Raw genomic sequence first — 119,454 nt, 5'->3', positions numbered from 1 at the left:
TTTCTCACTAGAATTTCAAACTGCAGATGACAGTCTTCTCTGGCACACATTAAGCTCTCCACCATCCTCAGTATACATGAAATCATAATCAAATACAGATGCCTTTGCCTGTTATAAATAATCAATGCTGCTTGCAGAGACCAGGAAAAATCCTTGTTTAGACTGGTCTTATTTTCTTTCTTGGGCCTCTGTATTTCCCTTGGCCTTTCTTTTTTTTTTTTTTTTTTTCATCTTTTCTCTGTCTCTAATTCTAGATATTTGCCTAAGGAAATAAAAGGAATGGGGAAAGTAGATCTTGGCACACTCTGAATTCTCAGTGGATTACCCTATGGAGTGAAATTAAATACACATGACATATAAAAGGGAACAGCCTTTTAATTTATAGCAAAAACCCCAGTTCACAATAAATCTGTTCTTTCCTGTTTGTTCATGTGCATGATGAGAACATGTCATATGCCTCTGTGAAGCTGATATAGGAGCTCTTTGTTCTGTGTAGGATTAATTTGTTTTGAATTGGTTAAAGGTTCTCTGTAAATATCAAATAGCAATTGTGAATACACTTTTAAATTGGTGATCAAGTTCACTTGTTTTTATAGCAAAACCCAGTGCAGCAGCATCTATTTCAATAGCTCCTTGTAAAGGCATTGTCCTGCCAACTACAAATTGTCCTCAGCAGTGGTGAGTTTCTGTCATGTCAGGGCTCAGATTGGAGCCTCTTTTAGGGGAGTAATTTCAGATCTCTTTGTGGAAAACTTCTGCTCTGGAGGTGGATGCTATTATGAATTTTTAGCCCTGGGCAGTGCACAAAGAACTGCTGTCCTGAGTTTTGTGTAAGGTTTCCAGCTGCAGACACCACCCTATCAACATGCTTCTAACTCAAATGTCCTGAGCTATTCCTGACTAAACTGTCTGAATGTTTTGTTGGGTGTTTTGTCCTCTAGGCTTCCAAATTTTTCTTCTGGTTAATTTGTTTTTAGGGATGTATAAAGTGATGAGGCGGGATTGTGAAAAAGAGCCTTGCACCCCTAATGGGCTGCTGCTACACTACCAACCATGTTTTGTGTTCTTACAGGAGTTCTGCAAACGCCTGACAGTAAGAAATGAGAATATAATTTTGCTTTGTTTTTTTAATCCCAATGGTTTACCACAAAAAACACCACTGCCAGTGCTTTGATAGAAATCCAGGCTGCTCCTGTTCCAAAAGACCCAGGTATTTTTCCCCAAAGGTCAGCTTGTTCGTGATAAAGTAGGAATTGAGAAGCCCCTTTTTTTGGATGTGGGGTTTTTTTTTGTTTGTTTGTTTGGGTTTTTTTTTTTTTTAAAATGTGGGCTAATTCCAGTATTAATTGCTTCAACTCTTATTTCACCATGGCAAAAATAAATTGCTATAGTTGTTTGCCCATTACTATTTATAGCTTTCTCCTTTACTGACTGTTTTCCTCCTCTGCACAAGACCATAAATACATTAAAGAGCAAAGGAAGGAATGATTGGTTTGTCTTTGACACATAGGCTCTCAACCTTGTTGATATTAGTCACATTAATTAATCATCTTTTGGACTATAGCTTTTATTAATGGAAGTGTCATCTGATTCAAAAAATCAGATCCTGACCACTCCTGAAAAAAATACACACTCTTGACATTAGGGTGACTTATTGATATCAATTACCACAAAAACCCATACCAGATAGGTCAGATGTGGTTCAACTGGCTCTTGGGTTTCTGACCAGCAGCCAGGCTTTGCCTGTCATAATTTTCCCTGATTTTCCACTTCTCTGGGAATTATTTAAGAATATTATTATACAAGTATAATGAGCGGAAGTCCCCCTGTTTCAGCTGCCTTGGCAATACTATTTTCCCCCTCCTCTGCAATGGGAAGGATCTGACTCGATTCAGCCACTTGTGTTTTCCTCTCACTGAAAAGTCCTCGGTCAGCAGTGCAGGGAGGTGCAGGGGAAGGCCCAAAGCAGTTTGTGTTTGCAAACCTGCTCTTTGATTATAGCCTGTGCAGCTTTGGCACTGTGTGATGCATTCTAGGGAATGAAAATGCCATGGAGCAAGCTATGTGATCAAACCATCACTGAAATTCCTGCTCTATCTGGGCTGCCACTGAGTCTTTCTGAAGCCTTTGAGTTAGGAAGTAGCATGTTTCCTGAGAGCTGATACTCTGTGTTTTGGATAAAGTCATGGCAGCAGTGTCACACTGAAAATATCCCAGTGGATTCTTACACCCATTTAATCATCCTTTGGAGAAGTGAGGCATGTATCACTGCTGATAGGAATGCTGGGTATTGACTTTCCAGCTCTACTGGACATAACTTAATCATACTTGGTTAATAAAAACCAAAACATAAATTGTGCTTTGTTCACTGGAACAAGTTTCCTTTTTTCCTCCTCTTTTGTGTTTTCTTTCTTTCCACCCTATGGTTTTATTTGTCTGTCTCTGATAACATGACAAATTGGAATGAAAGCCAATTAATTAACTTTATATGGGAATGCTGAATTATACTGCCTTTAGGTCACAGTTGCAAGCAGAAGCATCTTGTCCAGAAGCCTGAATTTCACTAAAATATTGCATTAAATCCGTTTAGTTAAACCATTTAAGCAATCTGCTTAAATGTTTGTTCTTGTGGATGAGGGAAAACCAGCTGATAAATATTTTAGGATGGATAGTGCAGTTGCTACATTAAAGTGAATTAATATAGTTTATGCTTTTGTGGTTGACCATCACAAGCTATGTTGCTGTAATCCATCTATAAACTGTCTGCATCTCCAGCCTTTTTTGAGGCTCTCTTCCATCAAAACCAGGCAGTTTACCTGTATCCTTTGTCATGCTCTGCATGCACAAATAAGGCCATTGCCACTGAGACAGTCCATTACACTGATTTTCAAGCACACAAAAAGCACTTTCTAGTGAGTAATTGTATATTTGACCTAACATACTATGTTTGCAATCCTCGCAGTTTATGTCAGTTGAGACTAAGCTTAATTTGTCCTTCCCCTCACCCAGAGAAGGATGTTTGTAAACCAAAACCCATGCAGCTGTGATTTCATCTTAATACCTGTTACACAGCTGAGAAGCCTGGCTTAATGCTGCTAACTGCATTCAGCTTGTCTGTGCCAAAACAGTGAATGAAAAAAAATATTTACTGTTTGTGCACAGCAGTGTAACATCAAGGATTTCTGTAGGGATGCTGTAAATAAAAAAGTTCATTACAAAAATAACCTGTTATGAGGTATCTAAGGATATTTCACTCTCAGGTATGTGTCAAGTTAACCTCTAGTAATTTATCAAAGCTCAGGTGTGTAGGACTCTATAAGCCTGGTTTAGTTTCTCTAACGAGGAGTTCACATCACAAAGTCAATTTGAAGAAAGTGGTTTTGGGGCGAACAGGAGGATATGGAGCAGAGCAAGGCGAGTGACTGGCACTGCAGAGGAGACCTTCAGTTCTGTTTTTTGAGAGGTGTTTGTGTGTGATATCAGTATGTATCTGTGCTTCAGATGCAGGTATGGCTACATGGGAATGGCCAAGAGCAGGGCCAGGGACAATGTTAGACTGCTGAGGAGCAAAGGTGGAAGGCAACATGGGATGTAACAGAAGCAAAAAACTGTAAGCTGAATATGGACCAGCCTTCTTTTTTAGTTTGCTGGGGGGAATTAATTCTGTCCAGCACATTTCATTTTAGATCATGTCTCTATTACTTTTTGGTAGTTTGCTTCTGCCATTTGCTCAGCTATTGAAATGACCTTTCTTGTTCTCCATCTTGGCAGTTTTCATTGGGACTGCCAAGAAAACTAAAATCCTCTTCCTTATTCCTCGAAAGCATAATCAGGGAGTTAAGAAGCCAAGATTAGTTTTGCTAATAAATGTGTACAAGAGAACTCCTTTGGGGATTTCTGTTTTTCTAAGTATTTGCTTTAATGGATTATGAGTTTCTACCCTCTTTGGGAGATAGTTGGAGTGTCTTGTGCTTCTTTGTGTTGTGGAAGGGAAAACACCCAGTAGGTCTGGTCATTGACTTTCCAAAAATTTATTTTCCAAAAGACCTTTTTTCACTATTTTGGCAGTGGTAATGTTTTGCTTTCCAAGGACACTACAAGACACAGCCCATCCCCTGAGGATCTCTGGTCAGTGCTATCTGTTTCCTCCAGGGAGTAACAGCAGGTATGGGAGCTCTGTCAAATTAATGTGTGTCAAGGTCACCATTCCTTGCAGGGCCTGGCTGGCTCACCTTGGAGAAATGGACAAGGGTCTCGAGGTAAACAGAAATTGCTTTGTGATAATGAGTGTGCATTCAGAGAGATCCAGAATCCTTATTTCAGGTTGCTTTAGGCTGTGTGAGAACACATCTCAGCATGTCTTTGTGTGTCAGCTGGTGCATTGGAAAGGCAGGTGGAATTTCCACTTGGGAGCAGGGAACCTGCACAGCAGCCCATCACACAGCCTGTTAGCCTCTGTCCAAAAAGGGTGAATGGATCCAGCCTGATCAATGACTTTGTGCTGGCTGCAGCCACAGATTACTCTGAGACCATTCATAAATTATGGTTTAAACAGGAACATTTTTCAAGGGCTTGAAGCAGTTAGGTGCATAGATTGAAATAATGCAGTGTCATGGTAGTTTTACACTGTGTGTCTGCAGTGTGTGGTATTCAGCCTTTGCTGTTGGAAGCTGCCATCTGTGCAAACAGTTTAACTGATACCATTCTGAAAGAAATTTGATGAGTGGCAGAATAAAAATAAGTTATTTAATTAATGCTTTGGTTGCACATATGGACGTGTAATCCCTGGCCAGATGCATTCAGACATTTTGGGTCTTGTACAAGCAGCATGGTTGGTCTTTAGATAGCCAGTGACAGGCACCCACAATAAAGTTAATACTGCCAGAACCCCCTTTATTTCTGGGGGGCTTAGGGCGGTGTGTGTGTGTGTATTTCATCCCTCACCTCCCCTTGTGTTTCTGTTTTTGCCTTTTCAGTGCAGCAACAACCCCTTCAGCAGAGGCCCTTTGGATTGCTTTGATATAACATTCAAAAAGATCAAAGGGAAAGCAAAGCTCAGCTGGTGGCCTTTCCCTTTAAAGCAGTGACTTTTAGGCCATGTCTCTGCTACAGATGTTTGCTGGCAGGACTGTGTCAAGCCAGGTTTGATGGGGAGTTTGATCCCTGTCAGGCAGATTTGTGTGAGCAGATTGAATTTTTCTGGTTGTGCTGCATGTGCTTGCCTGGCAGGAGTGAGCAGTGAATGGGCCTGGCTGTGCTCGTGGTGCAAGGGCAACTTTGTGAGTTCAAAAGGAATTTTGCACATGGGGGACCCTGTCCCTGCTCATGCAGTAGTGCCCAGGCTGAACAGTGCTCATGGATGTGGCTGTGCTGCCCGGGATGCAAAGCAGCTGAGCCCTTAAATTGATACTGCTCTGTTGGCAAAGACTCTGAAAGAAATGTAGAACAACTCTTTGGTGTTGAACTGTGCTCTGTTTTAGGAACTGGTTTAGCCTGTGCTGGCACAGAAACCATCTCTGAGGCAGGCTTTTTTTTTTCAGTTGGAATGGGTTTATCCTCTCTAGTTTAATTCTATCTCATTTGTTGGAAAACCTTTCTATGAAAGCAAGACATCAGTTTCTCCCCTGTTGTTGGGTTTTTAGTGGAAATCCTGCTGTGAAGATCAAGAGAGAAAAGATGGATCTCTAAAATGTGACTGGCCTCAGAAGCCTTCCCATTTTGGGTGGAAATGCAGTGCTACAGTGTTTGCCAGGATGGACCATAATTCCAGTGTTCCAAGAGATGTTCCCTCTTGGTAATGACTTGAACATGTCAGTAATTTAGGTACTTAAATGAAATCCTTTCATTTACAGGATGTTGAGTTTGCAGTGCCAAGAAGATGCATTTTGGGGAAAGCAGCTTATTTCTAAATGACTAAAATGGAATTAAGGGCTGCTGAGGATGAGCCTGACAGAGGTGCTGCTCAGGACACACATCTGTGCCTACAACCACCATGCAGAGCTGCACCTCCCTGAACAGAAAAAGAAATGGCTCTAATTTTTGCAATGTGAGCTGCTCTTGGCTTGGTCCTTAAAATTTAGGGTGTGATACTGTTTTCTCCTGCCACAATTTAGACATAATCTAGATTAAATTGCTTTTTGTTTTATTTAATTTCTTACTGGTTTTGTCTTTTTGGTTTGGTTTCTCTTTGCATAGACAATAAAGATGGTCCAGGTTGTGGATTACAAGAGAACTCCAATCCATATTACTGAACTCCACTACTGTGAATTCAGGTAAGTGCTATTTAAGCACAAGTTTTGTTTGGTTGGGGTTTTTAGTAAGAGAAATTGACTTTACTGAGAAACAAGCTTATATGAATGCACTTACTCTTTAGTAATGCCTCCATCTTTTTGAACACAATTGGAATTTACCCCTTTGCTAGATGTTTTGCTTTTATTTTATCTTATGTTTTAATTTTTATACTGTTGTTAGGTTTATTGAGCTTCCAGTAAAGGATTTTTTTTTAATGATTTGAAGGTGTGGGGCTTTTTTTAAAGTATGGTCTTCAAGCCTACTTTTGCAACAACCTACTCAGCTGGGTTTGAATCAGACTCATTCAAAGCTCTCTGAAATCAATGGAAAACCTCCACAAGGTTTCCTGAGCTTTGGCTGAGGCCTTTTTTTGAGAGCATGAGAATGAAGGCATTTTTGGTTTTCACTGTTGCATTCTTAAATCTGAATAAGCAGAAAATGGGATTTATTGCTAATAGAAGCAGATCTACAAAAACAAAGGACCTGTAGTTCTCTACTGTAAGGGATATGATTTGGCAAGATGTAGAGCAGGTAACTTACAATGTGAAAAATGTAGACAATGGGAATTAACTGCAACCAAATGTACCCTGGAAGCACAGCTGTAATTTATAATGCAGTCAGGAATGCAGTGCAGGCTCCTCGATCGATAAGCTAATGGGAAAAAAGCCTGCAATTAATTACAAATCAACTGGGTCAATATCCTTTAAATGAAAGATATGAAATTGCTAACATTTGGATGAAACTTCTTTGCCAAGTGTATTTATAAACCTCATATAAAATATGGTATTTATAAAAAGAATAAAAGCTCCTTTCACTGTTAAAAGGCAGCACTATGAATGCCTGATTTCCTTTTGCTCTAAAAATTCAACTGAACTGACTTTATTTCAACAAGTTTGCTACTGTGTATAAAAGAAGTGAAGTAATCTTTTACCTTTAATTCAAGACCTTACAGAGAAGCTCAAGAGCTATAAATAGGGCTCCCAGGGTGATGCTGCCCATGACTTCATGGTCAAAACATCTAAAATGATGAAAGTTTGTGCCCAAATGGTTCTCCTAGTAGATGTCAGGACCTGAAGTGCTCTGACTGGTGATCTTGGCAATCTAATACCTTGTTATATTTAGAGAAATAGCCCCAGAAAGGGCAGCCAGGACAGGAGGAGATGGGCTAATGCTGGTATTGAAGGCAGCTTGTTGTCTGTGGGGTCTCAGCTTCAAACAACTCTGAGCCTTTACAATTTGCTAAACTGGGAGTGCTGCTTACCTGGAACGCTTTTCATCTGGCACTGATGATTTTTTCCCCAGATATATATTCAATAACACTTCTGCTTTTTATTAAAAAGGTGGAGGAGAATCATTGCCAAGGAGGAAATAATATTGTTAAACTTGTGAATATCTACATTTTTGGGGGTTTTTTTAGCTAAGTTTGTTTCATTACCTTGCTGTATTGTTTTTATTGTCTTTTTTTAGGAGCAGTGGAAATCAAAGGGTTGCACTGTAATTATATAATATGAAAATGAAAATATCATGTGGAAAGAGGAAGAGGACCTGGAAGAGCACATGGAAGTGGGTGAGCACTGACCTATTGAAAGGGGGCCTTTACAGAAAGGCAAATGTCTGGAGCAACTCCTAGCAGCAAGTAGAGGAAAAGGGGTGGTTGCCAACTTTGTTGGACTTGCCTAATTCAGAAGTACCTTGAGGTGAATTTTTCTTTTCCCCTTTGACAATTTTTATTAAAAAAAAAAAAAAAAAAAAACTTCCTGAAGCCCCTTTTTATTTACTGATCAAATACTGATAAATCAAGGTTTTCTCATTTATCACAGAATCAGAGGATTGGCTAAGCTGGGAGGGACCCACAAGGCTCATCCAGCCCTGGCCCTGCACAGGACCACACCATGTGCCTGGGAGCATTTTCCAACACTTCTGGAGGTGAAAATTATATCATTATGGTTGTTTGTTATCACAGCAACCAGAAATTCCTATGCTATTTTACCCTTTCAGTATATTTTATATACATCCCAGAAGTTGTCGTGCCAGTTACTTTTCATCTTCAGGCTTTTAGTTCTTGGTCATTTCATCTTTCTGGAGACTGAGTTCTGATTTGAGCTCCTATTTCTCATTTGCAGTGACAGGGAAAAATATTGGTCAGCCTCACTTGGAAGTGAAATTCATTATATAAATGTCCAAGCTGTTTCTTTATTATTTAATTTTTTTATGAATTATATAAATGTCCATAGGTTCCTTAAAAACAAAACAAAACAGAACATTTAAAAAAATTCCTGAATGAAGGGCTGGTACTATTTTAATAAAAGATAATTTTAACACAACACTGACAAATATATCACTGGTTTAGTCACAATGTAAGTAGCATCACTGGTGATGATACAGACACATGCAAATTACCAGAGAAAATGTCTGAATTTCACATCTATAGACATAGCACTGCAAAGGTAATACTGCTCTTCTTTGAGGTAATTTCTTGTCTGATGCTGTATGTTGCTATTTCAAGAAATAGCAGCGGTCAGGTGTTTAAAAGAGTAAAAGAGAAGAAAATATTTATGCCAGTATTGCAGGCTTCTTGTGCTTGTTTATTTGACAACTAAAATTCTGTGACACACTGCAGTACAGCCCTTCAATGGCTGAACAGCTGGCAAGATAGAACCCAGTCAAAACAGCTTCTTTAGTGGGTTAGTTCTCACCATACAGACATGTTCTTTCATCTAAATCTCAAAGGTAGTGCAACATTTTTCTTTCAAAAGGTTGGAGCAGGGCTAATCTATAGTTGGTATGGCCCTTTTTCTGTTGTGTGTTATTTCCAGTAATGGGGGTGACTTTGCTTAATGTCAGCTGCCAACACAAGAAGTCAGGACAGCAACAAGCCCCTGCCTCTGTCAGAAATACCTGCGTGAAGTGGGGAGTGTCTCTCTGTGCTGCTTATATCCAGTGGCCTGAATCCAAATAAATAATGAAATAGCATTTCTTGCTTTGATTTCCAAGTGTGCTGTTACTTCATTCCATGACCTTGCTCAATTCAGTTCAACTTACCTGTTTGTAAAATGTGTTCCATAATATTCGCTTGATTTACTGTGATTAAATCCTCTGCTATTAGTTTAGGTCCACTTTCTTCTTGTTATTTTATACATCATAAGAAATCAAGTTTTCTTCTTTGGAGAAATTATTACCTTCATACATAGGGTAAACAGAGTAGCACAAAATTCTAAGATGAATTTGGGGAAGCTGGGCAGCTGGGAACACAGAAAATAACATGGATATTCTTTGCAAAGGAAGCTAGAGGTGTTGGGTGTTGAACCAACACCTGGGAATTCGTCAATATTGGGCTATCTGCTCTTTTTTCTAAAGGGGCTAACCTGATTTTTTAACAATTTGTTGATGCATTTTAGGAAATCCTTGAAAGTGTCCAAAAATAATTATATAAACCATATGTCTTTTGTGTGAACTGTACAAACTGAGCCATAAAAACCAATATCTGGTAGGAGTGAAGTTTCTTAAACATGTATTTTATCAAATTAACAAATGAAAACCTGTGTTTTTTTAAATTAAAAGAACAGCCAATTTGTCATGAATTTTAATATAGACTAATCCTTGACCTTTCCTTCTTGCATGTCCTCACATAATTTGCGTAATGTGTTTTAACAGTTACGTACATTTATTTAAATGCTTTATCTGGAATCAAATACTCTTTTTGATTTAGATATAAATTAAAAATACAGACATTGTTGATGTTACGCCAGCCCATAACCAAGCTCAGTTGTTTGGCTCTTATGAGACAGCAGTGTAACAGTGCTGCACATGGGCTGCTTGAAGCCAGCTACTGGAAGGTGTGCTGTACACAACATTCTCCTGGATTTTTAAAAACAGTTTTAGCATCCTGACACAGTGCCTCTTTGGTATAAACTGCTGCCAACAGTAGATGCAAATTTAGTGTGTCCCCAGCCTGCTTTGTGAAATTATGGCACAACCTTTTGAAACTATGCCAGTTTAGGATAGAAGGGAAAGCGCAGCTAGCTCTGGCTTGCTGCTGTAAATGTAGAACATTGAAATGATGATTAGTGGGAAATTGGTGGAATTCAGGCCTGCCCAGGAAGATCTAAGAGGGAAAGGAGGCAGAAATAGGTATGCCAGGTCTGGCACTTGATTTGTTTTCTTGGAACCTGATTTTCCTCTGCCTGAAATCTGCTAGAAGTTAGGCAAGATCAATAGTGTTTGATTGTGAGACTTGGGCAGGAAGGGAGTGCTCTAGGTTGTGCTAACACGGGATAATTTGAATTTCATGCTATTTTTATTCCCCTCTCTTTTCTCCTCTGCCAAATTCACTTTACTTTGGCACTGTTTGGTCTGTGACCTTTCCATCTTGCTTGCTTCTGGGGTTTGTTAGTTATTTTCCTTCATTACCTTCATCATCTAACCCAAGTGCTTGCCACTGCTCACACATCTTTCTCCAGAGGTCGGAATCAGAATTCAAACCCAGGAGAAAGTGCTTGGACAGCATTAACAGCTGAATGCCAGCTAGTGGGTAAAAATTAGTGGACTGAAGAGTTTGGTCAACACTCTTTTCCCTTATTTTTAGCATTGTTAAATGGCAGCTTGGAGACCCCTCGTGTCACTGGGAGACAGGAGAGACAAGAATGAAAAGAACCCTCCTGAGAGCTTCATTTTAGTGGGTGAAAAGCTGTGCTTACTCTTATTTTGTCCCTGTCACTATTTCATCCTCTTTCCAAATGCCTCTGTTGCTGCCACTTGCCTTTCTCAGCTGCAGAACAGAAACAGCACATCTGCTACCTGATGCTGGGGTGATTCTTGGTTTGAAATTCCTCTGAAAACACAAAGTGTGAGTATTGCTTATCTAGTTATTGCTTATCTATTATTGTCCTAGAAAGATTCCACCATGGGCATTCATTTTAATTGCTCCATATATTTATTCATCAGAAATCCCCTCTCCCCTGCAGTTTGGAAATGTGGATGTATCTGAATGGCATACAAGCAAAATCTGGCTGGGGAAATGCTGCTATGGACTGAAGGTATATTGATTTCTCCCTTTGGTGCAATGTTTATGACAGGTGATGTCAAGGGAAGAGAACAGTTACGTCACTTGTGCAGAAGAGCCTTCAAAAGAAAAAAAATCTTCACTAAAACTTCCAGAAATACCCACAATTTCATTCTGATCATTCTGATCATTGAGGTAACTTAATCCTTTTGTATCTGGTACTCTTTGTTTTGTGGTTGTGTTATAGCTGTGCAAGAAAATTGAAAAGTAATAAGTAGCGTGCTTGGGGTGAATTTCATATAATGAAATTGAAGCATATCATTTCCTTTAAAAAGTTAACATAGAAAGAGATTTAAAATGTGTGTTAATTTTAATAGATACAAATTACTGTAATCACATCAGGAGATAAATTACTATAATCATGTCCCCTTAAATCTTTCAGTGATTATAATGCCCTTGTATCAGTGTCATGTTTCTAACAAGAAATTAATCTCTTGCCATGTGGGGTCTTTAATGGGTATAACCCTGTATGTTGGAGCCCACTGCTCTTGGGTGGGACAGCTATCACTTTGAGTGCAAAAAACAAGATGGGCAAAGGCAAGAGAAGTTACAGGAGGTGGATATGGAAATAGGATAACTCTGAGTCCTCTCTGTTGCAATGCCAGGTCATCCCTTCTCCTGTTTGGAAACAGCTGCAGTGATTGCACAGGGATGCTGGAATCCAAGGAGGCATCCAATGCCAACATTGACTACTAATTTAATGAAAAAGGTGTGGAGAAGGGAAAATCTCTCATCCTGGAGGGCCCTGAGATCTGTGTGATTACAAGGAGTTTTTTTTCCCCGCACTGCTGTAGAAGCACCCTGGAATTCACCAGCACACACTACCCAGAGATCCTCTGCAGAGAAACTGTGCCCACGTTACTCTGGGTATTTATAATGACAAAAGAAAATAGCTATGACAGTGGAAAGCACTGGGGTTTTTTTCCCTACAAATTTTAAGGGTAAAATGCTATACTATTTAGTTCCTGTTTTCATCAAAATCCATGTGGAATTTTTAAAGTCAAAACAAGGGAAATGTTTTACAATATTTTCAGTGGGGGAAAGGGAAAAGGAACTGTTTTGCATTTGAAGCTTCTGCAGCATAATCAAAAGGGCGTTCACAATTTATAGATGATTCCTGTGCCAGGGACTTTTTCCCTTCTTCCTTTTGGGTCAATTTTCAGGGGAAAAAAAAGTTTGAAAAAAAAGGAAGTGACTTTCAAACTGATTTGCTTTTTTTCAACCCCTTGCTTGATAGCAGCTTGGCCAACCTATAATTTAAATAACTGTACTTTTGGGAAATACATTGTCCAGTGAAATATTTTCCTTACTTCCTCTTAATGACTGGGCCTGTTCATTGAGAATAAACATGTAAATAATGTTATTACCATCGAGCAGAGTTAATAGCCTCTAATAGCCTGAAACCTGTGAATAATCATGCCCATGAGGAACTCCTTACACAAATAGTCCTGGTAAACCCAACAGGAGTCTTCATGTGGTAAAATTACTCACACAAGTGAGTGTTTGAAAGGAAAATGCCATTGCTCCTCTCCCACATTCCTCCTGCTCCTCCATGAAAGAAAGCCAGCACATGAACATCAAAAGGCATTTTTGGTCCAATATGTCCCAAATAAGGATTTCATCTTAGACTAAACAACTGGTTTGAATATTTGCTGTAACTACTATTGAAAATGTTTTTAATTTTTTCTATTCACTTTTTAGTTTTTGGTTCTTGATTTAAATCATCTGTAGTGCTCCTACTTAGTGTGTTCACTCAGCATTTAATGTTTAGAACGTCTGTTTAATACACTTTAATAACCTCTACAGTTCAGCTGTATTTTACTTAAAAAGCATTCATTACTCTAGAAAGGTTTTGGAATGAGTGATTCATCAAAGAAGCTAAAATAGCTCAATCTTGTGTCCTGCTAACAAGACACAAGATATTTGTTTAATTGTAAGTGCATATTCAAAGCATTTACAATTAGCTGTAGCACAGTTATGAAAGAAATAGTGTCTAGAAGGAGCTGTCATTTTTGTCTGACATGAGGTTACTTCAAAAGGCACAATTCCCCTGCAGGTACTGAAGTTATCCAATTACACTTCTTGTTTGTTTATTATAATTAGTGTGTTTTGGTAGAGGTCTTTCATGGGGAAATGAAAACTAGCTGATAAAACAGCTATTTTCCTGATGCAGGTAATAAAACTGATCACAATAGATCTGTGAGTTCTGGGAGCAGGTGTGCAAAATTTCTTACGGTGATTTTAGGGAGGTTGGTTTGGTTTGGTTTTGTTTGGTTTTATTTTTCTACCGTATAATCCTTGGTCCTAAAGGTAATATAATAGCTTTTCATTTAGGCTGATTGTGAGTCAAGACTGTATCTGCTGAGGAAGTTAAGTGACGCACCCTCTAATTAAGTCTCTGCAGCACTTTCCTCCTCCATAAATGGGCTGGTGGGTTCCTGGTTGTTCCTGTGGCCACCAGTGCAGCTGAGGGACCCATCTGAGTGACAGGTACTTACATCCATTTGGAATTTTTAATCACAGCCTAACACTTGTCAGCTTCAAAGCACACACTGTAGGGAAATTAGTGTCACATCATGCGATGCAGCAGTTGTAGGGCTGCAAAGAAAACAGATTGTTCGATTATTTTCTTTCTTCCATGGCTAAGGTTAACTGCCTGGACAGCTGCAGTGGAGCCTTCAGGGCACGCTGCTTTATCTGATTGGTCTCAGGCTTGATCTGGCACATGAAAGGAAATGTGAGGAAGTTTCCAGCAGAGATCATTTTGCAAGTCCAAAGATAAGGCCAAGGTCAAGTTCACTTGTGTTTCCACAGTATCTGGTTACAAACATCAGCCCCAGTGCCACGCAGATAATTCCAGTTTAGTCTGGCTGTGCTTTGCACCTTCAGCAGATTTGCCTTGCTGGAGTATTTGTCATGTTCTGTTCACCAGCATCAAAAAGACCCACCACAGTAAAGCAAGAGCTTTTACCTTTCTCAAAAGGTGACTTTTCCTTCTAGGGACCAAACACACGGTGATTTTATCCAAGTTCTGATGTGGAACTTGGCCTGGTGTTGCCAGCCTCCCATGGGGCTGCAGGGAAATGTTAATGTTTGGTTAAGGAGTAAGTTGTTATTATCTGTGTTACACTATTTTAGCACATAAGGTTTCTCCTGTAGGAAATTAACATTTCTTTCATGCCTTCAGAACTGTGGGAGTTACTGCAGGAGTATACGAGGTGGGAAAATAGAGCTGCTGCTTCCTTTTTTTTTTAGTTTATTTTTTAAACAGTGTCCTTTATGGTTATTGTGACTAGTGTGTGAAACTTGAGAGCTGGGGCCTGAGGGTGGAAGGAGCTGTCTCTGCCCCATGAGGCTCACCAAAAACATTTCCTGAGTTATGGATGAGCATTGCCTTACAAAACCCAGCCCTACACACTGACCTCCCTCTGAAAGCTGTTCCAGTCTCAGTGCTGGCTCCTCAACTTGTAAAAGTTTATCTTAATTCCACCAAGGTCTTGGGGAGATTTCCTAACTACTTTTTAATTTCTTAATTGTGTATATTGTTATGCTGCAATGCTTTATGGCTTTATGTAATCAGTGTTTCTTATGGCAGAGTTGCTGGTTAGTGGTGCATTTCAGTAAAAAACACAATTCAAATTCTCCTCTTAGCTGTTGCTACAAGCAGTAAATTCTGTGGTTAAAGGAAAGGAGCATATTGAGTGAGCCTGTGCACTCTTCCATTCCATCACCTCGAATGCTGGTTTGTGTGTGCTGTGTGTGAGGAACAGGGCTGCAGTGTAATGTGCATTTCCCAATTTCTTCCACAGAAAAACAGAAGCTGTGAGGGGTTTTCTGTTCTTTTTTTTTTTTTTTTTTTTTTTGAGGTCTGCATTTTTCTTCATTTCAAGAAGGAAAGTTGTCATCCCCCAAGTTAAAAATCCGTACAGTGAAATAAGCTGGCCTTCTTTCATGAAAATGTTTGCTCTCTCTACCATGAAAACAGAAGATTACAAATTGGCTGTAGAATATCTTGATAGCTCTCATGTAAATTATTCTAGCACTCATATCAATAAGCACAGTCAGTACACTGTGGGTAGAGAGATGCCTCTCTGAATCTTTTTGGGATCTGTTTTCAGAGAGACAATTACAGTGGTGCAAACTATAATATAATAGTGAAATTAAGGTGAAGTGAATGATGTGCTGCTGCACAAAGCTTGAAGAGATAGAGCACTGATCTGTTAAACATGAGTTATGGTTTTATTTTTTTTGTAAATTCTCCAAGATTCTGGTCTGGTTTTGATTTTGGAATGGGTGGGTAGTGGTAGTTCTTTTGTCTTTGGAAAAGCATCTTTTATAATTAAAGAGGCACCATCCTGGCATGCTCTGGTCACTTGGATGGTTATTAGGGAGAGCTGTGTGCAGGCTGGCACTACACTAAACCCTCAGTCCAAATCCCCACTGTGCTCTGAGAGGGGACTCATACCAGAAGGAGCATGTCATGTCCTCATGTCTCCTCTGCTGACATTATTGAGGGCTGGGAGGATTTCCTGGGCGATAATGATGGGTCCATGTCCAGCTGTCCTGCAGCAAGCAATCCAAAAGTGGGAGCAGTGTGCCCAAAAGGTTCAGTGCTAGGTGTCAGGGCAATTCCTTCACCATTTCTATCACTTCATTTACAAATTCTGACTGTCTCAAGGCATTTTTTTCTGCTTTCCTGTTTTGTTTTCATGATTTTTTCCCATGAAACCATGTTTAGCTTCACGTAGTGCTTTCTTCCAGGGAGAGCTGAACTCCACACAAATTTATCCTGATCAGTCTGTGTCCAATCTGTTACTGGCTTGATCAGATAGAAATGGATGATATTAGTGAAGCTGGCACATTGCTCCTAACCTTTCCTGATGGCATATTCAATACTTGAAAATACCAAAGATCTAAATTTAAACAACATCTATAAAATCACTGTCCCTTTTCCAAGAGATATATAATATGTGTCTTATGTCTCTAAAAGTCCTAATTTGAAAGCATGTGGTTTTTGTTCCCATTTAATGTCTAGGGAAAGACATATTCCCCCAAAGTACATCCCTAGCTTTCAACTTTTCCTCATTATTTTTTATGCTTTTTAAAATAAAAGTAACAAGCATTTGCCTTTCAGTGAACCTGTCCTTCCTTTTCAAAGCAGAGATTTTTTATTATTGACTTTGAAAGAGCAAATCAATCCCACTAAACTGCCACACTTTTTATCCTATTTTTTTTTTCATTTGCTGTGTTTCTTATTCTACATCTGCATTAGTATAACTTTGGTTTTTTCCCTTTTAAACATAACATTAATACTCATTTATGTCTTTTTACTTTCCAGCTTTATGAAGGCACTATTGACTCTCACCTTTGTAAATGTCTGCCCTCGAAGTTTTAAATGTTTGCAATAAACACACAATTTTGCTGCCATCATTAGCAGCCATTAGCCATAAATTAGCTGCTTCATTTCAAGTTCAACTTCCATTTCTCCTAAAGCACCAACAAGAATCCTCTCCTGTCCAGCTTTATACTGGTGGAGTGGAGAGATGAATTTCAAAATTTTAAGAATTACACAAGTGTAGTTTTGACTGCAGTCAGGAATACACCCTCATTAAGTATTTTCTTCCTTTTCTTGGCTAGTGTAAATCCTTTGGATATTTCTGACAGTGTATGCCCCCTGGAATGTCTCTGCTAAAATAACCAGACATTGCAAGACGTTGGTGGCAAGATCCTGAATCATAACTGTAGTAAATTTCTGGTGGGTGTTGCTGCCTTTTTAGATCTCTGTGGGAGATCCCACCTTTAATCCCTGCCATCAGACTCTGCTGTCGTGACTGTGACTCTGCATGGGAAGAGCCAATTCTCCAGGAACACAATTTATTTCAGTGATGTGCTCGTGTGACCCGACTGATTCTGAGGTGAGAGCACTGACATCAACGAGAATCTGGCTGGATATGGGCTCTTATTTTGTTCCTTGGTGTGCTGTAAGTACGGGATGGACTAGATGAAAGGCAACATTGCTTGTGTTTCTTTGATAATCTGAATTTTTAGGTTCTTCTCTCAACTGTTTGAGTTTGAAAAGCAAAGATGGCCAAAAGGAAATTGTTTTGGAGAGAAGTGATAGCCAGTCTTGGATAGCGTCAAGGAAACCTCAGTGGTGTCACAATTCAGTCACAAGGAGGTAAGAAAAGTTCTAACAAGGTCTTCCATGTGAACCAAATTTATCTTTTAGAAATTCTGCATGTTCTGCTGTTGATCTGTAATTGATATTCAGCATCCACACACGTTTACACCAGGTGAAGAGCAGAGGCTGCCTAGGTCTCTTGGGAAAGCAGATTGCACAGCAGGTACAGCAGCTTTTCCTCCCTGTAATTCAGACTTTCCATCCCTTTCCTCTCAGGTCCATGAGGATTCCTCACATGCTGGTATTTGTGCTATAGACATTTATCTTTTTCCAAGGTTTGGGAAGAGAAGTGTCAGCACCTTCTCTCTGGAACAGGAGGGATACTTGTCTGAGTTGGCAAGGTGATCTCAAAGCTGCAGAATAAGATTAAGAAGTCTTGGTCAAAGGGAGAGGCCAGAGCAATATCAAGCCACCTTAGAAGATTTGACTTTAGTTACAGAGACCTGCTACCCTCAAACACATTAGAAACCACACTGACAAACCTTGTCAGGGTCAGTCTGTGGGGAGGTGCTGTAACATAGGCTGCTTCAGAAACCCAAATGTTTTGTTCTCTGATTTTTAATTTTTTTTCCTGCTTTCTACCCAAATTAATAATTTCTTTGATGAAGTTGCTCCTGATTTAAACACAAACGTGCCAGTCCCCTTCTGTTCCTGTCTATCTTAGAAGAAGCATGAGGAGTTCAGCTTTTCCTCACTCAATTTTTAGTAAAACACAATAATTATTTTTTAAATAGAAAATAGACTCAGGCTAGGGATCTTACATTTTGAAAGGCACCATTTAAAAAACCAAAGACAGATGGTCTCTTGTACCCATAATTTCTTCTTAGAAAATGCAATTTGAATTATTCTCAGTGGGTTCAGAATATCTTTTTTTTTCTAGGCATGAGCCAAAGTTTTTTCCCTCCAGCCTACAGAGGAATATACACTAGATAATAAATACTTGATGCATAATTTGTTGCTCACTGTGAGATGCCTCTTAAATATTTTGTTTACATTGTTTACATGTGCATATATTGCAAGCTAACAATAATACAAGCCATATTGAAAAATCATGTACTTTATTCAGGCATTTTAGTGCATAGAATCCAATAATTCTTTTACAGAATTGACAGAAAGTTTTAAGGATGCACATTTCCTGGTAAATGAATCCTTCAGTATTTCAATACATGCTGCAGTTAAGACCAGTAGGAAGGATCAAATGCAGTGGCCCTACAGTGGTTTTAGGACAGCTGTCTGTGCTCTGAAAGCTGCTACACATCCATCTCTGTCCTCCTGCTTTTACAAATTCTGCAATCCCAACACTGATGCTGTACTTGACTTTTCCATTTTAATATAAGAGGGAAATGAATTTTCAAACAGTGATTGTTGATTGAAGGTTCTTTTTTTTTTTTTTCTTCTCTGAAAGGGCTTTCTGGCCCCTGATTTCTCCAAGTCCTGGAAGCTTAAAGCCAAATGCTCCCATGGGGGTGGTTTAGGTGGATATGGACTTTCAGGAGGGATGTTGAGATCAGTTTTATGTTCAGCAGTAAGGAAGGGACACAAAACTCTTGTCTTTTAAGTCAATGGTGGCCAACAGCTCTTCCTCAGCAGCCTTGCATGGGCTGACTTCTGTGTGGGGTAAGGATGAATCTGGGGCTGCTCTTCTTGATGACAACAGAAACCAATGCCAGGAAAACTAATTCACTGTATTTCCTCCTGGATCTTTCTTACATTCTCTAAAGGAAGCTGGAGGAAATTCATACCAAAATCTACCAAGGGATATCTAAAATGACACCATCTGACTTAAAGTCCCTGAGCCAGAAATGGCTGGGACTTGGGAGAGGACACCTGGAAAGTGTTGATTACAGTCCTATTACAGTCTTATGTGTTTATCTTTTATAACAAAGGGTAATTTTGCTTCAACTAATACAGCTGTCTGTATGTCATGCAAGTCAGGTTTATATGGATTTATTGATAAATAGTGGATATTCACATGCCCAGTGGTGTGATGCAGTGTGTGTGGTGCAGCTCTTCCTAAATCCTCTTTAGAGCCAAAGGGGAGGAAAATATTCACACAGAAAGTGTTTCAGAGAAACCCTGGGTTCTCTTTGTCCAGACAATCCTCCCTGCAATGGCAGCAGGATGGATAAAACAGCTGAGCTGGCTGATATAAACTGCATAGTGTTGTGTGGTTCCACACCACCACTGAATGTCCCCCCTTAGCACAGCACATGCACAATCTGTGGCAAGGTCCTGTGTAATGAAAATTCATTTTGTGCTGCTTCAAACACCACACCATCTTTAACAGCCAGTAACAATGATAATGCAATTATTCTGTTTCATGGCTCTGAGGAGAACAAGACACAAAGGGGTTTTTGTTGGGGGGTGTGAGGCTTTTTTATCACCGTTAAGCTGCATTGTAAAATTTGCTGTATGAGGGGCATCTCCTGTCCCTCCCTGGTGCCCAGCAGGGTGGATGGGCAGCTCTTTGTCCCTGTGGGCAGCTCCACCCTGGTGGCTTTGCCTGTGCTGCCTGCACAGAGCCCAGCAGAGGAACAACAGGCAGAGATTGACCCGAGCAGGGTGGAGTGGGCTCGGGAGTGATGTCCCACAGTTTGGCAGCTCTGCTGTAAATGTTTGTGACAGGAGTTGCCCCTTGAGCTGTGCTGGAGCTGCCACAGATCCCGGTCCCATGGGCCTCCAGCCCCGCCTGCTTTCTCACTCCATGAGAGAGAAGCAGTAGAATAACAAAAGAAAATTTCTGACACTTTTCACTGGTTTTTTCCCCCCCCTCTCTTTGTCTGGGATTATGCTGTATATAACTTAAGCCCTAGTGCCCTCTTCTGATCTTGAAATAGGTGTCAGTCCTCAGCACACCTGTCCCTGCAGCTCCCCCTCTGCAGCCAATTCTTTGAAGTTAGGCGAGCATTTGGGGACACAGATATTTTAATTTGTAATCAGCTTTAAAGCTTTCAACATTTACTCTGATCAGAAACAGCAGCTTAGGCATAAATTAGCCTTTTCTACTTAAAAAAACAGCATTTTTTTTTTGTCTCCCAGCAGGGGCAATAGGCTTGATGTGAAGTCCACAGAAGTGAAGGGATAAACCCTTATCAGCTCTGGCCCAGCCCCTGACACAGCACTCAGAGCCACTCAGGCTGAAAGAGGTAAACTGCTACAAGATCTTCAAGGAACAAAGACTGATTAAGGATAATCTTGTAGAAAATGTTACCTTTTTTTGGATTAATTTAACATGGGAAATACTGGTAAGTGGTAATTGTACAATTCCTCGGCTTTTCAGTGCAAGTAGCCCAAATTTAGTTTGTGTCCTTACATGCAGGCATGTGCAATGTGTATTAGGTATATCTCTGACACTCAGCTGCAGACTGTATGAATTAGTTCATTCATCATTTCCAGGCTGCCACCTCTGGGATGGAAGGCAGCAGCTGGCAGGGAGCACACTGCAGTTCTGCACAGCAGCCCCAAAACCAAGCCAGAAATTCTGCATCCAAGTTCTATTGTAGGGAGGTTCCACACACAGGGAACTAGAAACCTCTTCTTTGCAAAAACACACACTTCCTTTCTAAAATCATATGTTTTACTGATAGCCATTGAAAAAAAAAAATTACAATATTTGCCCATAAGGCATATGATATATCCAAAGTATGCTAAATGTTGCTAAATCTTCTAACACTAAATTTGCTGCAAAATAAGGTTATGAATTAATTTTCACAGTCCTGGCTTTCCTAGACTGTGGCTGTTTGCTTATGTTTTAAGCAGATAATATTCTGAAAACTGAGAGTTGTGCAACTGCAAATAAACATTCTCTACTGACCAAACTACTTGTTGATAATTTTAGATGGGAATTTTTGAGAGACTGATGGGCAGATTAACACTAAAGGCCTCTCTAGCAAGTGGTTTAACAACACATTAAGCAACAAAAGGGATATTTATAGCTCTTTGCTGGAATATGAGTTTTCCAGCTCTCTATTGCCATCTTGAGTCCCTGCCTGCCTTTGACAGAAAAATCCAAATTGGGTGTAACACGGACAGAGACAAAGGGAAAATCCATTTCCTGTCCTGGTGGCCAGAGCCCTCTCCAGTTATCAGGTGAAAGTCATCAGGTGTCAGAGAAACAACATTATTTACTCCAACTGAGATTATACACCCTGTGGCACTGCAGGGAGAGCTAGGGGAGATGCCAGGGCTGTGTGATGTCAGTGCAAATTTGCTCTTGCACAATGAGGCTCTTGGAAAGCAGCTGAGCTCAGGGCCCAGGGGGATTATTCGACATGTGCACCCTGCAGACACCTCTGGCTGTCAGGGGAGCTAGCAAGAGTTTAGAATATATTTACAGGTGGATTGTAAAATTCTGAAAGGGCTATTCTTCCTCCTATGCAGAGGTTTTGATACCATTGTCTTTGTCTTTTAATTGTCCTTGACAAATTTCTCACCTTCCTCTGAGAATCACTAAGGTGGGAACTGCAGCACCTGATCCATCCTATGATATTTTAGTAGGTAGTTACAGCACACTAAAGAAAACCTATGGATTTCCAAGTTCTTTGGGATAGATGCCATGAAAAAAGCCTGAGGCCCTTCCTATGTGGGCATTTCTCTAAAGCCTGAGGCCTTGCCTATGTGGGCATTTCTCTAAAGCCTGAGGCCTTGCCTATGTGGGCACCTCCTGCTTTCTACCTCGTAATGCTCAGACTCCTTTTTTATTGGTTTATAACTTTCAGAAGTCCTTCTTTTTATTGTTATTATTCCTTACTCTCTCCCACTGCCCTGTTTCACACTTGGTAGCAGTGTTTTTAGCCAGTTTTCAGAGCTCAGTATTTATGAGTGTCCCAGCTGAAGGAATACATTGTGAGATCATTGTTACTAATTGAATACTTGGTGGGGGATCTCTTCCCCTCCACTGAGTGCTTGACATAGACTGAAAATAAGTTGCTAATACTTGATTCTAATAAATCTACTGCCCATAGCCTGTTTTAGAGTCTTAAGTGTATTTGGGCATAATATCAGCAATCAGTACTTTCCTCTTCCAAACAAAGGACACTGTTTGAAGGAGCCAATAAAACTCCTTTCTAATAAATCTTAGAGTGGCAGCTGATACTAACACAGTTTGAGCTGGGCTAGCAGAGGGGTAGATGAAAACAGCCTGGATTTTCCACCCTGCTCTGTACTGCAGCAAATATTGGTCCTCCCTCTTGCTTTGCTGTCCTGGGCGTTTCTGCAGTGCCAGGCTGGTACAAAGGGCTCCTGGACCCCCTTTCCTAGGGCTGGGGTGAGCTGCAGGTGCCATTCCTCAATGCTCAAATGCAAATAGAACTCTGAAGGTGTCAGGCCTCTGGGCTGTGACTCCCTAGAATCATTGGCACAAAGGAAAATTGAATGTTATGCGAATAATTTGTGCTGGCTGCATCTGAACTAATGGTGTCTCCCAGGCCTCTGGGAACCTCAGGTGGTTTTGTACTGATTTCAGAATTGCTTTGCACTCCTAGATTTGGGTGGTTCCTCAGGTATTGGTGATGGATCAAACTTAGCATTTCTTCAAAAGAATGGCCTCATTTATTGGATTGTCCCTTCTGTGCTCTGCTGGCAATGGCCTTCTAAAGAGGTGCTCTGGCACAGCTATCCTGGGCTCCCAGAATTCACAGAGCTGATTATTTTTAATAACATTCTTGGAATAATCTCTGGATGGTGTATATTTGCATTTGTATTGATGTCATCACACTGCTGCAGCTCTGTCTTCAATATTCCTTTTTATATATTTCCTGCAAGTGCCACATTAAATGATCATGGGATTCTTGGAAAAGCAACAGGAAATTATATAATGGTGCCCACAAGTCTGTGTATTGACTTTTCCACAGACTTGCTGGTCTCTGAGCCTAAAAATTATTGGTAAAACAAAGATATTTGATCTTCTTTTCTGTTCTTGATTCTTCTTACTGTCTGAGAAATTGTGTTTTTTGCTCTTCTATTATGAAAAAAGAAAAAGGATAAAAAGAGTGAATTGTAGAGACTATTGTGGGTTTGATTATAAGGATACTTGTTTAATTTAGTTGCTTTACATTCTTAAGTAACTAGCAGCAGGAATTCAGATGGACACACTGTCCTCTGCAAGTAAACTACAACTGGCACTGGGATGAGCAGAAATGTCTGTAATGGAATCACAGCTCTGGTACAGAACTTGTAGGACATTAAAAGAAATAATTGCCTTTTAAGTCTATTTCAGTACATTCAAACCATAAACAACAACCTGTAAAAATGGAGCAAAGCTGCAGGGAAACCTGTTGTGGCATTGTTTCTCAGTAACCTTACACAGGTTGTGGAGAACAAGGCAAAGGTTTCTATGGAAAATTGCAGAAAAACACCTGATGCCAATGTCACAGAAACAAGAATAGCTGTAAGGTCTGGGCTTTAGGCCATGTCTAAGGGGTTCTCAAAGTGATTTGTGGAATGTTTTGAATATTTATAGCTGAGAATTCAAAATATTTCTCTTTGTTGGCCTGAAAATAGCTTTGCTTTTGAAGATACAGTGACTCTTTCTGGTTTGTGGTGATTTTACAAAATAACTTTCCCCTCTTCTGGGTTTAGTTTTTATCTGAGGGATAATATATCCCCTAGATGTTGGAAATAACCAACACATTACATTGCTTACAGCCTGCTAGTCTCATTTGGGTAATTCCTTCAGTGAATTCCCTTCTCATCCAGGATGGTTCCTTGATCAGGCCAAGTTGGGTTTCCAGTACATTCCCTGGGTGAGTCCCCATCCATGTGTGGCACTGTGGGGTGGTGGCACTGCCAGCTCTGCCAGGAGCCCTCAGTGCTGACAAATTGATAGCACAAACCCAAAGGAAGGCAAAGAGCAGCCAGCCTGCTCTGAAACCAGCAATGGAGCCTTTCTCTCTGCTGAAATAACTCTAGGACCAGGAGCAGTCTAATCTTACCAGGGTGAGGTCACAAAGCGCTGCTTTACCCTGCAGCAGCACACTTGACTCCAGCAGCAGATGAAATTAATCTCTCCTGATCTCTCCACTGGGACTGCTGGATGGTTTCCAGGGTCTTGGGCAGGCCTGTGGAGCATCAGCTCGAGCACTTCAGGGCTCCTGGGGTCTGAGAAAAGACACATCCTATAAAAGCTGCTTCAGTTCTCCACTCAGGGCTGGCAGCTCTGCAGAGAGCAGAGGATGCAGGGCAGATATTTGAGATTTGCTTTACTCCTCACAGGACTCAAACCAAATGCAGCTGCCGTGGTTAGAGCTCATCAGTCCCACATTCACCCTCTAGAACAGAGACAGTCGTCCTAAAGCATTAAGGTATTACATGGTAATTTAAACAAACAAAACCCAAACACATTCGGGGTGTGACTGCTGGGAGTATTTTAACTCCATGTGAGATTATCACACCTACTGTAATTCCTGAGATTCCTACTTCATAGTTAATTGAAACTGGATATTAACTTGTATTTTCTGAATGAGAACAGCCTCTCTGGCATTTATTTTGTTCAGATACACACCTTGGAATAAAACTGACAGTGGCTCAATGTAGTAATATACTGAACAGAAAGTTTATTGAAAAATTGTTTCTTTTCCCTCTCTCCAGCACAGAACCACTGTTTTTCTGTGCTACACAAGCTATTTGCTTCCTACTGCTTGGGAGTTTAGCCTGTCTGGAGTGACTGCAAGTGAAAACAAAAAGTATTGGAAACCTCTAGTGTATTTGCTGAAAAAGTAATCCTCTTTAGTTGTTTACCTAAATCTTTTCCCAAAGTAGATTTTTGTAGCCACATTATACGACTATCAAAAAGATTTGATTCAGCTGAGGAGGAAAATGAGACAAATGTGTTTTGTCATGATTGAGAATGAAGAAAAATTAAGTTTCTTTCCACTGTAAATATTTACATGTTGGATAGTGTAAAAATTTACTTTGAGGTATTTACAGTGGGAACACAGACTGTTTTTTAAATAGCCATAATATTCTGAATGTTGTTGCTAAAGCTTGGTGACTCTTTCTTCTCTTTTTTCTGACAGGTTGTATGATGAAATGCCAGGTAATACACTTTCAGAGCACGAAGCATCATCCTGTTTTATTGGTTTAATCAGTGTGAAAGGAATGATTTAATTCATATCCAATTACATTCCTGAGTATGTTCATTTTAATAGGCTCAGTATTTCCCTAATTTATCTGCTAATCATTAGAAATGCATTTGGCCTCAGCTCAGAGACTGCTGTGTCCTGGGGTTCAAGCTGGGATTAGCACAGTTCTAAGAAATCCAGAGCAAATCTGAGCAGTGGAATCAGAATATTCTGCACACACTCAGGTGAGAGCAAGAGGGGCTGATGGTTTGTGTGTGCTCATCTCCACAGGCACCCACAGAGGTCAGGACATTCCCTGGTTGATACAACTTCCTTAGCAGGGTTAAATTACCAGGAAAAGTGCACACAGTGACAGAAAATCAGTTTATCATGTAGTTAAACTGGCCTTGCACTTGTATGTTTTTGAGCTGGGTGAGTACTTGTAAGTATTTTGATTGTAGTGGCTGTACAGTAAGTGGTTGTAACACAGACACTCTGTGTCTTCTCTGAAATAAAAAATATTTTTCTGAAAATTTACCACGTGGTAGGAGTCAGGAAAGGGTGAGATTTACTCGCAGCATTATCACAAACCTGTTCAGCACAAATCTGAAAATTGAATTTATAAATCAGGGATTAGTTTTGCTAGGATACTTTCCCCACAGCAAACTAAATGCCTTGAAAACATTGCTCATCCCTCTTAACTAACAGAAAATACTCTTTATTATTTATTTATAGAATTATGAAAAGTATTGATTTCTGCAGTGCTATCTATTTAACTAGATGTTTATTAGAAATAAACCAAACCTGAGCAGTGAAATTAAAGAGATTTTTTTTTAGATGTCTAAAATTTGACCATATTGTTATTTGGACCTGCCATAAAAACAGTACCAAGAAGGTTTCTAATAAGTCTCAGGGCATACTGCTACATAAGAACTTCTCTCAAAAGTAATCTTTTTTAATTTATGAGTAGTGATTCCATGAGTCTTTATTTCCCTACAAAATGCAGTGTTTGGACATGATACAATGTTCTGTTTCCTGTTTCCAGAGCTCTCCGGAAATAGGCTGGTTCCCAAAAAAAAGAAAACTGACAATAAGAGTTATTAATGGTCCCAAAAGCAAACTCCTACTCTGCAAGATTAATAGAAATAGTTCAGTCTTCTGCAGTAGTGTCAGTAGAGTTAGATAAGTTATATAAGTCAGAGAAGATTTGGGGTCAAGAAGAAAAGAAAAATAACTTAAAGTCCTCCTATAATCAATATAACATTTTGTTACAGCTACAATATTTAGCAAAGTCCATATAGACACAACATAGTTTTGATACATCCATGGGAGAAATTATATCATTTTAACAGAGCTCCCTTAAGTTAAGGAGTTAAAATATCTGTTTTGATCCCCTCTTGGGGAGACACATTTTCATGTTCCAGGATGAAACACTTGTTGCTTTTTGCTTTTTATATTTCTAGTTCTGCAGTGAGAGTTGATTGACAAACAGCAAATGCCATATGCCTCCTCCTCACCCTGCAACCAGAAGGTTGGGGTTAAAAGTGAGAGGGAAAAATGGGAAAAGAACAAATGAGAGCACAAGAAATTTGGCAGCATCAGAGATCTGTGCATACAATTGCTGAATGACACATTGAGGCAAGTCAGCTTAATTACAAATTATATGTGGTAAATTTCAGGATAAAAGCATTTTAGAAACTGAATCCCATATTGGTATGTTGCATTATCCTGAAGTGACCCTGGGCAGCCAAATGTTCTTGCAGTCTGTCCTTGGCTCCTTTTTTGCATTATACAGGTTCCTAAGCCAAATTTGCAAAGTTAAACATCTGAGCTGTAAATAAAGATCCCTAAAGCCTACTGTGCTTTCCTTATTCTAAGAGTCCCTTCACAGTATGGCCTCAATTCAGTTAAGTACTTAATATGTACTTAAATCCCACTTAAATCAATGGGATTTAAACATTTGCTTAAATGCTTTGCTAAATCATGGCCTATTAAACTGTCTGTGTTGGAGATCAAACTGTAATTTATATTGCAGTGATTTCTTCTTCTGGTGTTAAACATGAGACCCCAAACTACGTTTCACTGTAGACTTGCTTGACTGAAGCTGAACTGTTTAATGGGAATTTGTGCAAGACCTGTATTCCTCACGTGTAAGAAAAAGATTTTATTCATCTTGGTCATCAGCTGTTGTAAAATTATGTTTCTGATAAAGTGAAGTCAAATAAGCTCTGTTTAAAGGCTGAATGTTTCTCACACACCATCATTTTGAAGATTAATAGCATGAAATTTTTCTTTTTCAGTAATGAGTGCAACTCCTGGTTAAACCTGGGAAGATACAGTTATTTGTACAGAATGTAGATACGTGAAAATATTTGTAGTGGAAGGAGGAAGATTTTTATTCTTCTGCTGATTTGTTGGCAATCTCTTCCTGGCTTTTTTTTTTTCTTTTTTGCAAATGCAACTAGGGTTGACAAGAAAAACAGCCTTTTGTAGCTGAGGAGGCAGCAGGAAAAGGAGTTGCCAAAAGAGCCGTGAAGAGTCTCCAAGTAATTGGATGTGTGGAGAAAATATGTCAAAATTATTGCAACTACATATAGTATAAGTTTTTTAGAAGGAAGTCAGATGCTCCGCTATGCCTGGGATGCCCACAGAGATTACTCTGGCCTTATCACTGTTTTTTTGGAAAAGAGTGAAGATGAATGGTGGGAAAGTGAGGACACTTCTTGACTTCTTCTCTTCTCTGCTTGTAGTGGAAATCAGCCAAAACTCCAGCTCATATGCCAAGAAAGCCCAAATGAAGAGATGAGTGGAAAATACCAGATGCTTAAATTTGTCTTGGATTTTCTCAAAACTGCTAAGACTGGTTTTCTCCTTAATTGGCCAAATAAGTGATGGAGTGCAATTCTTTTTCATGTGCAGGTATTTCTTGGATCCTATGAGTTAACCACCTCTAGGGCACGGCTGTCCTTGTCAGTGGAGGTGACAAATGCGGCTTTTTTGGACGACCTGAAGAGATGAGTGCTGCAGAGGACATCTCATCCTCCTCACCCGCAGCACTGCTGCCCTGCCAGGATTCCCCCAAGACTGAGATTCCTGGGACTGCTCTTGTCTGGAAATCAGTTTACATTTCTGCCTTGAGAAGGAATTACTCTCACAATGCATGGGTGTTTTTTCCAACTAGACAAGATTTATTTTCAGTCCAAGAGTTGTCTTTTGTTCAGTGCTTAGTTTGTTGTGTCACTTGTAATGAGTACAGTAATATCTGGGAAAAGAGATAACTGGAAAAGCCTACAGCACTTGATTATTCTGCTCAGAATATCTGATAGAGCCCTTTCAGACAGCAGATGTAAGTGGTATGAATGCATACAATTTCATAGTAATATTAATATTCCAGTTATTTCCATAATTTTATACAATATACAGATACATTAATATTAATGTCACACTTAGAAAAATGAAATACATGCAGGATATTTTATGGTTTAAAACAAATTGATTTAAGAGTAATGTTTATATTCATAACATACTTCAATAATAATTTCCTACTAATATTTAAAATCCACTTGTCATCATTTGGAAAAGAAATCTTACTTCAGAATGTAAAATATTCTAAAAATTTTAGGGTTCATCACTGATTGGAAATACTTGTTATGTATTTTATATATATATACACACATATATATATATAAAATATGTATGCATGTATACATATATATATATATACGTATATATGTATGTGTATTTATATATATAAAAAATAAAATTATTTCTCAGCAGGTGTTTTTAAACTCTCCAGACTACCACTACAGAACTTCAGTGAAAGGGAGAAAACAGTAATTTTTTGAGCAGGGGAAGTAAATCTTTTTTTACCCATCATCTGCTGTTACAATTTCTTCATATCTGTGTGTTTATCGATAAACCTTTCTTTTGCAGCTTCCTTTGTTCCCAAGCCTGGATAAAAAATTATAACTGCTTTTAAAAATCTGAGAATGTTGCAGCACACTTTGTTTCACCTCAAAGGCTGATTTTTGAATTGCACATGAAAGTGTTCCATGTTTTCATATTCGTTTTTTAAGATTTAAAGTTTCCACAAATATTTACAACTACCCACTCTTTTCTCACAACTAAGAAGTATAGATATAAAAAATCCACCCCCTCTGTTTTCACATTCTTTATCACATATTGAATTAAATTGGAAGAGAAAATGGAAAAGAGATTAAATTGCAATTATATTACTTTCTTCAAATGATCATAATTTGATTTAATTTCAAATAAAATAATAAAGTGCTAACTTGGTGGGAAATGCCATTAATGGCACAGTTTCCCAGGGAAACAGAAGCAAAGTGATTAACTATCCTTTCTGCTTCAGTAATGAGATCTTTCTAAAATAAACAGTTTTGCCTGGTTTAGCACTTGTCTTATATATTTATGCTCAGTTCTAGAACCTCAACCTATACATGGCATGTTCTGGACCTTGTTTGAGGGTCTCTGTCTTAATTGTCACACTTTTTAGAGGTTGAAAATAGCAAGCTGCAAGAAAATCCTTTTTAGATGCTATAATTAGAAATAGGGGAAAATCATATACATGTCTAATTTCAATGACACAATGACTGAAAGTATCTTTAAACAATAAATGGGAAAGATGCTCATAAGCAAGTTCTCATGAAAAGATTCAGAGGCTCAAAATTAGATAATTTTAATGTACTCTTATGGTCGGTTTTCAGTTAGAAAATTGAGCTCCAGAAATGTCCCCCTGGCTAAATGAGGCTTTTGCAATGTTGAAATTAATCAATCAACTCTCCAATAAGAGCCAAGCCTCAAATCCACAAGCATGAAACAACAGCTAGTAATGGCCACGTGGATTGATTTCAGAAGGTGAAATGTGCACATTTGGGCTTAGAACAAAGCCTTTGTGGCCTCATCCAGAGGGGATATCTGTGTGACTCACATGCTTTGCATACACTGTAATAATGAAAATTAAGGGACTGGGTTTAGATGAGGCCATGAAGGTTTATTCATGGTCAAAATCCAGACCAGAGCTTTTTTTTCCCCTGATGAACAAGGTCCATGGAAGTCTGACACTGAATAATTTTGTTCCTTCTTGGGGCAGAAAAAAAAAGGGATGTAAAAACCCAAATGTACTAAATATATGTGTGATAGTAGTTTTTTTTTTTATTGCTTAATGGTTGGGCACAATTAAAGGATAAAATAGGATGTTGGCTTCTATGCTGAGGTTGTGGCTGAGGCTGGCATCAATTGTTTGTTTAAACTTTGGAAGAATCAGCCTGAAAAATGGTTTCATGGTAAAAATGAGGATGTAAATCTGTAAGTAATAATGCCTAAAGATGAGCTGGGTAGAAATAGGTAGGCTTTGGTTTACTGTTTAGCCAAAGTTTGCTCCAATATTGGCAGAATTAATGGATTTGAACAAGTGTAGCTATTCTGAACAGCAGAGAAACCTGACAATGAGCCAGGGTTCAACCAAGGGTGGGATAGAGATGGATTTTGGAGAAATCATATGTAGGGTTTTATTGTGGGACTTACCAAACTAAGGCTGTTATTAGATATAGGCTAAGAAAGGGATTCTGCGTTGACATTTAATACCCATTACAGAAGAGGTTTCCGGACTAAAATCAGCACTGTGTCCTTCAGACCTCAGAAAATTACAATTATAAAGGCAAGTAGCTGTTACCCATGTTACCCATGCTAAAACTTGGATTTATCTGCTCACACTTACAGGGAGTGGGAGTCTTTGGCTGAGGTTGCTGTTTAGGTGCTGTTGATCTTCCTTGTCAGGGCAATGTTTCCAGGGCTAGGTGACCAACCAAGCTTTTCCTGCTCAAGCTTGTGTTTAGAGTTATGCATATGTTGCTCAGCTGAATTGGAGCTCAAGACCCACAGCTGGTGTCAAGCTAGGAAATGGCATGGCCAGTTACCAAAAAATCCAAAATGAGAAGGAATGGGCGGTGTAGTGAACAGGCACCGTGAGCAGAAAATGGAAGCCAAGCATGAGAGAGATGGAAGAGTTTGGCAATCAGTGTAATTAATACAAAAAGCTTAATTGCAGAAAACAGAGACACAGAAGCTTCGAAAGAACTTCCCAAAAAAAGACTGATTTTAAAAAAGCAGAAAGAAAAAATAATCTGATGCTGATTATTTGAATTTTGTGGAGCATATAACCAAAAAATGAGCAGAACAAAATGCCAAAAAGAAAGGGAAAAAAATCTAAAAAACAGGAGAATTATTAAATTCTGGTTTTTTTTTTAAAAATCATTTTTAATGATGTTTTGAGAAATGTCTCAAGGATTTGCATTTTTGAAAGAGGAACTTTTTGCAGTGCCCCATGCATTTCAGGCACTCTGAGCCCTGCAGCTGCGGGCTCTGTGCGCTCGCTGCGATGCCACAGCCTCTGCAGCCATCTCGTGGGGACACTGTGCCTGGGCACCAGCAGAGCAGGCTGGCACACTGAGCTGGGCAGCAGCACAGCCTGCCTGGGACAGGCTCATCTCCAGGCTTTGCTTCCCTGTCACAATGAGTTTTTTCTGGGGCGCAGTAAGCAGAGTCCTACAGCACATGTCAGTGAGTAGTGACTGCTCGTACTGGTAGGTGATTTCTCACTTGCATTCAAATCCTGGGCGTTTCCCCCCCCCCCCCCCCACCATCACAGAGTTACTACAGGAGTGAGCATGCAGAGCCTGGGGCACTGGCTGAAAGCAGGAAAGATCCCTTTCATGCTGGAGCTCCATCTCTTGTGTCCTGGCAGAGCCCACAGCTTCCCAAAAGAGCCTTGGAAGGGTTGGCTCTGTTTGACAGCAGCACCAATAGGCTGCAAGGCTGAACAATCTATTTCTGTTTCCTCTTCCAGTCGACTCAGATGCATTCTGTTATTCTGTTCTCTCTGATTATACCCTTCTGATCCCATCCTGCCAACTCAACCAGCCAAATTCAACTTGGGGATGGTATTTCCTTTTTCATAACTGCTTGACTGTCTTTCTCTCTCTATCTTCTTGGCAGTTTTTTGCTTGGCAAATCAGTGAAAGAAAGGCTGCTCATTTCACTGGAAATAGCAATTTTTTTTCCTGAGGGTTTTGTTTATTCAGCTTACAGAAAGGCAGAGACCAAGCAGGCTGATTTGTTCTGACAGGATGAAGTGATGAAGGTACAGGAAATTCACTACATGGATTCTCCTCTAAGGACTATTAATGCCTTTTGACTATGCTTATCCCACTGCCAGCAGTCAGCCTTTAGCCCCAGCAGGTGCTGTAAAATATTCCAGGAGAAGCTTCCCTTGCTGCTTCCAGTGATTCACCAGCAGTTTGGGACACAAAGGTATCACAGGCTGCTCACCCAGCCAGGGAGAAATATGTTCACCACACTGAATACAATTTCTTTCAATCCCTAGGGGAAGTTCCTGCAGATCCCTAGCAAGCTGGCCCACCACCACCATTCCCAGGTGAGCTGACCATCTTTAACCATCCACTTGACAATGGGAGGATTCCAGTCCTCAGGTTTGGTTCGGAATAACCTTTTTTCCTTGGCCTGGTGGGCAGAGTGGAAATGATTTCTTGGTGACAAGTGGCTGTGTTCTAAATGTATGGGAGGTCATGGCAGAAGGCTTTGTGAAGAGCTGAGTAGCTGCAGAAGCTGAAGCCTTTGTTGCCTTCTCAATTCTCTGGCCTTGGTCCCCCAGTGAAATTTTTCTCTCAGCTGGGCTTCAGTTGAAGCACAGAAAATGATTTTAAAAAAATTCTTTTCTTGTAGATTGATCAGGGAATTGCAGTTTATAGTAGCACTCATTTAAATGCTCAGAGACTACTATCCCCAACAGATGCATGAAAAGGATTAAACAGCCAAACCACCTATGTTTGTGTAAAAATCACCAAAGATTGATTAAGCAGTTGTCTACCAGATCTGATATGTGTGATGAGATATGAGAGCGAAATAGAAGTGTAATTTCCAGAGGCGTAGTAATTATTGATATGGCTACAATTGATATGGGGGTTCTCAAAAATGTTTGTTACTAAAAGAAAATCTTCAGATATCTCAAAGTTCCCCCTATAACTTCTGTTCCTAGGAATCTCTCAAGAATTTTCCTAACCTGATAATTTCTCTTTATGTGTTGCTCACGTTATTTGCTGAAACACACATGGTCCACAAACAACCAGTGAAACTCGTTGCTAAATGATCTTTGACACATTCTGAGATCTGATAAACAACATCTGTTTATCCCAGCAGTGTTTCAGAAGAATCCCTTTCAGGCTGGTTTGGATGTGGTGTGACTCAGAGCATCCTGGGTTCCAGCACTGGTGAAACCTGAAATGTGAAACTGATGAAACCTGTTCCCCTCAGTCCTTCCTACTGTTGCCCTGCTGCATTTCCCATTTCTATCAAGTTTTTTGCAGACACTTTCCCTATTCAGGGGACAAATGTTTTAGGCTTTGCTTTCATGCCTTCATTTTTCTTTCCACTATGGAATTTCTTGCAAGGTGCTGCCCTGACCACAGGGAGGATGTGACCTTCAGGAATGGGTGCTTGAGAATTTTCACCTTCTAAAATTGAGATTTATGATCCAGTGACTTGAACCTTTCCCCTCCAGGTATTCTTGGTTTCTAATTTATCAGCAGCAAATCACATTGATGTTAAATGCTCCAGGACATCAGTGTATGTCATCTCAAATGAGAGAATCTTGTTTAGCTACATTCATCTCAGATTTCAATTGTTTTGTGTCTGTGCATATCTATGGATTTATTCTGTTGGGTTTTTTTCCTCAAAGTACAGGTTCCTAATCTCATTGATTTGGTTTCTTTATTTTAGATTATGTTACAAATTTCAAATCAGGTTACAAGAAAATCAGATTAGCTCCTTGTGTTTAAACAGAACACTTATATATCTGGACTTGGTACTTAAAAACTTATGTTTTACAGAATTTGTCTCGTTTGTGTGTGCAGAAGCAGCAGAGCACTCAGTATTGAATGCACCACCCCTTCATTTTATTTCAAGGAGACTTTTCACAGTAAGTAAACAGTGGATTATACTAATGGTTTGAGAAAGTAATTTTCAGAAGTATGCTCTGGCAGTTGAAATATCAATGCTGTTTCAACTGTTTCATTTACCTTCTACAAAAAGGACCACAAATGTGACAAATCACGTGTTCTGCACTCCAAGCTTGTTTTATGTTCTGACACTTCCAATATATTGATTTTATTATTCATCATTATGAGAAGAAGAGATTAGTTTTATGAAAATTAGACAATGGAGTCACATTTCTGGGAAACATTACTCATTAGAATCAAATGCCTCCCTTTAGTATCAAAAACATCTAATTATTTACAAGAACTTCACATTTCAGGAGAAGATGTTATTTCTCTAAGTGGGAGCCTAAATATCCCTTCTTTTTTATTGCTTTGTTGATAAATGTTAATAATAATATTTGTTTTCTTAGTCACCTGTCGATATTAAGCACTTAATGTGGCACTGAATATTTATGCTATATGGAAGAAGTAGTGCTTAAAAAGAAGAACTGAGCAAAAAGGATAAACTAAAAAACATTCTTTTCTTAATGCTTCTTATATTAAAAAGTAAAGAAAAAATAACCCCAATGCTAAGTGAAAAAGTGGCGTAGTTTATATATCTGGGAGAGAAGGAGGATAATGAAAGCATTTTGCATAATATATAGGAAGATTTTTTTTTCCTAATTAGTTGCTCACACCTTATTAACAAATGAAAAGAATGGTCTATGATTTTGAAACTCTGATATGGACTTTGAGTGGAGATTTAACTTTTACATCAGTTCCCTGTGACTTTAGTGCTCTCAGGATTATCTATGGCCATCCAATGCTCTGCAATTAAACCAGATACATGTGACTGTAGTGACTGTATCTGGAGAATTTATTGAGGGTTGTTTTTTTAAGCTGAAAACACATTATTTTCGATGTTTTGCTCCTTTCCCTAGAGTCAATCTAAATTTCCTTGGAGGCAAAGCACCATTCCCAACGCAGAAGGCACCATTCCCAACGCAGAAAGCACCATTCCCAACGCAGAAAGCACCATTCCCAACGCAGAAAGCAGCATGCCCAACGCAGAAAGCACCATTCCCAACGCAGAAAGCACCATCCCCAATGTAGAAAGCACCATCCCCAATGTAGAAAGCACCATTCCCAATGCAGAAAGCACCATTCCCAACGCAGAAAGCACCATCCCCAATGTAGAAAGCACCATTCCCAATGCAGAAAGCACCATCCCCAATGCAGAAAGCACCATCCCCAATGTAGAAAGCACCATTCCCAACGCAGAAAGCACCATCCCCAATGCAGAAAGCACCATGCCCAACGCAGAAAGCACCATGCCCAACGCAGAAAGCACCATCCCCAACGCAGAAAGCACCATTCCCAACGCAGAAAGCACCATTCCCAACGCAGAAAGCACCATTCCCAACGCAGAAAGCACCATGCCCAACGCAGAAAGCGCCACACCCAACGCAGAAAGCACCACGCCCAACGCAGAAAGCACCATTCCCAATGCAGAAAGCACCATCCCCAATGCAGAAAGCAGCATTCCCAACGCAGAAAGCACCATCCCCAATGCAGAAAGCACCATCCCCAATGCAGAAAGCAGCATTCCCAATGCAGAAAGCACCATCCCCAATGCAGAAAGCAGCATTCCCAACGCAGAAAGCAGCATTCCCAATGCAGAAAGCACCATCCCCAATGCAGAAAGCAGCATTCCCAACGCAGAAAGCAGCATTCCCAATGCAGAAAGCACCATTCCCAACGCAGCCGTGCAGAGGGAGCCGCTTGGCCACACGGTGGAGCGTTCGGATCTCTGCAGGGAAAACCCAAACGCTGCTGCCTGCCAGGAGCCTCCAGCAGAGAGGGATGTTGCAGGTGCTGTAAATTCTCCCGGGAGCACCGATCTGATCTTTACGGTGATTTATACGGTGATACGTGCAATAAGGGTGGGAATGGCTTTGCCCCCTCCCAGGTCTGGAAAAAGCATCTAATGGCGAAATTAATTACCAGGGTGTTTAATTCAGGCAGCAAATCCAGTTTGCCTTCAGCATCAGGGCTGCACTCTTATGCTCCTGCCACAGGCAGGGGTTCATTTGTGTCCTCCTGCAGGTGAAGGGGTTCTCATCCCACTGATCACCCCTGGATGCATCCAATTCTTCCCACAAACACATTTATGGTACAGACAGGAGCAGGGTACTGTCCTCACCCTGTTCCCTAACCAAGCTCATGATGTGCTTTGCCTTCCTCCAGGCTCACCTTGGGCAGCGCTTGACTTGGACCACACAGAGGGGACAGGCTGAGGACCAGCAGAGATGCAGGAACTTTACTTTATAAATTTCTAATATATCCTCATTAACATAGGAGCCCTCCCAGAGTGGATATTAAGACAAAGAGCTTTTGGCATTTGTGCAGAGTTAAGGGAACATCTGTGTTTGTGATGGCAGAAAAATTTATTGTGTGATAATAGAAATGGAGCCTCGAAGGAAAATCCTTTTATTCATAAAAAGTAAGACTTTTTATAAGAAATTTCACTCATGTTATTTTTGTGGGGGTTTTTTTCCCCAGATGTGCCCACTCCCATAACATTTTCTTTCCTATTGATAGACATGTTATCTATTTAAAAACAAGTACACATCCTGAAAGGACTAATTAAACCATAAGCCAATATTTTCAGTAGTTTATTGTTGTTCACCTTTATGTACTTTGAAATACAATACAAATCTAAAGGTTTGCACAGGCTGAATTAAATAGCTTCCTATTTTGGAGCTGGTTTAGTTTAGTCCTTTAAGCATTTAAATCAGTTACCCAATTAAACAAATCAGGATTAGTTACAGCTAAGATGATTTACAAGTTGCAAAGAGATTGCACTCATTTAATTAAACCTAAACAAATTTATTCAATTCTTTTGTATGTTTTCTGCATTTAGGTGTCACCTTAGAAATATTTTTATATAGTGAAGAACTGTACATCTTAAAACCTTGAGAAGAATATATAGTGTTTAAAAGTGTGAAAATTAAACACTGTAATGAGAACCTAATGATTATACCATAAGCAGGAAATACAAGAAAGGGAAGTGAAAAAAAAAAAGAAATCAGACTTAGTTTGTTGTTTAAGAATAATAAAAAGTTAAATATTAATGATAGGTTGTGAGTCATAATTTTCTTATTAAGATTTAAACTGTTTTGCTTGAGCTGAGCCTTAGAGGCTGCTCATATGCATCTTCACAGCACATCTCAAATCCTAGATGGGTTAATTTAGCAAAGCCCATGCTGGCTATTAAAGAGCTTTCTCAAAACATTCCACCTACAGAGGAAATAAAATGTACCATGAGACCAGTGAACACAATAGATGAACTTCCAAAAGCCAGCATGTGTTTAATGTGTGCTGGCAGGAAGGAGATCATCACTGCAGTAACTAAGAAAGTCTCTTCACTGCTTTATGATTTGAGGCTTTTCTTGTAACTTTTGGCCTCAAACATTTGATGTCCATAAGCTCAGTGATTATTAATTCAGCAGCAGATAAAGGTATTTGCATGGTGAGATCCTGGGAAAAAAGGACTGTTTGAAATATATGTATCAAGATCTTGTTAGTGTTTACCTAATGTTTGTAAACTGCATTTTGTGTTGTTTTTTAATGCTTTTGCACTGAGGGTAGCACCCATAAAAGACCCCAAATGCAAACCACAAAAAAGTCCAAGATCCTCACTTTAAAAAGTGGGTTAAGAAGGGATCATCCCTTGAAGATGTGAGTGTTCCATGTGGTCTCCTGGGACCTCAATTAATGCAAAGGCTGTTGGCCCTACTTACCATCCACTGAAGGCAGGGGAGAAAATGTGATTTTATTCATCCTTGCAGTGTTCCCACTGTTCAGCTGAATCCCATCAATCCAGAACACTCAGAAGTTCCATAGCTGTGTCTTTCCCTTTTGAGACTGAAAAGCCATTTGAGAAAACTTGTTATATTGAAAAACCAAGGGTGCTAATGGATTATTAAGTGTCTGGGTTAACCTTACTAGAGATGTTTTCATTGGGATAACTCAATTTAATAGAATTTTCTAGTATATGTGAAAGTCCAAATGGTGATGTGTAAAAGCAAAGATGAAAAGTCCCTTTGAGAAATCTGTTTGAAAGCTGATTATTTGAAATTGCTGTAACCTTATAACTGCTTGTCCTAGTGATGAGATAATGATAGAATTTAGAAGTGGGAGGCTTAGTGATATATGTTTCATTTAGATTCCTTCTAATAGGTGACATTTGTTGAAAGCTGACTCTTGAACTGTGCTGCATGCCTTTGCTATCTATCTGCCTTGGAGCTGTTGGAGAATGTAATTGCATTTTGCTTCATTTCCTGTATAATTTATGTGAAAATCCCTCAGTGGTAGGAAAGTACAAAGCCCAGATAATGAGTAGGTGATGATGTATAAGATTTAGGATGGTTGTTTAGGCTGCAGCTTGAACTGCCCATGACTCAGGCACTTTCAAGGTCATCTGATATTCAGTAAACTCTGGCAGCACAGTGCTTCTGAGACTGCATAAAATTAATAACGTTTTTGCCTACTTTTAATAAACATCAGTCTGAACATCATTTTTTTTAGCTTTAGAGGTGTCTCTTTGGGGTAGGATAAGAAGAAATGACCAATTTTATTGCATTGAGTTATTGAAGTATTTATTTATACCACATTGTCTTTCTGTGAAGAATATTTAAAGTCATTTTCTGCAGGAGTGTAACATTTTGAGGTCTCCAAATCTTTTCTTTTTGTTTTTGTACCCTTTCAGAGTTTTTCCCTCGTCGTTTCTTGATCAGTTTCTAGATCTGTTTTTTTAAACTAATTTGTTAGGTGCTGAATTCAGGTGATCCTGTATCCACAGCCTGGTACCCCAGCTTTCCCAAGCAGTGTTGATGCAATATCCTGGAGAGCAAGAGGAATAAGCTCATCCCTTTGCAGATAGTAATTTGAGGAGCTGCATTTGTGTTTTTTTCTTGGACAAATGATGATTACTGTTTGCTAATGAGTTAAGTATTGTGTACCTAAACAACCTCCTAGGTTTTAATAGAATTATTTACATTCCTTATGCAGTGAATTAAGCCCATCTGAATTTCCTTGCCCATTTTTTATGAACATCTCCTTTGTAAAGATGTTAGCCAATAAATGTAGGTGAACTAATCTTACTATTCCAATGCCAAACCCTTTAAAATTAGGGTGGGATTCTAAGCCTGGGAAATTAAATGGATGTTACAAAACCCAAGGAAAGCAAAAGTAGATTTTTATGGATGTCTGCTCCAGATACATCCCACCTCCTCCAGGCTTTTGACTAGGAAGGTTGTCCCAAATATCAGGACTCTGGTAAGTCCTGGCTATTCAGTTACTTTCTGCCATTGTCAGTTCCTGGAATTTTTTCCTCTCTTCTTCTAAAATGAGAAATTTCTTCTTTTTTTTTTTTTTAATTGATTTATTAAATAGTCTAAAATTATCTTCTTCATTTTCACTGACTCCTAGGTCTGGCTTGTAACGACTCACGTAAGTCTGGAAAATAATTTGGTTACAGGGCTTTCAAAAAGGTCTCTGGTGAAATGCACACGTCTGTGGGATGCACATCAGGCTGCTGGCAAAGAAATACTCATTTCATCATTAGGCAAAGAAAATACTGATTTCCTCATAGCGGAAGAAGCTGCAGATTATATATTATTCTTGAAAAGTCAGTTTTCTGATGGTGTCTAATTACTTTTTTGCCACCTGAAAGTTGAAAGCTGCAAGTCCCAGGGACAGTGAGCCAGGCAGGGCTGCAAGCCAAGGCATCAGCTGAACTGGCTATAAAAGCTTTAATGCTTGTTCTCCCCCTCCATGGGTGTTTGGCTCAGCATGGGGCTGTTTCTCTTTGTTTTCAGCCCCCTTTTCTTCCTTTGGTTTTCTTCCTTAGCCTCTGTCTTAGCATTGGTCTCTAAAACACTCCTGAAAATTTCCTGATTTCAATATATTTTCTTTTGAGTTGTACTGTCAGAGAAATGTATATTTTATATTTTAATAGTCATGAAACTCATCCAAGAATAAAGCTAGTCATCTCATGATGCTGTAAGATCAGTTAACTGCACAGGAGGAGCTTTTTTAAATGGATTTTTTTTTTTTATGTGGGATGTGAATTCACAAAGAAAATTGAACTACAATGGGAGCATTCCCCTTGATCCAAGTGTGATAAATGTCAGCAAGAGTTATGAACATGCTGAAATTGAAGAGCAGAACCTACTGTATGAAATTAGGCTGTCCAAACAATCTTAGGAGGAGAGAATGATTTACCAGAGCTCAGTAGATCAATTTTATTCTCAGTAAGTGAAAATGATGGCTTTGGCACTGTTACCCTGGAAGTCCTATAACTGCTCTTATGTCCAGCTGCATATTTGGGGACTAAACAGGTGAACTGAGATTGCAATCTGAGAATTAAATGTCTGCCTTTGAAGTCTATGTGAAGTCTAACTTTTGATCTTAGTTATTTCAGCTCTACAAGTCAAGGTACTCTAGCTATGAGGAGCTTCAGAGTTTTCACACAAACCTGGATGCTCTTCAGCACCATTACTTATCACTGGGGTCTGTGAATGTTTTCAGCACTACTGATAATTACTTCACTTAAAAATACACAAGCTGTCTTGGTCAGTGTTTCCAAATGCTTTTTCCCCACCTTGGTTTTCTGTACTTAAGGATGTGGAGGGATAATATTCTCTTTTTCTTACAAAAATGACTGGAAAACTTGTCCCTTTCTTATTTTTTTACCTTGAAATTGAGGTCAGCAATGTTCTGAATCTCCCAAGCAGGGAGATTTTGATAAGGTCCTGAGTTGAACTGCAGTGCTGGAATGTTGGGTAAAATTTAAACTCTACCTCTATGGGAATAGAGCATATGGGAAAGAATAAGGTCTACTATTTCCTTGAATTGTTAGTAAGCAGAGTTCACCAGCCCAGCTCCTTCCTGGGTAAGTGTTTGAAAATGCAAAATGATCCTGTGGATCAAATGTGAGTCTTCCTATTACACACAGAGAGCTGAAAGTTTTGCAGTAAAAGTCTAATGTCCTGTTTTACATCCTGTTAATAGCAATTGAAATCAAATCTATAACCCCTGTAGTATTCACTCAGACTAAAACAAACCCAAGCAGGTTTCTGGATTCAATAGAGCAGATTGGAATGGGCAGCTGGGTGCTCTGGTTGCTGAACTACTGGCTGAGTCAAAAAGCAAAACCAAAACCCTCTTTGTGATCTGAGTTAACACTTGAATTCTTCAGAGGCTGTTGCAGGGACCATGGACAACAGAGGATATTGCCAGCTTCAGGGCTGAGCCCTCGAAGCCTGCTTTCCATTTTCCCTGCATGCTTCTGTCAGATGGGCTCGGAATTCATAAGTCTCTTGCTGCTCATTGTGCTTTTAGTGTTTGCTAGTAACTTCTCATGATGTATGTGCCTCCAGCACTGGCACTATTAGAGCTGTATAAATGTCAGCCTTAAATTGTCCCTTTGTTTTTTTTTTTTTTTAGACTCTCAGCTTTCTTCTAACAAAGGGGAAGAAAATTTGTCTGCCTTGTTGACACATTAACATGCACTAGCCAATTAAATCCACGTAAATCAGTAATGTTAGTGTTTTAATGGGTTTGGTAGTGCTGTAACACCATGACATGGAAGGATATTGCTTTTTTTTAAATATTCATCTCTAGGAACTATAGATTATGTTAATCTCTCCACTGTGGTTCCTTAAATGAAAAGTAGAACATCTAAAATCTCAGGGAAAACAACGAGGCAGGAGTGGTAGTACAGAAGGAGAGATATCTGTGTTCCTCTTCAGCAGATTTTGGAGACCTAGCTTATGATTTCAGGGGAATTCAGGCCATTACTGTGTCAAAACCTGTCTTTTGGGTGAGTGTTTATCTGCAACATGAGATACATTTATACACATAGCTGGAACAAGCAAGGAGATGATGGACTGTGGTAGAGGGGCACTTATCCTCATGAGCTGAGGCAGCAGAACCTGCCCCCAGTACTGTGCCACTGGCTGAGATGCAAAGGAAAATGGCTACAGCCAAGGAAGGACATTTGAACTAACATATTCCTGCTTTTAAATTATATAACTGAAAATATATCTTGTGGCATGTCAAAAAATGTGGTGATGTGGGTGTGTTTGCAGTTCTCTGAGCATCAAAGCTCTAAAGGGTGTTCCTGGCAACCAGAATAGCTCTTTTGTTTTTCCAGCTAGGAAGAGATGATAAGACTTTTAATGGAGATGTGCTTCTGGGCTGATATCTATTCCTTTTGGCTGTTTGCTTTCACTTGATGAATGGTCTGATAGAGAGAGGGTAGTGGGATATTTTCTTCATCATGTGAACTGGAAGCCAAATAGGAAAGCCATTCAGAGGTTTGTGGATTTAGGAATGGTACAGAAAGACTGAGATGTCAGAGCTCTAACAGCCTTTATTTTACAGACTTCAAACAAAAAAAAATACAGTAAAAAGAAAATTTTTCTGTGAGGCATCCATGGTAAGCTGAAAATTGGAGTCCAGAGGCTTATTCTCTACTGGGGCTAAAGGAGGTGGGTGCAAGAGATGCTCAGAGTGAAGCTGGGACTAGAGAATCTGGCTTTTTCAGAAAAAGCCCCACACAGTAAATGGGTTTTAGCAGGCTTTAATAGTCATGCATATGACACATTCTGTAGTGCAGAATACAGCTGAACTCTGAATAGGGGCATTTCTTTACCATTCTGATTTGTGCTAATGGAACTCAGATTTCTAGGGAAGCTTCACCCGCAAGCAAACTCTGTGCTTTATTGTGAGATACATTTTGGAAATGCAGAATCATATTTATCTGCTCATCTCAGAAATTCAGTGAATTACACCTAATTAATTTACTCTTTCAATTCTGTAAGAAAAGATAAGGCTTGTGACCACTTAGCCCTTTGGTTATTTAACTGAATAAGTCTAGAACAATAGACAGTAAAAAAGTAAAACTTTTCACCAAGTGGCAGTACTTTAGCTTAATTCAGGATGCAGAGAAAAAGCAGTCTGTGCTATTCTCTACAGGAAATTTAGAAGCAAGAACTAAATGTTCTTTTTGTCGGACGCTGCAAGGGAAAGTTAACTACAACAGACCATTGATTTATGCAATCAAAATTGTTGCTGCACTGTGTGCAGAGCTATTAAGGAGAGAAAATACCAAGTTAGGAACAAGTAAAAACTCTCTTCAAACCCTTCCTTTCCCTCCCACTTTCTGAGCATCAAATTATGGCTGCTGGTATTAATATCTAGTATTTTTGGTCCGTTTTGCTGTGTTTTAATAATGGCACCAGAATATCGGTAACTTCTATGATGGAGAAAAGCTCTAAAAACTCACTTCCCTGGCCCCAGCAGAACCTGGAGCAGTTCATTCGATTCTGGAAAACAAGGCCAGCATCACAGAGATGCTGACAGAGGTTGTGTTGGTGCTAACCATAGAAAGGATGTCAGGGGACTCTCCACCACTGAACTGGAAGCCCTGTGGGACAATGACATTGCATGTTTCTCTGTTACTAAAGGCCAAAACACCATCATGCTTTTGCTGAGCAAGAACCTTGTGTCAAGCACAGGAAGCCGGAACACCAACAGCACCTACAGAGGGTTTGTTGGAAACACCACCCAGAGCTGGACAGTGCGGTGTGGTGGTGTGATGAGGGATGTCCCTCATCCACAACAAGGCAAACTTGGCTGTGAATTAAGCTGGGCTTCCTTTGAGCTCTGCTTCCCACCTTGATCTGGCCTTGGAGGGGCAGTGGAGGGGCTGCAGTGTGCTGTGGCTTTAAGGCAGTGCCAGGCAGCAGCAGCTTCTCCAGGCTGGAGCAGCGGGCAGTGATCCTCTGCTCCACAGGGCTCGCTGCTCTCTGCTTAATAACATTTGGCTGCTGCTGAGACGCCTGCCCAGCGAGCTGCAGGCTGCCTCCAGCCCTGCAGAGTCCCACCTGCTCCATGGCAGCAGCTCCAGGCTCCCCTGCACCCAGAGCTGCCAAGTCCTGTAAGAAGCAGCGCACGGTGAAGCGGCAAACCGGCATCTACACCTACCAGGAGCCTCCCCACAGGTAAGGGATCCCCCCTCTCCTCAAGGGACAGGCTGCTTTGTCCAGCACAGCAGTGGGAGCTTGTCTTTTCACTTCCATGCAGACAGGGTGTGTGTCAGGCTGCGGAAGGTAGCCTGGTTTGAGTAACAGTGTGGTAGTGTGGAAATGGGCATGAGAAAAATCCTTCTCTGTATTTTAAGATGTGTTTCGAACATCTTTGTTTTTCTTTATTTTGTCAAACTCATATTTCGTACTGAAATAGAAACACTGTACATAAAGCAAAGTAACTCCAAAGAGTTCAGGGTATAGCATGGTAAGAAGTCTCTAATTATTTTCCTGTGTAACTATAAATTTCCCTTGAATGTCCCCTGTGACTGAAGGGACGGGAGTGCAGACTAACAGATTAGTGGTCTGATGAAGTATGTCCCCCAAATATTATTCCATGGCATGGTTTAGGTTATGATTTATTTCTAAGTGACTAAAAGGCTGCCTTTTCAGCAAAATTGCAGAGAACTTTCCCAGCAAGTACATAGCCATACAATTGGGAAAGTTCCTGGCTGGTGGTTGCTGCAGTACATCAGATCCCTTCGTGTCATTCAGGGAGAAACAGTCACCACAGGCTTTTAGACCTAAGCCTCTGTAAGAATGAATATTGCTGCTGTTTCATAGACCAACAGGGAGTTGCAAGAGCTGTAGCGTAGCAAATGTGGTGACAGCATCAGAAAAGATGATTTAATAATCATCCACAGAAATCTGCATCAAAGCACAGGAATCTTTTCACAGGGACAAGTAATCCTTGGTATGTGGGGTCCCACACCCCTGTGCCCCTCAGCAGGGAAGAGGATTAAATGGTGACCATGACTGAATCACCTGCTCCCCTCATTCTAACAGTAAAATAATTGGTATGATTAATAAATAAATGTTATCTGCTCTTTCTGGAAATGTTTAGACAGCACTTTGTTCCAGAAAAATATACAGACAGTCTTGCTAGCATGATGTACAATCTGAATGGCTGGAAATGCTTGACTAAGAAAGACTGGGATTCATGGTCAGGAGTGGGGATAATTTATGACCGAACAGCAACTGGTGGGAAGGGGAAGAGGTATGTCCTGGAGATGGAGAAACCATCCAAATTATTAATCAACTTTAAAACAAGAAGGTTATGTGAGTTCTCTCACTCCCTGTTCCTACAATGCTCCAAGAGGTTGGATCCTGTGTGAGCCAGTGCTTTGCTGGGAATCCACAGCAATAACTTGTCTCCTTTTTGCTCTCATGGGGTATGTGCTGCCTGCCAGCAACTCAGAAGACGATGCTGGTGAAGAGAAGGCTGAGAGCCATGACCCAGAGCAGATCTTTCAGAACATCCAGTACCAGAAGGAGATCATGTCCAATATCCGCTGCCGGCCGTGGCCCATGCGGCAGAAGCTGAGGGCGCTCAGGTAAAGGTGCCTGTGCAGAGATTTTCAGGCTCACTGGCTGTCACAGTGCTGCCAGCCCCGGGAGGGAGCACAGGGATGATTTAGAGCTGCTAGGAAAGTGTTCCATGAGGATGCTCTGGGAGGATATGAGGGCTGGCTGACACAGCAGCCTCTGGGTGGACAGTCTGTAAGGGAAATTGTCTCTGGTGCGTGCCTGTGGCTCCCTTTAGAAAGTCACAGAACAAAAAAGAGCAAGAAATCATGCTTTGCCTATTAACTACTAAAAGAGACTGTCAGCTATTAATTGGTCTCAATGAAGGCTGTTGGTAATGCTCCATAATATGTTTTTAAGGTAAATTGTTTCACTGTGTCCCAAAAAGGAGAACCAGCCTGCCTTTTTAAGGTAATTACGTGGTATGAGAACAGAAGCTGGTCATAGCACAACAACACATTGTAAATGCAGTAAATACTGGACACTTGTAAGTTTAAAAAGTATGCTCATGTTTCACAGTTTAGGATTTCAATTATTATAATTCCAGATTTCCAGTGAAAGAGCATGTGACTAACTTTTCAGGCCCATCTGTCTAAACTATGTCAGGTCTTTCACCTCATGATCTCTGTGATATTTGAGGTTTTTTTTTCCCTTTTCATCTGGCATTTTCTGTCCAAACCCTGTATGGTGCTCAGATGGCAATGCAGCCATGAGGAATCTCTACTGTACCAAGAGCTCTTGTGTTATCTGGGAAGCAAAGAGAGGTTTTTCCCTCTTAGGGTCTGTGACTTCTGCTTTCCTGTCCTTTTGATCAGATCTTGGTGGTCCCAATCCTCCTTCTGCTGAGGTCATAGACTGTGTATGATCAGATAAACATGTAACTCTCACAAGACCATACCTGCAGAAGGGGTGTCAGTATCCATAGGAGATTACCAGACTGTAAAGGGGATCTTGCTGTTTTACTCACTTGGGTTCTAACATTTCAAAGAAAGACCTTGAAACAAAAGCACAGAGAAATAAATTAGAGGAACAGAAAACTCTCCCTGCAGTCAAACTCTTGAATGCCAAATTCTCTCAGACAAAATCTGAGTGGTTTTAACGTATCAGTAAAAAGCTCAATAGTCAGAGAAAAAAGCATTGCCTGTGTTAGGGGCTGATGGTGGGACAGCCCATGGCTGTATTTCAGAGCATTTGAGCCCTCTGGCAGGTGCTGTCGGTGCAGAATGAGAGATGTGAGCGATGCAGACTGACCTCCCCTCTCATGCAGGCAGGCCAAGGAGATCGTGCTCAAGTACGAGGGGAGGCTCACCAGAACCAGAGGGTACCAGGCTGCTGGGGCAGAGGTAAGGCTGCTTGGGCTCAAATCTCTGACATTTCTCTGAAATTTCTGCTTCCCACCAGTTTCATTTGCAGTTCTGATTCAGAGAAGTGTGTGCTTGCTCTGCACTCCTGATACTTCAGCTCAGGACTGTAGAGAGAGAAAAAAGCAGTTAAAAGCTTCTTTATTTTTTTTCCTTCTTCTCTTTTCCATTGTAATTTTAGTAATTACATTTTTGCAGACTAATTTCATGTGTTGAGGGATGAATATCCTTCTGTTAATGCAGTATAAGCTTTCTTTTCAGACAGCCTACAAATATTGATGCCTGTTAGAGGGGGTGATGTGAAAGGGATAACAACAAACATGATGCAGTATCCTCTGAAGAGCAATTTCAGCAAACTGGGGCCACAGTTCAATAGCTTAGCATGAAAAATGTGTCTGACTTTTAGTTTGGAAGACAATCCTACAATAGCTTATGTTAAATACATTATTAAAGAAGAGGCTTTGCTTGCATTATACTTAGAGAATTTGAATCAAATCTTAGCAAATCTATTTACACTACTGAAAATAGACACTGGCCTGAGTTTCTGGAAATTTATAATATTCAGGAAATTGTATTTAATCAGCAACCAAGAGAAGAATTCTTTAGTCATCTAAGCAGTCAAGAATATTTTTGTCATCATAACAAGTAGACTTTTAATTACTAATTTATCTTAATGCAAAAAGGCAGGGTTAGGCCAATAGAACACCAAGCATTTTATTCATGTGAACAAGTGAAGAGCTGCACATGTATCTGGTGCTCTGAGATGCTGGGCCCCATCTCAGAAAACTTTCCAATGTAGAAAGAGTAAGTTTCTTTGTTCTGCCTTTGCATGTGTGGCAAATGCAGTGAAGTAAAAATGCAGGTAAAATAAACACTATTTTTTGCCTTTGATATGAGTGGAACTAGGACTTTAGCTAGAAAGAAAGTGCTAAATCAGAATATCAGTAAATCAGAGATCGGGCTCGGTGCTTGCTCATATAATTCTTCCTATACAAACACAAAAGCTTTTCAATTAGAGTTCACAGTGAATAAAAGCTTGTGTCTAATCTAATTGCCTCTGTTGTATTTGCTAGAAGACATTCAGCACAGGGATGTAATTCAGCAGTTAATTAGTACCACTCATTACGTGTAGGGGATCTATATTCTTTTATCCTAGCACAAATTAGGGGTATAGAATTTACATTAGGGCTAAATTCAGCAACACCAACAGAATGAGCTGCCTTTTTTTGGTGAGGGGTTTTTTTGGTTTTTTTTGGTTTTTTGTTTGTTTGTTTGTTTTTTAACTGGAAGAGATTTTTTCCCCACATATTTTCTTACAGAATAACATGGTGACCAAGGAGACAAAAACTGTAGCACAGCAAAACAAGCACTACATCATCAAAATTAAGAACTCAGTGGTTGAACACACGCTAAGAACAAAATGCAGCTACTAGGTGTATATGTATTTGCATAGGTTTTTCATATTTGCAAAATATGCCTTAAAATATAGGTGGGATTTTAATATCTAGAAGTAAGAAAAATACTTTATAATGCCTGGAATACATTTTTTTCCTGTTGACATTGTGAAGTTATAGCTCTAACTCAACAACTCAAAAACTGCTCCCACTTTTGCACAGGTGGATTTTACTTTTTCTCCTCAATGTGTATGGTGTGTGCAGGAAGAGCATCTGGCCATGCAAAAATGGAGTTTGAATAAAGACTACAAAATATAACCACAGGATTTCTGCAGGTGTTGGCTGCACAACAGAGAGCTGAGAAGAAAGTAGTAAAATATGCTGCTGTTGAATAAAAAAAATCATATTTTTCCTCTAAGAGAATTTCCTTTGAGGCATTATGCTCCTAATAAGACCTTAGTCATCAATTTTTGTAACAATTCTTGTGATAAAAGAAAAGACATGAGCAAAATACCCAGCACTTTATTTTTAATTATTTTTTTCATGTGAGGAAGTGTCATATTTCTCTGCTTTTTTCTCAGCTTTGGAAGAAGTTCATTCGACTTGCATACAATTTTGTGGTAATCTTTATTCCTTGGGAAATGAGAATAAAGAAAATCGAGAGTAAGTATAAAGATTTCATGGTACTAGTAAAACACTTGTTAAAATGCTGAGTCTTTTGATTTATTTTTTTAATGCACTGAATTAAATATTTGGGAGGGAGTTGAATGCATATTTTCAGCAGTGAAATCTTTATTTTAAATTTTTTTTTAAATCTTTTCCTCATGCCTCAGAAACTGCACAGATCTCATTGATGGTCTTAGTTGGGGGGGTAACTTTTGAAAAAGTCAATTTTGTCCTTTTGGGATTCTGAAAATGAAAAAATTCTCTAGTTTGCTGAATGCCCTCCATAAGAAAGGTTTTTCTTTTTGCCTGTTATCCAACCACTTCATGGATAAATGATAGAAGCTTTTATAGACTGTGCAGGTCACATAATGGTTTTTTGTGGTTTAAGGTCATTTTGGGTCTGGAGTTGCCTCTTACTTCATCTTCCTGAGATGGCTGTTTGGAATCAATATTGTCCTTACCATAATGACAGGAGCATTTGTAGTCCTACCAGAGGTAAGAACACACTGTTCATATTTACAGAGAAGCATTTACTGTTGAACTTTCCTTTCTCAATGGAACAAACACCACACTTTAAGTCATGCATCAGTTTAAAATCTACACTGCAAAATTAATTATTTAAAATAAATTCCCCTATTAAGAGGTTTTTCTCTGCCAAAGGATAACAGACTTTTTTTATTAGTGTTCGAGATTGTATTTTGTCAACATGGTACTAATGTTTTTAGAGAATATGTTTTTATCTGATTACTAAAATAAAGAATCCATTCTTACAAGATGTAGTGGGTGTTGAATACACTTAAGTCCTATTAGTGTCATTTATACTAATGAGAAGTTTAAATGACACCAAGAAAAACAAAGCATCCCTCTCCAGACTCTGGATTATTGTCCATTAGAAAGCATTTCCTAAAAGTTCTGAACAGCCACAACTTTGTTTAGCTCTTGCATACGAGTAAGGCAATTTGTTAACTTGGTTCAATTATTCATAAACATTATTTTGCCTCACCTACCCCGTGCTTTAATAGTGTTATCAGAAAACATGGGAATACCTGATTTTATTCTCACTGCACAAAATAAAAAAGTAAATACCCCTCATATAATAAAAAGTAAACTGGAAAAATAAAGGTATTCACATTCACTTTTTAATTTTTAAGAAAAAGTAAATTTAATCCTGAACTATCATTTTGAGATCAAGCACTGCCCCATTTAATTTAAAAAAGCTCACATTGAAAGCATGGCTTTTAAAGCTGGCACAGTGCTGACACAGTGCTCGCTACCCTGAGAGCACCACCCATGTGGGCAGCTCTTGATGGGCTCCACTGTGCAGCCCTGGCTCAGATGGGCTCGTGGAGCTCCTGAGACCTTTTCTCTGTTTTCCCCATCTCCTGAGACCTTCTCTCTCTCTTTTCCCTGTGTCCTGACACCCCCTCTCTCTTGCAGCTCCTGGCCGGAGCCCCGTTTGGCAGCACGCTCAGCAAGACCATTCCCAAGGAGCACATTGCATCTGCTCAGGACCTGGACACCATCTGGTCCCTTGGGGCAAGACTCAAACCACTCCTTGTTATTTTGCTGTCACTGTTCTGTTGTGATTGCTAGTTACTGCTCTTACTGATGGGCTCTGGTCTTTGCAGGGCTACCTCCAGTACTCTGTTCTGTTTTATGGCTATTATGGCCGGGACAGGAAGATTGGGAAAGCTGGATACCGGCTGCCTCTTGCCTACTTCCTTGTTGGAATGGCTGTGTTCGCTTACAGCTTCATCATCCTTCTAAAAAAGTAAGACTGCCCATTTATTTACTGCTGTTCATAAACCTGTGTGCCCAGGCAATCAGCAATGGTATTTACTCCGCTTCCTCTTTATTTTGTGTAGTTCTATTAACACATTCACCTCTGCTATTATCATGGAGGCAGACTGAATTCAACTCTAGACTGCCCTTTATCTTGCTGTAATCCTCACTCTCTCTTCCATTTCCCAGCCTTTAAAAGAAGGGCAGCACAGGTCATCTCTAAGCTTTGTCTCTGTGGAAATCCTTTCCCCTCTTTTCTGTTATAAATATTGTTATGACAGAAATTTATATTTGAAGTGCAATGCTTTCAGCATTATTAATATTCCCCTCTATTGAAATACAAATATAGAAGTGCCATGCTAGGTGTAAAATCATTTGCATTGCTTTAGTGGGTACGTGGCATCCCATTGGAATGTAAGCTTAATTTCTTTGCTGTGGAAGGGAAGGAGTGGGAGTTACTTAGCAGAGAGAGCAAGACTGCCTGAGCTGGCCATAAATGCAGGGATGTGCAATGCTTGGAGAAGGGGCAAGGTCACTCTATCCTCTCCTGATTTGCTTTCTCTTCTTCCCTTCTGGATACCTATTCATCTGGCACAGTGCAGTCCAGGGATGTTTTCAGTGCTGTCTGTAATAGCTCTCAGTTTTGAGGTCAAACCTTCCCTTTTCATTTATTTTTAATCTACCTGCTGGTTTGTGCCAAGGGTCACTGGTATATTTGACACTGATCTACACATCTGTAATTTCTAGATAGGATCAGCTTTTCTTCTGACTTAGCTCAGTGATCCTTGCTTAGCTTGTACAGCTCCCCTTTAATGTTGTCCTTTCAGATGCCCTTTCTTTCATAAGCTATTAATCTTCATTTAATTTCCTTTGTTTTGCAATATTCTGCCACCTTGCTCACCTGACATGAGTAGGAGGGGTTTTCTTTCTTTTTCCCAAGGTCTGTAAAATGGCCCTGGGTTTCTATTTGACAGTAATATATATTTTGAGGGCTAAAATAGTACAGCAAACAAAAAACCTTGTGCACAATCAATAGTTATGCCAAACTAGATTTAATTCCTGTAAACAGCGATCTTAGTGATTATATATTTCAGCTGGATCCTACCTAGAGGTTGTAAGACTGAAATAGGTGTAACCCACATTTAGTAAGATTTATTTGCTTTATATGTCAGTTGTAAAGACTGTAAATATTGAAATGCTTTTCCACAGTGAGTCATTGCTCTTTAGATGTAAATTCAAGTTCATGAGCTGCACCTCACCCTGTTTTATGTTCTTCAGAAAGCTGCCAACAGTGATGCTAATTTCTGCAACCTTTGGTAGCTCTAAATGTGTAAACATCTTAAAACTATGAACCAAACCAGTGACTTCCTTCATTACTATCTTCACACAGAAGCAGTTAAATACCTGTTATTTTTTTACAGAATGGCAAAGAACTCAAGAATGAGTTTAGCAAGTGCCTCTGATGAAAATTACACTTTCTGCTGGAGACTGTTCTGTGCTTGGGACTATTTGATAGGAAACCCTGAGGCTGCAGAGAGCAAAGCTGCAGCCATAGTCAACAGCATCAGGGTGAGCAACTGACCTTTGAATTATTTCAAGTTGATTTACTTGTTAAACTGTAAGCCATGTAAGTTTTTCCACTCATCCCCTTGCACTTCCTATTGGTTTTTTTGTATTTATTTGCATACCTATTTGCCTAGGGGAGGGCTATATCACATCTATGTGGTATTAGAGGCACATCATATTTGCTGACATCCCAGCAAGGCCATTGTGTCTTTCCTTGGGAGAGTTTTATTTAATGTGCCTGTATGTGTGATAAGAAGTTAGATAACCAGAAACAAATCTGCTAGGGATGAAATTTCATTGAGTGTTGGAATCAAATTGATTTGGCAGGAAAATAAACAAATTTATAGAATGTATAATTGCTTTTATGCAAAGGAAGAGTTTTATGCCTCAGGGAATCCATGTACAACAGCTCATATTTTACAAGATGCTTTTTTACATGATAATAAGTTTTATATCTCTCTCTTTGGTTTATAACTTTCTGCACACAATTTATTGTTCTTTCTTCTTTATTTTATCAGCTATTAATCAGGCTCCCCAGGGAAGTGGTCATGGCATCAAGCCTGTTGGAGTCCAAGGAGCATCTGGATGATGCTTTTAGTGAAATGGTTCAGTTTTAAGTATTCCTCTGAGTATCAGGAAGTTAGATTCAATAGTCTTTATGAGTCCTGTCCAACCTGAGATATTCTATAATTCTATGGTTTATTTCATCTCTCCATAACAAATGGAGGGACTTATTATAGGTCTCTCAATATTAGAAAACTGCTAAAAATATAGATGTTTTGCATCTATAATGTAAGAGCACATGTGTTTTTATCAAAATTAACTTATTTCTCAAATTTGGTGTAGTCCCATTCTCATTGGAAAAAAATTACTTCAAATTGTGCCAAGAGTAAATTAATAAGCTATGATATTTAGTTATTTCAATGGCTGAGGATAACCTTTGACAGTACTGTATTATATTAGGGACACCCAGATTTTAAAGGCTCATCCTGCCAAAAAATCTGGAAGCGTAACCCTCTTGTTGTATCTCCTTGAACATGCATGACTGAAAATGCCCAAGTATCTGATTACTATGTATTTGTTTCTCAGAAATCTCCACCAGTTTTTAATATCACATATCAGTGCTATAAATCAATAAGGACAGTGGCATTTATCTGCTTGCACCTCCAGGATGTGATGGTTTTTTATTAGTATACTTTAATTTCTGTGAAAGATATGTACATTATTTTCACTGAACGTTATTAAAATGGTAATGCTGTGTTTCTTTCAAGGAAGCTATATTGGAAGAGCAGGAAAAGAAGAAAAGCAAAAACCTGTATGTATATGAGATAAGAGATACTTTTCAAAGCACTGTTTCAATGCAGATATCAGTGCTAATCTGCTTGTCTTATACTTCCAAAACCTGTTAGAAATTACCAAGGTGTCATTAAGACTGTATAAATCTTTTTCCTAGGGCAGTGACCATCAGCTTAAGAATTATTGCAAACATCCTCGTGCTTCTGTCCCTTGCTGGAAGTATTTACATCATCTACTTTGTCGTGGATCGATCCCAAAGGCTGGAGCGCACCAAGAAGGAATTGACTCTTTGGGAAAAAAATGAGGTACCCTGTCTTTATGCCACCTCTGTTTTTGATGCAGGATTACTGCCTGGGGACTTTCTGCAGCAGTAGTGTGCACAGAGGTGTAAATAGCAAGAGATGAGCCAGGAGAAATGAGGAATTAGTGGGCAGAGTGGATCTGCCTTGGTGCGCTTGCTCCCTCAGCTCTGCAGCCAGGTGTCGGTGCAGCTGAGCTGGGCAGTTCTAGCAGGTCCCTATTTTGTGAGCACAAAGCTTTCCTGTCACTTACAAATCTACTTTTACACCTAGGACAGAGCTGACCAAAGACTGGACTCATGGACTAGAAAGGAATTGACTTTGATAACAGTAACTGATTCAGTATCAGGGGATACTGAAAGTTCTGTGACTATTTCCATTCAGAGGAATGAGCGAGAGTAGGAAGTGAATAGGCATGAGGAAGCCACTCAGCCAGAGGAAGATGCTAGCACCATATTTCTTGCACAATAACTTTTAATTTCAATTAATAAAGTAGAACTTTGAAGCTACAATATCTGGAGTAAGGATTCCTGAGTGGTATTTCAAATCTATAACTTTTGATCATAACTACTGTTATTACTAATGTCAATAATAACTTTTTAAAGCATCTCCTCCAAGAAAAGCAATCACCAAAGCATGTGCCTCAGCAGCATTTCAGTCAGCCCAAGATTCCACAGAAGGCCATCATCAAGCACTGCATGTTTCTGTTCCACAGGTCAGTGTAGTTGTGTCTCTGATCACAATGATTGCACCCTCTGCTTTTGAACTTGTGGCAGCTCTGGAGATGTACCATCCAAGGACCACTCTTCGCTTCCAGCTTGCCAGGTATGGGCATTATTCGGTGTAAAAATATGTGGAGAGAAAAGGAGGAAAGGAGAGGTGTGTTCTGGTACATGTTTTAGTACAGCCAAACCAGAGAGCTTATGAGAAGTCAGTGGTTACCAGTGCTGGTAATCCTATATTATTCTCTTTTCAGAGTTCTTGTCCTATACCTGGGAAACCTCTACAGTTTAATCATTGCCCTCCTGGATAAAGTGGACAGTATGAGTGTCACTGTAAGCTTAACTTGATGTTTTCTGACATGTAAAGCTAGTACACTTCATAGACAGAATTCTGTTTATTGTGAAGTATGTAAAGTTAGATAAAAATTTGTTTGAAATTTATTAAAATATTATGGGTTGATAGGATTGCAAAGTTAAGTTTAGATAGTAATGTTTATTTACAACTATTTATAGAGTCTTTTTAATTATTAATTTTAATTATTAATTTTTAAGGATAACTTGATCCATTTGAAATATTTCCACCTACCTAAATTAGCTTTAAGTCCTGCCCTTTGGTGTTTCATCCGACTCTATCCATTGACAGCTGTTTAACAGTTGCCTAGCTGCTGCTTGTAAATATATGAAAAAAATGTCTGTGTGTGTGTGTGTGAGTGTATGCTGTAAAAGGTACAGACATCTGCACCTATGTACAGTTAAAAAGCAGCTTTTGGGACATTTATTATTTCAGGACTCTGATGTGAACAGCAATGCAAGTAATTCTACCACCTCCTTGGCAACCAACACTCTTTCTAAGGACGACAATGTAACCATTCCTAATGTACAAATGAAGAGAAATGGCTTTGTCATGTCAGAGGAGCATCGCACCCAAGGCCTGACAGACTCACTGGTTAACCAAACAATTTCCCTTAACACCCAGAACCCACAGGATCAGTGCTGGGAGACATATGTTGGTCAAGTATGTAATTGTTTTATTGTCATCAACTTACTCCACTTAATTCACATTTGACAAAAAGTTAAAATCATGCTGTGCTGTGTTTAATCTTAGAACTTTTCTTTGCATAAATTCCAGAATTTAGCTAGGGATGATGTAGGAAGAGTAAAGACTATGCAAAGTGCTATGGCCACAGATACAAGTTTTGGATTTTACTCATTATCTGCAGTATGTTTAGTGCTGTTCAAATGTTCTTTTGCCAGGTTTGGTCTCTGTCTTCAGCTCTGCACAGGCAGATCTGTACAGATCTGTGATATGGATCCTATTTTAACATGGTGGATCCTTCTAACCCCTACAGAGAAACAAAATGCACTGTGTTTTGTTTCTCTGTAGATTCAGATTGCTGCCTCAAGAGATGGAGATGCAGACCTGAAACAAGCACGAGATTGTGCTCTTGGTCATTTGTACAGTACCAGAAGTCTCTGCTTCAATAAATCTCTAGACAATCAAGTGCTCTTCACTTTTTCAGAGGGAGAGAGAACAACAACAAAAGGTTTCAAAATCCCATCAGTTTGTAGGAATGGGGAAAGTTGGATGGCAGTGCCATGTTCCCACATTTGGGGTGCAGAAAATCTGCAGATTTAATATGACATCTCTTGCTTCCCTACATGTGAAGGGTACATTGATTGTGACTTCCAGGGGCATTAATACATTCAGAGAGAAATTTTAACCACAAAAATGCAAAGATGTCACTGTGGTCTCTGACAGTGTCACAGTCATGTCCAGGCCACTGGATTAAGAACCATGTTAGTGTGCTTCTGTTTTTCTGAACATCTTGTTCCAGAATGAGGAATATTAAAGGTCTTGTTTAAACATGAGGAGGAAAAGACCCCTCTGAGGTTTATTAGCCTGATTTCTGTTCTTGTATATCCTTTGTGCACAATCTCATAGAAAATAGAGGGTTTGAATATTTGCTTTTTTCCCCAGAATAGCCTAGAGATGTATGGAACTGAATTTTTCCTATTTTAATTGTATCTATTTAAAGCTCAATTAAATATAGGATAACCACATTCTTTTTTAAGCATGAAACAACTATTTTTTATGGTTTGATGATCCTATGCCATTGGGTTGTGAGTTTGTCTGAATAGTAAGATTTTTCTCATTGTGAAACACTTTGCAAATATGTATTACAAGAGTCAGCTTAATAAAAGAATGGATGCAGTAGAAAAAACAAACCGTTTCAGTTTAGCTAGATACATTTTTAGAACATCAAAAAGAAAGTCAATAAAGTTTGACCATCACGACCAGAATTTTACAGCTGCAAACAAAAAAAAGCACCCTGGAAGCTTGATTATATTTATTGTCTTTAAGAGAACAAAGACAAGTAAGGGAAAAGTCAAATAGGAAAAATTTAAAAGGAAATTATTCATATATTCAATTCATATTTTATCAGAATATTGAGCTTGAGCCAAAAATAGAATTACAAATGCAAAAGAGCCATATGCAGTCCATTTGCTTTCAGAATGACTCAGTATGTGTGAAAAATGTGCATTTCAGGAGATGCTCAAGCTTTCAATTATCGACATGATTTTCACAGTGGCAAGCATCCTGTTAATTGATTTTTTCCGTGGGCTGTGTGTCCGGTATCTGAGTGATTGCTGGTGCTGGGATCTAGAAAGCAAGTTTGTAAGTACAATCCTTATTTCATCAAGCTAAGATGTGGAAGATTGGTAGGCTCCTTCCCTCAGTACTAAAAGTCCTTAAAGTCTTTCCACAGATGAATAATTTCTCAGTAGCACGCATCTAGAAAGGCACAGCTCACACTGAGTTTAAATTGGAGGGTACAGGATAAACATTGAGATTAATAATGTTCTCAAGCCTATTCACATGGCTCTGATGCAAAAACTTTTGGTTTTCACAAAATAATATCTTAGCACAGTTCCCACAGTCTGAGGTGACACAGAGGTCACGTAGTTGTTGCCCACATCCTCTTTTCTGCAGCTCTAACATCTTTACTTAATGTAGATAGTGATCCAAAAAACAGTAACCAACACCACACAGCCCGCTAAGAAAATTACAGTGGGTAATACTTGGTTTGCAAGAAGCTGTTGGCATGAAAGGCTGTGGACTGTTTGTCCTTAAAGATGTGAAGTAAACTAAAGAGGAATAAATTTGTTTACTCCCCAGTGCAGAGAAGGTTTTGCTGTGTTCCCACTGCCTGCCAGCAGTTGGTTTTTGATCTGGATGTTTCAAGCCATGTACTGTCTGCAAACTGATTCAGTCAAATGAACCTAATAAATGGCCTGAAAATGAGATTAAGATAAAGGTATTCATCTTACACTGTGTTTCTTGTAGCCAGAATATGGAGAATTCAAAATTGCAGAGAACGTATTACATTTGGTCTACAACCAAGGAATGATCTGGTATGTAGTCCTTAAGTGTTTTTTTCTTGTCCTTTGTTGGCTGATTGCTAAATCAATCTGATTATTTAAATGAAACCTATTTAATTACGATATTGACAGGGTAGTCTTTTAGATTAAGAGATCATCTGTTAATAGTGAGCTATTAATCTGTTTACCTGGTGTGAGGTTAGGGGGTTTTTTTAGTTTATTCTACTGCTATCAAAATGGCCTCTGGCAACATGAGATATGATATGGTATGATATGATATGATATGATATGATTGATATGATATGATTTTTCCAGGATGGGAGCTTTCTTTTCACCTTGCTTACCAGCATTCAATGTGCTCAAGTTGATTGGACTCATGTACCTGAGGAGCTGGGCTGTGCTCACATGCAATGTACCACATCAGCAGGTTTTCAGAGCATCTCGGTGAGTCAAAATGAGAGTGAAAGAGAAGGAAAAAATCAAATGCAGGCAATGGAAATATGTTTCATCAATATGAAGAAAATTACAGGAGGTTTTAGCTCTAAAAGTTAAAATCAAATTTCACACTAACACTGATGGCAAAGGTCTGAGGAAAAAAGACAAAGTAACTGAGAAACTGAAGGGTTTGTAAAGCAAGGTAGTTGAAGATGTGCAAGAATTAAAAAATATGTCAGGGAATGTTCCTAGATAGCTACTATGGCCAAACATAAACGCTTTATTTCCATACAAATCTGACAGAGTACAATAACCTGTATGTGTTAACTGTTGCAAGTCTTATTTCTTGATGTTTGTCTCTTTAAAAGATATGCAATATCTGCTTTTGTCCATTGCATTGCATAACACATTTCCTCTTTTTTTAAATCATGATGAATATTTTAATTGTTTCTTTCAAATGGAAATAATTTTAGGCATTGTTAATTCTTAATAATCCATTATTTCTAACATTTTTTAAGATTAATTGACTTCTGCTGCTGTTCTTTTTCTCCCCCAACACAACTGGGCAGTAAGGGCAGCTTTTTTCAAAGGGTGCAGTAACCAGTTCTCTGGCTGCAGCAGTGGTATCTGGAAAGCAGTGCAAATAGAATTTTGATCATTAGAAGTCTGTTGAAACCATCTCTGTTCAGACTTTCTAATTATAGCAGAAGATTTTAATCTTTCAGACATGCTGATCTTGAACTGGATAAATAGATTCAGACTTGCACCTTTTATGTTGTCTCTGGTTTCCTCTCTGACAAGTATAATCTGAAACATGTTACACCTTCTTGCAGATCCAATAATTTCTACTTGGCCATGCTGCTGTTTATGCTGTTCTTGTGCATGTTACCAACAATTTTTGCTATTGCCCGATATAAGCCATCCTTAAGCTGTGGCCCTTTCAGGTAAGGTATGATGGACAATGAAAATTGCAAAGATTTTATTTCCCCTTCTTACAATAAACTTATCTTTCATAATACACAAATTACAGATGTAAATTCAAAACAAGTTGAGAGGAAAATGCTTTTCTGCTACCAATATTTTATTGTTTATGGTTTAAGAAGGTGAACAGGTCAAAGTTCTGAGTTGATTTGCTTTACATACATAATTTAGTTAGTTTATATTTACAAAATGTAATGTGCCACTGAGAAATCTCCCAAACATCACTGTCTTGTGTCTTCATACAAGCACCCTCCAAGCTTGCTTTTATTCAGTGCAGCACTGCTTAATAGATATATTCAGGATTCCTTACAACTTAATTTTACTTTTTTTTTCTTCCCACACCTCCCATAGTGGTCAAGAAAAAATATATGATATTGTTTCTGAAACAATTCAAAATGATTTTCCCACATGGTTCAACACAGTGATTACTTACATCAGCAGTCCTGTGGTTGTCCTGCCTGCACTACTACTGTTATTGTAAGTACTTTGTTTTTTGTAGGCAGGGTAAATTGATTGTATTAATACTGGCCTTATCTCTGGAGAGTCAAATGTAGATACTGAGGAACAAACATTGCACTGTTATAATTTCATTAAGCATAACCGAAACAACAATTCCAACACCCCATTGAAGGTGTGGTATATGGACCAGACAGGATGGAAGTATGTTAAAAAGACTTTCAAAAGGAATTTCTCCTTCTGGGATACTTTGTTAGAAGATGTTCACTGCATTGTGTCAAGGCTTGCAGTGCTGATGGTTCCAGGAAGTTTAAGAACCTCTTCCCTCTTAAGAGCTCTTCAGAAATAAATTTTCCATTTCTTCATGGTCATCCGTTCAGTTTCTGACACTGAGCAGGACTTAGTCTGTCATTTAAAGAAGCTACTCAGTCATCCAGATTTATGACAAGATAAATCAATTATGATGGTCTGCTCTTAAGTGTTAATTTAATATAACTTCCTGCAGACTCTCCAGTGGAAGTCTTTTCTTATTTGGGTTATAAATAATTGTTCACAGTTGGGAAATAATATTGATTTTGAGCTGTTTGAAATTCACTTTGCTTCTCTGAAAAGTTCTATTTTGTTTTGCTTGTATCTTTGTACCATTTTCTTCTTGTGCAAACTGCAGACAAAGCCAGAGTTTGTCCCACTGGTAGCTGTTCAAATCAGAAAGACCAAAGCATCATTTCTGATTTGTAACTTTTTCCTCTAAGGTCCCAGCCATGTATTATTTATAAATTTAAGTATTACTTTTGACTGCTTCAAACTGACAGCTAAGCACATATGTAATTGTTTCTAGTATGAGATCCAGCTGTAAGACTTTGTCTGAAAGCCAGTGCAATCCATTTTGTCAGGCCATAATCTGCCAGGATCTGATCTCATCTGTGCCAGGGCAAACAAGGTGTTATTTCAGCCAGCCAACAAAATAACATTGCATTGGTATGGTTGAGCAAACTCAGCTGTAACTATGATGTCCCTGTTCTGTAACCTTGGACTGGAAAAAAACAAAACAATATCTGTCAACATTATTTGTCTAGAAATAAAAAAACCAAAACAAAACCATTTGGAAATGCATCCCAGGTTACATACACAATGAAAGTACTTGCAAAAACCACAGGTGAAATTAGAACCGCTGTTGAATGTGTTTTCAGTGTCATTTCTTTCATCTATATTTGCTTGAAAGAAGGCTGTAATCCATTATTACAATATAAGAAAATGTTACAGAGCAGCAGCTGAACTTGTACATCATTTTGACCTATAAACCCTTAAAAAGAAACTGTCAAGAATGTGTGAAATGACTCATAATCACCCCTTTCTCTTCTAGCATGCTAATCTACTACCTACAAAGTATTGCAAGATCATTAAAATTCACCAACAGTCAGCTGAGAATGAAGATACAAACGGTAAGTATGGTGAAAAGCACTATTATATGTAATTTGAGGGGTCTTCAGTAAAGTATGAGCCTAATTAAATCTCTAATGTCACTTCTAGTCTTTCACAAAATAAAACAAATCCTGTATTTTTAATCCTTACAGAGCTGGGGATTTATTCTCTAATCCATAATAATTTACAAATTCTCATTCTTCTGAATGTATTTTAGGAAAGAACTGAAGATAAGAAAAAGGTGGTTCAGATGGCAGTAGGTAAGTTGGTGACCTTTAGAAATGCCACTATTAATAAAGTATTTGGATGTAAACCCATTTTGATTTCTCATACATATAGGGAAGTACAATAACATTTTTAAAGCTGTATTTCCTGTAGAATCCTCCTTTTAAATGGTTTCTGAGCTCAGTTTGACCCAATCCTGGCAACACTGAAAGGTATTGTGCATAGTTTAAACCTGAATTCACCTGGAATTTTTGGACTGGGTATTTTCCTGCTTTTATCACCAACAGGGAAAAACCTGGGATGCATCTTTGATAATTCAAATAATCTCAGACTTTGCATGCAATTCAGAGACTGGTAGGCAGATGAAAAATTGGCTTATTGCCCCTTTTGCAATCCTATAGTGCAATATTCAGTATTTTTTGTGTCCCCAGTTCTACATCTGCTATGTAGTGTAGTATGAAGATATACCCCTTTATCACTGAGTCTCCCAGTGCGACAGCTGTTTCTCTTTTCTGAATACAGGAGGTTCTATTGGCCTTGGATCCCTGACTGAAGGGGGAATTCAAGCCACTGAATTTGCACAACAGTTTCTAAATGTAGAGACATGGAAATTTCCTCTAATAATATCTGTTTTCTAGCCAGAATCCAAAATCTGGATGCTAATGACAAAAGACCAGAGCAAGAAACTGATATCATCAGCCAGGAGTCTTCTGCTCGGTCCTCAACACCCCGAAAGAATGGCAGTGTCTTGAACTTTGAATCTCCCGTGAGCAAAGGCACCAGAATTCAAACCATTTCCCAGTCTGTGCCCCAAGCTGTGCCAGCAACTGATGTTGTGAGACCTGCCAATGCAACTCCCACAACTTCGACCTCTTTAACACCAGCTCCCTCTGTGTCAAGTGTACAGAAACCAAGAAATGATCATATCACAAACAGGTAAGACTGCTTTGGTTTTGAAATTGTATTTATTCCAGCAGCTCCATGCCATACTTGTTTATTTTCAAAACAGCTGTGCATTCAGACTGTCTGGAGCTGTAAGACAGGAGAGGGATTTTTCAAAAGCAGATACATTCACAGGTACTATTGATATTGTTGGTGACACCACATCCTTAATTCTCCCTTAACAGAGATGGGATTATAAACCTTTTGAAATTATGTAACTGATGGAGTTTACACACAGCTCAAGCAAAGGTAAATACTAGACTTGCCCTCAGGCACATAACTAAAATACTTTGTGCAGGATACCATCTCCATGAAGAAAACAAATATAAAGCGAAGGAACTTTCTGCAGAATATCTGTGCAGCTTTAGTTGTAAAAAAACTAGTCTGGTATATCAGTAGATGGATGCTTTAAACTATCTGCTGGGTTTTTTTTCCAAGAATAAACATAAAGAACAATTCTCAGAACAATAAGAAAACAGAAAGGGAATATAATTTGAGAGGACAAATGTGAATCCTTTCCTAGAGAACAACAAATATATCTCCTAATTTCTAGGATATGTTTCTAAAAATTGTTCTAAAAATTTGGAACAGTGGAGATATGATAATCTCTACTTTTTCAACCTAGTCTTTGGCTTACACAGCAGTGAATCCTTCTATATTAATTTCCATTAATTTATAAGTGTGTATATCAGTATTTCCTCTCTTTTCCTTCCTTCCTAAAGATACCCAAGTGTTGTCCATAGGAGTGCAAGTGAGCTGTGCAAAACAAAGCCCTACACACCAGTGACTTTCAAAAAGCACACTGATGATGTCCATTCTGAGCCTCTGTTCAGAAAAGCCATTCGGCAGGTAAATTCGGATGCCCTTGGGGCAGGGGCTCCTGTATTTTTGGGATGCAGACCGTATGCTACCAGGTATTTTCTGGTTAATGAAAACGAATCCCGCAAAAAATCGCTGCGTTCTACCTCCCGACTCCAAAGGCACTTCAGAAAGGAGGAAGCAGGAGACATTATTGAGTTGTATCCACGCCATGTCAGGAGATACGTGGTTCGGACACCACACCAGATGTATTCCCCTCATCCCAGTGAAGATGAGGAGGATGAAGAAGAACTTGAGAAAGAATTCATGAACAGATCCCATCGCCCTCGCTCGCTGTCTGACCTTCGGCCAGCATCACCGTTTTACATTGGGGATCGTGCTGATGGCCACATTGTAATGAGCAAAGATCTAGCCAGAGTGCATTACAAATCCTGGGATGATGGTTTTGAGCTGGACCTGGACAGGCCTCCATATGCGTACAAGAAAGTACACCTGAACTATCCTGAACCTCGTGTGAAACCAAAATCAAAGCAAAAGCTGGAGCAATCTCTAACAGAGTCTGATTCCATTTCCATTGAATCCAGCAGTGATCCGCAGAACAGCAGCAATGACCAGTACATCCAGGTCATTCATACCAAGGACAAGTATCCAAAAACTGGGGCAAAACTCGCCAAAAAGAAATCTAAAAACAGTGTTGATCTAAGTATGTCTGAGCCTAGTGAACTGGTGTGCTCAAATGTCTGAGAAAGTGCCCCTGCCTCGTTGTGTTTTGAGCCGGTGTATGTGCAGTTGTGCTTTATTTGCTGTTGGAGGTCTGTCAGAGTAACTGCAATGTAGTTTTTGTAAAAATCGTGTATGCAGCCGCTCAAGCTGGGAAAAGCCTTGTTTTACTCTTTATTGTACCTTGCTTTAAAATCACAACTGATATGTCGCAAATCTTAGAAAAGAAGGTTATTCCAATTTATTCCCTTCTGTTACGCTGTCAAAACCCAAAATCTCTGCCTACTGGAAAATCAAAAGCAATGTACTTGGGGCACTTCAATTAAAACAATACAGAAATACATCAGATGAGGCTCTTTTTATCTGATGCAGCCAGAGCTGAAGATGCTTCCTGAATAAATTCAGCAGGGAATCAGCTTCCTGCAAACCGAGTTGCTAGAGTAGATCTTGCTGTGCCTTGTTTGAATATGCTGTGGCCCAAACAAACCAGGAAAAAATGTTATATAGAGAGAATAGTGAGTTTCTTTAGACTGTATCACAAGGGCAGGGGAGTTATTTGACAACGTGAGTCAGACTTCCAGATTAAATCCTACATCCTCTATTAATTTTCTGGTGATCCAGACCAGCCTGGTAACCTTCTCAGTGGTAAATTTTCGATGCGTGGCCTTTAAAAGACTCACTTTATTACTAGTAGTTTCCAAATTCTATCCCATTCTTCACCACTGCAATTTCGCACTTCCTTTAGATACTGAAGATTCCTTGGTTGGTTTTTCGCTTGTTTCTCTCCGCGTCACTGGGATTGGGACTACACCAGTGACGAGCGCGGGGCGGCCCGATCTCTGGGGCAGCCCCGCTCCGCCTCCGATCCCACACGCGTTACCACATCCCCGCCGTGCCTTCCCCGCCGCCCGGGCTCTGCCGCTCCCCAGCCCCGCACTCGCTGTCCCGTGAGGCGCGGCCGGGCCGGGCCGGCGTCACCCTCAGGTGAGGGGCGGTGCCGCCATCGGCCCAGGGGCGGCGCGGCGCGGGCGCTCAAAGCGGCGCGGCAGCGGCCACGCCCGCCCGCCATGGACTGCGCGGGGCGCGCTGAGGAGGCGGCCGAACAGCTGCGGCTCTACCGACGGGACCCCGACGGCTGGCGGGGCTGCCGCAGCACGGTGGGTCAGGGGCTGCCGAAGCCCGGTGGGTGGGGGGGATGCGGCGGGGACGTGCGGGAGCCGGCCTGGGGACTGAACGCTTCCCGTCCCGCAGGGTGAGGTGGCGGTGTCCTGGAGACCCTCGGCGGAGTTCGCTGGCAATCTGTGAGTAATGCTCGTTCCTGGGGAGCGGGGTCCTGCCCGCGGTGCTGCCTGGGCCAGGCAGGGTAGAGCAGCGCGGTTCGGTTTCGTTTTGTCCCCCGCAGGTACAAGGGAGAGGGCGTCCTGCCCGCCAGCCCGCAGAACGTCTGGGAGTGCATAAAGCCGGTGGCCGGCGGGCTCAGGACCAAGTGGGACCAAAACGTGAAGGACTTCGAGGTCATCGAAGCCATCAGTGATGTAAGTTCCTTAAAAACTGTTCTGGGGAGATTAGTGCAGCGTTTGGGCCTTATGAGACAGCCGATGTTATGTGCAGGGAGGTAGCAAGTCTTAAGTTGTAGTGTGTTTCTGGCTGCATCAGCTGAATGATTCTGGTTTAAGTAAGAAACCTTTTTTCCTTTGGTTTTGTTTCTTTTTTGCTTTGTCCTTTTGCATACACTTTATAAGTTTTATTAACATATATATATATATATGTATAGACAATAGTTTATTTTTCTGGAAGGAAAAATATGTTGTTGGCTAAAAATATGCAAATGTATAACATATACATACATATATATTCATACATACATATATATATGCATGTATAACGTTAAATATATAACGTTAAAGATTCCTGCACTACATTGTTGTTAATGCTGCTAATCAAGTTAAGAATGATTGTTTTTAGCAAGCTCAGTGTGATGTAAGAATAGGTTTAGAGAATACACAGACTTAGCTAAGCAGTGAGGCATTCACGTCACCAGCCATCAATTCAGGCCCCATCTTTCACCATGGCAGCAGTGACGCTCTGCCCTGCACATCACACCCTGCCTTCAGCTGGCCTCAGCACCCAGTGCTTTGCATCTGTCATTAAAATGGAGATGCTGCAATTTGAGCAGACAGATGAGCAGGGCTGTGTTTGAGCAGCAGCTTCTGCTGGCACGCTTGTACAGTCTAATTCCTTTTTTTAAAGGATATGGGAAAATTAAAAGAGCATTGGTTTTAGCTCCCGAATCTGAAATGGTCATATGTGCTCAGAGGCAGCCAGGTGCAAACACAACTAGTCTCAGAAATGTTTGTGGAAGTTCCAGGAAGTTTATTTTTATATTTCTACAGAGGAAATCCTGTAGGCATTTAGTACTCATTATAGACAACTTCAGGAATGCTGCAGCCTGCCACTTGAAATTCACAGACTTGCCAGGACCTACCAATGTGGTAGAAACTTCTGTTTTGGGAGCCAGTCAGGGAGGCAGATGGTAGCATTAATATTTGTGCAATGTAACAAACTGGGTTATCAAGTTGTATCCTGTGTATACCACACAAAGAAATTATCTTTGCCAGTGTCCTGGGGAGGACAAGAGTTTTAACTATCCTGGGGCACAGGTGTGCCAAATTTGCATTTCAGCATCTCTTGTGGTATCTGTCCCTTCTGAACATGGAAGCAATGCCTTGTCACTCTGTTTTTCTCCTGCCCTTGATTGATCATAGTGGTGCCTTTTGCCTGTGGTGTTTCTACATCAACAAAGGATGTAGAATACCTCGATGGAGTTTAGAAAGTATAATTAAGAGTGCCATATTTTTCTGCTGTACTTTTGGAAACATAACTGACATAATAATTCTGTTCTGTGATTTCCAGACTGTGTCTATATGCAGAACCACAACCCCTTCAGCTTGCATGAGGATTATTTCACCAAGGGAATTTGTGGATGTAGTAGTGATGAAGCAATACGAAGATGGGACCATGCTGTCTGCTGGTGAGGCACTTGTGTTCTGAACAGCTTCATGTTTCATTTGGAGATAACCAACAGCTACTGGAGACAACTATAAAAGCTACAGAAATAAACATCAAATGAAAATTAAGTAACAAGCTGGTCAGTAGTTGTTGACCTGATCTTAATCAGAAGAGAAAATAGTAATCTCTCTACATTTTTGTTTCCAGAGTATATAAATCATCTTAAGACTCAGATATTGATAAGACTGGCCTATGGTTTGTTCCCTTGCCATGCTTTTGAGCTTGAATAAGTATTTAATTTAGTGTTAAATTCTGGGGTATTTTGAATGTGTTTTTTTGTTGTTTTAATAGTCTGAAAGGAGTCCCATTTAGGCTAAATCCTATTTTAACATTTCCTGCACAGGGTTCAATGAAGCCATTGAATAAATGTACCACTCCTGTATGTGAAAACAACTGACTTGATGAAAACAAGCAGTGCTGATTTTTAAGGGGCTGCCACTGTAGGTTTCTTTGGTTTTTCACTTTGATTCTGTTAATTGTTACTGATCTGAGCTTTTATTGCCCCACTGTTCAGGTGTCCCATTTTCCTATCCTGTTCAGAAAAGCCTTGTCAGGAATTTATTTATATACTTCCTAGAGTGCAGCTTTTCAGCAGCCAAGTGATGTATCTGTGTGATGTGGATTTGTTGGAAGCAGCCCAAATGACCTCTCAAGAAAAGCAATGCCCTCACACAACATGGCCTTGATGAAACTGTGTCAAATGTCAATGCTTCTTCCTTCAGAGCTCAGCAACAATTCCTTCTAAATTCAGCACTTCTTTGATTTCTCCATTCTAAGGCCAAAGTGGTTTCTTTTAATGGTCTTTTCTGACCACTTGTCAGCCCCACACTGAAGAGGTTGTACTGCAGTTCTTTTTAAATACATTTTGAATAGTGACTTTGCTTCCCATCTGGAGCTTTGCCTGCCAAGGGCTCTTTCCTGTCTGCTGGAAGAATGACACTTTCCTTCAATGCTTTTTCTTTCAGCCACCAATGTGGAACACCCACTGTGTCCTCCTCAACCAAATTTTGTGAGAGGTTTTAATTATCCTTGTGGCTGTTTCTGCATACCTGTTCCAGGGTAAGAAACATCCTGCTTGAATGGTATAAACTCTAAAGCCCTCCTTATCCATTGTGTGGTGTGTCTATGTGTATGTGGCCACATGTGACCTGAAACCTCTTGGCAATGGTATGTTTCTGCCTTTCATTATGACTGAGTGTTCTTCTTGTTCTCATTTTTGTGCAATGAATTAGTTTATCTTCATTTCCTAGAGGGAAGTCTTTACAGTTGCAGAAACTGTTATCATGGTGCAATTCTCCCTGACCTCTTGAAATTCACAAATTCAGACAAGAATGGTCTTATTTTTTGGTAAATGAGTATCTGGTTGATTTGCCATAATTTATAAACAGTCATGTAGCTAATTAGGGCCTGGATAAACTTAACTTTTGTAGCTACATTCACTGAAATTTGTCTGGTTTGTTTGAAAAAAGAAAAGCTTTTGGAAGTATCTATTCTAATACAAGTAAGAGTCACTGAAAAGTTCTTGATGCTCTTAAGCCACTGTCTATAAAATGACTTTCATTGTCTTTGCAGGGAGCCAAACAGGACTGAGCTCCTCACTTTCTTCCAGACGGATCTTGGTGGCTATCTTCCCCAGACAGTGGTGGATTCTTTTTTTCCATCTAGCATATCTGGATTTTACAGCAACCTGACCAAAGCTGTTAAGGCATTAAAAGCATGACAAGATGAGTTCTTTCATCAACAGCTGAGGGTAGGAAACAACCTGTCAGCTCGTGGGTATAAATACAAATTTGGTCTCAGGGCTTTTCTGTCTGCTGAGATAGAAAAAAAGATGACATGAAACAATGAACTGAGTACAATATATTTTTAAACCAGCATTTTCTGACTCATTGCAGAACAATGCATTCTTATGTAATACAAAAATCTTCACTTTAATGATTAGAAAAATACCACATCTGAGGCTGGAAGAATCCTGGAGGCAGCAGTGGTGACTGCAGGAAGACAGGCACATACTGGATCTGTTCTTGCCCACTCTTTGGCAGTGTCTGTGAGGTGAAGCATTGCTAAAATCCACTTAGCACCACATCCAGGTGCAGGTCAGCTCTGTTTGGTCTCTGAAACTCCCTGTAGATTCCTGTGGAAAAATGTTTCTCCCCCAAAAGAAGATGTATCCCTCCTGCTGCCAGCACTCCTAGAGCTGCTGCGATGCCTCAGTGGGTCCAGCCTGCACATGGTGAAAGCCAGAACAAATGAGATTATGTAGAGAATTTCACTTGTTTGTTCCAGCAGACAGCAATAGTGATGGTAAATATGCCTTAAGTGCTTTTTTTTTTTTTTTGGGTCAAGGTCCAGCAGTGCTAATCAATGCACAGGTGTGTGGGCTGGTAGATGGACTCTCTCCCTTTCCCCTCTCTGGTACCAAAACCAGTGGTTTCACAGTGTCATGACACAAACTGAACTAAATAGAGGCAATAAAATAAGAGGATTAAGCACTTTAATTGCCATTTTTTAAAAGGCCTATGAAATGACCACTTTGAACTGTATTTGAATGTTTTTTGGTTTCCTGTGGGGAGAGGTTTAACGGGTAAATAATCTTTTTATTAGCTTTACCTTGACAGGCCATAAGGATGTTGCTTTTTTCTATGACTGGTTTGCCTCCCAGCATTCCATTGGTAAATCAGCACCTGAGTTTTGTGCCAAGGTGTGTCCATTTTAGGAGATATCTATGGTGCTGGTTGCTGCAAGAAAGTCAGACATTACTGTGGATTACATATAATTACAAAAATAAAAATAATTGCTGAGTGAGGAAGTTAAATGCAGGTTGTGATTTTACTGTGGTGACTTGATTATTTAACAAGGTTTATATGCTCTGCTTTCTGCCCCTGTATTTTTTTATCTTTGGTATAGGACATGGACTTGCACAATAAGTTTCCCACTCTAAACCTCACCCTATGGACTAGTTTTTCAAGGAGATAGTTTTTAGTCCAGTCTCCTTTGTATACAAAGATGTAAAAACCTGTGTGAGTGTGGTGAAATAAATATTTTTTGTGCTACATCTTACTGTTTTTCCTGTATCATCCTTTGAAATGGTTCCTCATACACTGTTCTGCCATCAGGGAAGCCAAACAGCTGCTTAGACCTCCAGCATGTCTCTGAATTTAAGGCAAAGAGAGGGAAAAAGCCTTCCCTGATAATGTCCACTACCTAGGGAAGAGGTGTTTTGGTGAGAACACTTACCCTCAAGGCTCTCTGCTCTTGGTTGGTCTTTTTTTCCAATTGCTGCTTTCTATACTTAGGAAGAATGACAAATTCATTGAGAAGAGATGTGGGTCTTCATACTGCGGAGGCTTCTATATATTTTTGTAAGTGTACTGAAGTTTTTAGGCAAGAATTATAATATCTTGGCAAGTCTTGCCAGGATTAGCATTAATTTAATTAGCAGAAAGTTCAAGAAGCGCAGCTGTGGTCGCCACTCATTATTCTGCAAGTAATGCATATTATTTTTGCAATAATTTGGCTTTTTATTAGCTATTTACAATTTCTTTTTTATTGCTTTGAGCAATAAAGGTGGTGAAACACTTCATGGAATAACTTAAGAACCCTTTTTCTGAGTGCCCATCACCTTCTACCCAGGAATCAAGAGCTCTTCATATTCAGCCTTCTGCCCTACCAAATTGGAGTTGGAAATGTTTTGGCAAAGACTTTTATGTAGGTACCAATTCAAAAATGTATAAGAAAATTTTCTGTCATATTTTTCTCTCATTTTGGTTGCTACCCAACTAATAAATGTTTTGTTTTGAGATAGAGGTTATTTTTTGGGAAAGAGAGCTCAGCTGAGTAAGTGTGGGGACAGATGGCTTCTCAAGAATGTTCTTTCAAGGATTAATGTACAGCAAGTTCAATGCCTGGATTTAATTAATAACCTCCTGCCTATTCTCCTTCCCTTTCTCTTAACTGCTGTTTTTGAGGCATTGTTTTAAGTGTATGGAAGACAGCTCCTGAGCTCCTTAACTTCTTCCTGGTGAAATTAGGTAACAGAAAATTCCCATCTCCAGGAAGGTGAGCAGCCAAGGACAATAACCAGATCAGCCATCTGGCTCTCAGCTGGGGAGTCACCACTTCCATCCTGCCCTTGCATCTCTCTCTCTCCCTTTAATGAAGCAGGTCAAAGACCAAGTGTGTGCATGAGACCATCTTGCCATAGGTACCTGTGCTGCTGGCAGAATTCCATACAGTGCATATAGAAAGCAGTGTTTGAAGCATAGATTTGTCTCCAAGTTATTTAGCCTTTCCAGAGTAAACAGTTCAGAAATACTTGGATTCACAATTAGTCCTGCTGCTACTTTCCCTTGCAAAATTAACACAGACATTTAAAAGAAAAAAGTGTTGTTACAAGGTAAGATTTTGTTCTGAATGGCCTTGTTATTCTCCTGCTGTAGTCCTCTTGAGACCTCTGGCCAGAGGAAGGTTATGAAAACTTTGACTACATTACCCTCAGCTTCCTGCCTCCCCCTTGGAATACCATGAGAACTCCTTTCCACCCTGTGTTTGCCTGCTGCAGTTGAGATGGCTCTGTCAGCTGCTAGTGGAAAGTCACTTTTACAGGTTTTGGCTGTCCTGAATGTTCTATGTTTTTTATAGGAAAGCTGGAATTTTCTAGGGGATGTTTTGACACACAGAATTGCAACCCCTTTCTCTGCCCTACCCATTCTCTAAGTGTTTAGTCGTAGGCTCAGACACATTTCTTGTTGCTGGGAAGGTAAGATAGGGAACAGGACTTGGAGAGTAGCACTGAAAATTCAGCACAGGATCTGCTTCGGATACTCATTGAGTTAATAGCTTAAAATAGGAGAGTACTATAGCTATGAAGGATTTTATTACGACCACTATATTATTAACAAAGTCATTATTTTATTATTATACACTTTGTAACATCTGTTTCTGAAGGTTGAAATAAGAATCATGCCCGTTTCCTGCACGTTTTAGCTAATCCCAGACAGTTTTCTCTGTAAGTGGCAGTAAGGCTCCAGTGTACTTCTCGTGGGTGCTTGCTGAGCATCTTGCTGAGGCAGCCAAGTGCCTGCAAGTAATAAAATCCTTTGTTTGAATATTGGCAGTAGTCTAATCCCTCCTCTTACAAAGTTTTGGATGACTTGCTGGTAACAGAGCTGCGATTCTTCCTCTTGATGATGGCTGTGATGGGCCCATCAGGTAATGCCTTGATTGCATTCCACGCCTCAAAACGAGTGAGTCCTTGCATGGCAGTTGTGTGCACTTGTAGGAGCTCATCCCCAGGCTGAACAGGGCTGCTCTGCTCCAGTGCAGTCCCTGGGGACAGAAAATGAATTCTCTTTAATTCTTTCTGTGGAGGAAACTTTAATGCATCTTTCACTTACTAGAGAGTGGATCACCAGCATGTTTGCTAAAAACCACCTGGTCCCAGCAGGCAACAAATTATTGGTACTGAACAATATAATGCTGCATTTGAGAAAATAACATTTCCACAGTTATAAATCAGCAGTCAGTTATGAACCCCACAAGGCTGCCTGAGTTGGGAACATGGTAAGTGTGTTTACCTTTAAATATCCTGTTGATGATGATGGGTTTATCTCCCTGAATAGAGCCTTTCCCTCCTTCCAGACTGAATCCTAAACCAGCAGATGTTTTTTCTAGAGTTACAGTGCAGATTGTGTCCCCAGTGGCTGGAAACAAATGGAAAGTTACCACATGGACAGCACACAGTCTAAAAAGCTCAAACATCCGTTACAAGAAATTAACTTTTGGGTTGTTTGCAAAGGTCCTATAAACTGCCAAATGAAAGAGAAAACTAAAGCTTTTAGTTTCTCATTATGTCATTTTAAGGCCCTATGGGAAGCCAGGGAAAGAAAGTTATGTTTGAATTAATGGGAGAATGGAGATTTGAGATATTTACTAGAATTACAAAAATCTGTTAAATGAACCAAATCTAAGGGAAATATTTGACTTAATATTAGTTAGGAAGTTGTTATTGACTACCAGGCTGCTAATTTGCAGTATGGAAATAAAGCTACAGATCTCCAGTTCATGCTGTAGAAAAAAAAAACCAAAACCAAATCAAAACAAAACTATTCTGAAAGTGAAATATTCTGCAAAACTCTGACCTTGCTGTGTTTCAGATGTAGCCACCTGCTATGTCAAATAATAGCATATTGTTTGTTCAAACTGAAATTCTCTTTCATGGAGAACAAGTCTTGTAACAATATTAGAATAAAGAATCGCTGTTCTCTGAGTTGTCATTATACCTTCAATTAGATGGTGTGCTACAATAGCCATCTTTGTACATCTCCAGAAATCCACATAGAGAATCATGCTTGGGTTGTTTTAGGAGTTCTTTTATTTTAGAAATCCATTAATTCTTTCCCTTTTGAGTAAAGTTATTTCAAATATTTCAATGTATATTTCAGAATGCTTTATTAGTTGTGCTGTCTTTAATCAGGTTTCACAGATTTATACAGCCACTGCTGTTTTTATGAACACCTGGATTTCAGGTGATGAGTAAACACTTATCAAGTGGGGGCTACAAGATAATGCCTCTAAACTTACCAGACTCTTGTGAGGCATCACTTGCTACAGATGATGTACTAGAGCTGATTGAAACATTGAGATTTGTTTCTCCATCTTTGGGTTTTCTGGTGACAACAACAGCTTGTCTGGCTTGCCGGGCCTGCCGCATGATTGCTGAGGCGTCACTGTGAGTTGCACCTTTCAGACACTTCCCATTAATGGAGAGCACTTCATCTCCTTTCTGAATGGTTCCTTCCTGACAGGCCAGGCCATTGGGAAATACTTTGTGAACCTATTGAAGAGCCCAGTCACCACACACACACACACAAGGGAAAAGAGGACATCACTAAATCCCTTAGTTAACACTACACCATGTGCATTTTTCATTCTTTACCAGGAATAAGTTGCTTCTATCACATTTCAGGATGGAGGACGAATAAATTTGCACTGAGAAGCTTTCCTGTGCACATCCCTCCTCAAGCAGCCAGGGGAGCAGTTTGGCCCTGGTTCCAGATGGCTAAAACTGTGTTACCCATGCTATGTACCTTGCATATTCTACTTCCTGACCCTCTTGCTGCTCGTGAGAGGGAGGAGGTGTGAGACTTATCTCTAACTTCCAGACCCCTGATGTGTTTTACCCACCTCATTTTTCCAGACCATCCTGCATGGTCTTCTATAAGCATGTGAGTAAGGTGTTGGTTATTTCCTGCTGGGGGCTGTGTGTTCTGCCTCAGCTTTCAGAGCTGCTGGAGAGGAGGTGCCCAAGGCAACAGGACACTGCTACCAGACACCTGGAGAGGCAGCTCTGTGCAGAAGGAACCTGTTTTCACTCACTATGGTCCTTCCAACCCTATCAATACAGCTGCCTGCTTTGATTATCTAAAAGCCAAAACCTGTAGTAGAAAACCAGTAAGGTAAGTATTTTTAGATAGAGCATTGTTTTGAGAGTAATTTTTAAGATGCTACTTACTGTAACCACTTTGTTTTCTAGATCAATGCCCCCTGCCAGGCTGAATCCAAGCCCAGTATCTTCTTCTTTATGCAAAACTGTAACATGGATATCATCAAGTTCCTAGGTAGAGAAAGAAATAAAGTCAAGAACTTCCCAGAAGATGTCACAATGATTAGAAAGTCTGTTGTGCATTTTTAATGAGACTTAGTGGCATAAGCATAATATTAAGTTGCAAAGTTAACCAGACACATTCATTCTACAGCTTTCTGAAAATCATGCATGAAAAAAGAAAAAAAAAATGCAGGTTTACCTTTAAGGTTTCTTCATCTAGGGCTTTAACTTCCTCTATAAGCTTTGCCAGCTCCTCAGGGGAAAGCAGAGAGATGACTGACTGCCCCAACACAGCGGATGCTTGAGGTGAGCCCTGTTCCTGTTTGTCTTCCTCCTTCCCTTTGTCTGCCAGGCTCACTGTGTATTCTCTCAGCTCTGAGAGGCTATCCCATTGTGACAAGAGCAAAAAAGAAACACTGAGCTATGAGAGAACATACCCACTAAAGCAAAAGGCAATTTTGGAGCAGTCATCTTTTCATCTTATTAGCATGTAATTCAGGTGGTAACTCCTACAACTATTATAAATACAGGCAAATGGAAATTAATCGTGTTCACTTAAAGGAAGTACAATCCATTGCATAAAAGAATGAGAAAAATTTCATGGCCTCAGGCAAATGCACTTAATCTGCCTTACTGTGGAGATACTAGAAATAATGCTCCTTAAATAGGAGGATGTTTGAAATGTCCGTGTATGGATATAATACAAATCAAAAACAAGATTAACAGTCATGAGTCATTTAACCTTCGTGCTCTAAAAAGTTCTTAACTTAGTCTGTGCTTTACTTCTGTGTGCTGCTACCTTAGAACTTTAATCTGTTAGTGAATCAGTGCAGCTGCTCATCAGGGCTGACCTGTAAATCTGTTTTAAATATGGCATCTTACTTTAGGGAAAAGCCAGTGTCCAGCTGATGGTTCTCACTCGCCGCTGAGGTGGAAGGCCCATCCTCCTCCATGGAGGACTGAGACACTGTGTCCAGAGTTTCCCATGCACTGTTTCCAGAAGAGGCTGGGGACTGAGAAAGGCAAAGCAATGATTTCATTAAAGCAGATGACACTTGGCTGCTGATGGAATAGATTTTGCTACACTTCTCATCAAATGGCTTCATTATCTCACAAGCCTGGGCAGCAGTGAGAGGGAAGCTCCGTGACCTCAGGCTGTGCGCTTTCGCTACTGACACAAGATGGGAGTTTACAGCCCCTGCAGTGAGGAGACTTGATGAACTTTCAGTGCTGGCATTGCTGCTTTTCTCTGAGCTGCTTTTCTCTGGTCTGTCAATGCTCTCCCTGCGAGAGGAAGATCTATCCAGGCTCTTTGTAGCCACAGGTGGCTGTTGGTGGCTGTTTTCACAATGTGGGTGGAAGTGTTGGTTTGAACAGGCTGGAGCTGCCTCTGCCTCTGCTGCAGGGCGAGAAGGTTCTTTCTGCACCGATGGTTTTAGGCTCAGCCTTCGGGGGGTTTTTTCAGGTGACTGTGGAGCACTCAAGGATTCAAATGAGCTTATTCTTTGTTTTATTGATGATCCTCCAGGAGACACACGTGAGAAGCTGGATTGCTGTTTTTTGCTGGAAACACTGTCATGATTGGGAGGACTTTGATCTGCCTGTGGTTTTAGATCTGAATTTGCTTTCCTCAATCCTTTCAGACTTTGGCGGAACCAGGTGGGCTTTGGTGCAACAGGAGGACCCTTCTTCACACCGTCATTTTCATCTGATTTTAGCACTTTGGAACCCTCTGATTCTGATTTCTTCAGAACTGTCTCTGAGCTGCTTCGATTTTGGTTCTCCTTTTTTTTGTCTATGCCAGGTTGCAGATCTAAGTGGACGTTGTTTTCACTCATGGTAGGATTAAATAAGCTTTTTATGCAGTCAGAAATTTTAACCCAGGGGTCTTCTGTTGTATCAAGACTATAATCTACCCGTGCTTGTCTTTTAAGTACAGGCCTTTGTATTGATGAAAGTTGATTCCCTGTAATAAAAAAACATGGATTATGAACAACCATCCATTTACTTCTCGCTGCATCATTATTAATTCATTAACCTTGAATTTCATTCAAATCTCTGATAAAATTTTTTGAAGTTCCTAAAAAATTTAAACATTTAAAAATTCATAATTCTTGATCCATAAGTTCTGAATCCAGACGCTGAAGTTAACTGAAAAACAAGGCTCTTGCACGCTTAAATATGAGATTGTTTTTTTAGAGGGTTTACAAATACTGAAATTCTGGGGTGCTGAAATCTTGATACAGGATGTAACAGCTAAAATAGAAAGTTAAAATTGCAATGTTTTTTTGCAGCCTAGAGAAAAAGCTGGTGTTACAGTAGATTCTTTTAAAAAAACATTTATTTCCTACATTTATAAGTATATCCTATTCTAAAAAGGCTATCATAGGAAGATCTTCTATATTTATGCTTCCTCAGATTTCCTCAGGCATTTCCAGTTGATTTTTCTGATAAGTAAAAACTTGATTCTAATATGGGAATATTTTTTACTTCAGAAAGCAATTAAGCATTTTAATGTTAGACATGGTGGAGCTGAATGGCAACAAAGTTCTGTTTGTGCATCTGCACAGGTACTGTTTTCTGCTCCAATGTGAACTTTTTTTAAGGTAACATTTTTATTTTTTTTAATTATCTGAGCCATAACTTACAGAATTACATAAGCCTGTATGTTGTAAGAGACCTCTTGAGATTGTCTGTTCCCTTAACATTAAGTTTCCTTAGTTCTAACTAGCACAGCAGAAAAGTAACTTATCCGTGGTTTGTACCATTGCAACACTAGGGTCTTGAAATTGTGCATAAAAATATCCTTTAGAAATGCTAAGACTAAGCTTTAATGTGAAATGTTCAGAATAACTAAGCAGTTTCATCTGAAGCAATACAGAAATACTGTACCTGTCCATTAACATTTTTTACAATAAATCATCTCTTATGCTGCTTTTGATCTAGATTATCTTTTTACAAAGATTAATAATTTTTAAAAATTACAATACATTATCTCTTATGCTGATTTTGATCTACTTTCCTTTTCTTTACAGAGATTAATCAATAATTTGAAATTTCATCTGTTCATCCCAACATTTAGAGATAAGGTTTGAAGACTATATTTAAAGAGGAAGTGAAGTCAGCTCAATACCCATTTTGGAATCCAAACTAAATGCTATATATTTAGCTGGGGGAAACAAGTTAATTGAATTAAACATACCTAATTTTTCTTTTCTTTCTTGATCTCTGCCCACTGGAGCAGCAGCTGTGCGCTCCTTATCACTTGCAGTAGGAGAAGTGGTGAAGACACTGTGGGTCACATGGGTTTGATGTCCCTCTAGCATTGCTTCTCCAACTTCCTGCTGAACAAACAGGAAAGAGAAGTGTGTCAGAATGCAATTATGCAAACCACACTATATATGAATCTGAAAAAATATATGCATCTGCAAAAAAAAACTAGAAACCCTATTTAAAATTGTGGTATGCAGGCCTCAGACTGAGTAATACAAAGTTTGTGGGGGATAAGGGTTAAAAAAAATTTAAAGCACTAATAAAACCTTTCCTTAATGATCTGAAATACATTCTGACCAGAAACTTTCTCTCTTGGGTATATACAGATATAAAGATAATCTTAACAGAGGAAGTTGTCTTCCTGAACAGATCTTGATTTTTCATGGATTTTATTGATTTTAAGATTTAGGTTTTTCTCACCTAGAATGACTAAATACAAAGAGTAAGAAGTTGCAGGGAGTGGTAAGTTCAACAAGTACTTATTGCCCTTAATTTTACTTCTGAAAGTTGATTTTCTAGCAGTGATTTCTACTTAGGGGATGCTAAAAATGACCTTACTTAAGAAGCTTAACTGAAGTTTTCTTAGATATTAACATTATATGTGGACTTCAGTTTGCTCTGTATCATTTTGTATTGATCTTTGCAGCTTGGGAACTGGTTAGGTGGGCAGTTTGTGGTTTTTGTGTTTGGTTTGGTTATTTGTTGTTTTGTTTTGGTTTTTTCTGTGATTTTTTTTTTTGTATTTTTCCTTTGCATTGCATTGAGAGCAGTTCATTTCTACTCCCATATTACTAAACCTGAAGAAAAGAAGTTTCAGTTTTAAACAAACCACAATTTTGTTTCAACATGCAGATCTCACAATCCTTCATGCTCATGCAAAAGTGAAACACACTCTGTTGCCCTAGATAAGAGAGGGAACTGAAATTTAGTAATATACAAATGTACACTGTTTTTAAATACTGTAGCTCATCAACAAAGATGTATGTTAAATGGTTTTATTTAATACCTCCTGGTTTCAAGAAATGTATCTGAGCCCAAGATTCCCTGCTGCATATAAAGTTAGTGCTTTCTTCCAATAAAAATCCACTACTGAAACAATGAAATTATTGTTTTCTGACTACTTCCATAAATGATATGACTCTGTGACACAGGTAGTTGTGGTGAGCCACACCAAGCTGGCATCAGAGGCTGTGTAAACCCCTCCAGGCCCAGCCTAGGGCATAACCCTGGCAGCAGAGCATGCTTGATTAACACCAATGGCACATGCTTGTGAGGAGAGGCAGGGACTCAGATTCATTCTTGCAGCTGCTCGCACTGGGATTTTAACTCAGATACCTTAGTATGGAAGATTTTCTGCAGACAATTCTCTGCCTTCTGACCTTATTTTGAACATTACATTTTGTGATATACTGGCTTCACTAAGATACTCGCCTTATTTTCAAAACAGAAGAGTCTCATCTTCTTCCCCCAGTTCTCACATATATATATATATTTTCTCTTTCTTTCCTACTCTTCTTCTTGCTGCCATGCAAAGCCACTTTGCTTTCTCTTTCTTTCCTACTCTTCTTGCTGCCATGCAAAAACACTTTGCTTTCTCTTTCTTTCCTACTCTTCTTCTTGCTGCCATGCAAAAACACTTTGCCTTCCTCCTTCCCCTGCCTCACAAATACACAGACACAAGAAAAATGTTGTAAATTTTTACTTTACCTGAACACTCTCAGAAGGTGATGCAGCCACTTCTGATACAAGCTTTTCTTTTCTGTCTCCATTACCCTGGTCGTCACACGTGCAGTCTTGCTTGAAGTATTTCCTTGGTGGAGGTTTGGGCTTTGATGATTTAGGTTTTCTAACGAGGATCTCTGATGACTTCTTAGTGTTTTGCAAGGCTCGACCGCCTTCACTACAGGTGGGAGGGGAATTTCTCCCTGAATTACTGGCAGAGAATGAGTAGAGCAGTCCAGGCTGCTGGGTGATTGGTACATCTACACTGTGTACTCTTGCTGTCAGGTCTGTGAGCTGGTGCACAGAGGCAGCAGGGGCACAGGAGGCCCGGGGGGTGCAGCTGCTGTCGCTGCTGGAGCGGGTCATGAGCCGCTGAGCCCTGCGGCTGCAGCAGCCCGTGCTCCTGTCCGTGTGCTTCTCACAGGGCTGCCTCCCGTGCCAGCTCAGCTCCAGCCTCTTAGCACCTGCACCAGGAACATGGACAAATGTCTGCTCAGTACAGGCAGAGTGCTTGCTTCTGATTCAGCTGATGAAATCTGCCCCTACATATCATCCTTGGTGGATGCAAAGGAGTGATTTATGCAATGAAGGCTTGTAGGGTCAAGAGTCAACAGCCAAGTTCCTGAACAACCAAATAATATTCTCCTTATATATAGGTATGTCAGCACTATCATTTTACTGATGATGACTGTTTCCTGTTGGTTCTTTAGAAGACACTCAAAGCAGTATCATTACTGGGAGACGTTATACCTGAGCTGGGCAAATAGCTCAAGCCATGACTGCATTTCCTCACAAAAAAAGGAATTAACAAAGTTTACCCCTAGGGCATCACCTTCATAGTTCTTTGTTGTCATAGTTCTGTCACCTACAGACAGTGGTTTGAAGAGCTCTAAGCAGGGCTTGTGAATTAGAGAGGATAAGCAACTGTGAGAGTAAGCTTGCACAAGAAATTTTTGTTGGTAATCAGACAGGCTTGGTCTGTTCTCATCACTCTGGTAATGTATCATGGAGACGTGTTAGGAGGGCTGTCCTGTAAGGTTTCCTCCTCTTTCTTTCTGCTTTGGGTCACTTGACTGTTTTCAAGGATTCTAATACAGTGTGTACTCATCCTTGACATCTTTTAAGTCAAAATTACCATATCTCAGTGAATGCATTTATTCCCTTACCTTCAGTACTCCATTGATGTCTCTCCTTTCCAAATCTGTTGCTTTCCACAGCTTGTGCAACAGCTTCTTTTAGCTGTTGTTCAGACACCTAGGAAACATAATGCCATTTTACTCTCATGAGGTGAGTTAATTGCACACCATTATATTTGCATATATCCCAGTATATATGAAGCATATCTATAGATATGCTCTTTTTAGTGGCTGTTTAGGTAAAATGGGACCTTTCAAAGGTAAATGTTCTTTTGCAGATTTCACTAGAAGTGGAGTCCTGGATTTACCAGTATAAGGTAACTCAATACAGCATAGTTAATGTAACAATTTAAACTTAATAATAATTTCTACAGTATTTGGTGCTAGGAAGGATTTTGTTGAAAAATCTTGCAGGAATAAAATATTTTACTTCAATATTAATTTAATTAATTAATATTGGCAGGGCAAGACCTAAATTTTAATTACTGAAAGGTAGTGTATAAACATTTATTTCATTTTGGGGAGGCATGTTCCCTCTTTCAAATTATTTACTTATTATTGTAAATTCTTTCTTACATAAGAATTATGTTTTGAGTTATTCCTTAAATGTTATTTCTTTAGTTTCCTTATTCACTGCATAGAACCTCATGTAAGACTGTCACCAGTAATCTTTAAATCTTAAATGATTTTACTTAAGAGAGTGCATATCTCAGATTTTTTTTTTGTGTGGAGTGATGATCATAAAGAGATAAGCATCTTTGTAGTCAACATTTTTCCACCTGTGTTAGATCAGCATTTCTTCCCTCTTAGTTCTCAATACATGCTATATTGAAATTCAGAAAGAATACAGACTGTGCTACCTGTGGTTCAGGGTGTCTGCTAACAATGATTTGTACTGCACCAGGATCACAATGGCTCAGCACAGCATAAACTTCATTAAGGGTTGTATTTTGTACTGAATTTTCATTAATTTCAATAATTTCATCTCCACACCTAGAGAGATATTAAAAAAAAAAGAGAATGTGAACAAAGATTTTTCTCCTGACCTCATCTTACTCATATGAAAATATATAAAAAGCAAATTCATAAGGTCTACCTAATTAATTTTCTTACAGATTAAATCTGTCTTTCTGTCCTGTTACAGAAAATGGAATGGGAATGAGTTGGATGTCAAGGGGTTTTGATCTGCCATGTTGCATGCAACCTCTGAGCTTTCTGCATGTTCAGCTCTGCACACTTGGTGTTCTTTCTGCTGTCTGCAGCTCAGCTGTGGCTTCCACCTACACCTTCCTTTCCAGTTAACACTTCACTTCTCTTGTCTTTATTTTATGTCAGTGCTATTTAAGGTCAGAAACGGTGTTATCTTCCTGCTACATAGGTGAATAACCAGTTAAAAGAAAAATTCCAATGACAAACTATCAAAATCTGCTAAACTGGATCTTTATTGATGAAATCAAAATTTGGCTCATATGGAAACTGAGATTGCCTTGCTCTGCTCTAGTTCTCGCACACATTAGGAGCCTGACTGGAGGCACTGATTTGCATCATACAAATATTCCAATCATTTAGGACTACAGTTCTTTCATCTAAAGCATTAGAGAGGAGGATTACAGAACACCTAAACTTAAATCAAAAATACTTCACTGAAACTGCTGTGGTCAGTTCCATTCTCAATATGTTCAACAGTACTAGTTGATCAAAAATCTCTGAAAGTGAATTTCTACACTCTCACTAAAGCTCATTTCAACAAATCTGTTTTTCTATTGGGCAAGAAGTGATAGAATTTGAGGAGCTAGTATCAGGAAAAAAATCGAGCGCTCAAACAAGCCAAGTTATGTGATGTGTTTAGGTATTTCCAAATACTTTCTCATTTGGAGATCTCCTCCAGTAGTTTGTCTAATACCTTCAAAGTTAGCACAGCTTAGACAAGAGGAAGAGATTTCACTGGCTTGCTATATTTCTGGAAATCCCATATATCCTGAAGACATGCTCCAACCCTGAAAATAGCACATGTGCCTTAAACCCCAAATTCCCAGAAATCAGTATTTCTTCCTGCTCAAATAAGTCAAAAGCAAACTCATAAAACAGATCAATGAGAAATTTGTAGCATAAGACAGCCAGCCTTTCTCATCCTACCTGAGTCTCCCATCCATATGTGCCACTGATCCTGGTGAGAGGGTGTGAATAAAGATCCCTGAAATACACTGGAAGTAAGGGATGCTACATAACCCAATTCCAAGGCCAACACCCGGCTCTGAAAGAATCAATAATAATTGAAAAAACTCCATAAGAAACAGTCAAAGAAAACTATTGAAGAACCTTCTTAAAAATTAATTAAATTTAATTCTTTTTTCTGCATGAACCAGAAGCAAAGGCTCGTGTTCATGAGTGTTGCACATTCAGTATTTGTTGCTGCTTCCACTGCATTTTTCTATACCTTTCTATTGTTTTATTGCGGGGTTGTTATGGGGGCTTTTGTCCCCCTCAGGATTAAAGTGTAACAGACACAATAGAATACAGTTTTGTTTTGCAAAATATCTGTCAGATAGAAGAATTCAAATGACTTTACAAGGAGACAGAATAGAAAAAAATTAGGAGCTAAAATTAACAGGGAAGAAAAGCTAAAATTAAGGATATATGGCTATTGTTAGCTATATAATTTCAGTCTTCTTTCTGTTTTATATAATACAGCTGAAGACTTCTGTGAGTTTACCCTCTTGCTCTGGACAGTCACTGATGTCAGATCCCATCCTGTGTGTTTGGTAAGTCACTGGTACCTCATAGAGGCTTTGCTTTGTTTGTTGCTCTGATGTTCCCATATTCAAAAGTTTATTTCATTGTGCCAGTAGTTGTTTATAAAAAGAAGATGATGACAGTTGGAGAGGAGGTGAAAGAACTACAAGAAGATGTAGATACTTATTTTATTTGGTTTTAAGCCTTTTCAAGAGTGAAATTAACTGCTTGCATAATTATGGGTAAAAGTTGCACAGTCTGCTTAATAAGAGGCATTTCTTGGCAAGAGCTTTACTCTTTCAAGTGAAGGATATGAATGTGACTCTAATGCTTGAGAGCAAAAACTCCTCAATGATTGGCTCTTGAGGACAGATGGTGCTCAAAATCCTGTTGTTGATAGATACTTGTTAGCACTGACAGGCACCAAGATCTAATTTAGTGTATTAAAAAAACTTATTTCAGGAAAAGAATCAGGTTTGTGAGGAAAGACATTCACAGAGAAAATGAACAGTGGTTTGTCAGTCAGTGCTTTGTTGGCAGTGCTCAGTTAATGTCAGCACTCACCTTTGTTTAGGGTAACTTCCATTATGACCCTGTCATTGGGCTTTGTAGGATTTAAGGAGAATGCTCCATTTTCTGAGCTGAAAGAGCTGTTTTCCTTGGTTATGCATGTACTGGAGCTCAGTGACTGACACAGGAGGGGTGACTGACAGCTGGAAGCAGAATGAGGTGTGCTGAAGCTTGTCCTGACTGTCAGTGTCAGAAGACCCTTTTTGGCCTGCTGGAAAGAACAGACAGTGAGTGAATGGGTTGAGCTCACATGCACATTGTGTCTAAAACCAGAGGTTGTTCTGGAGGGAGAATACATAACCTTAAATTTCTGCAGAGCATCATAATGTGTTAATCCATGCATGGATTCTCCATTCAGTTCCAGGATTTCATCACCTGTTTCAAAAGAGAAAATTTATATTACTATTACTGTATTGTGCAATAAGTTACATGATAAAATACATGCACTCCAAAAGACTCTTGCAAATGCAAAAATGGTTGCAGGTGTAAAAGTCACTTAGGGCTCATTTCAGCTTCAATCTGTCTTTCAGTCATTTTTTGGGAAGTGGGAAAAGGGAGAGAAGATGTATTTCCCACCTTCTTGTAGCCTCCCATCAGCAGCAGCAGCTCCACCAGGAAAGATGGTTTTGACATAGATGCCTATTGGTCCATAAATGCTGTCTTTACCACCAACGATACTGAAGCCCAAACCCTAATTTATGAAAGGAAAAGTGTGTGAGAACCCATGTTCTGTTCTCATAATAGTTCATTTGCAGTCTCTTCTGCATTACCTACATGGGCAGTCTTGTCAGTGGGGTAGTATAACACATGAAAAAATAGTGGTTTTTTTCTGCTGCCTGTAGTAAGTGTAAATGGGAATTTCAGCAGAATCCTCTCATGTTTTGCTTTTTGTTTGTTCCAATCAATTAATCCACATTGCATGCACATAGCAAGGAGTCTAAATGATTTTTTAAATGTTTTCTTGGATATGAACTGGCGGCCCAAAAGTAGCAACCTGCAGTCACTTCTCTGCACATTGCAGATCACATTTGTGACATGAAGTAAAACTCACAGTAAATCAACAGAGCCAGTCTTACCTTCCCTTGTCCTTTCATCAATACAATGTTTGAAATCACTGAAGCCTGTGAGCCACAGGATGTGTGCACAAGTTGTGCTGTACTTAGGGATCTGGATGGCCTTGAAATTGCCTGTGAACATTAAAAAATCAACAAAACCAACAGTTTTCTTTTATGCATAGGTAGTAATTCTTGAACATACATTGCAGCAACTTGTTAATTTATAATTTTCTTCCTTGTAACTGATTGTACTAAAAAAAATCCTTGCAATTTTCATAATCTATTTGTTATTCAGAAAATCTCTGCTCACTGAATTTGTCCTGTAGGGACTAAATTGGAGGAAAAATTGGGATGTTGGTCCTTGAAGTGGTGAAATGGTGTAGAAAGATATATTTGTGCTCTGGCTTGAGTCCCCAAGCCAAAACCTATTTGTGGTCATTAGGGAATATAAACAAGTATTATAGTTTTTGCCTTCGAGAACTGAACTAGAATCAAGACATTCAAAATCTTTCCTTCATCTTGAGGCTAAAAACTTTATCTTGGCACATACCAAACCTGTTTTCAGCATTTTCCCCAAAATATGAATTTCTGTTGGATTTCCTAAATTCAGCCTCTGAGATTTGTCCCATTTTAATAAACTTTTAATTAAATATTTAGTGAAATATTTAATGAAAACCTCCTATTTCAACATGGAATTGGGTATACAAGATAATTTAAGCACTGACAGAAGTCATTACCCAAAACTAGCTATGCATGAAGTTCAGCAGGGTCAGGGTTAATTGCACTTATTACATATCTGAGAGAGTTCAACACTCTTTTTTTCTCTTTTTTTAATGCAGCAAAGTGAAACTAGCAGGGATTGAAGAGTGAAAAATCAGCCAAAATTATGGCTTCTGCATATGTGAGAATCTCAATTTTGACATGAAAACTGGTTTATCTATTCCACATGGGATTTGGAATGGGACTAAGAAGTGAACAGGTATGCAACACCAAAACCACACTCTCCAGAATGCATTCCTCTGTCTGACCAGGGTGACTGTTTATTCTGGTATGAGTCTTCTGAATCTGAAACTGGAAATTTTCAAATTTCCCTTGTTTCTGTGTGAGAAGGTGTATTTTTTATTTCTGTTTGTGGTGGTTAGCAATACCCAAAGCCAGGATGCTGCCAAGGAGCCTCTTCAAATGGGCAGCCATGCAGGAGCTTTGAGGAGAAGGAAAGCCAGTGAATCCCTGAGGACCTGTCTGTGCACTCAGGCGTGGTTTGGTTGGGTTTGTGCTCTGGTTTGCAACCTCCTTATTCCTGTTAAACCCTTGGGTCCCTCAGGGTTGGTGATGGGCCAGGAGAAGGCAGCGAGCAGCAGGGAGGGAGGTGGGAGATGAGTGTGAGGAGCTTTGCCTCCATCTCCTTCTCCACGTCTGAGTCTGGGGACCATAAATACTTGAAACATTTCCCAACATCTCATGGATCAGTTGGCATCTATCTGGAGAGCACCTGAGCCAGTCTCCAGCCTCCTTTAACAGGTGTTTAAATCTGTCTCTTTTAGTGAGAGCCATGGTCAGTCCATACCCATTTGTGGCCGTGGCTGGGCCAGTGGGGCACTGGGGCTCAGAGTGGGGTGGTGTAAACCACCCTTGGGAATTTAGCCACACCAAAGAACCTGCTGGGCAATGGGAAGGAGAACATGGAGAAATGGCATGGAGCCAACAGAGGAGATGTTGGGGGCAGAAAGCAGAGGAGGCAGAGTGACCATCGCCCTGGCAGGGCCTGCAGGACAGAGGGATCTGGCAGGATGTGCCATGGTCGTGCAGAGAGCCCCGTTGGGGACAGCACCGTGTGTTCCTCAGGTGTCTCTGTGGCACTCACCGGGGCTCTCCCTGCAGGGCAGTCCAGCTGCTGTGACAGCGATTTTCGGCCGGCGTGGAGGCCGTGGGGTGGGCGCTCCCTGAGGGGCCCAGCTCTGCGCGGCGCCGGGCCCTCCGCAGCCCCGGCCCAGAGCGGGCTCGCACCTGAGGGTGGGCAGAGAGCCCAGTTACTGCACAAGGCTTGGACAAACAGCACAGGCATGTTAGGCAAATGTTACCCAGAAATGGTTTTCCCTTTGTAAATCTCGTTGAGAAGGCACCGATGTTTTCAGTTGTCGCTTTGGCGACAGTAATTAGTGTTAAATATGGTAAAAAGCATGCATTCCCTACCAAAAATGTGTTGGCCTGTTTAGAATATACCATTAAAAAAGGCCCCAAACCATAAAATGCAAACCTTATGCACCAAACTGGGATGCAGGATGTTGTGAATACAGCAGCTGATGATTTTATGCATCAGCAATTCTTAGCTAAGGATCCCAGAATAAATTTGGATAACATTCAACATTTCTTTTAGCACCGTAGTACCATCACACAATGGGGTGATCTGCACCCCTTGAGTATTGCAAGAAAACAGATTATTGCTCTGCAACTTACTGGTGGAGTTACTGCGAGTCCGCTGGCATGCAGCCTTACCGTGCAGAAAACCATTCTGTATTTCCAAAGGCCTGTCCTTACGTGTTGGTGTTTCCTAAAACAAACAAAACAAAGAAAAACCCAACAAACAAAAGCCATGGCTATGCAAGAAACTTCCAAAGTGATCTATTCTTAAAAACCAAATTTCTTCTAATTTGGCTTGCACAGATTTCAGCCTGAATCTAAAAAAAAACATGGAGCAAAATTCATTATTTAAAATCAATAGGAAGATAAAGGGGAATGAGGCTGAAATTTTGCTATAAAAATTATTATAACGAAATAATAAGATAGAAATAGGTTCAGGTCCTTAGACAAAATGAACAGAAAATTAATTGAGCATGCCCAGTGGGTCCAGACAGATTGATGGATGGGTAAGATATAGCCACGTTTATCTAAATTCTGGAGGTAGCTGATACTTTTCAGGTACTTAAGCACCTCAGGGAGGTGTTACATTTAAGAGGAAAAATTCTTAATCCCATTTTATGCAGTGGTGGATGGGTGTCTAACTTCTGATTCAGATGGATGTTTTTTAGTAAAAGTACAATCTGAGTATTCAAAAACCTCCAAGGACTAAGTTTAACAGCTTTCAAAAAAATCAGTAGCTTCCAGTTGGAATCACCTGTTGCTTTTGAAAATGTGGCCCCTAATTCTAGCATTTAAAAACTTGTAGATTAAAACATTCAGCTCTCTAAATGTAGGTTTTTAGAGCTGTTGGAAAATAAGTACATGATCACATCTGAATGACAGTTGATTTTAGGAATAATTTCTGGGTGGTTCCTGCAAGTCCTGATTCTGATTCTGTTTCTGTTTCTGTGACACAATTATTTTGATCCTGAGGGAATCCCAGTTAAAGGAAGAAAATTATTAAATGCAGACACCATATGGAAACTGATATAAATAAAACAAAATGCCAAATTTTTGCTCAGTGTTATTCTGCAGGAGCTGAGACAGGAGCAGTGTCAGAGCACGTTCAGGAGTTCTGTTTGGAGATACAAGGCCTATGGAATGCTAATTTTCCTCTTGGACAGCAGGTGGGGGTATTGCCAAGTAGCAAAATCCTACTCGGGCTTTTCCCTTAGGGAACTCCTCAGAATTAGAAACATGGAGAAGATCCTCAAAGATGAATTTTGGAAATGATTTTGCAGTGTTTCTCTTGCCAAGCTAGCTAGCTTGAAAATTCTTTGCTATTAACTATGGATGCTAGATTCACCGAACTATTTGTTACAGGGCCTGTTCTCTGGCTTCTCTGGGATTTATGGATCTTCCCTTAAATCCATTTCTGCCTTTCTTCTAAATGAAAAATTAACATTAGCAAGCTGTGTGTTTCTAAAAGAAGGGTTTGAACAGCCCTTGCTAGAGTTTCCCAGAGCCTTGGCCTCCCCACAGCCTCTGTTTATCTGGGGAAAAACTATGCTGAAAATCACCAGAGTCTGACCACAAGAGGTTTTGGGTTTTGTCATGAAAGGCAAAACCATCTTCAAATGTCTGATGAGCAAATTCCCTCCTCTCTAAAGTAAATGTCCCATCACCCCACAGTTGCTCATGCTTACTTTGTGAGCCATCATGATGTTCACCAGCCGTGTTGGTGGGGGAATGAGAGACTCAGCCTCCTTTCTGGGCAGGTCTTTCAGTGATTGTGCATTTAGTGCTAACAGTTCATCCCTTGGGCTCAGACAACCATCCCTTAAAGGAAAAAAAGAATCATTTGTATATTATTTGATGCAGAATAGTATAGCCCTGTTCCATGTGCTACCTGTCTCACTACCTGAGGAGTCAGCTGCAGTTCTGCCTCTGCCTTGACCTGGGCTGCCATGAGGTACCTGGGCATGTGATACTCCCATCCCCTGCTAGGATTTTTCCCATTTGCTGCTCTCTTTTGCCTAGTCCTGGTGATCACTGGCTGCCTGGTGATCACTGGCTGCCTGGTGATCACACAGCTGACATTCAGGCAAGACATTCCTCCCTTCTCTCTGTCTTGCACTGAAAAATTGATCAAAGACTACATTTACTTCCTGTCAGGAACCTTGACTCACATTGCTTTCCAGTGTCCTTGTGGGACTGATGCCAGCCTACACTGCCCTTTAACAAGGAATCACCATTTGAATACCTGATGTTACGTACACTCTCTCTTCTTCCAGGTTTTATTTCTTGGTGTAATTGAGCAGCATAGATCGCTGAGTGGTCACAGTTCTATTTTTCTACAATCTTGACCTGTGTCTCCAACTGGAAGCAATGTAAGGAAAGATTCCCAGACATCATTTCTTTTCTCTGGAACTGAGCTCAAGGCATAGCTTGTCACAAAAAGCTGGTTGTGCAAACTCTGTGCAAACAAATGTCTCTGTAATAACTTGCTAACTCCACATGTACTTTACCTGTTTGCTGGGCCCTCAGCAGGCACATGGCTGCCTGTTAACCCTTTCCAGAAAGATGCACATCTCGGGCTCCTGGAGATCTTCATTCCCAAGCTGCTGTTCCCTGATGTTGAGCACAGCCTGCAGATACAGCTGTCCTGATCCAGAAGATGAGAGTTTGCATGAGCAAAAATGTACTTAAACTGTTAAAAGTTACTTACACTTATTCTGAACCTTTTTAAGAAAGGCTTAGAACCAGGTTGCCTCCCAGGAGAACAGGAGCCTTTAACACTGTCCATTTGAGAAAAAACAACGGTGTTATAGAGTCAGTGTTTTACAGAAGTTATTTTCCTTAGGACTTCAGTGGCTTCTGGCTACAAGAGGGAAGAATTACAATATAGTGTCCCTTTGCATGAGGGGAAGAGAACAAATAACAGACTTTTCATAGTAACTGGGTAGACTTTGCCTATGCTAACTATTGTAAGAATAGACAGGGAGGAAAATAAACACATGCCAGAAAATTAAATGCTCTGGAAAACAAAAGAGGTCTGAATGGAAAATAAGTAAAATAAGTGTATACAAAACACTAGATGCTCCACCCCTGCTGCTGACTTGTTAAGTGGGGGCAGGGGACCAGAGAGATCTGCAGCAGTGGAAAATTTTTTGTCCACTCCAGACTAGTTGAAATTGCTGTAGTCTGCATTGCATCTGGAGGACTAATTGTAAGCATATCTTTAATGCAGTTATGAATCATTAACACAGGGCCATTCAGAAGGAGTAGTGCTTTGAGGCATATATGGAAAGCAAAGAATGGAGCAACTGAGCACATGAAGCACAACACATTTGACTAGGAACTACACCCCTGTGGCACAAATATGAACACCTAAAAATTTTAAAGAGACAAGGAAAGCTGGAAAGTTAGCACACAATTTATTTTCCATTTGCTTAGTATTTCTCCTGATTGAAGAGAATCATTCATTTCTCCCTTATTCTGCTCCCAGCTGAACCCACCTCCTCTGCCCTCGCCAGCCTCTCCATACTCCACAAAGTGAAGAGGGCTCTCAGTGTATCCTGGATCCAGGCTTGTTCCCAAGAGATTTGTGTGACTGAGGTATAGATTTCTGAAGGGGAGGCAAATTTCATATGTTAGGACAGGCCACAAAACATAACAGTGGTCAACTGTCTGTGTTGCTCCCAGGGCCCCTGGTCAAAGTGCATAAACTATTTCCAGTAATCTGTAGTCCTCTGAGAGCACAAGGAAAGCTGTGTAGCCACTTTCACCATCAGTAGGGCTTCATTTCCTCCCTAGGCAGACCTCATCCAGCCCTGAGGATGAGAATCATTGTGCTGCTTCACCAAAAATCAATAGGTATTGCATCATTCCTAACTGACAGCAAACACAAAATGCAAATTACAGCAATGTCAATAAAGGTTATTATCTTTCAAGCTGACTACCAAAGCCTGGCTTCCATTCTGAAACCTCCCAGAGTGAATCTAAGGCTGTGAATGAATGAAATATTTAACTTGGGCCCTGGGCTGAGTTCAGTAGGTAATGGATAAGGGCTACACTTGTATTGACTGACTCGTTAACTCTGTGGTTTGCTTGCATTCCAGATTGTCTGCCTTTGATGAGGAGTGTCTGAATTTCACGAAGCCTTTTTTGTTCCTGAAGAATTTTTCTGGTGAGTAATATGTTGGTAAGGATATAAGCATGGACAGAGTTCTATCTTAAACCAGTTGGCTTGAACTGTAATATTAGTTTTGGAGCTTTTATATTTACTTTTCACCCAAGATAAATATCTTGGGAAATGCTTACTTGAAATCAGGATTACATTATGTTCTTTTTTTTTCATGATCTTATGGCAGTTCTTTGAAGTGTTCGGCATGGTAACAAAATAAAGATTAACATTCTGATGCCTTAAAATTTGAGATCTTGAGTAGCAAAAAATGTGAGTTCCTTTTCTGTTTGTTTGCACTGTCCTTTATTTCAGGCATGATTATGACATTAGAGGTCAGATTCTGCATACATGGAGCATCCACTGAAACTCACAGGTTTTTCAATAAGATGATGTGCTTGTTGTAAAACATGAGAGATGTAAGATAGATATTAAAGGCAGGAAATTATTCTGCCATTTGGCTGAGCATTTCTGAGATGTCAGCTGCTTGTGGATTGGGGCTGTTGTGAAAGAATAAAGGTATTTAAAACTCAGTGTTTAAGAAAGTGATTTTCTTCCTTTTTCCTGTATTCAGAATTCAAGTTTGGACTTGCCAGCTTCTCTTCTTACGAATCCCTACTCTTGTGAAATGCTCCCTTGAAAGATACACATATCTTCTCACAGACACCTGTCAGACACACACAGACAACTTTGCACAGCTGTTCTCCACACTTCATTTTATTGATTTTCATAGGCCTTTTCAGACTGTTCCCAGCTCATCTCTGATAAAAGCAGAGTCTGCCTTTCCTATAGCTTGTTCACATTACATAGCTACTGTGTTCATCATGTTTATAAATATCCTCCTAATTAATTGTCCAAAAGTGTTGTATCTCTGCCCAGTTTCACAGGACATCACAGAGAGCAGTGGGTTTGGCTCTGAGGTTTTTCATTGCAACACTGTGAAAGTCTTTTGGGGAAGAGATTGTATTCTGTACCATGGGACATGTGCCAGGCTGGAAATTCTGGGTTTTATTGGGACATCCATATGAAACATCACCAAATATAAACTGATATGAAGATTTTTCCAAGAACTGTGAGTTGCATGCACTTAGTCATCAGGAAAGTAGAGGTTAAATCCCTTGTACACAGCAGAAAAATCCTGGGAACAATTTTTGTTTAGATTTGTAGTCATACTACCCAGTTGGGATATATTTCAAATTAGCTCTGTGTCTCAATCATTGCTGCAATTCATTTAGGTGAATTACTTAAAAAAATAAGTTTTTATTGGTCTATGGACATGTGGCAAATATCTGCATGTTGTCAACATCTGTATTTTTTGGGTCCTGGATATAGATCATGATATTCATATCCAAGTTATTGCAACATGACAGAAAATTAATAAAAGCTGTTCTTCAGAAAAATAAATGTTTGACCAATTCTTGTGCACACAGTCAATTTGCTTTGGGTTTAGTTATTTAATATTTTTTCCTGTCTCTGATTATTTTATGCATAGAGATACTACTGATGGTTCCAAGAGTAAAGGCAGTATTTATTTTTACATCCTTTTCCTTTTTAAAGGATCCTTTTATTTATTCTGTTTGTTTTGAAAGGGGATTTGTAGGTCTGAATACAGTGAGTACTGAAAATTTGCTAAAAGAAGGTTGTCAGATTTGAGGTGGGGGCAGGTGGATCCTGGTCAGCCTTGTCTCTTCATTATTAGAATATATATTTAAACATATATTTGCTGCCAGTGAATTAACTCTCTGCTTTTTCTTTCCAGAACTTCAGGACTCTGAGGAAACTTTTATCTGCATTGTACGTTCCACTCAAAGCAAAATTTGTATTTAAACTGAGTCTGCTTGGCTGAAAGATAAAAAGTAAAGGACTTTAAGAGCCTTCTGGAACGTTACACAGGTGAGAATAGATTAACTTTTCTTGTGTTTTTTCTGGAAAAATAATTGGTACATCCAGGCCAACTCTCTCTTCCTGTTACCATTTTTTGTCATCCAAAATGTGAAGCTTCTGAGAATGTTTTTTATCTGCCATTTAAAAGATTCTTTTTTCCTTCATGCTTTCATTAGACATTTCTAACCCAGAGTCCCATCTCAAAACATCTAATTCCAGATGTTGTTTAGAAATAAGGGTAACCATGGCATCTGTGGAAAACTGAAAAACTTTTGTGCACTCTTAAAGTAAGACACAGTAGTTAGATTGTCTGAATTGAAATGTTATACAAGGCTAGTTCAAGTAAGGTCTTCGACTCAGTTAACCAAGTGCATGACAATGAGCTAATTGACTGCTGGTTTAAAAAAAAAGGAAAAAATAAAAGGAAAAATATATCTAACAGCAGGACAATAATTTATTAAAATATTTAGCTTTTCTGGTCTTTCACAGTCTTATGACTGTGAAATGGCTGGGATTTCTGAGAGAATATGATCTTTGGGGACTTTCTTCAAGGAGAAATTTTTTTCTGCTTCAGTTCTGACAGAAAGGGCCAGAGTCTCTCTGGCATAAACTCACTCCGCTGGCTCTGACGTATCCTAGCCCAATGCCTTGGTCTTTTAAAAGTATTTATAGAAGGTGTAATTCATTTTCCCAGCAGCATATTCCCTTTGAAACCAGTAAAATGGCAGAAGCTGGAAAGCCAGGATGATGCAGGGAGCAGGGCATGAGATCAAGCCGTGCCTTAGACTGACAATTCAGCACAGCAGATGTTACAGAAGAACCTTTCCCCTGCCATCTGCCATTTGGTGTGTTTTCCTGGGAGCCTTTGCTGGCCTGCATTTTGCACCACATGCTGCATTAATGGAACAGCTCCTCTCCCAGCTTGCTCTGAGGATGACCTGGTGATGGGCACCAAAAGCAAGAAGGCTGGGCAGACAGAAAGAGAGAGGTGTGAAAACTGAATAAATACATAAATGTCTAAATAAATGCAGTCTCTTCTCCTGGCTTTGGTTTTCCATCCTGCCTGTGGGCTTGTGTTTGAAACATTACAGTCTGTTGCCATAGCACTTGTCCTGGTACCAAAGGGCCAGCTAACTGGTGTTTGCATCAAGGCAAGTTAATAAAATTATATTCTGCTGATGACCAAAGGAGAAAAATTACCTTTTGCTTTTTCCCTTTTTCAAGCAGAGAGTCAGGGACTAAAGGAAAAAAGGGATGCAGAAGTTTCTAGAACTAAGTAAAGCCATGCAGTCAGGTCAGCTCAGTTCCCGTATTTATTTAATCAGAATTCAACCCTTTTCTATTCTAGTTTATTCTAGATGATATTTCAGCCCTGCTACCAGCCCCACTGGTAGCTCTCAGTGCTTGCTGGGTTTTTGGGAGTGTTGGGAAGATGTAATGGAATGCTTCTTGGAGTAGTAGAAGTGCTTCTGGCAGCAGCTCTCACACTCAGCAAAGCCTGCTGTTCTCTGAAGGAGCTGATATCATCTATTCCTGCCCAGTTCTCCAACAACTGGAGTGATTTCAGTCTGAGCAGGCAAAGACATCTTCTACAGTATTTGCTGTGTCCATGCTCAGGGTATCAGATACTGCTTACCATTTCTTTGGTTTCTTTTCTTTCAGGCCTTGTGAAAATTGCTGATTTTGTGAGAAGCAAACTGTAAAGGAGATCTGCTTCTTTATACATAGACCAGCTGGCAGTCCAACATACCATACCATACCAGATCAAGCACACCTCATCTCAGAAAGTGTCTGAACAAGTGACACCAGGGTAACCCTGGGCTGCTAGACACAGCAAGTAATAGTCAATATAAGTCAATGGTGGGCCACAGAATCCAAATGAATTAAAAGACAGTTCATCTGCTCTCATTGCTGACAGAATATTAGGAGGAATAAAAAAATCTATTATTTAGTCTTGCAACATTGATTTGCTAAAAATTTATTGCTTATGGTGTATCCCATGCAGTCAGCAGAGTATGGCTCAGAGAGGCACTTATGGTGTTCAACAGAAAAAAAGGAATTTGCATTTTGAATGCTGATGTTACAGGTTCCCCCTTACTCTGGAGAAGAAATACACAGGGAGCATTAAATCATGCAGCACTTTTAGGCATTCTTCTCTCCTTCCTTGTGACAGCAATATTAAGTTGTTCAGTTCTGTGGGAGTTATTAACACCTTCAGAGTCACGCTTAGGGCTGGAGGTGCTGGAAAGGAGAAGAATAATGGAATATCCTCAAAAATACCACAGAAAGAATGGAATCAATTTTCTTGAACAAAGACAAGGATTCTTCAGCTCTGACTCACACATCATGAATTTCTGAAGTGTCACATTTAGATGGAGGAGAGAGAATTACACTGGGACATGAAAAAATGCCTGTTTGACTTCTTAAAGAGAGAAGGCTTAAGCTTTGTAAGACATGTGGTACAGAAGATTGTTCTGACAGGCTTGTGCTGTATGGAAGGTAGAGATCACTGCTTTCATACTCCAGGAGAAAGCCTCAGAGGCACAGGACAGGGTTGGTGTGGCTGTTACCAATGTTCATCCTACTTAGCAAGCCAAGATAAGACTTCAGAATCACTCATTGATCCGTGACTCTGAAAGGTATGGAAGATTAGCAAGTAGCATTTGAAGAGGTTTAGATTGCTATGAGAGCTCTGGAGTGGGAATTTAATGGTACTCATAGCCTACAGCAGCGCTAAGCAACCCCAATGCTGCTGTGAGGGACTGAGCTGCTGACTAATTTATGTCAGCATCCGACACATGCTCTTCAGTGACACTGATGCTTCAGCCTAAGACTGGATTTATATCCTTAGCAATTCTATTTTATATGTGAAAAGGCATTGTGGGACTTACTCTGTTCCTCAGATCCCTGTTTTAGCTGTTTTCCAGCTATAAAAGCAAACAACCTAAACTTCCAGTCTGAGATAAGATACTGAGGAGTTGCATGTGGATATGGGTCACAGCAGTAATTGGAGCCCTCACACTTGAGAGATGTGCAAGGAAATAGACTGTGGCAGCTGACACAAACCTGAGTGCTTCAGCTTTTGAAAAGAAAAGATGGGGAGTGCACAGAGGCCAGCTCCTTCACTCAGAGACATCTGCAGGGTGCATAAGGACTGTTTCCAAAAAGGAGGAGTTGGCATGGTTTTGCAGGGGACTGAGTGAGCTTTGGGACTTGGGTCTTGTTTGCTGTCAGAATGCAATAGCAGGTTGGTTTGGTTTTGTCTTCCTACAGGGACTTTGTCAAGAGTGGAAACACCTTGATTCATCCTGCTGTAGTCTTTGTGATGCTGGGCATGCTGTGGTCATCATCAAGGGTAAGGGGAGATTCTGATTTTCAGTACCACTTGTGCCACTGTGTGTTTAGACATAGATGTCTAATTTTAGCCAACACATATTTTATTTTATATAAAATAAAATAGAATATACAAGGACAACTATTTAGGTGAAAGAATCAGTTCTTTCAGATAAGCATGTATCTGCACAGATAAGAGGCATAAGGTAATAAAGGAGATGCCAGGATGACACTTGCAGTGAGGTCCCTTTTACACATCACAGCAACAGGTAGAGAGAAAGTGGAAAAATTAGGCTATCCTACTGAAAGAACTTTCTAAAGCCATCTAAAATATATTACTCAGGCTGAAAGGTTGTTCAGATTGTTTGGGTTCACATAGCTGATTAAAGAATAGCATTGTAATATGAGGCTCTTAGACTTTTCACATCTCTAGGAAATGTGACATCTCTGGTGGTTTTAGAGCCATCACTACCTTCTCCCTGAATAAGAGGGAAAGAGCATCTGCCTACTGAATCTCCTGTGTCTGACACAGTATTAATACAATTCATGCTTACCTGGCTTGTGAGATATCATGGTATCACACTACAAGAGCACTTTGCTACAGTGACAGGTTTATATTTTGAGCTGAAGAGTCTCTTGCAGAGAGAACACGCCAGCTGTACTTGTCTGAACACTGACAGTGGCCTAGAGGCACTGATTTCAGCAGGCTGTGCATCAGCAGAGTGCAACAGCACAGCAGGGAAGCCAGTATATTTTCATGCCTTTTATGCAGAGCAGGAGCACTGCAGGTTCATAGGCTCTGAAAAAGCCAAGTAGAACCCTAAGTTCCTGAGAAATAGTAATTAATCCATTTAGGAACTACTGCAGTGGGAAGCATTACAATACCCAGCACGAGTTGCCTACCTTGGTGAGGAACTTTCTTCTCGTGTTGTTGCAGTTCTCGTTTGCTGCAGCTTTGGACTGGAGGATGCTGGTGACCACACGTGGAGGATCAGGTGGGCTGTCCTCTGCCTCTGCTGTGTATGGCAGCTGAGTTCTGGGACAGCAGTGAAAATCCTCTTGACCCCAGCTGGTAGAGCTCTCCAGTGGATCAGGGTATTTCTCATCGGGACTCGACCCATCATCGCTGGTTTTGGCATTGCAGAGTATGAAGGATCTTGAAATGGAGCGAAACTTTCTTGACTTCCTGTTCCCAGCACTGTTCTTTTGATCCATCTTCAGAGAGCTGCTGCTCTTTTTCCTATCATTCTCCCATTTATGTGGCATGATACTTTCAGTAGTTTTCTCTGCTTCTGTGGTGCTAAATATCCTCCAGGAAAGGAAATATAAAAGTAAGTTGTAATATACCCTACTTTCTCCCACTTAATAACCTACGCTACTGGAAAGCCCTAATGAATAAATCGAATCAACAGAGCCTTTCAGTCTGAGAACAGCCACGTGATATCTCATGACTTGCTAATTCTGCTTCTGTGCAGAGCTCTCCTAGATCCTCCTTCACCTTTTCATTCTCTTGCCATGTTACCCAAGCAGAGTGGAGTGCTTTTAATAAATGTTTGTGATGCTGCCATTGTCTGCCTGCTTTGGGCATCTGCTGAATTTGCATGTTGAAATCCCAAATTGAAAAGGAAGATACTTTAAAAGCATTGCTCTATCCTCCTAATATTATTTGGAAAGAAGAAGCTCCTTCTGAAGTTTGATTCATGAAACCACTATAATTCAAAGAAGATTAATCAAATTGTCAACTCTAAATTTTCTGTCTGGCACATCCGAGTTGTAAGTGGTTTAGCAAAAGTCGATCTTAGCCTTGAGAGAGTAAGGGATGTCAGGCTGCCATAAAGCTTCCACCTTTGCAAACCAGAACTCACTTTAGACTGTGCATTTAAGAGTAACAGAGGGACCCAGTGAAGCACTTAAGATGTGAATATCTGATTAGGGATTGAATTCTATAAAGGAATACACCTCCAGTACATCAATCAAAAAGTGTCCTATTACAGAAATGGTTTATTTCAGCACATGATTCAACATATAAAATTAAGATAAACTGGAAAAAATATATACAATCAAAATAGACCAAAATTTGGAGCTTTTGTAAAATGAGTAACATAATGAGCATTTTAAGATAACAAAGTAGTTAAAACTCTCTCAAAAAACTTTTCTAGAAATGCTATGGTAGGTATGTGTCAGCTTAAAAATTCAACAAGAGGATGTCTAAATTAATTACTTTGACTCTCTCACCTAAGTTCTATTATAATATTTACTACACAAACTTTTCTATTCTCCTCGCAGAACCTAACTGATACCAGTGTTGCAATTCTAGAGAAGATACCGATTGAAATGTAAGTACTTGCATAAATCAAAGATGCTGTAGGTGTTATACACAAAACTGAAAATCAATGTAGTTTGAAAAGCATTTTCAGGTATCCTATTGAGAAAAAAGGTTTGTCCATTGCGCTCTTAACTGGGTTGTTGCATTTGGTTTGGGTTTTTTCCCCTGTTTCTATGCAGAATTAAGAAGATATGTATATATGCACTTTGTACCTGAAGTTCCACTGGTGATACAGAAAGAAGGAAGGCACATTTTCTAAAGGCTCCTTGCAGCCACAATAATAAACACAGGCCTAAAAACTCAGACCAAGCCAGGATAATAAATCCAATTCAGCCTGGTAATAAAGCTGCAGGATTATTTGTCTTGGGGTTTTTTTCCTTATACAATTAAACAGGAAGAACAAAAGCAGATGATAAACACTATGCCACTGAGCATCTGCCTAGAGGAGCTACGTGGCATTGCTGGAGAAATTCACAGTTCAGCATGAATCTGAATTTGCTTGAATTTGTAAAAACAAAATAATTTTCAGGTGCATCTGAGATGTCCCAGGGAGAAGGATGTTTATTTGTGCAGTCTTTTCTGGTGTTTTTGGATAGGTAATGCTTCTTCACATTTCCATCATATTTTCTATCACACCAGTCCTATTATTGCTCAGCCCTTATGTCTTTTTTCCCCAAAACAAAATCCCTAATGCTTCAGAAACTTGTTCCCTGATTATTGGAACTCCAGGGATTTCCTTGCAAGACACTATTTGAGGACAAAGTTTGAAAGTAGCAAGAATATGTCAAGTTCCTCAAAGCTGGAGTGCTTCCTGCCCCTCTCTGTGTGTCTTGGGGATCCTCTCTGCTCCTGTGAGAGTCTGACCCTGCTGGATTGGAGCAGGGGAATGGAGGTCACTGGGCTCCCAGCCTCCCTGACATTGGCATGGGGGAAGCTTTCAGGGTCAAACTGGACTTGCATATTCTCCATCCCCTTCAATTCACAGAACTTTCTACTTTTTTATTTTTTTCAGAGCAGCCTCTCTTATGAATGATGAGTCTGGTGTGATTGAGAGCTGCCCAGCAGCACAGCCACGCTCTCTTCCTGTGACACAGAGCACACAAATGTAAGGTTTGGAGATCTTGTTTGTGACTTTTTAAAAATGCACTTTTTAGTGTTTTGATAAGCCTAAAGCCCTAGTCTATAATCATATACATGACCTAAATTTTTGAACTTGGAAATCCCCACTGTTAGCATCTCCACTGTATTTGGAAATTAATCTTGTTAAAGCCTATGATGTTGTGTTTCCTGTATGTCTAAATGTAAAAATGCAATCTGGCCCATTAGACCAGAATGTGGAGTTGAAAAAGAAAGAATGGCTGGGGTGAAAGGAATTTCTGCAAGTCTCTACTCTCTGCACCCAGGTAGGAAGCAACAGAGCTGGAGGTGAGTGGAATGTGCATCACTTGAAAATCTGCTCTAGGGATCAGTGATACTGGCAATTGCTATTAGACACTGATAACACCACCGCAAATGTATCCAAGCCGCACATTCAGACCTAAACAGTCCTGCCTATGTGGGGAAACTAAAAGAAAGAACACTTTTCATTCAAGTATTTCATTTTTGCACAACATTAAACACACTTGCTTTTCTCAAAGAGGAAGAGCTTTAAAAGAGCTATTGAGCATTTGGATAAGCAGAGGACTTGATAACTTAATGGTCAGAATGCAGCTCTCTGGAGACTGGCATGCTAGAATGAAGTCCTTTCTAGCTCTGCCTGAAGCTAGTGGACTGAAGGGAGAACTGCCATCAGTACTAAACATCCAAGAGGTGCCTCTCTGGCTCTGCTAAACATCTGGGATGCAGGGACGATGGAAGCACCTGTTGAAACAGTGAAGGAAACACGGCTCTAAGTGCATCCTGCTTTCCCATCCCCCTGCAATGCTCCTGAGGAATTTTATCTTATGCAGAGAGAACTCTTTACTCTGCTCCATCAGCTGTTTCCTCCTCCCCTGCCCCCAAGAGAGCTCCATCCACTCAAAGGCCAAGTTTAACCCTGAATGACTTACCCAATCCCACAGTGAGGCAGGGGCTGACGTGGAAATAAACCCACTAGACCTGAAGACTTCCAGTTAAATACTTTCTCTTGCTATAAGTATTAGATCACAAGTCCTAACTAAGGAACATTCTTTCCAGAGCTGCTGATTCAGGGTTGCATAAGTGACAGAAATATAGGAGGTACCAAAAACATACTCTATAAGCTTTCCAATAAAATAACCAGAAAAGCTATTTTACACAGCATACAATATCACAAGTACCAGAGAAGCTTTATGATTCATTGCCATCTTCCACTAAATTTAATTTGAGATATTGATGGCCATGGACAATTACTTCAAAGTCAATTCTCCAAACTATTCATCTTTTTCTCCAGTGCACTCACTGCTTGTCATTTTCTTTTGCCATTCTTATACCTCCAGCTTGCCTGATGGAAACTGTCTGTGGTTTGTAATGCAAACCAAATGTTCCTTCTATGTTCCATTTTTTTCCCCCCAAGCTTTATTTTTCCAGCCTTAAATCTTAAAAGCCCAAACTCAGACTGTCTTCTGCAAACAAAATACATGATCTGAGCTGTAGCCATTTGGTTCAAATTTTTGGTTGGATATTAAACCAAGCATTTACAAGATACAAATAATTTGGTGTAGCTCCTAGATTGAATGCGAATGCTCTGCTGTTAACCAGACAGTAGGAAATACAGGACTTTACTAGCAAGAACAAGATGAGTTTTACATTACCAAGTGCTAGCAGCATCCTCTTTTAATCTAGATCTTGCTTCCTAATTTAATCTAGATCTTGTGATCGTACTCAGATTCATTGCTGCGCAGTACTATTAGCACTGAAGTATTGCAGATGTCTAGGGTTTCCCCACAGCAGGTAGAGCTAAAGATTTGGAAGTTTTCTAATAAAGAGTAAGAAACTCTCAGAGAGTAGAATTAAAAAATTATAATTAAAAAACCCCTGATGGTAAAATAAAAATTTAAAAGGAGGAACTTACAACAGCGAGGCAGACAAACCTGACTCCTGCAGAAGGCTGTTCCTCTTCATAGGCCTGGCAAAAAAAGACAGAGTGAATAATTGAAAACACACTCTCCTGGTGCCACGTGACTCAGTTTCAGTAATTGTGCTCAGTACATTGGAACGGAGCTATTGTTTCCTAATTGAGGAAAATGTCAGCAAGGCTAGATAAACAAAAGCAATGGGATGCAGTATTGGGGAAGCTGTTTCCAGCAGGCTCCCAGCTACCCAGACATGGCAGCATTTAAGTATTTTGTGCCATTTGTTTTCACAAGGTTTGATGGGTTCAGTCATGTTGAACCCACCTGAGGGGAGTTGGGGCAACAGCAGAGTATGTGCTAATCCAGTGAAGGTTTTCTGTTGGAGGCTGAGATGGCAAGAAAGTTTCTTGTATTTTTCAGCTGATATTTTAACATTAAGCTAGTAAGATTTCTGTAGACAAATTCTGCTCCAGGAGCAAAACATAAGAGGGGCAACTTTTGAATGCCAGACCCCTGTATTGTTCACCATGAACACAATCTCTTTGATTTCCCAGTTCCAAAATACTTTCCTCTTTATGGGCTAGACTGCAACTTTGTGATCCCACCAGATCAAGGACTCAGAAAATTGTTGTTTATCACACAGATCATGTCAGTCCCCACCTGTTGATCCTCAGTTGTGCTCAGACAGACAGGTAACAAAATTGCTGCAAAAACCTGCTTGCTCTCAATGAATTCGTGTGATAACATGCATAGGGTGTTTGTTAGCTTGAAAAAAATCCATAAAAGAAAACATTGTATCTGAAACAGTTAACGTTAGTTTATTGAAATAGTCAGGCCTCTTTAGAGTATTCTCACAAACCATAAATATCATGCTTTTCAGGAAAATGTAATCATAAACCTGGCCCTGTCTGGTCATAGAAATGGTCAATATGAAAGTGCTTAGGTACCTGATGCCCTCTGTGTTCTGTGTCTTGAATGTTCTGGTTTTATTGCTCTGTCACTAACCTTGCAAAGGAGAGAGAGGAATTATAGAAGAGATTTAAAATATTGCATGGAGAGGGGCTCATGTTTGGTCATCCTATGGCTTCTAGGTAAACATAGACTGTAAAGACAAACATGTCTCCCATGAGAATGATTCCATACTGGGAGAAAAAGGGAACATGAAATCTCTGCTCTGTACAGTGTCTACAAGAATCCTGGAATACTCTGTCCATACAATTTTGTTTTAAACATGTATCGAGAGAATTTGACATAATTTTCCTAACATCTATGTCATTGGGATATTTGTTCCTCAAAGAAATCTTCTCTAAAGGACAGAGGTTTTACCTGACTCACTGGTTAACAAATGACATGGAACATTACCCAACTCTTTCACAAGAACAAAGCTTTGGCACTGAGTAGTGATCAACAATTAGGAAGGAGCTTTCCTGGAAAGGAGGAGAAATAGGGAACTGATTTTTTATTTTGGGGAAGAGTTTGTTACTGTATTTGAAGAGAGAGCACAGTGGCCTTGTACATAAAATGGGGTTTTATATTTAGTGCTAGTACTGTAAAAAAGAAATATCAACAAGGAAGCAAAGCCACAGACTGTTTACCACTTTACTGTCTTTCACTACAACACAGACATGTTTTTGTTTAGCAATAGAGAACTCATTCACACAAAATCTCAACAGTCTCTGAGTTCTGATCCAAGCTGATTGAGCTAGAAGCTCAAAAGCATTGGAAAGCTTGCTTTATTTCTTCCCATTGTCACATGCTTTTGCATTTCCTGACTTTGGGCTGAATAATATAGTCCCTAAGCCACTGGGAGTTTTGTTCATTCCAAGTCTGGGTTTCTGCCAGGGCCAGCAGCAGAAACATAAATATCACAAGGAGGGGCTGTTTTTTCATGTTTCTTTACTCTAACCTTTTCAGTTTTTTCCATCTTCTCTGTACAGTAATTGTTCAGTGCCCAGTGGTGAACAGAAAAGCAGGTTTTTAGAAGCCATGAAGAAAAGGAGAGGGAGAAGCTCTACCGTGCCTGCCTCTTGCATTAATGGTATGCTTTGATATTGGATACTGTGGTCAATCTTCATTACTTAGCTCAAAGGTATTGTAGCAGGAAAAGGGCAATGAACACTGATCAGAGGCTGGAATTTTGTATTAAAAGATTGAAATTATGTGGACTTTCCTGTGTAGAAAGGAACTACATTGATAACAGTTTATGAGATAATAGGAAATATAAGGCAAATCAGTGTGGTTTCTTTATTTCCTTCTCATGTGAGGTACAGGAAAAGAATGTGGTAAAATAAAGAGTGTTCAAACAAATAAAAGGAAATACTTAAAATCTAAACCATAATGAATGTGTGGAACAAGAAGGCAGCAGAAATCATGAGCACTTTGAAGTTAGCTGTTTTGTCTTTTATTTCAGTCACACAGAGATTTTACCCCAAGAGGTGAATCGATGAAAATATAGATCTGTGGTTAAAGGGAATAGCATAACAAAGGGGCAGCAACTCCTGCCTCAGAATGAAAGTCAAACAATGCAGTTTACAGGCAGAATGATACTCCTGCCATGGGATAGTTACCATAAAATGGACTAACTCTTCTGATATCTGGAGTTAGGATCTACTGGCAGTGAGTAAAGGCAAGAGAAGAGCCACTGCACTCAATAGTTATGGCAATTCTTCTTTTTTGCATGACTAAAATCAGGATGTGTCTGGAACTATAGCAGATACAGGAGTTGATCCCTCTTTTCTCCAAATTATTTTCCACATACACAGGTTTGGGTTCTAGAGGACAAATATGCAGACTATTCAATACTAAATATTTTGCCTGTTGCTACTGGTGATAACCTTTTCCAAAAAGGAATGTATAAATTTAAACAGGACATTAGTACTGGGCAAAGCAGATTTAAGTCATGATGGAACAGCCTCGGTCCTGATCCCCACCCAAGCCCAAACACTGCTTGTGTTCATATGAAAGCAAGCCAATAGTTTGGAGTGTTCAAGTTTTTTCCTGTCCTTACATTGTTCAGCAAACTGATAATTTACTTTTGCCTTAAACACAGCCACAGTTTTCACATTTGCCATGTTCCAGACTACAAAGTTATGTTGCAAAGGACAGTCCATCCTCTCACTGCTGCTAAGCCAGGCTGGATTAGTCATCTCTGTCTTGGCTTTCATGACTTTCCCACTGCCCTTCCATCCATGAAAACATAGCTACATGGCAGATTGAGTCACCATATTAGCCCAGCTAGTCCAGTATCCTTCTCCAGCAATAACTGATAGCAATTGTTTTAAAGGTATTAACTTAAAAAAAAAAAAAATCAAGACAGAACTTGCTTTCAGGAAGAGTTTCTGAGTGCCTTGGTAGAGTAGACTGGCACTATGAGGTTTTGTATATTTATTCCAAAATACTTGGATATATCATGATATGATATGATTGACATGACATGATATGATATGATATATGATAGTCTTGTTTTAGCAGAAGTTACAGCTGCCCCATCTTGGATAAGTATTGCATAATGTCAAATTAGGTAAAACTCTTTTTAATTCCTTTCATTACTTAGTACCTAACTTATGCCAGGAAGCACGAAGATATTTTTTCCCTTCTACACATGAAATGAATCCTGTGTAATAGAACTGTAATTTATCCATTTCTGGTTCCCATTAAGCTTTTGATTTCAAGAGCATGCACAGGCAATGAGTTTCATGTGTTACATATAAATGTACTTCCTTGTAATTGTTTGAAATTTGTTGCCTCTAAGATTTGTTCAGTTCTTGTACTAGGAAAAATATTCTGATCTTCACATCTCCATGGAATACTTTTCTCATTGATCTCTGTACTGATGTCATCCTCTATCTTCTGCATACTTTTATCTTTTTGTCTTCTGCCCCTCCTTTCAGCTTCACACTGCTTTTATATGTTTGGAACTCTTCTTTTTGCTTCAGATCCTTTTTGAAAAAGCTCACTTCCTTTTGTGAACTTTATTACCTGACTATTTTATGATAGTATCCAGCTCTGCAATCTCCTAGACTATTTTCAAGTGAATTGCTTTCCTGTGAAAGTTCCTAAACCATGTCTTGCCAGAAACATTTGTGTTTCATGACTTGCACCCTCACTCTGTGATTACTGACCTCTCTTGCTGCAGTGCCCCAGAGATGAGCAGTAAAATACTGCTCATATAGTTCCATGGAAGAGGGTCTAATAGTAAGTGTACACCCATAAAAAGTATTTTTTACCTCATCTTGAGAACATATCCTTGAACTCCATAAAGAATATGTTACTTTATGCATACAATGCTTTGTTACAAAGTAGCCCATGTGATTTACACAAGTGATTGTGTTAAGAGTGTGTGATTGAAAAAGTCCAGCACTGTGAGTGTAAAATTTGTTGGCTGTAGCCATGGAGAGGTGAATGAGGCAAAAATTGTACCCTTTCAGCTAAGTGTTGTGTGCTGTATTTTTATTTTAATATTTTTATAGTGTGTATGTAGACTATGTGTGATATTATACTGGGCTTTGAGAACCACTAAATATTTATGTCAGCTATGAAGCTGCTAAAAATCTAGTACTGAAGGAAAGGTACATCTCTTTTTTTTAAACCATTGACCAATACACAGTTTATAACTTAATGCAGCACCAGAGTAGTGAAAACATTATGTGAGCTCTACTGTATGGTGTCATTTAAATTTAAACAAATATTTTTAAAAGTTATGACTTTACCTTCTTTCCACATAATGCTCCTTTTTCATCTGGCTTAGTATTTCCTTTAATTTATAGTTCCCTAAACTGTAGGCATACATAAAGGCCCCTTTAGGCTGAATGAAAGGAGAATTATCAATAGCCAAACTATGATTTATAAGGAAAAAACTATAAACGGCAAAAAAAAAAAACCTGAATTGACTCTACCTAAAAAATTATTTAATTAATTTCTCTTTATTTTTCATGATTTCAGTTAAAAGGTGTACTTAGACCTGCCCTTTTTTAACCTGCTATTGTGAATTCACATTGGATTTTGTCATATTTGTTGCTGCTGCCTTCTTTACTCCTTGAACAGATGTGAATGAATGGAAGTACTGAAAAGGTGAATATACTTAGTCCACCTGAGAACCAGTGGCAGAATTTGCTCCATATTTCACACTCTGGTCCAGGCACCACTCGCTCCAGCAGTCTGATCTCAGGCTCAGCAGAGCCAGGGGCTTGTCATCTCTCAGCACTTCACAGGTAACAGGCATGGTCCTCTCTGGGTGACTGGATGGGTTGGGTTGGGTTGGGTTGTCTGTGAGGGCTTTTTGAGGGGGAGAAGGTATTGCAGAATGTTTTGGGGTGCTGTTATGGTTTGGTTTGGGCTTTTTTTGTTTGCTTGTTTGTTTTCAGTTAGCTTTGTCAGTGATTGGTGATGAATTACACAACCTCTTCTCTTGGATATTAGTGTATGAAGAAAATTACTTCACCACGTTTGCAGAGTTGTCATTTTAAGCACAAGGCTTAAGCAGTAGCTATTTCTGAGTATTTGTCATCCCTGGAGCTTGGCAGAGGCAAAGCTACTTAACACAGGCTGCTTCTTAACTCTGCCTTAGAAAAGTCTTGAGGACCCTTCACATTTCTGCTGCTGTGCCTTATCTCTAAGGCTGTGACAATCAGAATGAAGCTGAGCAGACAGGTTTTGTTTGTGCTGTTGAAGATAACAGTATAAAGTTCCAATGGCAGCTCTCTCGTTTTTTGGCAATACTGTAACTTTTAACACTGACTTCAGTCACAGTGCACACCACATAGACCACTCACCAGCATTACAGAAAAATCAGGGTATTTTACAGGTTTCCCATGAGGATATCAGTGTAATATAATCTGGCACATAAATATGTCCCTGGTAAGGCACAAAACATAATGTTTTTGGTGCTTCATGAGATCTGATGATCATAGGTGTGATAAACGGTGCTGGGGTCAGCTGCAGCATCCCAATATAAGTCTGGGATTTAGTGTCTGTGGGACATTACTCTGCTTCCACATTTTGAAATCAGCCTACTCATCCAGAGCAGAGCTTATCTAATATTAAGCAGTTTAGAGCTAGTGGCTAAGAAATCTCAACTGAGGATTCCTGATACTGGGTTTTGATTTTTCTACAGAATCAGTTCTCAAGCCCAGCAGTTGTTGTTCTAATTAGCTAGCATGATTAACCTGTTAAAGATAAAATCTTAACCTGTAATTTGTACTGATGAAAATAATTCCTACTCTAGCTAAAACTTGTCTTTAAAAATAAGCACCAAATCTGAATGTAAAGACATTATTACACCAGTCTTGAAAACTTGCTATACACTCAGACAGATTGTTATGCTGCTTAGTTACCATTTCTTTTAAACATCACTGTGTCCTCATTTGCCTTTATTCTGTGTTGGCCCAAAAGAGCTTCACTATTGCTGTTATGGCACAGTAAATAGTTATGATCACTTCCTCAGAATTTTTTATGAACATGAGTAGGAGGACCATGGAGTGAAAGGAATCATGGAAGAGCAGCTATAAACTGGATTGTGGGACAGACTTTGGGCCTCCAGACCCAGGGCTGACTTGAGAACTGACTCTGTGGAAAGGCTGGAGACACTTAAAGAGCTGCTGTGAAACATGTGCTGAGGTTCTGCACAATCCATCCCCTAGAGCAGCCTTGGTGCACCTGGCCACTGAATGACCCCGACCCTGCAGCACAGATGTGCTCAGGGAAACAAATTTTTCAGGTGTCCTTTTCTTATGTGTGCTCATTTTTGATCCAGAGAATACCTGATAATGATTTTCATAAGAACTGAGGCTATATTCTTTGTCTCAGTTGGATTTCCCAAAAGAAGCAGCCTCTTCTGGGATTTAACTCCCAAGAAATTGTCCAAAATCATGTTCCAATACAAAAATATGACCACCAATATTACCCAGGATTTTCTTTCTCTGGTTCTTTCTTTTTTATTTCAACACTTTTTAAACTGATTATAAATGTTGTCTTTTTATTCATTGACTGGATCTTTAAAGACTCAACTCAAAAAACACTCAAGAATACCCAGACCTTTGAGGGTTGCATAAGCTGAGGGTTTTTTTCTTATTTCTATCTTAAGAAAAGGACCCTAAATACATAAAATAGGTATCAGAAAAATGTTAAGACTTTGACAATATCAGTTTAGGCTCAGCATTAATTTTGGGCAGAGAAGTAAACTACCCATAACTGAATCTTACCAACCAAATCTAATGCACTATAAAGCAGTAAAAATCTGCCCCAGCTCATTTTTGACTGAACATTCTAATTGAGTCTGGAGATCTCCTTCCAACTCTGATGGTGACTTGCTGGTTTGACTCAAGGTTTGCTTTCCTCACTTCTGAATCCTTGTCCTCATCAAAGAAAGAGGGTTATGGCTTTGTGGTCACTTCTTTTCTGGATGTGTGGGGTGAGAATTTCTCTGATGAAAAGTACTGGAAGATAATTAAGTGTGTATTGTTTGTTTATTTAAAGGGACAATGAACAAAATAATAGCTAGAAACATTCTAATTATTAGAAAGCAACAAGAATTTGCTGTTGTCAAGTAATGATATCCTTTCAATCCACCTCCTATTAAGCAGAATCTATTGCATACAAAGCTTATTCCATATGATAAGGCATGCAAACTCTCTCACAGGGTGCAGTGTGTGCCACACTGTAATACAGAGAGCAGAAATATTATTAACAGCAGGAGGCAAATAAAGCAGCAGATCACAGCTCTGGTGCTCTCTGAGAGCCAGGAGATGTAAAAGCAAAGAGACCTTGACTGTCAGGTCTGTCCTTCAGCACAAATGGAGGCAATTTGACAGCCCCACAGCTTCATGCCAGGCTGGTACGGTGGGGGAAGAGGGGAGGGTTTTGTCCCCACTCCACCCTGGCACCAATCCTGCTCCAAACCCTGCAGTGTCCCAAGGCTCTGCTGGCCAGGAGCTGGGTGCCAGATCTGGGCTCCCAAATCCGAGCTCCCCAATCTGGGCTCCCAAATCCGAGCTCCCCAATCTGGGCTCCCCAATCTGGGCTCCCCAATCTGGGCTCCCCAATCTGGGCTCCCCAATCTGGGCTCCCATATCTGGGCTCCCCAATCCGAGCTCCCCAATCTGGGCTCCCAAATCCGAGCTCCCCAATCTGGGCTCCCCAATCTGGGCTCCCCAATCTGGGCTCCCAAATCTGAGCTCCCCAATCTGGGCTCCCATATCTGGGCTCCCAAATCTGAGCTCCCCTGTCTGGGCTCCCATATCTGGGCTCCCAAATCCGAGCTCCCCAGTCTGGGCTCCCCAGTCTGGGCTCCCCAGTCTGGGCTCCCCAATCTGGGCTCCCCAATCTGGGCTCCCAAATCCGAGCTCCCCAATCTGGGCTCCCCAGTCTGGGCTCCCCAGCTGCACCAAGCAGGCTGCACTGGCAGCAGGGCCAGCACAGCACCTACACCCTGTGCTGCACCAACCTGCACCTCTTTCTGTGGGCTCACACTGCCTCAATCAGTCGCTAATGAGGCACAAAATCACGGATCCTATTAAGTGAACGCTGCATTAATAATGCTGGCAGGGTTTCAAGTCTACAGATGTTATTTATAATAGATAACTAAACAAATGCGTATTCCCTATGAGACTCAGACTCAGGAGCAATTTACTGATTTCCTGTATAGGCTAGTTCATACAGAGATTTGAGTAAATACTGCATTTGAATGTCTTGCTTGGATCTATGCTCTGGAACTGTAGTAGACAATCATATTAATGTTCAATTTTAAATTTATTAGAAGATTTATTTTCAGATTATTAGATACTGGCCCTATCTAGTTCTCATGGAGGAATATATTTTTCTGTATTGCTTCTTTAAAGAAAAAGAAAATATTTAAAGAATATAGCCTTCAGTTACACAGCACAGTGGAAATGAGTAGAAAGGTTAAAGAAAATTTTGGAAAAAAAGGGACTTAGCAGAAGCTTAAAAAATGAATTAAAACCCCATATCCTCTCCTTTGAGGAGTTTTGAAATTAATTAACCTTATTTATGAAATTTAATTGCCAATGAGATATTTTGTAGTTTTAAAAATGTTCCTGAGTAATGAATCATTTGATGATTATGTGATTTTGTTTCCTTTCTGGCTCTTATAATATTGCAGGTATACAGGGGCCTTCAAAACTGAAGAAAGCTGTGAACTCACAGAGGTCTCTGATCCACTCTGCAGGCTTTTACATACATCAAGAGAAAGAGGAAAAATATTTTACAGCAAACCAGAAGTGTCCTAAATTAAGGTACTCCATGAAGAGGATCTTTGTTTAATTCATAATGCTGATCATTGAACAATAATAGTTTGTTTCAAATTTCTCAGACAATTTAAAGACAAAGCGGTGATAACAGTGAATAGACAGACAAAAAAGTAATTTGTGACATACCTCTTATCTGCTTATTCTTCTCTTTTAAATTCTGAAATTAAAAACAGTTGAAAATACATACTGACATGTAAAAAGAGCTGACTGCATGATGACTAAATAATGTGCTATAAAAATATCACTTACCATTGACATTGCCAAGTATCTTCTTATTTAAATCTGCTATTATCATGTCTTCTTGGATATGAAATACGCAGCAGAGTCCATTCCCAGTGTGTTAAATACTTGAGAAAATAATAAATGCAGTGTAACTCCACAGTGTTTGGATATTTGACTGTAACTCCTAAGCATTCAAAGTGACTACTCAATATAACAACTTTTCCTCTGCAGAAAATGCCTTGCTATTTGCCAGCAAATCTTTAATGCTTTAGATTGGGTATTTCCAACTACCGCCCTACTTGCTAGGCAGATGTGTATAAAAGAGATGTTATTTCACTGAATCAACCACTGAGATCGTAACCCTTTTCCTGTACCACAAACAGAAATATAAAACCTCAGACTTTCCTTTTGGACTTTTACTGACTTGTGTCTGTTGTAAGAAAGCAAAACACAACTAATCCGAGCGCCAGTGTATGGAAAATGTGTTAAAACGTTTTAGATCATCTCGCTGCTTCTCATTCCTGCAATTCATTGGTTAACTGGCTCCTTCTGTGTTTATGTAGTTGCATGGTACAAATACAACACCTAAACTTCTCGCCCAAAGTTGAAATGATTCATTTATTACTTTTTACACCACCCCCAGGAAAAAAAAAAAAAAGAAGGAAGAAAGAAAACACACAGTGCTCATTTAACCCAAGTGAGTGAAAACGTCTTTCATAAGGTCTGTAAGGGCTTTGGGACGTTTTTCTTTAGTGAATAAAGTCTGTGTAGTGGAGGGAAGAGTTTTGTCTGAGGATGGTAGAATTTAGGCTACAGCAAACAGACAAACTAGGATCCTCTTGCTGTGAGAAAATAAGATAACAGTAAAGGAGGTGCAAATGTTATTTATTCATATGAGATCAATTGGGATGTAGTCATTGTTTTGAGTGAAGGCAGGATCAAGAGATTGGGCATTTTTGTGAGTGTAGTGAGTGCCTTGCTCTCTGAAATTGTATCAATATTTATTTAGGTCCTTTGGTGAGGTAATTACCCTAAATAGATAATACATAGTTTCCCTCTTTTGGGTGCCTATAAATATTAGTTAACCACATTAATTACAACCACAATGGGAAAAGCACAAGCAGAACAATGTGAGTGCCATACTAAGAAGTGGAAAAAAGGATTAAATGAAGACATTTCCTCTGCTTCTTTTTCTATAATGAGGAGAATGGGGCTATGTGATAAGGCACTCTTCCATAGGATGTACCATCCTGACTTCTGATACTGCCTGTGGATGCAGCCCCTGTTAGACAGAAGGGATTACAGAGGGTAACCCTTGTTCTCCCAACAGCTCTGATGGGACAGCTACTCTGCCTTCATTCATCATCCTCTCCAGATGGACATTAGAGCTGATCAGGTTCTAGCCCTAACAGCTTGTTTCAGGACCACAGCTGGAATCAGCATGTCTAGACTGATTTATTCCTGGCTTTCAGACCTCTGTGCATGCTACTATTCCATATGCTTCCTGTTAAAGAGGTAATAGTGCCATTTCACAGTATAACTTCAGTTTTCCTTTCTTCCTCCTCTTTTTATTGTAATTAGATATTATTTTGCTTATGTAGGAAAATGTCCTGCCCCTGCTCTGAAGCAGGTCAAACTTCCAGACAAACAAAATAAAGTTCACAAAGGAAACAGTTAAATTTTCTGACTGCCTTCACTGTCACAGAAAATGCTAAACACATTTGTAAGTTATATAAAACTGTGTAAGTTCATATTTTCCTCTCCTGGTTTCACAGCCCAGAACAGCAAAAGGACCTTGTGACATCTCTAGGCTCTCAAGAGTTTAGTAATAAAAATAAAAATAATCCTGGGCAAAAAACAACACTCCACACCCTGCTGCTGCTGAGCAAATGAGTTTCCCATTTTCCTCACTTGTCCTCAGACTAAACAATGTTAAATTTACAATTCTAACATCTATTTATAGCAGGCACTCTACCCTAAGAACCACAGAGGTTGGTGTATATCATTGTCCTTAATCCACAGGCCGGCTTTCAACTTGGCTTGTCATGTAATTAGGAGAGAAATCTCCTGCCTTAATTAATATCTAAGCAATTTATGCACTGATGCATAGATAAAGCCCCAAGCTGGGCAGTGTGTGTAGGGGTGGAAGGGGGTGTTCATCTGCTGTCAATTAAGCTCTGATTGAAGTTATTAATGTTTACTGTGAGTGGTAACTGATAACATTAACAGCACCATGGGCTTCTGCAGGGGTCTGCAGAGCCTGGGAAGTTCCAGTGGGTGCTACAGGGAGGGAATTCCTGGGGTCTGACTGTCAGGATTACCAGAGCTGTGGAAGCAGCAGAGGGTAATTTGGGGATGTAAGTGCAGGGGCTGAGGGGAAGAAAGGGATTAGAGGAAAGAATGCAGTTACAGTGCTAGGCTGGATTTGAGCAAGTGGGTAAAAACTGAACACAAGGCGCTGGGTATAGGCATCATCAACTGAGCCAAAGCTGGGTAAGACCCAGCACTGGATTGGGCTCTGCAGGCTGGGCTTAGCAGAGCAGGGAGACTCTGACCCTTTGCAGTTTTCTCTAGAGCAGCACAGAAATTACATTCAGGCCTCGTGCTCAAAAGAAGCTGATCCACAGTCTGTATGTCACTTATCTCGGTAGGTAGGACAAAGGGACAGATATGCTCCTGCTAACATTTTTTGCAAACTCAAGGACTGAGAAATAGAGAAGTTGTTTAGAAAAATAAAACCTTAATTTGAAGGATGTCATAATTTTGATACCCTTTAAATATCTTTCACTTTGTACTTTATCAATGCCCCTAAATCTCATTTAATTTCTTTTTCTAGGTGAGTCCCATTTCTTTTCATATAACGAAAGCAAAATAACCTAATCTTAAAATGAAGAATACTTTGTTTTTGTATCTGGTGGCATTGTTGTTCTTTCCAGTACTATTCTTCAATCCATCTTTAATATAGCTTGACATTTTGTTTGCTTTTTTTGACCACTAGTGTGCCCTGAGTAGAAGTTTCCATTAAACTGTCTGCAGTAACGCCTAGATCTTTTTCTTGAGTGATTTTGCAAACCATCAAGTGTATATGAGTAGTTCAAGTTGTTCCTTTTAGTACACATTACCTCATGCTTGCCTACACTGAATTTCAGCTACCATCTTTTTTGGTCACTTCTTTTAAGCTTTGTTTTGTTTTGTTTGCTCTTGGGGCTTTTTTTAAGTCATGGCTTTTTTAAATGATCACATAATTCCCATTTATGTGTCTCTGCTACTGAATGTTTCCTTTCGAGATGAGTAGCAATAGATTAAATTAACCCCATTTTTGGTGTAGGTCTTAGGATCTCTACTTGTTAATATACTTCCCAGTTCAAAATAATCATTGACTTGTATTTTTTTATTTAGTCTTCATAACTTTCTGAGTCATAATATATTTCTTAGTCCTCTGCTACCCTTAGACATTTTATGACATTTAAAATAAACAACTAGGCTATACCCCTAAGATTATACTTTTATCCATTATTCTAATGTCTTTTTAAAAGAATTTAATCGCAATTGGCTGTTAAAACTCTACAGGGACAAGTACAGCCAGAGTAGCTAAAGTCAAAGCTAGTTTACCTAGAAGAGCAGAATGGCAGGACAGAGGAAGTCAAAAACTCATTTTGCAAGACAAGCGTCTTTCAGCCTCTCCAGAGCAGTGTGGAATAATCCTCTCACAGCTGAATTCAGAAAAGCAGCTCCCAGGTGCCCCTAGTCTAACTACTGAGCTCAAGCCTGCTCTTCTGTGCACCAAAAGTCCCCTCTCCATCTTCCCCTCCCTGCCTCCTTGGCAGCAGTGGAACAGCTTGTTCTGCTCTCAAACTGCTCAAGCAAAGAGAAATGGGAGCTGGAGTGGGGTGTGAGGATGTAACTCTTTTCTCCAGCTATCTCCAGGCCACCCACCCTCAGGTCTTGGATGCAGCCTTGAAAATGGATGCATGTGCCAAAAAGCATCAAGGAAGAACAGGATCCTTACTGCTGAATAAAGCATTAAATGAGCACTCCATGTCCAATTCTGGCATCCACTCATTTTAGCACAGATGGCAACAAGGTGGGAAGAGTTCAGAAAACCATTATAAGAAGTCAGAGGACTGTGTTCTACAGTAAGAGACTAAAGAATTTGTTTTATTTTCTTCCAGCAAATTGTTGCAATGTGATGTCTTTGCAGTCTGTGTACATACCAGCATGAGGCAGAATTCAGAGCACAGGAACATGAAGGCAGATGCACTTGAATCACAAATATGGTTACACAGAAGTTCATCATTAAGGTAATTAGAACTTCCTGGAATGTTTATTCTGCTCTATGCAGTTTATCACAGCAGTGATATACTGGTTTTGGAAAAGTGGCTCATCTCACCTCAACATTTAATACCCTCCTAATCAATTATGGGAGCTAACTTTCTGTTCAGCTCTTTTTCCGAAAGCCTGCTCAATTCATTCATATTTTGCATTAATGACTGGAAGAATGCAATGTACTAATTGGCAGGATCAGGTGAAATGAATTTACCTCACTAATGGTTTGTTTTCTTTACCTAAGGGAAGTTATTAATTATAACTTACTATGTATTGTCCCGATTGTACTCAACATACAAATGTTACGTAGCGTAATGAAATGTGAGACTTAAACCCAATACTCTTTTATTCCATAATCAGTGCATTTATCATACCAGTACATTTTTTACAGTAACAGGAACTGTATGAAACAAACTGTTTTTAACTGTGCAAAGATGAATCCTCTTTGATCTCTAAAATGCTCTTTCAAGCAAACTTTTTAGCTTCAATGCACAAGGGAGAAACGTATCAATACAAAACTTTGCGGACTTTTTTTGAAGAATATAACTGTGGCTATATTTGTCTACTAAATTGTAATGATCTTTTTTTATTTCTGTGGGGAAAATAACCTAGGTTCACCTGTAGAAGCTTAATATCATATTGGATTCTCCACAGGGAGAGGTAGTTCTGCAGGTTTAAATATATTTTGAAGAGCTTTAGTTTGTGTTCTTCTCTTTCTCTGTAAATTTGGTTTCATGGATGGTTTCTGAACTCTTTAAGAACTCCTTTATTGCTTATCATTTCAGTTTCAACTTCATTGTTCCACCCTCAGGAAACTTACCAAACCTGCTGTTATGTTGAAGCACATAGAATTCCAGGTGATGAATACTCTCTTCATGACAGTTACACAGGAGGACTGTTCTCACTTAATTACACTGCTCATTTGCAAAAATTGCTGACCTACCCTGGCATGATAAAAAGTTCTCTTTGGTAGGATACCTTCAAATATATCTGAAAAATTATTACAGAGCATTTATACCAATTCTGACATATTTTGTTATAATGATAACGTGATATTATTGCAAAAAACTTAAGATTATAATAGGTTACATAGGCTGACCAAAAAAACTTCACTACTTGTTGGATTTTATGTAATGCTTAACTTCTAAAACCAAACAGCAAATGGTTGTGTCGTGTAAGAGGCCAAATGTGTGGTAGAAATTGACTTTCCCTCAATTCTTTCCACGATGAATGAACATTCTGTTCTCAGAAATAATTGCTTGGATGAAAAGGTCGCACACATCAACCGTGGAGTGCAAATGGTTACTCCCCAAATCCTTGTTAAGCTAATTTCATAGGAAGCAGGAATTTGTGTTGGTGTTTCTGAATGCTGTATAAAGCCCAGTGTTCAGAAGAAACCATTCAGTAGTCCCAAAGTGTGGCACTATTTAAAATCAGTTAACACTTGCAGACAAAATTCCATAACCGCCCAACACGGCACAATCAGTTGATATATGGTTAGATATTAATTAGCAAGGGGCAGCTAAAAGTGCTGAATTTCAACTATTTCTGGAAGCACCAAAATTTTCAACAAGCAATGAGAACAATAAGCTATGTTGTATCAAAGGTCATGCATGTGATACCATACAAGGGTCATGTAACTATTGAGATAGCTACATGGATTCCTTTTAAACAGATTGTAATTTGTTTCTGAAAGCAGATGTGGAGAAAAAATACAGGATCCAGGGAACTTGTGTCTGGATAAATTGATAACTTAATTAAAATTATTAATTTGATTAATTCAACCTGTGGAACTTGTTGCCATTTGAGAGCAAGTATAGGCAGACATATTTTATGGAAAACTTTGGAATGCCAACATACTTAAGAACAATGAAAACTTTTTCTTTGTAATATTTCTTTGTTTTTTCTTATTAGCCCCTAATAAACATCCACAATCTACTTCTTACTACCTTTATGAAATGCCTATGCTCAGTAGGGGTAGTGATGCACAGATATAGTAAATGAAGGGAGGGCACATGATAGACACATGAGGAAATGCAGAGCAGAACACCACTACCTGTGATAGAAAGGGAAATGGAAAGAGGTTTGTCTTCCTTTGAAACAGTGACTGGAGATACAAAGCTCAAGCGGAGGGGATTTTTGGTTTTGCTCTGTTTTTACCTCTACTATGATTGCTGAGTTCCAGTGTTGCCATAAAAATAAAAGACAAAGTTAACTACTGCTCCATACCTGAGCTACAGCAATTTACCATCTATGTAAGAAATGAGCCCAGCCCCATATTTATGATTATTATCTATTAGACATCCTATTTCACAGCAGGGATAAACATGAATTTGTAATGCCATGCAGCTGTGGGTGGCTGTCTAGGTGATTACCATGGCTGACTGCTTTCTTCAAGGGCTTGCCAGGCCAGAGCTAGCTGCATTAAGACTCTAAGATTTGCAGCTTCATACTCAGTCCTTCCCTTTTATCCTGATTGGCTTTCCCTTCCAAAGCAACAAAGCAGGAGGCATTCTTTAGCTGTCTTTCAAGCTGCCATTCTGTCCAAGAATTTGAATGCTGATGGTTTCAACTGTGCCTGCTTGAGACACCTGAAATGTAGTCAACTAATACCACAGCAACCTGACTAAATTATTAATGTAAATTACTTTGATTCAAGAACTAAAAATGTTTTATTGGTCATAAACATTTCTTACAATATGGTGACTTTTGGCAGAATTCCTGATTTGATCCAAAATTTGGTGTTTCAATAAGAAAGTCTTAAAAGTAAATTTCAGCTGCCATTTTGGCAGCAAATTCACAAAACACAGTAAAATAAATTAGGAGCTTATCATAGAAATTACGCCA

The 119,454-nt window shown here is 39.7% G+C and overlaps 3 protein-coding genes across 3 annotated transcripts; 2 read left to right on the top strand and 1 right to left on the bottom strand.

The window, feature by feature from the left end:
- The first annotated feature begins 44,568 nt into the window (after positions 1-44,568).
- Positions 44,569-64,558, top strand: TMC3 (transmembrane channel like 3). Its single transcript, XM_059482448.1, has 22 exons — positions 44,569-44,678; positions 45,953-46,096; positions 47,335-47,410; positions 49,404-49,485; positions 49,877-49,983; positions 50,926-51,024; positions 51,117-51,259; positions 52,692-52,839; positions 54,108-54,151; positions 54,290-54,437; positions 55,147-55,256; positions 55,408-55,486; positions 55,941-56,168; positions 57,702-57,830; positions 58,500-58,567; positions 58,850-58,978; positions 59,803-59,913; positions 60,302-60,427; positions 61,770-61,848; positions 62,046-62,088; positions 62,692-62,989; positions 63,718-64,558. The coding sequence occupies exons 1-22, from the start codon at positions 44,569-44,571 to the stop codon at positions 64,556-64,558; spliced, it is 3,342 nt and encodes a 1,113-aa protein (XP_059338431.1).
- Positions 64,559-65,479: 921 nt separating this feature from the next.
- Positions 65,480-70,658, top strand: STARD5 (StAR related lipid transfer domain containing 5). The gene is made up of 6 exons (XM_059482491.1): positions 65,480-65,691; positions 65,786-65,835; positions 65,937-66,069; positions 67,448-67,565; positions 68,569-68,662; positions 69,176-70,658. Exons 1-6 carry the CDS (start codon positions 65,602-65,604, stop codon positions 69,321-69,323), a joined length of 633 nt encoding a protein of 210 aa, XP_059338474.1. The 5' UTR covers positions 65,480-65,601; the 3' UTR covers positions 69,324-70,658.
- A 1,836-nt stretch (positions 70,659-72,494) lies between these two features.
- Positions 72,495-112,395, bottom strand: IL16 (interleukin 16). The gene is made up of 23 exons (XM_059482104.1): positions 112,309-112,395; positions 112,186-112,216; positions 102,796-102,849; positions 98,342-98,747; positions 90,567-90,703; positions 89,745-89,877; positions 88,156-88,249; positions 87,563-87,705; positions 85,720-85,830; positions 85,220-85,334; positions 84,945-85,018; positions 84,638-84,854; positions 83,477-83,594; positions 82,201-82,333; positions 81,371-81,458; positions 80,190-80,668; positions 78,412-78,553; positions 76,092-77,175; positions 75,409-75,592; positions 75,117-75,218; positions 74,186-74,438; positions 73,180-73,305; positions 72,495-72,931 (listed from the first exon to the last, which is right to left on the bottom strand). The coding sequence occupies exons 3-23, from the start codon at positions 102,843-102,845 to the stop codon at positions 72,738-72,740; spliced, it is 4,383 nt and encodes a 1,460-aa protein (XP_059338087.1). The 5' UTR covers positions 102,846-102,849; positions 112,186-112,216; positions 112,309-112,395; the 3' UTR covers positions 72,495-72,737.
- Between the last annotated feature and the right edge of the window lie 7,059 nt (positions 112,396-119,454).

The sequence above is a fragment of the Ammospiza nelsoni genome, chromosome 14 (genome assembly GCF_027579445.1).
Source record: "Ammospiza nelsoni isolate bAmmNel1 chromosome 14, bAmmNel1.pri, whole genome shotgun sequence".
Taxonomy (NCBI): Eukaryota; Metazoa; Chordata; class Aves; order Passeriformes; family Passerellidae; genus Ammospiza; species Ammospiza nelsoni.
The sequence above is the reverse complement of the archived record's forward strand: the minus strand, read 5'-3'. Positions and strand labels throughout refer to the sequence as shown.

Bases quoted from the DNA above. Each gene is read 5' to 3' on its own strand.
- TMC3 (XM_059482448.1), top strand. From the start codon at position 44,569: ATGGCAGCAGCTCCAGGCTCCCCTGCACCCAGAGCTGCCAAGTCCTGT. The intron at 55,257-55,407 runs GTATGGGCATTA...TTCTCTTTTCAG, and splicing joins CTTCGCTTCCAGCTTGCCAG to AGTTCTTGTCCTATACCTGG. The intron at 62,990-63,717 runs GTAAGACTGCTT...TCCTTCCTAAAG, and splicing joins AATGATCATATCACAAACAG to ATACCCAAGTGTTGTCCATA.
- STARD5 (XM_059482491.1), top strand. From the start codon at position 65,602: ATGGACTGCGCGGGGCGCGCTGAGGAGGCGGCCGAACAGCTGCGGCTC. The intron at 65,836-65,936 runs GTGAGTAATGCT...TGTCCCCCGCAG, and splicing joins GCGGAGTTCGCTGGCAATCT to GTACAAGGGAGAGGGCGTCC. The intron at 67,566-68,568 runs GTGAGGCACTTG...TTTTTCTTTCAG, and splicing joins TGGGACCATGCTGTCTGCTG to CCACCAATGTGGAACACCCA.
- IL16 (XM_059482104.1), bottom strand. From the start codon at position 102,845: ATGAAGAGGAACAGCCTTCTGCAGGAGTCAGGTTTGTCTGCCTCGCTG. The intron at 85,831-87,562 runs GTGAGTGCCACA...TAATGTTCACAG, and splicing joins GCCCTGCAGGGAGAGCCCCG to GCAATTTCAAGGCCATCCAG. The intron at 82,334-83,476 runs GTAGGATGAGAA...ATATCTCTCTAG, and splicing joins CATATGGATGGGAGACTCAG to GTGTGGAGATGAAATTATTG.